Source organism: Centropristis striata, chromosome 3 (assembly GCF_030273125.1).
Source record: "Centropristis striata isolate RG_2023a ecotype Rhode Island chromosome 3, C.striata_1.0, whole genome shotgun sequence".
Taxonomy (NCBI): domain Eukaryota; kingdom Metazoa; phylum Chordata; class Actinopteri; order Perciformes; family Serranidae; genus Centropristis; species Centropristis striata.
This window is the reverse complement of record NC_081519.1, coordinates 42,866,300-42,974,203: the sequence shown is the minus strand read 5'-3', so window position 1 is coordinate 42,974,203 and position 107,904 is coordinate 42,866,300. Positions and strand designations below refer to the sequence as shown.

At 37.5% G+C, this 107,904-nt stretch overlaps 7 protein-coding genes across 10 annotated transcripts; 3 read left to right on the top strand and 4 right to left on the bottom strand.

The window, feature by feature from the left end:
- Nucleotides 1–7,560: 7,560 nt before the first annotated feature.
- si:ch73-361p23.3 (tumor necrosis factor receptor superfamily member 4) lies at nt 7,561–12,932 on the bottom strand. Its single transcript, XM_059328876.1, has 7 exons — nt 12,783–12,932; nt 12,536–12,640; nt 12,129–12,311; nt 11,149–11,227; nt 10,770–11,041; nt 9,132–9,224; nt 7,561–8,185 (listed from the first exon to the last, which is right to left on the bottom strand). Exons 1-7 carry the CDS (start codon nt 12,862–12,864, stop codon nt 8,094–8,096), a joined length of 906 nt encoding a protein of 301 aa, XP_059184859.1. The 5' UTR covers nt 12,865–12,932; the 3' UTR covers nt 7,561–8,093.
- Nucleotides 12,933–22,339: 9,407 nt separating this feature from the next.
- ddi2 (DNA-damage inducible protein 2) lies at nt 22,340–37,450 on the top strand. 4 transcript variants are annotated; one of them, XM_059329570.1, is made up of 10 exons: nt 22,476–22,796; nt 25,168–25,297; nt 26,685–26,990; nt 27,798–27,924; nt 29,165–29,292; nt 29,461–29,589; nt 30,657–30,760; nt 31,415–31,607; nt 34,510–34,558; nt 34,877–34,962. In XM_059329570.1, the coding sequence occupies exons 1-9, from the start codon at nt 22,659–22,661 to the stop codon at nt 34,518–34,520; spliced, it is 1,266 nt and encodes a 421-aa protein (XP_059185553.1). In that variant the 5' UTR covers nt 22,476–22,658; the 3' UTR covers nt 34,521–34,558; nt 34,877–34,962. The 4 variants fall into 4 exon arrangements, with proteins under 4 accessions (XP_059185552.1, XP_059185553.1, XP_059185551.1 ...); XM_059329569.1 differs by lacking the exons at nt 34,510–34,558; nt 34,877–34,962 and adding an exon at nt 22,340–22,465 and having other exon boundaries at nt 22,625–22,796; nt 31,415–32,214; XM_059329568.1 differs by lacking the exons at nt 22,476–22,796; nt 25,168–25,297; nt 26,685–26,990; ... (2 more) ...; nt 29,461–29,589; nt 30,657–30,760 and having other exon boundaries at nt 31,519–31,607; nt 34,877–37,450.
- A 2,475-nt stretch (nt 37,451–39,925) lies between these two features.
- Nucleotides 39,926–46,367, top strand: LOC131968133 (rho guanine nucleotide exchange factor 19-like). Its single transcript, XM_059328875.1, has 8 exons — nt 39,926–40,189; nt 40,280–40,408; nt 41,638–41,702; nt 42,260–42,564; nt 43,722–43,882; nt 44,682–44,834; nt 44,919–45,048; nt 46,245–46,367. Exons 1-8 carry the CDS (start codon nt 39,960–39,962, stop codon nt 46,365–46,367), a joined length of 1,296 nt encoding a protein of 431 aa, XP_059184858.1. The 5' UTR covers nt 39,926–39,959.
- An 83-nt stretch (nt 46,368–46,450) lies between these two features.
- Nucleotides 46,451–48,299, top strand: LOC131968913 (rho guanine nucleotide exchange factor 15-like). Its single transcript, XM_059329967.1, has 4 exons — nt 46,451–46,539; nt 46,649–46,794; nt 47,657–47,827; nt 47,898–48,299. The coding sequence occupies exons 1-4, from the start codon at nt 46,480–46,482 to the stop codon at nt 47,941–47,943; spliced, it is 423 nt and encodes a 140-aa protein (XP_059185950.1). The 5' UTR covers nt 46,451–46,479; the 3' UTR covers nt 47,944–48,299.
- Nucleotides 48,300–50,323: 2,024 nt separating this feature from the next.
- Nucleotides 50,324–56,047, bottom strand: cplane2 (ciliogenesis and planar polarity effector 2). Its single transcript, XM_059329829.1, has 5 exons — nt 55,880–56,047; nt 52,647–52,799; nt 52,418–52,542; nt 51,399–51,538; nt 50,324–50,530 (listed from the first exon to the last, which is right to left on the bottom strand). The coding sequence occupies exons 1-5, from the start codon at nt 55,992–55,994 to the stop codon at nt 50,329–50,331; spliced, it is 735 nt and encodes a 244-aa protein (XP_059185812.1). The 5' UTR covers nt 55,995–56,047; the 3' UTR covers nt 50,324–50,328.
- A 1,724-nt stretch (nt 56,048–57,771) lies between these two features.
- Nucleotides 57,772–58,499, bottom strand: LOC131968132 (heat shock protein beta-7-like). The gene is made up of 3 exons (XM_059328874.1): nt 58,424–58,499; nt 58,146–58,279; nt 57,772–57,912 (listed from the first exon to the last, which is right to left on the bottom strand). The coding sequence occupies exons 1-3, from the start codon at nt 58,497–58,499 to the stop codon at nt 57,772–57,774; spliced, it is 351 nt and encodes a 116-aa protein (XP_059184857.1).
- A 3,939-nt stretch (nt 58,500–62,438) lies between these two features.
- epha2a (eph receptor A2 a) lies at nt 62,439–87,488 on the bottom strand. Its single transcript, XM_059329541.1, has 17 exons — nt 87,345–87,488; nt 86,421–86,488; nt 84,281–84,917; nt 75,759–75,914; nt 74,719–75,051; nt 73,434–73,561; nt 72,243–72,420; nt 71,190–71,292; nt 70,864–70,916; nt 69,850–69,975; nt 69,577–69,762; nt 69,428–69,489; nt 68,542–68,751; nt 67,027–67,176; nt 65,697–65,890; nt 64,081–64,236; nt 62,439–62,964 (listed from the first exon to the last, which is right to left on the bottom strand). The coding sequence occupies exons 1-17, from the start codon at nt 87,418–87,420 to the stop codon at nt 62,856–62,858; spliced, it is 2,925 nt and encodes a 974-aa protein (XP_059185524.1). The 5' UTR covers nt 87,421–87,488; the 3' UTR covers nt 62,439–62,855.
- Nucleotides 87,489–107,904: the final 20,416 nt, after the last annotated feature.

Here is a 107,904-nt window from a genome sequence, read left to right as displayed (position 1 = left end):
ATACACACACACACACACACACAGACACACATTCTTAGCACTATATTTATTAAAATCAGTACTCCCATGTGGACACAGTTATTATATGTAGTATGATTAATTTTATATAGTATAATGAGTATGAGTATGAACTCACACACAGAAGAACCGCAAGCCGGATACAAAACCGATACCCCCTGCTGAGAGGGGAACGTGTTAACCACTGCACCACCGTGTTGCTGGTTAATCAAACAATACTAAAATAATCTCCAGACTAATCTAAAATGATAAGAAAAACAGTCATTAGTGGCAGCCCTGTCATTGTTGAGCGTCATCAAGGTGTTGTGAGCTCCAGTAAAACACGTCTGGTTATGTGTGCACTGACTCATTCTGAAGACTTGAGTAAACACCAGTGGTCGTGTAATCTCTGAAGTGAGAGTCTGAAGTTTGCTGTGGTCTTAATTTCAAAGGAATCATTCTGGCTTCATTCTGTAGAAGTCTGACTGTGAGCACTTTACGTTATAACACAATGTATCATGATACTAAATTATTTTGTGATGTTTTATTGACATCCTCCAGCTGTTTTTACACTTCAAAACCTCATCACATGCAAGCTGCACCACCAATATCACACTCACTCACAACCACATGGTGGCAACCTTTGTTTGCAACCTTTAGGGTGTGAGACGAAACGTAGGTGTTGTTAGAAAAAAAAGCTTGAGGAAACCTTGAAAATGTAATAATCTGACCTCTCACCTATTTTCTCTGCGCAGTCGTTGATGGGGAATGATGAGCAGGAGACGTCCAAGTTCTCAGTTTAGCATAGTTTTATTACAATACGTCAAGAAATGTGTAATATTACAGAGATCTCCGGGTCCAAAAACTCTTCATGTCCCTGATACACACAGACGGGTTTCAGTTCATGAAGCCTGAACCTCGTCTCTCTCCCTTCCAACACATTAAATACTAACAATTGTTTACTAAACATGATGGAACCTGGTCTCACAGGAATCCGTGAAATATCCACGGATTTTGCTTAACTCAAAATCCGTGGAATAGCCACGGAATCGCTCAAATTTCCGTGAAACTGACACGGATTTCGCTACAATGCAAGTTAATGACAGTCATATCCCGTGGCCATCCCATTGATATTTGTTCCTATTGGTTTGTTCCAAGTCACGTGACTTTCAAGGTCCCGGTGGTCAGAACAAAAAACATGGCGGACAGTTCTCTCATTTTTAGTGAAAAAAATCAATATTTTGACTTAGTTTCTGCATAAAAATGGATTTTTATCACATTTCTAGCGAGAAATATATGTTTTATTTTCTAAATATTCACTCAGTGAATGTACATAATCACTTTGTATGTTGGAATAGCCACGGGATATGACTGTCATTAACTTGCATTGTAGCGAAATCCGTGTCAGTTTCACAGAAATTTGAGTGATTCCATGTCTATTCCACGGATTTTGAGTTAAGCGAAATCCGTGGCTATTTCATGGATTTCTGTGAGACCAGGTTGACATGATGGTAGATTTCTTCCAGGAAGTTCCGCCTTCTTGATTCGCTGATTCGGCAGTCTTAATCAATACAGGGACACGTCATGCCACCTGGGCAACAATCTTGCTGCCCGGCACATCAAGTCCTGACCTGGTTTCTTCTCCAGAACATTCAACAAAACCTCCTGCCTTGTTATGTCTTACAGATATAACAGGAGCCAAAGGGTTTTCACTGTCTTACATGGATTCTAAAGTCTAAAAAATATAAAACAGACAATAATATTCTTTGTGATTATAGAATCTTAATCAGTTGCAGTAGTTGCAGTTGCAGTAAAAAGCAAATGGAATATATGTAATTAAAGTAATCACAGTTTCTAAATCAACATTAACACACAAACATAATCATTGTATCATAATCATATTGCCTGATTAATATAAAGCAGGGGTGTCAAACTCAAATACACAATGGGCCAAAATTTAAAACTTGAATAAAATCGCGGGCCAACATTGAACAAATAAACCTTTTAATATATACCAAACATGTTTTGCTTTAACATTAAATATGGAACCAGCAACGCTTATAAACATACAATATATAACTAAATAGTGCAGACATTCAAAATCAAATTTAAAATAAAAAACACATCAATGTCATTAATTTATTAAATAAAAAATAAATAAAAATCGTATGCCTCTTTTCTATTTGCATCCTTCTGATTTAAATATCAAAATAAACTTTTTCAACAGGTTAATAAATTCTGCCTTTCTTTTCTCCATTTTTGGGAAGGGGTAGCTGGGAGACAGCTCTAGCTTGAGGTTGCTATGACGACTGTCACAGAGGAGCGTTTATGCGTCCTGTCCTGATTGACGCGCCAAAACAACAGCAGGGCATTGTGGGTGTTACAACCCAGTTGTTGTCTAGGGGAAAAAGGGAAGCAACACAACGCCGGTGTACTCAGGCAAATACAGATTTTATTGTATAATAGCAGAATAAAACAAAAGTAACGAAAAGAGAACCTTCTTCAGGCTAGATACAAGGTGTTGTAATGGGAGGCAATGAACAAAGGGCGAAGGGTGGCGCCAACTCATAAAACAAACAAACTAAAACAATCTTCCTAACTCGATTTCCCCCCCCCCCAAAACTATCTTACTTAGAACACAACAAACAAAGGAACTCTGGCTGACTACGCTTACTTTTAATCTATACAAACAAAAATACAACAATGCAACCACCCATAAACTAGTGAATCTAACAAAGGGAATACTCGAAGTGTTATGTGCATAAATGTGAAAAAGAAAACCTAAATCTAATGCCCAAAAAACAGCCCAAGGACGTAACAGTGGGATTTGTAGTATTAGCGGTAAATGCGCCGTATAATACCGGCGGGTCAGCTTTTATAGTACAATAATAATATAATAATTTGGTATTGCCTCGCGGGCCAAATAAAATTACACTGCGGCCCAAATATGGCCCGCGGGCCAGAGTTTGACACCCCTGATATAAATGCATAGAAATATTATCAAGGCTGACCTTTGATAGTGACCTGCGTCACACACAGAGACAGAGAGCAGAGACAGACAAAATAGAAGCAGAATAATCAAATAATCTAAACAAATAATCAAATTATTCGAATGTGAATCATCGTTGTGACGTCACAACGGGCCGATAGAGAAGCTGCAGACAGCTGGATTTCCCTTTGATAGCATTGAGGAAGCACCACCCACACACTGTGGGCGTTGTGGTGAGGATGCGTGTGATGTCACTAGCTTTAGCTCAGCCTTCAGCGTGATAACATATAAAGTCACTAAAGGTTACAGTGTGGTGTTGAAGATGGAAACACAGAAGGTGTCGCACGGCAGAGAAGAACCTCTATCTACTCTGGCGGCCACAGAACTAACAGCTGAATATGGGAAATACTGTAAAATACACTCCTCTTGAAAGTTTCCTGTTTTATTGTCTTAAAGGGGAACTCCACTGATTCTATACAGGTTTACAGGCCTTCTGAGGCTCCAGGGGAGCCGTGCCAACTGTGATAAATTACCTCAAGTGATGTTAATTCAATCAATCAATTACAAACATACATACAAAGACAAAGGAACATGAACACTTTAAAAATAATAATAACATCCCTTATTATTTACATCCAGTTTCCAGTTGTAAATGGGTGTGATGTTTTCACCAGTGGCGGTTCTAGACCAGTTTTACTGTGGGGGCCAAGGAGGGGCCAGTGTTTTTATCAGAGGTGCACATTTAAAAATTGCAAAGATGACATTTAAGCATTCAAAACTTTTATTTTACCATGTTTAAAAATCTAATTTAAGTATATTTGGAAGATACAAATACATTGAAGCAATGAGACTTACCAACAAGAACAGTTATTTTTGTACGGCAATGATATTTCTCATCTTTGTGCACAATTACTTTTTTTTTTTTAAAGTGCAGTACAGTCAGAGCCTTATTTTTAATATATACAAACTTTTATTGCTATTATTTAACTACACACTGTACTGCTACAGAGCTAACTGTAGCTAACTGCCGCTAACGAGGTCGGCCGGCTCATTAACAAGAGGCTCGGAGGGAATTTTTCTCCAGCTTCATGTCCTGAACATTGTGTTTTCTATTTTTCTATCTAGTGTTTAGTGACTGCACAGCAGTGTTTTTCATTTTGATTCACTCGGGGCACGATTTGACAACATTCAGTTCAGTTTTGAGCACAGATTGAACTGTTTTGAGGTGAAAGTTTGGTTTTGCAAGAAGAGTTTCAGGTTTTGTCAAAGTCGCTAGAAAACTGGGTTTTGTGTTCACAGTTTAGAGAAAAGGTGAGCAGCTTTAAAGAAATGTGTCTTAGCAATCGAGAAAAACTGTGATGTGATCTGAGATATTGGCTGTTAGGAGGATAAACACAACAAAACATTTCATCCAGCTGTAGTCTTTGATCACCTCTACACTGTAAAAAATAATCTGTTTAATTTACGGTAAAATAGCGGCAGCTTTGGTTGCCAGAACTTCACCGTCAAAAATACAGTGAGTGGATTTTCTATTCTAAATTTAAATGTAAATATCAGCAAAAACTGTAATTTAGACCGAGTATTCCCTTTATTTTTTGGGTGATTGTGTCATTCATTCACACATCATGGTATTTCTGCATACATTTTGCATGAAAATGTTATATTTTTACAGCAAAACTGTGTGTTTCCTACAGTTTATGACGGAAAAAAGTAAAAGGTTTTGTGCTATTCTTTGATTTACGGTAATTAACCCTTTGATGCACAACATGGGTCTAAAGTGACCCGATTAAGTTTTTATATTTTATATCTATGCAATAAATTAATTTCATCATTCAGTATTCCAGGTTTTTTTCTCAATTAACTTGTTTTTGATCATCGTACGTCCTCATTTTTTGTTTTCATGTCTTACTTTTTGAATAAAAACCCTTTTTTTTTATCTCTACACTTCTAATGCACAAGGTCATTTTTGACCCATGTGTGTAAACTTGATGTAATAATACAAAAACTATTTTTCTTCATAAAGTAATGATCTGCTGTAATAAAAAAGAAGATATTCAAACAAAGGTGTTCATATGTTGTGCATCAAAGGGTTAAAAGTGTCTAATATGGTGATGTAAAATTTTTAATTTTACACCCTATTTCTGATGTATTTGACAGAGTTTTACTGTTATTTCTACAAACATTTTTTACAGTGTACAGAATAAAAGCACTCTCAGAAGGGAAACTTCACCTGTTAGAGATACAGAGGTAGTTTTATAAAATGTGAAAGGGTTTGGGTTTAAAATGCACAGGGGGTTTGTGTTATCTGTCACCAGTTGTGGCATGAATTCTTGTTATTCAGTCGTCAGCTAACAAAGAGTTCTGGTAACGTGTTGTATGTTTCTCTGAAACCACAGACCGACTTCCTGGATCACTGACATTTACTGAAAGCATGAGCAGGGACTATTTCCATCATTTAGTGTGTGCAAACACATGCTCAGACTCAATCAGAGAGTTTAGTGATACAAAAAGGCACATTTTTATTCACATATTCTCAGGACTTCACAGAGAACAATTACCAGTCAAAAGATTTAACAACAAACAAGATCCATAACAGGAGTCAGACAGCAACTAGTTGATTTGTTGTCTAGCGTAAAAAAAAGTAACTAATCAAGCACTATACATACAATTTTGAGGTACTTATACTGAGTAAAATCTTTATTTATATAGCACTTTTATATAGTTGCAAAGTGCTTCACATTAAAACCAATAAAACCACAAAAACAACAAAAAAGTACTAAAAGAGCAACAAGTACATTTAAAATCTCAGATTTCATTTAAATAAATGATATTTTAAAAGTCCAAAATTAATAACAGATTTACTTTAAACCTTGTTTAACCCCTACATAAACACTAGTACATTAAAAAAAAAATTAAAAGAAGCTTCACTTCAAGCAGAAAAATACTGCTCGCACATTTATGCAGCAATATAAGCAATAATACATATGATGTATTATAATATATTATTTATTCTGATGATACTTCACGATTAAAGCGGATTTTTAGCTCTTTTGCTTGTAACAGAGTAATTTTACATTGTTGATTTTATACTTAAGTAAGGATATGGACAGTGGCGCTTCTTCACAGGGGCCTCCAGGGGCCACTGCCCCTGTGAAGAAGCCCTTGGCCCCTGCTGTGGCCCCTGTGTCAAATTAATAATAAAATGATCAATTTAAAACAATGAAAAATGGAACAATTTTAAGCTTTTTTTTTGTTCAAACAATATCAATATAGGGCTATTTTGTACATTTTTAAATTCTTTTCATGTCTTTACGTGTCTTTGTAAGTCATTTTGTGTCTTTTTTGTGTCATTTTGTGTCTTTTTTGTGTCTTTTTTTGGTCATTTTGTGTCTTTTTTGGTCATTTTTATGTCTTCTGTGGGGTTTTTTTTGGTTATTCTGTTTTCTCATTTTGTGTCTTCAAGACATTCAAAGATTTTGAATGCTTAAATATCATCTTTGCCATTTTTTCATGTGCTAATGTGCCCCTCTGATTAAACACTGGCCCTTCCTTGGCCCCCCACAGTAAAACTGGTCTAGAACCGCCACTGGATCTGGATACTTTACCATTACTGATTTAATTGTTAGTTATTTTTCCAACAGAGGGCGCCATCACAGAAATCAGTGGAAATAAACTGCAGCTTTTTTTTCCACGTGGGTCCTACACAGAGAACCACAGAGAACCAGCCAGGTACACTACCTGAGTGTATCTGATTTCTTAGTGAAACATACGTGAATAAAAATAACTAGGGCACGCTTTCATAACTCCTCTGTCTGTACTGATCTGGGGAAAGTCTCCAGTGAGGCATAAACAACTTGAAAGCCTTCACATTAACAACATCAAATGATTCCAATGGCTGAAACGAGAACATGAGAGGTAGGATCTCTCAGTTGGAAAAAGAAGCACATTTAGCTCCACAGAGGGAACTCCCCTCACCCACGCAGCAGGTTTTTGCCGTTGTTATCTGCTACCAGTGGAACAGAACAGAATAAACAAAACATGATAAAAATAGAGACAGAAAAATGTATTTCTCAGGCTCTCCACTTCATATTTATCAATGGTATTGATTGTTTCTGCCTTTGCTGTTCAGATTGTGTTTCATATTGTATTTCTCAGAAACATGTCACAAACCATGGCAAATATATATATATATATATATATATATATATATATATATATATATAAACATATATATATATGTTTATATATATAAATATATATATATATATATAAATATATATATATATATAAACATATATATATGTTTATATATATAAATATATATATATATGTTTATATATATAAACATATATATACATATATATATACACATATATAAACATATATATACATATGTATATATACACACATATATAAACATATATATACATATGTATATATACACACATATATAAACATATATATAAACATATAATATATACATATATATGTTTATATATATATAAACATATATATGTTTGTATATATATGTTTATATATATATATATATATATATATATAAAGATATATATATATATATATATATAAACATCTTTAAAAAAGCATCAGAATATAAGTAATATGTGCATTTTATCAATATTAACAAGGATTATTAATATAAAATACTGTATGGTATTTAGTAGTATGTTTTCAGAGGTTATGATTTTAAAAAATCTGTGTATCCGAATTTGTAATAAATATTATAGTTACACAGATTTTTTTTAAGTAAATGGTCTTGCACAAAAAGTACTGCATCTGAAGTAGTAAGATCAATTAAAGTTTAAAAAAATTAAAACTTGCATTAAATTGCAGTTAAAAGACAAAAAGTGAGAAATGATTCATAATAATCTCTCACATGATTTCACAGAACAAACAAACATCAAATATTGATGACACTACATATTGTGAATATACCTGCTGCTAAACAGATATGCTAGGCTAAATAGTTTTTCTGATGTATTTTCTAAAGTAAAGCCAACAATATGAGGAAAATATGAGTCTGAAATTATTCATATGGCAATGATCTTATGTATAGAAAAAAGTCAAAACAGTTTCCCTTCATGTCGCTTCAGTCTTCAGACTCCCCTGAATTCAGTTTGAGCGACGACTGGCTGTCGCTGCCGCTTTCCTCCACCGGCCTCCGACACAACGAGTCATTATCTGAAAAAACAAACAACAACAAAAACATTAAAGCATAATTAGTTTTTAAAAAATATTCCTATCATCCACATTCCTCGTCTTTTAAAAGATATTGGACCAAATCTTGCACTATTCCGTAAGGTGCTTTAACCCTTTATCAGGCAACGAACTATATTTGGTAACTTCAGGTAATATTTTGAGAAAAAAGTTGCAAATTTACTAGATTAAAGTGGCAAATCTACAAGAAAAAAAGTTGCAGATTTAAGAGATTTAAAGTGGCAAATCTGTGTGGAAAAAGTTGCAGATTTATGACAAAAAAGTGGCAAATTTACTAGATTAAAGTGGCAAATCTACAAGAAAAAAAGTTGGAGATTTAAGAGATTTAAAGTGGCAAATCTGTGTGAAAAAAGTCGCAGATTTATGACAAAAAAGTGGCAAATTTCCTAGATTAAAGTGGCAAATCTACAAGAAAAAAAGTCGCAGATTTAAGAGAGTTAAAGTGGCAAATCTGCGCGAAAAAAGTCGCAGATTTATGAGAAAAAAGTGTGAAAAAAACAACTTTTTTCTCCCAGATTCACCACTTTAAATCTCATAAATCTGCGCATTTTTTTCTCGTAGATTTGCCACTTTAATCTCGTCAACTTTTTTTTCAAAATATTATTTTCTTATGGTTTTTTTTACACATTCTGGCTGTATGTAATATACTCCAATATTCTCTAGGGTTGAAATTTGGAATTTGCAAGTATTTCAATGAGTGTCCTATTAAGGGTTAAAGTGGTGAATCTGGGAGAAAAAAGTTGCTTTTTTCCCACTTTTTTCTCGTAAATCTGCAACTTTTTTTCTTGTAGATTTGCCACTTTAATCTAGTAAATTTGCAACTTTTTTCTCGAAATGTTACCTGAAGTTACCAAATATAGTTCTTTGCCTGATAAAGGGTTAATCCTTTAGTGTTAGCCCTGCTACATACTTGGTAATGCTAGTTGAGTTGTTGGCCTGATGTGCAGCTTGCAGGTCACAGCAGCCAGAACAAGCAGTCCAATGATTCCAAACAGAGTCATACCTAAACAGGAGAAAATAGAGGTTACTTAATATTACTGTTGAGGTCGTAGTCTAGACGGAATTGTCCAAAAAGTGAAAGCGAGGAGCATTTATGGGTACTAGTCAGGAACCGGCCTACTTTACTTATTTCAAGGGTGCTGAATCCCAAAAAAAATGGTTCCCAAGCAAAATTTTGAGTTTTTGACCTTCTAATTTGCATATCAATATGGCGGCCAAATTACCCATCTTGCTCAGTCGTTGGACCATTTCCCCTTAGTTTTTTGTAAGTAGGCAATCAAAGATGAGGAAATTAAGTTTCTGGATCTATAGTCTAGGGTCAGAGCAAGGATATAGTGGAGGCTCAGTGTCTTTTTTATGTATATATAAAAAAATATATATATATATATATTTTATGTATATATATATATATATGTATATTTACACACACACACACATATGTATATATATATATATATATATTTACATATATATACACATATATATATATGAAATTAAGCATTATTTGTGTCATTTTTTAAGGCCAACATAAATATTCAATCATTATCACTTTTAAATGTTTCAGTTGGTATTTTGCATATATATATATATATATATATATAATATGCATAAAAAAGACACTGAGCCTCCACTATATTCTTGCTCTGACCCTAGACTATAGATCTAGAAACTTAATTTCCTCATCTTCATTGCCTATTTACAAAAAAACTAAGGGGAAATGGTCCAGTGACTGTGGAAGATGGGCAATTTGGTGGCCATTTGATACAAATGAGAAGGTCAAAAATTCAAAAATTTCGCTTGGGAACCATTTTTTTTGGACTCAGCACCCTTGAGATATGTAAGGTAGGCCGGTTCCTGACTTGTACCCAGAAATGCTCCTCACTTCTTATAGAAGGCCTTTTTTCTGAAGTCCGTCTAGACCAGTATCCATGTTGTCCGCGACCCCCGCTCACTGAACAGAATCTCACACGCACAGTTCAGATCACCCAGAAAAGAAACAAAATGACCAAAAAAAGGAAACAAAATGACAAAAAAAAAGACACCAAATGACCAAAAAAGACACATAATGACCCCAAAAAGAAACAAAATTACCAAAAAAGACACAAAATGACAAAAAAGGAAACAAATTTACCAAAAAAGACACAAATTGACCACAAAATGACCAAAAAAAGACACAAATTGACCACAAAATGACCAAAAAAAGACACAAAATGACCAAAAAAGACACAAAACGACTAAAAAAAACCCCCACAAAATGACCAAAAAAGACACAAAATGACCAAAAAAAGACACAAAATGACCAAAAAAGACACAAAATGACTAAAAAACCCCCCACAAAATTACCAAAAAAAGACATTAAGTAACCAAAAAAGACTAAAACACATTAACACATGAACACTTTAACACAGTGGAGACAGAGCTGACTTCCAAAATGATTTGGCGACCCCCAGAAATCATCTCGCGACCCCAATTGGGGTCCCGACCCCAAGGTTGAGAATAGCTGGTCTAGACTATCGTGTGGTAAAAAGACAGCAGCTCATCGTCTCACCTGTACCGATGTAGGTTCCTGTGTCTGAAGACGGAGGGTTCCTTGCAGCCTTTGTGGCGGCTGTGTGAAGTGGAGCAGCTGTGGTGGTGGATGTGGTGGTCTGCAGCGTCTGAGAGTGGGCCGCCTCGTGTGGACGGGCGGATGTGATGCGTACGAGCAGAGAAACCACTCCGTTTGATGTGGAGGGTGTAGTGATGTCAGGGTTGCTCCTCAGCTCGTTACAGACGACATCTGAGGTTGTGCTTCCAGATTTACTCACTCCTGCTGCACATCTAGAATGAGGTATAAAACCATCGCTGTTAACAAACGCAAACTACTTCAGGTAGTGTTAAGTGTGTGTTTGCATTCATTTTAATAGACTTTAATTCAGTGGACGTACGTTTTCCATTTTCGACAGGGCGAGTTGATAGTTGTGCTGAAATATCCTTTGGGACATTCTGAACATTTTTGATTTTTTCCTGAAATAAAACAACATTACATTACATTACATGTCATTTAGCAGACTTACAATAAGTGCATTCAACCTGATGGTACTAGACAGGAATCAAGTAAGTACAGAACTTTAAGAGCCAACTGTCATCGCTACAGGAGTGCTATATGTTAAAGAAGAGAAGAAGAGAATAAAACAAAAACAAAAGAAGAGCATTTTTCTTTTAAATATATATATACATTACCGGTCAAAAGTTTTAGAACACCCCAATTTTTCCAGTTTTTTATTGAAATTCAAGCAGTTCAAGTCAAATGAACAGCTTGAAAGGGTACAAAGGTAAGTGGTGAACTGCCAGAGGTAAATAAAAAAAGGTAAGCTTAACCAAAACTGGAAAATAATGTACATTTCAGAATTATACAAGTAGGCCTTTTTCAGGGAACAAGAAATGGGTTAACAACTTAACTCTATGGAGTCTTGGGCTATTTTGTCCATTTTTTAATTCTTTTCATGTCTTTGTAAGTCATTTTGTGTCTTTTTGCGTCTTTTTTTAGTCATTTTGTGTCTTTTTTTAGTCATTTTGTGTCTTTTTGCGTCTTTTTTTAGTCATTTTGTCTTTTTTTAGTCATTTTGTGTCTTTTTGTGTCTTTTTTTGGTCATTTTGTGTCTTTTTTTGTCCTTTAGTCCAACATAAAATGTGATTTTGAATCTTTTTTTTACTTTCAAAACACTATCATGCTCAATAAAGAATTTTAAATGTTGCAAATGTGCATTAATTTCAGAGTACACTGAGACATTAAACTGCATGATTTTCAATTAAATTCTGGAAAAGTTGGTGTGTTCTAAAACTTTTGACCAGTAGTGTATATATATATATGTTAGGTGACCATGATAACAACAACAACAGCAATTATTATTATTAAAAATAGGACTTTCTTTGACATATATGCTATGCAGTGGTGTGTGATCCCTCTCTGTACCTTCGACGGTTAGTCCGGATCCTTTGTCACACCTGCAGGTTGTCGGGTCGCGCGCCGAGCGGACGAATCCTTCATGGCACTTACATACTGTGTCCGTCTCTTTTGTGCACTTCTGGACAACATAACTTCCCCTTTCTGCAAAAAAAAAAGGATATGATAGTAGATCACATGAAGCTTTTCCTCTTCAGCACAAAGTGAAGCACCATTTTTTGTATTTTTTTGTTTTTTATGAATAAACAATTTGGCTCTATGAACAGATTTGTTAGTAATTCTAAGCCAGAGTGTGTGAAATAAGATGAAGGTTTATCAGCTACAGCTCACATAGTTCAAATAAATCATAGAAATGCGTCAACACTTACGCGTATTACACTTTGAACATGCTTTGCAGTGCTGTGAATCACTCTCTTCAGGCTGGTAAAATCCATCAGGGCAGCTCGAACACGTGCTACCAGAGACTCTGTGACCTTGATTTATTTCAAGTACACATGAACAATAGGAGGAAGTTGTAAAGGCAAAAAAATGCTAGTTAGTTAGTTCGTTTATTACACAGCGTTAAACAGAATGAGGAGTAAAGTTTACGTTTAAGTACAAGAAAATCATATTTACCTTTTGGGCAAATTAGTGCAGCCAAAGCAACAATGGGTTCATAAAAAGTTAAAGTGAATAAAAGCAGTTTGAGCAGATCCATGTTCAGTACTCGAGTGCTGAGAACAGTTTCACTGAGTGTTTCCTGTTTGAAACACCACAGAGTGACAGACAGAAGCACCCAAACTGGGAAGCTGCACCTTATAAAGACCTGAAACCCCCACCCTCCATCAGAATATATGAATCACATTAAACAGTCATTCAACATTTTTTTTTTGTCAGCTGGCAACATTGTTATTCACATCATAAGTTTTGATGTGAATGAAACAACTAACAAGCCCAAGCTTATAATAATGTGTTATAATGTATTTTAACACTTTGTGGTGAGAATTCCAAACCAGAACATGATTATATGGAAAATAATAAGGTTAATTGAAAAGTTACAGGCTGAAATGTATGTGCATTAATCTGCAACACTGTCTGTCATGTGTTTCAGGGTTTTAAAATCAGCAGAAAATAACAAATTATTTTTTACAAACTCTTTAATCTTGCAATCACAGCTCACCATTAATCAATAAATTAATCAATGGAAAGAATGAAAAACTGGAAACTACGGTTTCCAAGGTAAAAAAAAAAAAAAAAAAAAAGGTGCTTTAACATTTTAATCGCCCTTATTTTTCTTGTTGTGACTCTTTTACAATTTAAATAATATATGCTAATGTATGTATTTGATATACTGCAAATGTGTTCATTTATTTGGAATTATCTTATTTGACTAAAGGTTTTATATGAATGACTAGTACAAGATAATCCCTCACATTGTTTCATAAAGAAATCCTTTCCATGATGAGTGGCTTGTGGTTTTTCTATTTTATTAATAGTTCTGCGTATCTGCAGAGATGAAGGATAAATTCTGCAGCTGTTAAATTCTCCACTAATTAATATTGACTAATTCAGTTGTTCAAACGGTGGTTACGTTCTGACTCAACTTTAAAATATGTTTTTTTTGAAGATGTTCCATTATAAAGGTTTTTAGGAAACAGAATGATATCATCAATAATTTAAAAAACAAAAAATAGAGCTATTTTGGCAAGTATATTTAAGTTTATTTCTCAGGACTAATAGGAAAAAATATGCAAGCACTCTGTGGTTTAACTATCGGAAAGTTTTGCCGCTTTTTTGTTTTTTTGCCAGTAAGAAGATGACGGCGTACCTTTTGCATTTGGACCAGAAGAGCAGCTGGAAATAACCACATATTCTTGATCAGCTTGCAAGATACAACCACACAAATGCTTGCTCGCTTCTCGAAGATGGATGCTGAAAATACACTGCTGATGGTGCTCGAACTGGCTGCAAACGCATCACAAATGTCTAACATGTCGATGTTCAGGTGACTGGTTATAATCTGGATACAATATACTGTAACAATAAACAGTTTAACAAGCTTTTTTTTATTTTAAAAAGGTGTAAAGTAAACTTACATGTGATGTGATGAGTCAGGCCGAGCTGAAATGAAATAGTTTTGATGGCCAAAGCTCAAAGTGAATAACTAGCTGATTTTCTCTTTCTGTAGAGAAGTCTGATTTTTGTCGCTTTCTGGCACCACAGACTTCTAACCACTACTTCTCTGATTTCTAGCTGCAGGACAGTTTGTGTCATTGGACACTAGTGCAGGACTCTTTCTATGCTCCTGAGCACCAGTGGTGTCAGGGAGGGGCAGAGGGAGCAACCGCCCACTTGGTTCACCCAAAAAAAGAAAAAGAAAGCAGCAAAGTACCCTCTTGGATGCACCTATGGTAAATAAAATGTGATACAGTATCCTGTGGGAAGCCCTTCCAGTGAAGAAAAGGCCATATATGTTATTTTAGGGACCCTAAAATAACATATATGGCCTTTTCTTCAGTGGCGGTTCTAGACCAGTTTTACTGTGGGCCGGTGTTTAATCAGAGGGGCACATTAAAAAACGGCAAAGATGATATTTAAGCATTCACAACCTTTATTTTAGCTTATTGAAAAATCTCATTTAAGTATATTTGGAAGATACAAACACATTGATTGAAACAATGAGACAGACTCACCAACAATAACAGTTATTTTTGTACGACAATGACATTTCTCATTTTTGTGCTTTTATTTTGAAAGTGCAGGACAGTGAGAATTATCTTTTATATATGTATATATATATATACACACACACACAAGCTTTTATTGCACAATAAAACTATTATACAATGTGCACATTCTGGGTTCATTTTGTGTACAATGAGATATTGTTTAAACAAAAAATAGGTAAGAATTGTTCCGACGTTCATCGTTATAAATTGATAATTTTATTATTAATTTGACACAGGGGCCACAGCAGGGGCCAAGGGCTTTTTCACGGGGGCAGTGGCCCCTGGAGGCCCCTGTGTAGAACCGCCACTGTTTAGGGTCACTTTCAATTGAAGAAATCAATTGCCCTCCAAGGAATCCATAACAGGTTATGCAGTGTTATCAGCTGTTCTTCATGCTAGAAACCTTTCTGCACCACATGTGGCCCCTGACTGGCCGCTGCTCTCTAGTATGTTTTTAACACTACAAAGTGTCACAAAATACAAAGTTTCTTTCCTTTGTTGGTCCTGAATTTCCAAAAACCCACCGAAAAGCACAGAACTAAATTAAGACCACAACAGGACTGTTCGCATTGTAAAAGATTCTAAAATATTTGTTTTGCACACACACACAAACAGCAAGTAGTGAGTTAGTCCTCTGTTTAACCCATCCTTCTACACACCAGTGAACACACCATGCTTAGGAGCAGTGGGCAGCACATTTCTGTGTCCGGGGAGCAGTGGGGGGTTAGACTTGAGATTCAAACCAGCGATCCTCTGGTTACAAGCCTGATTTCTCTAGGCCAGTAGTTCTCAACCTTTTTGAGTCTCGACCCCCAATCTAACATCATGTTGTCTCACTGAACACAATCTCCTCGCACAGTTCAGATCAGACAAACTCAGTTGATACGACAAATTTTGGACAAATAATGAAGCAGAGAACAACTAAAACATCTCTCTGTCTGTGCATTTATATATATTTTTTAATATTTTATTGTTACCTTTAATCTAAGTCCTTTGCTATCAGTTTAAAGGTCCATTCTGACCTCCTGAGTGTGTAACAGTCAGCTTGAAGCCAGAGACTCCTTGGAAAGTAACAACTTGATACTTTGGGATTTGTCAGAAAAGACACAAAATTACCCAAAAAAGAATCAAATTGACCAAAAAAAGGAAATAAAATGACCAAAAAGACACAAATTGACCACAAAATGATAAAAAAAAAAGACACAAAATGACCAGAAAAGACACAAAATGACAAAAAAAAGACACAAAATTACCAAAAAAAACACACTAAATGACCAAAAAAGACACAAAATGACTAAAAAACAAACACAAAATGGGCAAAAAAAAAGACATTAAGTGACCAAAAAGACTAAAACACATTAACACATGAACACTTTAACACAGTGGAGACAGAGCTGACTTCCAAAATGATTTGGCGACCCCCAGAAATCATCTCGCGACCCCAATCGGGGTCCCGACCCCAAGGTTGAGAATAGCTGCTCTAGGCCACAGTCTGATGATACTCGTTGCCTCCGTTGATTCAGTTATTTAGGTTTATTTTAAAATTACTCCACTACAAGTTAAAATTCTGCATTCAAAACCTACTAAACTAAAAGTACCAAAAGTAAAAGTACTCATTATGCACCATTCAGATTGTTATATATATATATATATATATATATTCCAAATATATTATATTATTTTATTGATGCATTTAGGTAAGCAGGATTTTAATTCCGTAAAGATAGGGCTAATTTTAACTACTCAATATACTGTTATGAGGTTTTTTTGTTTTTTTTTAAAGTCTAATCCCTTAAAATTGATCATGTTTTCATGTTAAATCTCGACCTGAAAAGTAACTAAAGCTGTCAGCTAAATGGAGTGGAGTAAAAATGCAGAAGTGGGGTAGAAATATAAAGTTACAAAAAATGGAAATACTCAAGTAAAGTACATGTACCTCCAAGTACAGAACATGAGTAAATGTACTCAGTTTTTCCTAGATTCAACCAAGAAGTTCCATTTCACAACATTAACCAAAGTGTGTTTAAACAGCAACAGTGTAAATGTTTGACATCAAATAGAATTTTCAGAGTTTATCATATGACCCATTGACATATGTGAATATTTAATACTTGAAAAAAAAATTAGTTATCTGTTCATTTACTCTCTTTTCCCCTGCACATGCTGCAGTCATGCTATCATACCGAGGTTAAAATTGATGACATGAGACTGAGGCAGTGTTCTCTTCCTCATTATCTGTGCCGAGAAAACTATTAATGGGGCTGCACCTAGGATGGAGTAATACAGAAATGAAAACAGCATATCAAATGAGCATTTCTGTTTCAGTATGGTGAGTAATATATAGACATGAAGCTGAAAACAACAGATAGACAGTGATTGGTATCCATTTAAAAGAGTTATTATTCAGGTTTCGTGTTGTAACTTGGCTTCAGTATGAACAGATGAATGGATGAATGGCTGCACTTTGAATTAAAAAAAAACAGTTTGCATTCAGTTCTGGTCTGCAAAAATAATTTATACACTGAGTGAACCAAGACCCTCAAAGGATTTAAAAGTAATTTAAATATCAGTTTGGTTAATTATTATTTAATTATGTTGCCTCGAATAATTATTGTAGTTTTAAACTACAACCATGTGCAGATTTGTTGAGTCAGCATAGTGCTTTACAATAAATCTGACAAACCTGCTTTCATCACCAAACCTCAAAAATTCTTGAGGGGAGGGAGAACAAGTCCAATAGTTTGTTGAGTGACTTGTACTTTACTTGAGTATTTCCATTTTAAGTAACTTTTTACTTCTACTCCACTACATTTTTAGGCAAATATTGTACTTTTTACTCCAGGATAAAGCTGCCAGCTTTAGTTACTTTTCAGGTTGAGATTTAACATAATATATATGATCAATGTAAAGTGATTCGACGTTTTTTTAATTAAATCTTTTAACAGTATATTAAGTAATTAAATGAGCCCTATCTTTAAAATTAAAACACCGCATACATTAAATCATCAATACAAATAATGTAATAATTAATTTAGAATATATAAAACAATTATAGTGGGTCCGTTCTGCATAACCCGAATACTTTTACTTTTCATACTTTAAGTAGATTTTAATGCTGATACTTTTCTACTTTTACTTCAGTAAGATTTGGATGCAGAACTTTTACTTGTAGTGGAGTAATTTCACAGTGTGGTATTAGTACTTTTACTCAAGTAAAGGATCTGAATACTTTTTCCACCACTGTGAGTGACCTTGATGTAACTAGTGAACAAATAAAAGCAACATAATTTATTTGTTTTTGGGATCAAAGTGTGTTGCTCTTTGACTGGTTTCGTGCTGGAAGGCAGGTGTAGAGCACAGGTTTCATGTCGACTAAACAGAAAGTATCAGTGGTTGAGGGATTTTTATTAGGCCTTTTCTATTTTTCTGAAATATGTATTTAGGTTACAGTTACCACACGTGTCTTGTTGTCATGTAAGATCAATCATAAGACACAACACTGACACACACTTTTTCCATTCCTTTGTCACAGGCTGACAGTATTTAATAATGATCCCAACAACACCCAGCTCATCAAATCTTTTACGTTTCTTTTTTCTTTTCTGTCCACAAGACACTTCTAGTCGATTAAAAGCCTTTGAACGCAGGATGTGATCTAATTCATGTATCTTGCAGATGCAGATTTGCTTGGAATAAATAAAGGAACTGTGTGGTTAGCACAATGCTTTGATGGAAGTGAGGAGGACTCGATAAGATCAACTCAAACTGAACAAAATCAGTCAAGAAGATGACCTAGTAAAGGCAGCAGTATTTGATTAAAGCAGGTACAATGCAAATACACCACTTAACTAATAATTCAACAGCTTTCATTACTAAGGCTACTGTAACGTGTCAAATGTAACCTTTTTTATAATTCATTTCACAACATCAACAATCATCATTCATATTAAACTAAGACTTTTGTTGTTCAAAAAAGCAACATCATGGTTTTCCCATCATGCCTCCCCTTATCATTGGAGGTGAAGAAGAAAGGCTGTGACTAAGCTCAGCTCGACTTACTTTCTGTCTTTGAAAACCAAAGAAGAAGTCAGAAAACACGAGCCCTGGACAGTTTAAAAGTCACAGAAAGCAGAGTTTGAACTAAACACGGAGAAGCAGTAGCTTATTTAGTTACATGTTACCACTGGAGGAACAAAACCTCTGGAAGACAAAAGGCATTGCACTGATTTTGACCTTTAATTCTAGGTAAAACACACTTTGACACAACCTATTAGAGTTATAGTTTGGGCGTAGGACGCACAGATGAGCCACCAACACGCACCAACAGCCTCATTGGCTCCCATATTAAAAACGCAGGAAGATTTCTGAAAAAGGGAGATGTAACTGTTCTTTTAGATCGCTCTTACAAAGCTATTTTTTCATTTTTCTTAATAAAAACATATGTAGATGTTCAGGAAGAACTCAAGACGCTCAAAGTGAAGTCGGATCAATGATAGGTATTATGGTTTTGCCAAAAATGCTTTCTGTTCGAGGCCAGAAATTCCAGTCTGTCTACCTCTGGCTGCTGTCAATGTTCTGAACCATTGGCATTTGGTGGCAGTTAATTCTGTTGATTGCTTTGATCTGATTGCCTTTGATCTTTGCTCTGATTTTGTCTGACCCTTTGATGTGATTACCGTTACAGATACACGCACACACACACACACACACACACACGTAACTTCATGCGATTTTCATTACACACACACACACACAAATGTGCACGAAAGCACGCACACTCCCCCAGATACACACACACACATTTTGAGGTTAAAGGTCATAGGTTGCTGTATAAATAAATACTTGAAAAGGAATGCTTGTTGTAGGTAGCTCCTTGTATATTATATAGTATCATAACATTACTAGTATTAATTGTTTGAAATCTCTGAAGAATCTCATCATAGTGTACACACACCGGCAGTAGACCCTGTGGCCCTTTCACAATTTCCCCAGAGGAAATTTTCTAGTTTTTATAAATTATATTTCCTTTTTCATTTGTGTTTTAATGCTTAACGTTGCATATTCTGTATTTCTTGCTGAATGCATTATGTAAAGCATTTTTAACGTGTCACGCAAATGAATTTTGCTTTGAGTCAAAATGCAAACTCCAAGTAACAGCACCCACTGTTTCCTCCTCAACCACCACTGCTGCTGCAGCTTTTATGCTCTGCACTATGTAGTTTCATAGAGTACTCAAACACAGAGCCAGCCCAAGGCATAAGCGAACTAAGCGACTGCTTAGGGCCCCGTGGCCACTAGGGGGCCCCCAAGAGCAAATACCAATAATAATACCAATAATATTTTTTTTATTTTTTGCATGTATGAGTGATTTAGTGATTTGAGTTTCTGTATCATCAAAGATATGTCAACAGAGTGCTGCTGCTGATGTAGGCCTATATGTATATAATATAATGTATATAATATATATTATTTTTGTTTTTACAACCCCAGGTCGCTCTTGTGTTTGAATGTGCTACGTTTTGAGACTAAAAACCATATGTGACACCCTGGACATCATTCATTTATTGGTATTATTTGCATTATTATTGCATTGGTATTATTTTTGTTATTAACTTGTTATTAACAATCAATATTATTGGCATGAATAGTGGGCCCGAAATCGAATCCTGCTTAGGGCCCCATGGAGGCTTGTGCCGGTGTCGTGCCAAAAAGTGATAGCCTGCCAGAATCTGATTTCTGGCCGCGGGAGCGCACACGGCAGCCCGTTGAGCGGTAGCGTAAACACGTCTGCTTTTCTCTGGATTAAACGGTCTTAATATGCAGATACACACAACTGTATTATAATGTAATTATAGCAAAGGCATGTGGCTTCGAAAGTTTAACGTTTGTTGTTGCATAATTATTACAACTGTGGCCAAAAGAAGTGTAGTTTGTAGTGAAATCAGACATGGCAACTACGTGATAGACACGTCTATTTCAGTTTTCACCTCGCAAAAACTGATTGAAGGCATAGTATAGTTACTGAGAGGTTATTTCTGCCTAAATATGACTTGATCTCATTCATGAGCTTCATAATGTAAACACTAGAGCTCACAGGACAGTTTGGAATCCCTTTAAAGCACCATTACAACACAAAATAGGCATTTTCACCTGCCAAAAATTGATTGAAGGCCAGATACAGTTACTCAAAGGTTATTTCTGCCTAAATATGACTTGATCTCATTCATGAACTTCATAATGTAAAGATCTGACCGCTCAACGGGCTGCCGTGCGCGCTCCCGCGGCCAGAAATCAGATTCTGGCAGGCAATCACTTTTTGGCACGACACCGGCTCTGCTCAAACATAAAGGAGCGATTTCATTCACACTGAAGTCTGAGCAATTTCCTAAGAGTCCAGCAGATGGTGGTAATAAGACTTGCATCGTTTTTAAGATTAGAAGAAGAAACGACTCACGACTGCTCCCACAGGCAACTGTAGAAACTGTAATCAACCTGAAACAGTAGAGCATGTTATGATGGAGTGTAAGGAGTATGAGAGGGAGAGGAGAGATTTAACCCTCCTGTTGTCCTCGGGTCAAGGAAGGAAGAAGAGGGAAGGACGCAAAGGGAAGTAAAAAAGGATGGAGGAAAGAAGGAAGGAAAGAAAGAAGGATGGAGGAAGGAAAGAAGAGAGGAGGAAAAGGAAGAGGAATGGAAAGGAGAGAGAAAGGAAGGAGGATGGAGGAAAGAAAGGGGAGGAGGAGAAGAAAGGAAGGAAAAAATAAAGAAGGAAGGAGCAAGAAAAGGAGGGAGGCAGGAAGGAAAGAGGGCAGAAAGGAAGGAGGAAGGAAAGAAAGAAAGAAAGAAAGAAAGAAAGAAAGAAAGAAAGAAGGGAAGGAAAGGGGGGGAGGGAAGAAGAAAGGAGGATAGAGGAAGGAATGGAAGCGGGAAGGATGAAAGAAGGAAGGAAGGAGGAAAGGAGAGGAAATCAGGAGGAAGGAAAGAAGAGAGAAAGTAAAGGAGATAGCGGAAGGAGGAAAGAAAAGAAGGGAAGGAGGGAGGAAAGGAAGGAAAGAAAGAAAGGAGGATAGAGGAGGAAGGGAAGAACGAAGGAAGGAGGAAAGAAGAGAGGAAGGCAGGAGGAGGGAGGAAAGAAGGAATAGTCAAAACAGATTGGGTCAATTTGACCCGGGAGGACGACAGGAGGGTTAAAAGCATTCATGCAAAGGGAGAAAGTCAGTTTTACACTAGGAAATTTATTGCAAAGATCAGACAATGTCAGTAAACAAGTACGGAAATACCTGAGGGAAACAGGGCTAATGGAGAGGATTTAGGTTTTTTTTGTTTTGTTTTGTTTTGTTTTGTTTGTTGTTTTCTTTTATTTCCTGCTAATCTAATGATCCACACTCCAATCTGGTAGGTGGCGGCAATGCACCTATAAATTGGATGCCAGCCGCCAATTAAAAGAAGAAGAAGAAGAAACTACTCACGACTGTACTTGCTGTAATACGGCATGTCGTAAAACAAGCTGGATGAAATGCGGCACTACTGAGCAATACTTGATGTTGTTTAGTTGTTAAAAGAGAAAGTGTGACATCAGGCTTTTACCCAGTAAGTCAAAAACAGTCTCTGCCTCATGGTGTAATACTAGTTTCCCCATTTGACGCCGTCTGCACTGAAACAAGTCTTAAAAACTGGGAAAATCCAAATAATAGTTGGGGGGGTGTTCTCTGTGAAACAAGGAACTCCACTAACCGCATTCTGTTGCAGCGGGTCTGTCCAGTGATCCTGCCCCGAAAAAGCGATGCTGGTCACCGTTTTCTGCGCGCCGAGGGATCGCCCAGAAACCACCTTCGCCCTCGATGTGTCTCCAGACCTGGAGCTGAGAGACTTTATAGCACTTTGTGAACTGGAATCAGGAATCCCAGCTGGGGAAATCCAGGTGAGTCCCAAATGCTAGCTGCTAGCTGTAGCCGGGGAGCTAACGAGGCTAGCAGCTAGCTAGCTAGCAGACTTGCTAGCATGAATCGGACTTTTGCTGTTTTAGTGCACGATGTGTTGCGAAACTTGGTTTCCTAGCAACGGAATTAGGCTCCAAACCGTTATTAACGTCTGCAAACGGTCGGATTTAGCCGTTGGTGGAAATAAGCTAATAGAAAGTAAAACCACTGAAGCTAACTGGTGTCAGGCTGTTTAAATCAGTAGTTCTCAACCTTTTTGAGTCGTGACCCCCAATTTAACATGCATGTTGTCTGCGACCCCCACTCACTGACCCACAATCTCACACACACAGTTCAGATCACCCAAAAAAGGAAACAAAATGACCAAAAAAAAGACACAAAATGACCAAAAAAGACACAAAATGACCCAAAAAATATTGGTAACACTTTATTTTGAAGGTGTCTACATAAGAGTGACATGAGCTGCCATAAACATGACATGGGATGTGTCATGAACATTAATGACACTTTGAAGTAACATTAATGCTCATGATACTTGTCATGTCATGTTTCTGACAGGCTTGTGTGACTCTTATGTAGACACCTTCAAAATAAAGTGTCACCATATCTTGCTTAAGTCACAAAGGCATGTTAAAAATATTGCCTAAGTCATTTATTTCTCTTAAGTTACATCATTTACACACAGTGTTATTACTATGCCAATAGCTATCCTTTGTTACATCCTTTTTGAGAAAAATGATCAATAAATGTCATATGTTACACTTTTGGTGAAGTTTTTCCTGCAAAACTTGAAAAAATGACATTATCTAAAAAATATATATTTTAACAGGGTGACAATTTCTGGTCCAAACGGCAGTTAACGTTGTGTTACATAATAATATAACTAGTTAAAGGGACAGTTCACCCCCCAAAAATACAGTCATACATTCTTTTTCATATGCATTTTTATCTATACAAATATTTTTTGTTTTATTGTGAGGTGCCAAGAGTTGGAGATATCAGCCATGAAGATTTTTGGCTTTCGGCACTTTGCTTTAGAGATCAAAGTGCCGAAAGAGAGTTTTAAAACCCAATAGCAATGACTCTCTCCAGAAATCTTGATCTCTTTTTTTTTTTTTAAGATTACACAAAGTTAGCTAAACAAATTTATTATGGGTTTTATCAAGTCAAAATTGTGTATGCCCCTAGTCCAAGTAGCGTGTACTGTCCCTTTAAACATATTCAATGAGGCCATGTAATAAAATCTGCCCCAGCACTGGTTGTATTAGTGCTATGTCACACCAGTTAATATTCAACTTTCTTTTTGCTTTTAGAGTAGAAGTTAATGTTGGACTGGAGCAAAATAATAGTAAATTGCTGAAAAGATTAGTCAGTCGATTGATTTATTCATTGGTCTGGTCAGTGCCTGAAAATTAATGGTAAACAAGCTTCTAAAGTACCTCACCTCCCTTTCATAATGAATACTACTTTGTTTTGAGTTTGGAGGAAACAGAAAGTGAAGGTGATTAATTTACCTGAAACAGATACTCTGACCACATGACAGTAAAATAACCCTGTAAATCCTGGTTGTAAGGTAGATGTTGCAGCCAGGTAGACCACTAAATTGGCTAGACATTAAAACAACCTGGTCTCACAGAAATCTGTGAAATAGCCACGGATTTCGCTTAACTCAAAATCCGTGGAATAGCCACGGAATCACTCAAATTTCCGTGAAACTAACACGGATTTCGCTACAATGCAAGTTAATGACAGTCATATCCCGTGGCTATTCCAACATACAAAGTGATTATGTACATTCACTGAGTGAAGATTTAGAAAATAAAACATATATTTCTCGCTAGAAATGTGATCAAAATCCATTTTTATGCAGAAACTAAGTCAAAATATTGATTTTTCACTAAAAATGAGAAAACTGTCCGCCATGTTTTTTGTTCTGACCGATTGGACCTTGAAAGTCACGTGACTTGGAACAAACCAATAGGAACAAATATCCATGGAATAGCCACGGGATATGATTGTCATTAACTTGCATTGTAGCGAAATCCGTGTCAGTTTCACGGAAATTTGAGCGATTCCGTGGCTATTCCACGGATTTTGAGTCAAGCGAAATCCGTGGCTATTTCATGGATTTCTGTGAGACCATGTTGCATTAAAACTATATAACATTTACAGCCTGGGTCTCTTAATTTAAAGTAGAGTTTGCAAAAGCAAGTGCCACCTAAGAACTGCCACATTTGAGCTAGTGAAATGCCTTATCTGTGTTTAGCATGCTTGGCTTATTCAGTCATAGCAAGAATCTGTAATTCTTCTGTATGATGATATAACATTTAATTTTTATTTTTCCTTAAACAGGTCACATATGTAGAACAGCCCCTAAAAGACCCCACTCGTGCCTTGGGGACCTACGGCGTTAAGGATGGAGATGTGGTGGTTCTCAGGCAAGCTGACAGAAGGCCTCCACCAACTCAGCCAGCCTTTCCAGGTAGCACACATGTTTATTGAAATAATATAAAAGCTATTGATGTCTGTCTGTTGCCAAGTTCCATTTAAAATGCCAATTACTGCACATTAACGGCCCATAAAACTGCACTGAAGCTTCTTCCGTGGCTTTAACTTTTTTTTCAGAAGACGTATGGTGGGTTGGGACTTGACTTTAGACAGACTCGAATTGAGAGTTCAGAAGAAGGCAGGACAAAGACAACAATGTTGATATTTGCAATGATTGTTTCACATTCAAAAAACAGTCATTCAACCTGCTTTACTTCCTGTAGTTCTAGTTAGAAACCAGTAGAGCGGCATCAAAAGTGTGAGGAAAGTAAGTGTAGGTTACAAAAAGAGAAAAGATTGATTTAAAAAAAAGCAGAGTTATACATGAAGGGACACAAGGCAACACTATTGAAAAGACATAAAAGAAAATTGCATCATCTCTTTAGGCAAGGCAAGTTTATTTGTATAGCACAATTCAACACAAGGTAATTCAAAGTGCTTTACATACACATTAAAACAGCAAGACACAATTGAAAACAGTAAAAACAGTCAATTAAAACAGGGAAATAGAAATAAAAATATAAATAGGATAAAATAAGATACAGCAGGATTAAAAAAAAGAGATAAAATAATAAAAAGCACAAGTCAAACATTGTGTAGTTAAAAGTAAGGGCAGTAGAGTAGAGCAGATAAGTGTTAAAGTTAAGAGTACGCTTCAGTAAACTAGAGTGTTTTTAGTCCTGATTTAAAGGAGCTGACTGTTGGGGCAGACCTCACATCTGCAGGTAGTTTGTTCCACAGGTGAGGAGCATAATAACTGAAAGCTGCCTCACCTGCTTAGTTCTTGTTCTTGGGACACGCAACAAGCCAGTTCCAGATGACCTGAGGGGTCTGGATGCTTCATAGAGAGGGAACAGATCAAGCATGTAATTTGGTCCGAGACCATTCAGAGCTTTGTAGACCAGCAGTAAGATTTTAAAATTTTTAGTGAGTTTTTAAACATGCAGATAGGGGAGGGGGGTTGCAGACGGACGAGCCTCTGGCACCAACACCCCGGACACTCTGGGCCTCCAGACTGAGCACACCTTCCTCAGCCCGCTGTCTATGGCAGTGGACTCACCTGAGGAGGTCTCCAGCACCTCCTCCCCCTCTCCTCCTCCTCCTGCTCAGGCTCCCCACCTCACATCTCCAGCCCCTCTTCTCCCTTCTCCGCATCCCTTTATAGAACAATTTCCAGCTGAGCACATCCAGAGAATCCAGGCAGCAGGGACACAAGGCAACACTATTGAAAAGACATAAAAGCAAATTGCATCATCTCTTTAGTGAGTTTTTCTACATGCAGATATGATCTCCTCTCACCGTTTGTGCTCTGTGCTCCTCAGGTCTGCCCCATATTGACTTTCGTTCTATCACAATCCCCGGCACTTCTTCTTCAACTAGTCAACAAGGTGCCATAAGGCCTCCGCAACCGGCTCCACAGCCGCGGCCACAACAACCACCACAGCAGCAGCCGCCGCCGCAGCGCGCCGCACAACCTTCCTCGCCAATGGCCTTCCGCGGCTCCTCTCCTCAGGGGCTGGACGACCCCGCCTTACTCCAGCAGATGCTATTATCCAATCCACACGAGCTCTCACTGCTCAAGGAGCGGAACCCGCCGCTCGCTGAGGCCCTGCTGAGCGGAGACTTGGGTAAACAAAAAGGCAGCTGACGTCACATGCCATGACTTCTTTTTTTTTTTTGTGTATTTATTTTTATTGATTTCATAACAGAAAAATATATACAAATTATGTATACAAATTAGAGATAAATGGTGGAGCTACACAGAACAATATGTTTTGGTTTTTTTGACAGAGTTTTTGACATTAGACAAACAAAACAGGGGTATAATATAAATGGCACAGCAATAGAATAACACTAATTCAGTTTTTAGACATTAAATCAAGAAAAGGTTGCCATATTTTAAAAAAGATATCCTTTTTATTAGATATTATGTACCTGATTTTCTCCAAGTGTAAAACATTTCCCAGCTCTCTCAACCACATTTCAAACGTAGGAGCCCTTTCAGATTTCCAAAACTGTAGAATTAACGTTCTGGCTAACAATGTTGAAAGGGAGATAGCCTTAGCTTCATAACTACTTTTTACACTATCTGGATTAGCCGCTCCAAACAACACAGTGAACGGGTTACATGGATGATTAAGGGCCTTAGTGAAGAACTCAAACAAGGATGACCAGAATGGTTCTAGCTTATGACACGACAAAAATAAGTGGGATAGTGTTCCCTCTTCACTTTGACACCTAATACATTGGGGGGACACATCCCGAAATATTTTCTGTAATCTGGATGGAGAATAATGTAGTCTATGTACTACCTTGAATTGTATCAGATGATGTCTTGCATTTATTGAGCTCATGCCACCACTTCTGTTGATGATGGCCTCTTACTTGTACTCAGACTTGAATGGGTTCGTGTTTGTGTGACTCTTTCCCCTCAGAGCGTTTCACCAAAGTGCTGCTGGAGCAACAACAGGACCGAGCCAAGAGGGAGCAGGAGAGGATTAGACTTCTGACGGCTGATCCTTTTGATTTGGACGCCCAAGCCAAGATTGAGGAGGACATTAGGTATGCTGCAGAGGCCGTGCATTTAGTTGACCACTTGAAAATATTAATAACACAATATATAATACTAGTGCTGTAACAGCTGCTGAGTCCGTGTTGAACCACCAAACTTCAGAGGTCACAGTTCGGTCTCATACCAAACTTGTAACTTACCATGACTCCTAAAGTCGGGTACCAATCAAACCCTAACTTCCATGCAGTGGTGGAAGAAGTATTCAGATCCCGTACTTAAGTAAAAGTACTAATACAACACTATGAAATTACTCCACTACAAGTAAAAGTCCTGCATTCAAAACTTACTTAAGTAAAAGTACAAAAGTATCAGCATCAAAATGTACTTAAAGTATCAAAAGTAAAAGTACTGGTTATGCCAAATGGACCCATTCAGATTGTTTCATATATTCTAAATATCTTATTACATTATTTGTATTGATGATTTTATGTAAGCAGGGTTTTAATTTTGGAAAGATATGGCTCATTTAAGTACTTTGGGCAGTCCGTGGCCTAGAGGTTAGGAATTGGGCTTGTAACTGTAGAGTCGCTGGTTCGATTCCCCATCTCCCCAGGTCTAGGACTGAAGTGCCCTTGAGCAAGGCACCTAACCCCCCCGCACAGCTCCCCGGGCACAGTAATGTGCTGCCCACTGCTCCTTGCATGGTGTGTTCACTTGTGTGTAAAAAAGGATAAAGGGTTAAATGCAGAGGTTGAATTTCCCCATTGTGGGATTAATAAAGTAATCTTCCTCTTCTTAATATACTGTTGTAAGATTTGATAAAATAAAAAAAATCTAATCACCTTAAATTGATCATATGTTTTATGTTGAATCTCGACCTGAAAAGTAACTAAAGCTGTCAGCTAAATGTAGTGGAATGAAAATTACAATATTTGCCTCAAAATGTAGTGGAGTAGAAGTATACATTTACAGAAAATAGAAACACTCAAGTAAAGTACAAGTACCTCAAAATTGTACTTAAGTACAGTACTTGAGTAAATGTACTTAGTTACTTTCCACCACTGCTTCCATGTACCGTTACACTAAACATAACCCACATCTACGTCTTATTACAGCCTCAGTTTTACTTCCATAACCAGTTATCATGCTGTAATGTTTTGTAATATAATAAAAATTAATTAATTAAACTTTTTAGAACTGACATTAAGGAAGGCAGCTTGTTCACGCAAGTTTAGCAGCATGTTTTCATTCTTTTTTCTTTTTTTTTTTTTTTAAATGTGCTTATTCCAGGCAGCACAATGTGGAGGAAAACATGACTATTGCAATGGAGGAGGCCCCAGAAAGCTTTGGACAGGTTGTTATGCTCTACATTAACTGCAAAGTCAACGGGCACCCTGTGAAAGCTTTTGTCGACTCAGGTAATAAGCACTAAATCCTGATCCAATGTGTTGTTACAATATCAGCAAACATCCTATGGTTTAGTTTTTGTTTTGCTCAATTTAAGCTGCTTGTGTTAATTGCACAGCACTTTTTGATTTTGTTTAGGAGGAAACACTTTGTAGAGTTCTGACATTATTTGTTTCTAGGAGCCCAGATGACCATCATGAGCCAGGCCTGCGCTGAACGCTGTAACATCATGAGGCTGGTGGACCGCCGCTGGGCCGGTATCGCCAAGGGAGTGGGCACCCAGAAGATCATTGGCAGAGTTCATCTGGGTGAGGGGCTTTTTTTATACTTCAAACAACACAGTTTATAATGTAGTTCAAAGAAAAAAAGTAAAGGTCCCATATTGTAAAAAAAAAATGACTTTTGCATTTCTTTCTTGATTTAAAAACGCTCAATCCTCAAATAAATGCACACAGCATGTATTCCTACGAAACAGTGCATTTAAAGGAGATGTTGGGACAGCCCTAAGTTGTGACTAGAGGTCGACCGATACGGGTTTTTTTAATGCCGATGCAAATTATTTTGACATCAGTCTTAACCGATCCCCGATATATTCTGACGATTTTTTTTTTTGGGCCGATTCTTGAAGCCGATATTGCCTTTTCTTCCTCCATTTACATGATAAAAATGACACAATGATAACAAATGTGTCTCAGTTTAAACAAAAAAAGAAACATTTATTAACAAAACAAACAAAACATATTAACAGTTGGATATTAAACAATGTGTATGTTGTTCTAGGCCTGGAGGTGGTGGCACCTCAGATGATCCACATATTTGATGTGTTTTTCTTTTTTCTGGTATCAGCAGCAGCTCACCAGAGAATGGAGATGTTGCACAGAGCCTTGCTGCTGATGGCTCAGTGAAACGGGATAATTGATCGTTGAATGCATGCACGTATCGGTCGATGCCGATACAAGTAAAAAACGCAAATATTGGCCGAAATATATCGGCCGGCCGATATATCGGTCTATCTCTAGTTGTGACGTCACAACAATATTATATAATGGTAAAAAGTGCTACTACAGTGCTGTTAGTCATTCCCTGGCTGCAATGAAGGTGCAGAGACGCAGAGAAGACACAAACACAAACCGATCAGAGCAGAACAGAATGTGGAGAAAAATGTTTTTGGAATATTTAAGCAAGTATAAATCAGAAAATTAGCATAATATGGCAATGCTGGTTTTAGAAATACAAAGAATATATAGATATATATATATATGCTATGCTATCTAATCATATCATTCAACGTACATTTTAAAACGGTAGGCAGTGATTGGTGTCAGAGTTTGTCTGACTCTGGGTAGAATAACTTTCCCTTGGTCTACTCCTGCAGCTCAGGTCCAGATAGAGGGAGACTTCCTCCCTTGTTCCTTCTCCATCCTGGAGGACCAGCCGATGGACATGCTGCTTGGCCTGGATATGCTGAAGAGACATCAGGTGTGAGCTCCTTCCCATCTGATCACAATCTGCAGTACAGTGTTGGATTTGAGTTCATTGTATAATATGTTAGTTTTCCTTTTTTTTTTTTTTTTAAACTTAAATTTTATTTCAATTTTTGCAGCATATACAAACATATACATACAAATTCACATTTAGTCTGTTGTTTTTCATTTTGATCTGCTTAATACAGCATTAAAGCATATACATCAAGTCAAATATGTATAAATTACATAGTTAAACCAAAGTAACACAAACAAACAATAAGTAATTAAATAATAAACTGTGTTAATAGAAATCAATCAAATTAAATTAAGTGAAATAAAGTAAAATAAACATGAGATTATTGCATTAGTATGGTCATGGCAGGTCTCCATCTGTTAACAAATATATCTTTTTGAAGCCTCAAGGAGTAAGTTATTTGTTCCATGTGATAAATTTCCCAGACCTTCTCAATCCACATATTGTATGTTGGAGGGTCTGGTTTTAACCATTTAACAGTGATTCATTTAAGAGCTGAAATCAGTAATATTTGTAAAAGATATTTTTTCCCCCTTCCAGTTATGTAATTTGGTAAGTTTTCCTTTTTGCTCTCTGTTTTACTGAATGTACAGCAGTGCTGAATAAGCGTTCTTTGCCCTGCTTGTCTTGTAGTGTTCGATCGACCTGAAGAAGAATGTGCTTCTAATAGGCACTACAGGCACCGAGACCCGCTTCCTGTCTGAAGCGGAGCTGCCGGAGTGTGCCCGGCTGGCCTACGGGGCAGAGGGGCGGTCAGACGCCCGTCCAGACGAGATCGCTGATAGAGAACTAGCAGAGGCACTTCAGAGGTCCATACAGGAAAGCGGTGAGATCCCCCATCTCTGCACTTCAGCCTGTTCTCCATTGGGCTTGTTTCAGCTGAGTTAGAACCACATTTGCATGTGCCACTTGAAGCTTCTTACTCTCAACCCCATTTATGCCGTCATCTGAATCTGTCACATGATCACTTCATGTCATCACCTCAGCAAATTACATGCTATGTAGGACGGGGTCAGGAAATAAAAGATGTCGGTCAGGAAAACACAAGTGTATTAAAGAAAAGAAGACAAATTGGTTGTTAAAGGCTAAGATCAAGCTTTTTAGGCTTAAAGGGAAACACTGAGGATTAGCTTTGTTTTTGCTTGTTTCTCTATTTAGTGTCTTTGGGTTCTGTGAAAGGCACTTAGAATCAGAATCACTTTATTAGTCCCTTGAAGGGAGATTTGTTTTGCAGCAGGACACACAAGACAAGGTACACAACGATAACATAATAAGACCCAATAAATATCTAATAAAACACAGTCAAAGAAACGCCATACGCATATATAAAATCACTGACACAAGTTTGTTGCAGAGCTGATACCCCTAAATGGAGAGTTACTACCTAGTCAACATGATCTCACAGAAATCCGTGAAATAGCCACGGATTCGCTTAACTCAAAATCCGTGGAATAGCCACGGAATCGCTCAAGTTTCCGTGAAACTGACACGGATTTCGCTACAATGCAAGTTAATGACAGTCATATTTTTCTGGCGAGATCTTCACCACAAAGTGATTATGAACATTCACTGAGTGAATATTTATAAAATAAAACATATATTTCTCGCTAGAAATGTGAAATCCATCCAAAATCCATTTTTATGCAGAAACAAAGTCAAAATATAATTTTTTTCACTAAAAATGAGAGAACTGTCCGCCATGTTTTTTGTTCTGACCGCCGGAACCTTGAAAGTCACGTGACTTGGAACAAACCAATAGCCACGGGATATGACTGTCATTAACTTGCATTGTAGCGAAATCCGTGTCAGTTTCACGGAAATTTGAGCGATTCCGTGGCTATTCCACGGATTTTGAGTTAAGCGAAATCTGTGGCTATTTCACGGATTCCTGTGAGACCAGACAGTAGCTAGTATAGGTAAAAAGTGCAATGTGCAGATATGCAAGAAGCAGACTTATGAAGATGAGCTATTTGAGGGCTACTTTCTATTAGTTAAATAAAACCAAATGTATTATTCTCATTTTAAACGTTTCCATTGAGCTATTGAGCTAACGCTTCGTTCACAACCTTTGTCTTTTTTTTAAATTGAACATGGCAACAGTCTTCTGTATGCCTCCTAGTTTTTAGCTTCTCTTTGTGACTATGATGCTTTTACCGTGTCTAAAATATTTTTTTATGAAGATGAAACTCTTAAGCACAGTGTCAGTGCTTATCAACAGTCCAGAGTGTCTTATTGCAGTGAGTTCAGCGTGGACTGTTACATTTTGTCCCGTTCTGTGGGAGCCAACAGTGCAGATGGAGTGTGAGAACAGCACTTGAAGCCTACAAAGACAAACTGAAAGGAACAACTAGTGCCAATAGAAACGTAGGTGGTTATTAGTGTGAGCATGACTGTCTCACACAGTAAATTAGCACCGTGGTGTATGAGGACATTTTTGCAGATGTTGCAACTGCAATGATCAGGACTACTTTATGGCAATATTTAGATTTTTCTTTTCGATGATTGTAGTACCTGTCTGTCAGGTATTTAATTTACTTGATGAATACATAACAGTAGGGCTGGGCGATATGGCCCTAAAATAATATCACGATATTTCAGGCTATTTTTGCAATAACGATATTCTTGACGATATTACAAAATACTTAAAAAGATATAGAAAATATGATTTTTTTTTAGTCTGAATAAATGAATAAAAATCTAAAATGTAGTGTGAAGTGCAAATCTCAACAGTTGCCAAATAAAAATAATTTACTCTTGACTCTTGAGTATGAGCAAATAATAAAAAATAACCATTTAAGGGTTCCGGGGGCATATTTTAATGACATTTTGTAAAGGAGAATAAAGGTTCTTGTATGTTTTATTTAAGGCATCTTATTTTGACAGTCTTCTACACACTGTGCTCTTATTTTGAAAGCTGCATGTGTTTAGGGACAGAGACTAAGTAGGTTTTTGTGATTAAAACAACTTTAACCACTACATCAAGAAGTAGGAATGTTGCCAATATCATGATATGCATTTTTTTTAACCATAAATAAAAAAAATACCGATATTATGGTGAACGATACGATATGGCACACCCCTACATAACAGCCTTTCTTGTCCAGTTACTTTATCCATAAAAAAATGATATTTTCAGAAAATGCACTATGCCACAATATATAAATATTGCAATAAAGTAACACAGTCTGTGATATATCCTAATTTGATTTAAATGTAACTGTCAGAGTTTGACTGTAAGCAGTACGATCCAAACATTATTATGTGAGTGTTTCTCTTTAATGCTTTTCAAAGCTTACATTTACATTAGTGCTACTGCCATTAATACACTTAGTCTCTGTTATTTTTCCAGCCAGTCTTGTCCGCTAATGGCTGCACATTGCAAATGGTAGTAAAACAAAAAGCAGCAGCAGAGCAGCTGGTGACTGGTGGAGCAGCCATGTTGTGGAAAAAGGCAACAAATCAGTTTTGGTCCTTTTGTTCTCATGGTTCAGGGATTTTTTGATTAAATGTCAATGTGACCTCTATTGAGTTTTCTGAGGTTCAGTGACGGGTTATGTGATGCCACTGTGACCTCTCTGTTAGGACAAAGGCTCAAGTTGTTTTTGGATGACACTTTTCACATGTGTGTGTGAAAAGGCTGATAGGTTGGTGCATGCTCTGTGTGTGACTGCTAACTTTCTCCGTCCCTTTGCATGATGTGTGTGGTGTGTGCCCTAACCCCTGAGCAGGACAGCACTGATGCATTTGGAGACAGCTGGAGAGGGCCCTACCAACCAGGTACTGCAAATTCACAAGTCCATTGCCAGTGCTAAGTCCATTGCTATTTCTGTCTTTTATTTTGCTGTTATTTTGCTGCTGGATTGGTTAATTGATGTTGTACTTTTTGTTCCTATGTATTTATTCTGAATACATGTAACTGTTAAAAAAATAGTCACAAACTATACGTGCAGCTGGTTTTTCCAAGTATTATACAAGAGTTTGGGTAAGGAAATGTGTTTGTTTGTTTTTGGGTTGTTTCCTTAAATGCATATTATCCACTAATGCTCCAGACAGGCCACACTGTTTCATTCCCAGTTGTATTTTCTCTTATAATAGACACTGCAGATGGACAAACTACCTCACCGCAGCCCCCACCATTTACATTACCCAGAACCTTAGACCAAATGTCCTCATCCACCTCCCCGTCCCAAAGCCCTTCTTCTGGTCAGCCCCAGACCCTGGACCGCTCCCAGTCTGCCCCGGCCTCCATGGAGCTGGCCTCAGCACCAGGGCCCTGCCAGGACCCACCTGGCCTCCAGGAGGAGCTTCTGCCTACATCCTCAGAAGAAGATGCTGGTTCTACACCTCATCACATCCACCCGCCCCCTCTGCCCGTCCCGAGCGACTCCAAAGTGCCCCCTGCACCACCCAGTCCCTCCACAGACCTCCTCCGCTCATGTTCCCCTCCTGCGGACATGACTACAGAGCCCCAGTATCCTGAGGAGGACCAGGTCCAGGCGGACCCTGCAGAGGAGGAAGCTGAACCAGATGAGGTGATGAACAGCCCCCCCACGCTCCCCCATCCAGAGGAACTGTCCCCCATTCAACCCATGGAGCAGGAGGCAGCTGAGTCCGACCCCGATGCAGCCTGTCCCAGCGCTCCTGGCCAGTCGGACTCGGTTGAGATGGAGTCCCCCACGGCCTCCCAGGGCCTGGTCTCCTCTGAGAGGGACCAGCCCGAGGGGGAGCACTGCTCCAGCTCCGACAGCATCCCGTCGCTGGCGGCCGCTCTGATGGAGCTCCACGAGCTGCTGGTCTCCAACAACCGGGCCCAGTCCCAGAACCGCAGCACCTCCTGCTCCCCCTCTCACCCCTTCAGACAGGAAACAGAAGAAGCGGGTCCCGAGCCCCAAGACTCCCCCTCTACTGCCATCACAGCCGGTGCAGAACCAAGCGATGCCAAAGCCAACCATGCTGCTGCTGTGTCTGATGAGGGACCATCTACGTGTCTTGTGCCTGATGAGCATCTGGGCGGGGATGCAGCAGAGACCGAGGGGGGACACGGACCCCCACAGTGTCCAGGTGGCTCCGCGGAGCAAAGGGGGGCAGAGAGGTGTGGGCAAGACCAAGCTAATGACATCAGCAGTTGTCAGCCTGAGCCAGAGGTTCCTCCTGATCCTGCTGGGGATCTGGAGGTCAGGGAGCCTCCGGAGGGGCAGCAGGGGAGGGGGGTCGCAGACGGACGGGCCTCTGGCACCAACACCCCGGACACTCTGGGCCTCCAGACTGAGCACACCTTCCTCAGCCCGCTGTCTATGGCGGTGGGCTCACCTGAGGAGGTCTCCAGCACCTCCTCCCCCTCTCCTCCTCCTCCTCCTGCTCAGGCTCCCCACCTCACATCTCCGGCCCCTCTCCTCCCTTCTCCGCATCCCTTTATAGAACAATTTCCAGCTGAGCACATCCAGAGAATCCAGGCAGCAGGGTTTTCTGCCCGGGAGGCTGCCGAGGCTCTGGAACAAGCCCACGGGGTGGTGGAGCTAGCTCTGCTAGCGCTACTAGCACGCAGCATCACTGTGCCCACCTAGACTGATAATAACGAGTCACACGAGTCCCCAGCCTCCCGACTCGGCATCTGTGGTATTTCTAACTCGTTACTGCTCCAGATGTCTCAAGTCCCTTCTTAGCAGGGAGCACGTATGAAAACAGGGAAATGCTGTCTCTTGGTTTGTCGTCCAGAGTCTCCAAGAACAAACCGGACAACTGGTAAAACTTTTCTGGATGTTGCAGATATGTGAGGTGTGTTTGCATGCAGATGTTTTGGGTGGCCACCCGTTCATTGGTTTTTAGAAATTTGGTATCGGTTGATTTTCTTCTTCTTTCGTTGTCCAATGTTGACACATATTAAATGCCCAATGTATGATTGATTCTTTAACCATTAAACGTTACTTTAATTTCCCTTTTGATATGTCATAAAACTATTAAGTTGTTAAGCATCAATAAAAATGGAGAGAAAAAAATCTCAACCTGGAGTAGCTTTACTCCTCCTTCTCCCGTGTCTGGTGAGTTTTAGATCATTCAGCACAAATATGGATATTTAAAGTAATTTGCTGATAAATAAAAAACACCATATTTTTTGTTTATAGCTAATTCAATTTACAGATCAGAACCCAGTGATGGAGAAGCTAAATTGTGAGAACTGCTGCAGTTTAGGAGGGTTGATCGTTGATCAAGTTTACAACTAAGTTCTCCAGATGCGTGGACGCCCACGACCATTATCACCGTGACATATCAAGTGAGCCACAAGTGCGTTTGTTGACGTATGATCATAGATGGCATTTATCAATTCAGTATGTGTATTACAGAAGGTATCTTGTACTGTATGTATTATTTTCCACAGTTTGAAAGCTTTGCCATGTGTAGATTACAAAAATGTTTGTAGCTTCTGTTCATAAACCCATTTTATTTTGTGTCAAATCATCATAGTGTGTGTTCATACCTTTAAAAACACCCATTTTCATTTGTTATCTGTTAGAAGAATATTGCCATGTCAGTACATCATATATCAAGGATTTTAATGGCTTTACTTGAGTCACATACCAACAATGTTCAGGCAGATTGAATTATCTACTTTTATCTTGTATGAAATTTTAAATTGCAAATAAAATGGAACAAGTATTTGTACACTGTGAATTTTTTCTTTTCTTCCTGTGAGTAAATGCAGTGTAATATGAGCTACATTCTGGAGGAGTCGCTGGCTTTATTGAGAGCCTTTCATGTTTATTGTGACCTAAAGGCCACCAGAGATCGTCTGTAATTTAGGGTTTGGTTGCAGAAGGAATCAGAAGTCTGCTGAAATACACGAGAAAACTTTAATCAGAGGAAAAGTTGTAATCTGTTTTGAACATGTCATGTTGTGCAGTGGGCTGCCAAAACTAAAAAAGTACTAATAAAAGTCTTAATTTTTAATCATATGCACTATTTTATACACGTACATATACATTTTTTATACTTGCCTATCCCAAAGTGACAAGTTGATATAATATCAAGATGACATTTAAACAGTAAAAAGAAAAAAAATCCATGAGAAAGTAGTCTTTTTTGCCAGTTTTCTAAGGGTTTTAGTGTTCTTATTTGTGGCCCATTTTGCAATCGGCATATGCGCTCGTTGTCAATGTTGGTATAAAAAGAATTGGTCTATTGAGTCTATTGGTTACAACTTGCTACGTCACCACTAAATCCTACACACTGCTCCTTTAACCTGCTGTTTGTTTTTGGAGCATTAATTTGGTCTTTAAACTGTCTTACAGTGGTGAAAAATTGGACAAATTACATCTTATGTTCAACCAAAACCCCCAAATAGTTTATTAATACCACAGAAGACCAGCAAGCAACCATTCATTCAATTTGAATTATTCTGGTTTACACCAAACGATGTCCCCAGTCCCAGACTAAAAGCTGAAAGTCTTTAGTAAATCTAGGAGTCTTACTGGAGTCACAGCGCTCCGTCATCTCCATGGTTAGTGTAAGGTAGTAATCTGCTCTGTTTCATATCAGTCTTTAACTCGTCTTGGTTTGGATCATATCAAACATGTTTTTCTCAGTGACGTAACACCATCACCAACCAATAGATGAGCGGTTCCAGACTGGCCAGTAAAACATCTTCAACAGGAAAAAGTTACATCACAATAATATTAGTAAGCTCAGTCCTCAATAAAAATATAGTGATGTCATATATTTACGGCCACAAGCGGGATTTTGGGGGCTGTTTCTTAGTAAAGAGAACAGTAAGGAGACCCAGTTAAAATGTATCAATAAATGTAGACATAAATAAGTCATAAATAATCTATAATTAATGTATGATTAACTAAATGAGAGTTGATAGAGCTGATAAGTAAAATTATTCAATTAAACAAATTATAATTAAATAGGACATAAATGTATATCATGAATTCTTTTCTACAGTTTCCTTTCCTTTATTCTTCCTTATTTCTATTTTGTTTACTGTAAAATAGTCAACTTTTCATGTCAGAACAGAAACAGAAACCCCTTTTTCAGCGTGTGAGGGGCATTTTGTGGCGTCTATTCTTCTTTTTATTGTTTTTGTTTTTTTCAACACAAACCACTGAGTCACACACTAGAGCAGCTGGAGCCAAAAGCTGCTTCTCCTCCATTTAGTCAGTTTTTACTTCGAGCATGATGAGGAAAAAATTTGCATGGTAGGTAAAAAATGCTAAAAGAATCTAGTTGTAGTCTTGTAAATAGTGACCCTGAAAGATTGACAGTCTTTGTAGAATCTCAGTGTGAGACTAGGCTGGGACTAAAAACTCTAAACTCTTGTCTTTAGATGTGAGCAGCTGTGAGCTGATAGTCTTCCAGGACTCTTTCCAAATCTTTTCAAAGTCTTCTGGTGTATCGGTAGCAACCTGGTCTCACAGGAATCCGTGAAATAGCCACGGATTTCGCTTAACTCAAAATCCGTGGAATAGCCACGGAATCGCTCAAATTTCCGTGAAACTGACACGGATTTCGCTACAATGCAAGTTAATAACAGTCATATCCCGTGGCTATTCCAACATACAAAGTGATTATATACATTCACTGAGTGAATATTTAGAAAATAAAACATATATTTCTCGCTAGAAATGTGATCAAAATCCATTTTTATGCAGAAACTAAGTCAAAATATTGATTTTTCACTAAAAATGAGAGAACTGCCTGCCATGTTTTTTGTTCCGACCGCCGGGACCTTGAAAGTCACGTGACTTGGAACAAACCAATAGGAACAAATATCCATGGAATAGCCACGGGATATGACTGTCATTAACTTGCATTGTAGCGAAATCCGTGTCAGTTTCACGGAAATTTGAGCGATTCCGTGGCTATTCCACGGATTTTGAGTTAAGCGAAATCCGTGGCTATTTCACGGATTTCTGTGAGACCAGGTTCATCGGTAGCATAAGTCTCTACTAAACTGGGACACAGCTAAAGTCCACCAGAGGCTTGAAAAAAGACTCACACCTGGTTCCAGTTGTTGTGATTGCTGCTGAAAAAAGCTAAAAAAACTGCATCCAACTGAGATCATTTAATCTGAGTGGATCAGGGCCAAGTGGCCAAAACATATTCACAGCTGCCCTTTGGTCAGGGCTGGTTCATTTAAAATAAAGAGTTTTGGTGGCGGCCTTGTGTTAAAAGGAACATTATGGCTCAGTCTGACTGCACAGATGAAAACAGCCACTGTTGGAGCAGCAGCAGCATTTTGGCTAATCTTCACTCCTACTTTGGAGAAAATCATCCAGTGAATAATTTGATTTCAAAAATACAAACCATGAAGACGAGTGATCTGTTTCCTCTGGAGCCCAGCAGTGAGCAGCAGGAGGCTGGAGGCCTGGTGGAGGTGGAGGAGTCCATGGAGGAGCCTGAGGAGAGCAGGTAACCACCACATGGTGCAGCTAGAGAACCTGTATGTTGGACGATTACAATGAAATATCTGTGCTTTTTTATTTATTTGTTTATTTGTAGTTCTTCCATAGACATATCTTCAGCTCTCAAGTCGGCAGCTTTAACTTTCTTAAGCTTCTCTGTACCGAGTCTTGAGGAGGACGGTCCACCTTTGTCTCCGTCAGATGATCAGAATAAAAGTACACCGGGGTAAGAGAGGCTCTGAATCAGTGGTTCACAAACGTTTTTAGCCGTTCACCTCCTTCTATGTCCCAACCGTCCCCAACACCTTAAAAAAAAAAAAAAATGCAATAAGCTTTTTTATAGCCATATTAAAGGCGGCATGTTTAATCATGCTTAAATGATAACAAACATATAATAAAATAATCACGATCACAACAATGCGGTTGAATTAACCTGAACACAGTTTCAATATAATGCAACAAAGTTATGAACAAGCTTCCACTTTTAAGAGCAAAGAGGATGATGACAGGCTCAGGATCAGAGGCAGAAAGCACATAAGTTGGGAAAATGTTATAATATTTTGAGCCGCGTTGAACAAAAAGTTTAAATGAGTGTGGAGCTAAACAACCCGTCATCAAAACACAGGCTGGAAACATGGAAGAAGATAACTTCTTCTACGCTTCATTTTAAGATGAAGTGCATTTTGAATAGTCTGCATTTATTTATTAGGCAAGGCAAGTTTATTTGTATAGCACAATTCAACACTTCAAAGTGCTTTACATACACATTAAAACAGCAAGACACAATTGGAAACAGTCAATTAAAACATGGAAATAGAAATAAAAATACAAATAAGATACAGCAGGATAAGAAAAGAGATAAAATAATAAAAAGCACAAGTCAAACATTGCATTGTTAAAAAGTAAGGGCAGTAGAGTAGAGCAGATAAGTGTTAAAGTTAAGAGTACGCTGCAGTAAACAATAGTGTTTTTAGTCCTGATTTAAAGGAGCTGACCTCACATCTACAGGTAGTTTGTTCCACAGGTGAGGAGCAGAATAACTGAAAGCTGCCTCACCACGCTTAGTTCTTGTTTTTGGGACACGCAACAAGCCAGTTCCAGATGACCTAAGGGGTCTGGATGCTTCGTAGAGAGGGAGCAGATCAAGCATGTAATTTGGTCCGAGACCATTCAGAGCTTTGTAGACCAGCAGTAAGATTTTAAAATCTATCCTCTGACTCACAGGAAGCCAGTGTATATTAATTAATATTAGTTTTTGATTTTACAAAGGAAATGTTTATTTACACTTCTTTGTGTGGGGGAAAAAATGTAATTGTGCAATTATCAGACCGCCATTAAATTTTTCATCTCGCGCACCCCCAGGGGTCCACGCACCACACTTTGGGAACCCCTGCTCTAAATCTTCATGTGCTTTGTAATGTTTTAAACTAAATGTGGACTGCTTAATGAACCCAGGGCAGAAGATCCAGCGGAGGAGGAACAGCAGAGTGTATCATTCCAGTCAAAGTTCATTAACTTCTGTAAGTTTTCCTTTCTCTTAGTGCCAAGGTTATAATAGTTTTGGATTTTTCATTAGTTTTAGTTTTAATTTCGTTGTGAATTTTCGTCTTCAAATTCAGTTAGTTTTAGTTAGTTTTTAGAGTGAGTTTGCTAGTTTTAGTTTAGTTTTTAGTTTTTGAAAATGCTTAGTTTTAGTTTAGTTTTTATTAGTTTTAGTTTTTTTGTAATGGGCTATGTGTTGGGTGCCAGATTCAAAGAGGTCATAATAAATTTTGCCTTTATTTCCTTTGGTTTATCATCTCAGCCCCAATAAGGTTATAAACTCTTACAGTTCTGGGTGTTTTGTATTTTGGTTCTAGTGTAAACATCCCAGTCTCAGTAAACATATTCACCATGTGTTGCATGTTCAAATAGAAACACTGAATTATGAATGAAAAAAGTTGACAAAAACGAAAACTAAGGACATTTTCACTATAATTTCAGTTACTTTTAGTTAGTTTTGTAACCACACAATACAGTTTCAGTTAGTTATCGTTTTTTAAAGTCCCCTGTGTGCATCTCTGCCTCTGCTCCTCAGTCCCCCTGTACCAGGACTACTCTCTGCAGGCGGTGACGGAGGACATCCACAGACTGAGCAGCAGTTTTGTATCTGAACTAATAAACCCCCAGTATCTGCAGGGTCTGCAGACCCGTCTTATCGGTCAGTGTGGCTTCGGAGCTGCATCCAATCAGCTGAACTCTCCTGAAGCGGCTCCGCCCCCTCCTCCCCCCCGGCCCCGCTCCACCAGGGTGACTCCATGCACCCTCTGGCAGGACCAGGAGGAGGTGAAGGCGTCTGGTCTGCTCAGCAGCCTGACAACCAGAGATATTCTCCTTCAGGAGGTGTGGAAAGCAGTTTATTTATTGAGTTACACTTCATTATGATCAGTATGTTCACTTTCTAGAGCAGTCTTCTCTAACTGTTGGAACCTGGTCTCACAGGAATCCGTGAAATAGCCACGGATTTCGCTTAACTCAAAATCCGTGGAATAGCCACGGAATCACTCAAATTTCCGTGAAACTGACACGGACTCGCTACAATGCAAGTTAATGACAGTCATATCCCGTGGCTATTCCATGGATATTTGTTCCTATTGGTTTGTTCCAAGTCACGTGACTTTCAAGGTCCCGGCGGTCAGAACAAAAAACATGGCCGACAGTTCTCTCATTTTTAGTGAAAAAATCAATATTTTGACTTTGTTTCTGCATAAAAATGGATTTTGATCACATTTCTAGCGAGAAATATATGTTTTTTTTTATTAATATATGTTCTATTTTCTTCACTCAGTGAATGTACATAATCACTTTGTATGTTGGAATAGCCACGGGATATGACTGTCATTAACTTGCATTGTAGCGAAATCCGTGTCAGTTTCACAGAAATTTGAGTGATTCCGTGGCTATTCCACGGATTTTGAGTTAAGCAAATCCGTGGCTATTTCACGGATTTCTGTGAGACCATGTTGAACTGGAACCAAGTGCCGTTATCACAGATAATTTAAAAATGAACAAGACAGAAGTTCACAAAAATTATCGGCCTTGTGAAACTGTAATGCTCATTACACAGTTTGAGGATTTACCATGAGTATGGCAAGAGGATAAACTTTTACCTTACTATACTTTTTATTATACTGCTTTATGTGGTCATTATCTGGCTTAACCCTTTATTGGGCAAAGAACTATATTTGGTAACTTCAGTGGAGATCAAAACTCCCCATGTCTCTCTGTGAGGTCGTAGAACCACGTGGATTTCTTCCAGCTATTATATAATATTTCGAGAAAAAAAGTTGCAGATTTACAAGAAAAAAAGTGGGGAAAAAAGCAACCATGGAAGAATATATATTATGCGTTAAATCGTTTTTGTTAAACAATGGAGCAGCCAATAGTTAGGAGCCAAAGTTTGGGTTTTCATGGGATTTGCTGATAAGAGGCTCCCTCACACCCTAAAAACAAAGCTGATTATTTTTTCTTAATTTTTGTCTTGTTTTTTTCCTCTAAAGACGACATTTGAGCTGATCGGCTCTGAAGCGTCCTACTTAAGGAGCCTTGGAGTCGCTGTCAATCACTTCTACGCTTCCAAGGAACTGAAACAGACTCTGAATCAGACGGAGCATCACATCTTGTTCTCCAACATCCGACGTGTGATGGCAGCCAGCGAGAAGTGAGAGCTCCACATATCAGTGTGTGTGTGTGTGTGTGTGTGTGTGTGTATATATGTGTGTGTGTATATACACTACCGGTCAAAAGTTTTAGAACACCCCAATTTTTCCAGTTTTTTATTGAAATTCAAGCAGTTCAAGTCAAATGAACAGCTTGAAAGGGTCCAAAGGTAAGTGGTGAACTGCCAGAGGTAAATAAAAAAAGGTAAGCTTAACCAAAACTAAAAAATAATGTACATTTCAGAATTATACAAGTAGGCCTTTTTCAGGGAACAAGAAATGGGTTAACAACTTAACTCTATGGAGTCTTGGGCTATTTTGTCCAATTTTTTTAATTCTTTTCATGTCTTTGTAAGTCATTTTGTGTCTTTTTTTTGGTCATTTTGTCTTTTTTTTTTTTTTTGGTCATTTTGTGTCTTTTTTTTTTTTTGGTCATTTTGTGTCTTTTTTTAGTACTTTAGTCCAACATAAAATGTGATTTTGAATCTTTTTTTTACTTTCAAAACACTATCATGCTCAATAAAGAATTTTAAATGTTCCAAATGTGCATTAATTTCAGAGTACACTGAGACATTAAACTGCATAATTTTCAATTAAATTCTGGAAAAGTTGGTGTGTTCTAAAACTTTTGACCAGTAGTGTGTGTGTGTGTGTGTGTGTGTGTATATGTATGTATGTATGTATGTATGTATATATATATATATATATATATATATATATATACATGATACGATACACACACATTTTATTTTTTATTCTGACTTGGTTGTGTTGACCCTGAGCTGGTCTCCTCTCCTCCAGGTTTCTGATGGATCTGCAGGTCCGGTGGGGGGAGAGTGTGTTCCTCTCTCAGGTTGGAGACGTGGTGCTGCAGCATTGTCCTGAGTTCCACCGTCTCTACGTGCCGTATGTCACCAACATGATGTACCAGGAGACGCTGGTCAACCAGCTGCTGTACGTCTCTGCTCTGTCCTCTGGTTTATGATAAACACCGTCCCTTCATACCACCTACTGAATCACATCTCCTCCTTTATGAAGGCAGCAGAACAGAGAGTTTCAATGTTCAGTCAAGAAGCTTGAGAACGATCCAGTGTGTCAGAGACAGAGCCTCAAGTCTTTCCTCGTCCTTCCCTTCCAGAGGATCACTCGTATCAAACTCATCCTGGAGGTAGGCTTCCTCTAATGTTTGAATTATATTCATCCAAATGTATTTTTATCACTTTAGTTACTATAGGGTTGCAGAAGGAATCAGAAGTCTGCTTAAATACACGAGAAAACTTTAATCAGAAGAAAAGTTGTAATCTGTTTTGAACATGTCATGTTAACTAAAAAAGTACTAATAAAAGTCTTAATGTTTAATCGTATACACTATTTTTTACACGTACATATACATTTTTTAACTTGCCTATCCCAAAGTGACAAGTTGATATAATATCAAGATGACATTTAAACAGTAAAAAGAAAAAAAATCCATGAGAAAGTAGTCTTTTTTTTGCCAGTTTTCTAAGAGTTTTAGTGTTCTTATTTGTGGCCCATTTTGCAATCGGCATATGCGCTCGTTGTCAATTTTCGTATAAAAAGAATTGGTCTATTTTGATGCCACTAAATCCTACACACTGCTCCTTTAATCTGCTGTTTGTTTTTGGAGCATTAATTTGGTCTTTAAACTGTCTTACAGTGGTGAAAAATTGGACTTTCCCAAATGGTCCACAGTGATGTAGACAAATTACATCTTATGTTCAACCAAAAAAAAACCAAATAGTTTATTAATACCACAGAAGACCAGCAAGCAACCATTCATTCAATTTTAATTAGTCTCTACTAAAGTGGGACGCAGCTAAAGTCCACCAGAGGCTTTAAAACAGACTCACACCTGGTTCCAGTTGTTGTGATTGCTGCTGAAAAAAAGCTAAAAACTGCATCCAACTGAGATCATTTAATCCAGAGAATTACTCGAATTAAACTCATCCTTGAGGTGGGCTTCGTCTAATGTATTTTTAACCAGTATCACTTTTTCCAAAGTCTAATTCAAGCACTTTTTCAAGCTTTGTAAGCAACTAAACAACTGTGGATTACATATTTATAATCAGCACACTGATTGTTAATCTTAATCACATAAAATTTGATGTTGTTGTGCTTTAAAAACAACTAAATGTGTTGTGACGGCATACAAAATAGTAACAAATTAAAGAGAAAAAACACTTGTTTCAAAATGTGAATCGTATTACCTACATTTCTAGCAGTTTCAGGGTATTTATTTTCAAAAACCCAAGCATTTTTAAAACCTTGGTGTATTTTCAAGGGTTTCTTGCACCAATATGAGCCCTGTAACTAAAGCTTCTGTTGGTTTTTCTTTCATTTCAGAGCATTCTGAAGCTGACTGACCCGGGCTCTGGCTCAGTTGCAATTCTCAAAAAAGCGATAGAAGCCACGCATGAGGTAATACTGTTCACCATGCAAGAGTTCAGATCTGTGCATTCATGCTGAGACACAACTGACAGCTTGTTATTGGAAGTTAATGAATATTAATTACCAATTTAAATGTTATTTTTTCTGCTCTGACCAGATAGTGAGCGACTGTGACGAGGGAGTCCGGAAAATGAAGCAAATCGAGGAGCTGGTCTGCCTGGAAATGCTGCTGGATTTTGGCAAAGTGAAGGTTGTTTTGGGGTTTTTTTCTATCACCAAGCTTTCTAACAGGATTTATTGCCATCTGCAGGTTATGTAACAGTATCAAGTCTGGTAATAAATTGTGCCTGTTCCTCCAGTTGGTCCCTCTGGTGGTTAGCGGGCGTTTCCTGGTGCAGCAGGGCGCCGTCAGACAGCTGACGGTGTCCGCCTACAACTCCAGAGTTTCCTTCATCAACGTCTACCTCCACCTCTTCAGTGACCTTCTGATCATCTCCTCAAAAAAGTATTTCATCATTGCCTTTTTTATTTTTATTTTAGAACCAAACATCCTAATTTTTAATGGGCTTTTAACCCTTTATCAAGCAAAGAACTATATTTGGTAACTTCAGGTAATATTTCGAGAAAAAAAGTTGCAAATTTACTAGATTAAAGTGGCAAATCTACAAGAAAAAAGTCGCAGATTTAAGAGATTTAAAGTGGCAAATCTGCGTGGAAAAAGTCGCAGATTTCCGAGAAAAAAGTGGGGGAAAAAAAGCGATTTTTTTTTTTTTTTTCTCCCAGATTTACCACTTTAAATCTCATAAATCTACGCATTTTTTTCTCGTAGATTTGCCACTTTAATCGTAAACTTTTTTTCTCAAAATATTATTTTCATGTTTTGTTTTTTTTACACATTCTGGCTGTATGTAATATCCTCCAATATTCTCTAGGGTTGAAATTTGGAATTTGCAAGTATTCCAATGAGTGTCCTATTAAGGGTTAAAGTGGTGAATCTGGGAGAAAAAAGTTGCTTTTTTTCTCGTAAATCTGTGACTTTTTTTGCACAGATTTGCCACTTTGAATCTCTTAAATCTGTGCTGTGGCACCACACAGCAGAACAAAAAAACGCCCTCTTTTCATTTCGGTGCTCATGTGATTACATTTTTTCTCTGGTCAAATCAAAGATGACAGGATGGTTTAATTTCAAATATTAAGATTTTTGGTTTACATGACTGATTTTGCCAGATTACATTGACAAATAAAGCACTTTTCAAGGCGTATATTTGAATTCAAGCAGTAAAAAATGAGCAGTTTCCAAATGTTGAAGACTCTGTACTGTATAAACCTGGTTGGTAACACAGACTGTTTCCTCTCCGTCCCATCAGGGGCCAGAGGTTTACAGTTATGGATTATGCCAAATTCCCCAAACACGTGCACATAGAGCAGCTGAATGTAATGACTAAACTCCTGGGCCTCCCGCCAGACTGCTTCCTGCTGCATCTCTCTCAGAGTCACACCGATAAACCCACCGCCATGATACTTGTTGCAAACACAAGGTACGACTGGACATCTTCACCACGTTTCTAAACCTCCATCTGTGATTCCTGTTTCTTTCTTGTCTTGCAGGTCAGATAAAGAGAAGTGGATGAAGGCTCTGTCCTCTAACCAGTGATGGAAACATCATTCTGTGATTTCTGGTTTTATACATCGAACTATAGGGCCTTGGTTTTAACTTAATATTACTTATATTTAAACTTTGATGATTGAAAGAATACGATAACTTCATTCCTTAACCGCACTTAATACTGTTGAAGCACTCTAGAGCACAATGTACACTACTGGTCAAAAGTTTTAGAACACACCAACTTTTCCAGAATTTAATTGAAAATGATGCAGTTTAATGTCTCAGTGTACTCTGAAATTAATGCACATTTGCAACATTTAAAATTCTTTATTGAGCATGATAGTGTTTTTGAAAGTAAAAAAAAAGATTCAAAATCACATTTTATGTTGGACTAAAGGACTAAAAAAAGACACAAAATGACTAAAAAAAGACACAAAATGACCAAAAAAAGACACAAAATGACAAAAAAGACACAAAATGACAAAAAAGACACAAAATGACTAAAAAGACACAAAATGACTAAAAAGACACAAAATGACTAAAAAAAGACACAAAATGACTAAAAAAAGACACAAAATGACTAAAAAAAGACACAAAATGACTTACAAAGACATGAAAAGAATTAAAAAAATGGACAAAATAGCCCAAGACTCCATAGAGTTAAGTTGTTAACCCATTTCTTGTTCCCTGAAAAAGGCCTACTTGTATAATTCTGAAATGTACATTATTTTCCAGTTTTGGTTAAGCTTACCTTTTTTTATTTACCTCTGGCAGTTCACCACTTACCTTTGTACCCTTTCAACCTGTTCATTTGACTTGAACTGCTTGAATTTCAATAAAAAACTGGAAAAATTGGGGTGTTCTAAAACTTTTGACCGGTAGTGTATGTCACAACGTAAGAGATTTAAACATGCACTGAATTTATCACAGTTGGCACACACGTAAGGGGATTTTTTTATTTTTATTTAATTGATTTTCAGTATAAAAATGTAGGCCTCTTCTAAGCAATGTGCCCTTATTCTGCAATAAAGATTTTTATACCTTATCAAATCAGCCTAATGCAACTGAACAAGAGAGAACTTGACAAAACGGCCCTGAAACGTTTCACTATGAAACACTGACGACACAAAGTCTCTCTATCAGTTCTTAACTTTGTGTCCCAAACAGTGAAAATGCAAAAAAAAAAGGGGAGCGGAGCTGCCTGATACATTAAAGAGTTAACGCTTTATAATAAGGTCCTTAATAACCATTAATTAACAAGTAATAAGGCATTGTTCTCGCTTTAGATCCGGTAGTTGCAAAAAGCATAGTTAACTTATAGTGAACTTATAATAGATGAGCAATAAAGTATATTTTAATATCAATAAGCAAACAAAATAAGATTAATAATATTAAATAAAGGCATGGCAAAGACATAATGGGTGGGTCATGGGTGTTTGTAATGCCATTATTAACACTTATATAAGCTTATAAACACACAATAATGTTAATAAGCATCTTGTAAGGACTTACAAGGGCCTTATTACTTGTTAATGGTTATTACAAGGACCTTAATATAAAGAGTTACCAACGAGAGCAATCTGATCCTGTTCAAGCCCATGATATGCAATAGTGTCTTTACAATGCTAATATAGGGATTAAAGAGTTAAATACTTTAAAAAAAAATGTTTAACCCTTTATCAGGCAAAGAACTATACTTGGTAACTTCAGGTAATATTTCGAGAAAAAAGTATATAAAATTTAGTAGATTAAAGTGGCAAATCTACAAGAAAAAAAGTCACAGATTTAAGAGATTTAAAGTGGCAAATCTGCGTGAAAAAAGTCGGCGATTTACGAGAAAAAAGTGGGAATAAATCAACTTTTTTTTCTCCCAGATTCACCACTTTAACCCTTAATAGGACACTCATTGAAATTCCACAAATTTGCCACTTCAAATCTCTTAAATCTGCGACTTTTTTTGTTGTAGATTTGCCACTTTAATCTACTAAATTTGCAACTTTTTTCTCGAAATATCACCTGAAGTTACCAAATATAGTTCTTTAGTTCTCCAATAGGACTTACAAGGGCCTTATTACTTGTTTATTAATGGTTATTACAAGGACCTTAATATAAAGCGTTACCCATGAAAGTTGGAAAACTTAATTATGTGCTCAAACGGAGGCACTCAATGGCATGAAGAACATGAAAAATACAAACTTATGCATGTTAATACAACAACAGTCCAGATAATCTGATCTCATATAATAGGACCCTGCTCACATAAGATGGAAGACATTTCAGAATTAAAATTCTGACAACATGTTAATGATCAGTTTCTCAACAGCAGTCTCATCTGACCCTGAGAGATCAGCTGCTAGGTGCAGACACCTACAGGAGCCCTCACCTGGCCCTCCAGTTCACCGTGACTGAATCATGTCCATTATTAAAGCAGCGTCAGGGCTCCTGCTGTGGCTGGTGTCTGGCTGTAACACAGTCCTGATGCCACAGACTCTCTGCCAGGCGGTTGAGGAGGGGGGCCACGTCCCCCAGCCCGTCACTGACCTCTCCGCCCACCCTCAGCACCGGGACGCTCCACCTCTCCTGGAAGTCCTTCACGTCTCTCGCTGCCACATCACAGTGCATGAAGAGGTCAAATCTGATGGAAACATTAAAGACCAATGCCCGTCTCATACTGGTACCAGTACCTCTCCTTAGTGTCTTTGTTCAGACAAGGGACAGTAGATGTTTTTTTTTTTTACCTGACATGTTTGACTGACAACTTCAGTCTTCTTCAGAGGCGTCAGCTGATGTCTTCAAAAACTGCTCAGTGTTGACCAATTATTCCTAAACATTTAATTCAAATGGCTATAATTTAATTCAATTCAATTCAACTTTATTTATAGAGCGCATTTCATGCACAAGGCAGACTCAATGTGCTTCACAATGTATATACATAATTACAGTTAAAAAAACAACAAAACAGAACAAACAAACAAAAATCAATTACAAATTAATTGAAGAGTGCAGGTAGACAAGCTATTCCATATTCACCACATATACATTACTTACTCACACGTGCACCCACATGTGCATTTAATGGTTTGATTCTGCAAACTGTCTTTTTAATTTAGAATTTCCTGTTGCGGTTGAGTTTGGCTGTGTTTAGGTAGGAACTGGTTCACCTCAGCCTTACTGTCCACAAAGACGGAGGGAATACAACAATAAACCAGGATGAAGGAACATACACCTGCTCTCACACACCTGGGACGCTCTACTGACCACGCCCCATGAGGAACTCCACTAAAGACACGTCACAGCGATCAGCTGACGCCTCTGAAGACTGAAGTTGTCAGTAGAAACATGTCAGGTAAAAAAAACATCTACTTCCCCTTGTCTGAACAAAAGAATATTCAGAAGTAGACAAAATGAATTTGCTGAAAGATACGAGTACTTAAACACTCCGAAACACCTCGGAACTTCTATAAAATTGACATTTAAGTTTCAAAAACAAGACAAAAGGATACTTGGTGCCAACCACCAGTTTGACAACACGACCCACAGATGTCCCGCTCCATTTAGTGATTTGATTCGACAGGTCATCAAAAGACGTTCTGTCAGTGAAGGAGAAGAGGAAAAGGACAGCGTCCACCTGCTCTTTACAGGCCTGAGAGACAGACAGAACAGTGATGTGACAATAATGTGACCATAGTCCCTTTTCTGTTTCACACTAGTTCAGGGGGGGGCAACCTTTACTAACTAAAGAGCCACTGTTGGCCAAAAAAAAAGAGAAAATCCCGGAATATTGAGCCTAAAATGAAAATTAGAGACTTTCGTAAGCTACGAAGCACATTTTAGTTGACTTAAATGTCAAAACTTTTTTAATATGCTGTAAAAAGGCTATACAAGTTTACAATTGAGTAATACAAACAGCTTTTGGTCTACACCAGGCGTCTGCAACCTTTACTAACAAAAGAGCCATTGTTGGCCAAAAAAAGAGAAAAAATGTCGGAATGGAGCCGCAAACCTTATTTTGAGCCTAACATTAAAGATAAAACAGCCTTACTAAGTCTAAATGAGCCTATCAACATGACTAATATGCCATAATGAGCATTTATTAATATGAAGAATGCAGTGAAGGCCAAAGTGTAAATAAGAGGCTGGACACTGAAAAATATCTCAGGAAATTTGGAATCGAAAGCTCGTCTAGCTAGAAAAACTCAAAACTAGACTCGAAGTTGACAAAATTTAGAGGGTATGGCACCGAAAGTTTCGTAAACTATGATGCAGATTTTAGTTGACTTTTTAATGCCATGCCACATATTAGCTGCACATTTTTTAACAATTGAAGAATACAAATTCCAATGGGCCAATGATAAATAAAAATAAAAATATAAAGAAATCAGTATTGATTTCGTATAATTATTTTATCACAGCCACAGGGAGCCACTGCAGACGGCCTGAGGAGCCTCATGAGGCTCTGGAGCCACGGGTTGGCCACCCCTGCACTAGTTCATAACTCAATACAATGTGTTTATTTACATACTGGTAGCAAGTGGTCAAATCTGCGTAGGGCGTTCTCTCCACAGTCCCACAGCTGCAGACGGAAGAACAGAACTCTGCCGTTTTCTCTCAGCTTCACCGGCCAATAAACCACCGTCGTCTCAATACCTTCAGCACCAACACAACATCTGGATGAATATCTGTGTGACCCGTATAACTACTGATTGTGTCAATGACTCTAAAAGCAACTTTCACACAGATCCTGGACCTACCTGTGGTTTCATAGTGCATGTTGGGAATATTCAGGCCTGCCAGACGAGCAGCAAGAGCAGTTTTCCCGACTCCGCTCTTGCCGGAGATGAAGATCTTATAGTGAACTGTGTCCACCGCTACATGTGGAGGCATCACTGGAGACTCCAACAAGCCTGGAACACAAGGTTTGAAAAGTAAATATTGTCTAAATATTTAGTTCACTGCTTGGTATTCATACTTTCCACAATCATAATCTTTCACAGTCTCTCTTCATGGGCCTACACTTACAGGTGTGTTGTTGTATTGGAGAGTAGTGTCCTATTCTTTTACTTTCAGCTTTAAAATGTTGTGCTGGTCAAAGATCAATGTCACTTAAAGGTCTTAAACTTCTGAATTAGATGTTTATATTCTACATGTCAGCATGGGTGCAGTTTGCAAACAATTTTATACAAACCTTGAATTATTGAGTACACTGTAAATAAAACAAACAATAGCTACTCAATAAAATTGAGGCAAAAGTTTGCATGCAATATTATTTATTAAATCTAACTACGTTACAAGTTGAGTTAATAACTTAACAGGAAGTGTAAAGTGTCATTAAAAACGGACTAATTCTATTGTGTTGGAGTCATTCAAAATTCTCTTGATTTAGAATTACATACACAAAGATTATATTTAATGTGATCAAAATAAGCAGATTCTATCTCAAACATTTTTATATTAAAGTTACTTAAACAACTGCCTCAAAATCAAGGATGCATTTATATTTAATACATTTTATCAAATATATTAAGTAAAATGAAATGACTACAGAATAATTTATTACAGTGCAGTGTGTATTTAATTTATTAAATATATGTCATGTCTACTGTATGTCCCTCTTAAAAATTAGAGATGAAAACCGCAGTCATTAGACAAAACCACATATATAAACACCACAATCCTATTCTGTTTGTTACATACAATTTTCTTTATAATGTTCCATACAATTTTGTTCATATTTTTCCATTTTCCCTCTATAAACGACAACTATCTCATAAGTTATGAACACCATATATGTAACGTTTTAGCCTCAAATGACATTTTATGTAAGTGTTTACAAAAGCTACCAACTTTCCTTAAAACTAGAAGTAATAATGACAACAGCATATATTTAAAACATTGAAACTAGCACCTCTACTCCTCAAACACTGACCTGGGAGGACACTTTTTTAGTTTTAATTATAGGATTAATGAAAGGAAAATGATCTGACAGCCACCTCATGAGACAGTTTCCCACAAATAACTCAAATTATGATCAAACTAGAATAAACGTCTCTGGTAATGTCTGTAAGTGGCAGCATGTGACGCTTTTTATTTCTTAGTCACGAAGATGTTCTGTAGAACAAATGTACTTGTATACTTTTGGTCAGGGGTGGAAAAAGTATTCAGATTCCTTACTTAAGTAAAAGTACTAATACCACACTGTGAAATTACTCCACTACAAGTAAAAGTCCTGCATTCAAAACTTACTGAAGTAAAAGTACAGAAGTATCAGCATCAAAATGTACTTAAAGTATCAAAAGTAAAAGTACTTTTTAAGCAGAATGGACCCACTTGGATTGTTTCATATATTCTAAAAATATATTTTGGGGTTATTATTTTTGATGCATTTATGTACGGACCGCTTTAATTTTCCCAAGGTAGGGCTCATTTTTACTACTTAATATACTCTTATGATGTTCAATTTAAAACATGTTAACATGTTGGCAAACATTTCATATTAATTATGTTTTTATGTTAAATCTTGAACTGAAAAGTAACTTAAGCTGTCAGCTAAATATAGTGGAGTAAAAAGTACAATATTTGCCTCAAAATGTAGTGAAGTAGAAGTATAAAGTAACATAAAATGGAAATACTCAAGTAAAGTACAAATATCTCAAAATTGTACTTAAGTACACTGCCCTACAAAGTCTAACTGCAGTAACTACATTTTTGGTCAAAATTGAGTTATAACTAAAAATGAACTCCTTGATGTCTGTTTTATCTTGTGAAAAAGTTTTAGATTTAAATTTTGCTTCATTTCAGAGAAATAATTATATAAAAACCACAAAATCTAACTCAAAACCAAGCAGTAATTGTAACTTACCATGGTCTGATTTGGATATATATACTAATTTAAACATAAAATAATAAGTTTGTTTGAAAGGCAATTATTATCTAGATAGTGATGAAGTAAAAAAGTGAGATAAAATTATATTAAGACTAAAATATAACATTTCTTTGTAATATTAAGTCTAAAATACCTTTTATAGCAATGCAGTAACTAAATTTTTGGGGTCAAAGGTCAAATAAATCACCATGATTTTTGAGCATAAAAATGACATCATTAATACATGTAGAAATAAGTGTCATATCACTTATCTACCTATGACCCATTTGGCTGGCCAGTTAACCCTATAAAGCCAAGTGTATCATATTTGATACATAAGTTTTTGAGACCTCTAAATCATCAGTGTGATATTTTTTTCCCTGAAAAACCTGATGATATAAATAAATCATCTAAAATCCCCACTTTGTATAGAGAGAGAGCAAAAACTGCTCAGTGTTGACCAATTATTCCTAAACATTTAATCCAAATGGCTATAATTTGGTGGTTTGATTCTGCAAACTGTCTTTTCAATTTAGAATTTCCTTAGAGCAACAAATTTCACAAAAATACCAGAAATTATTTGCTGAAAAAAAATCTGTCATTGCTGTGTGAAAACTTCATATCAGCAGATGTATGATGTTGTTTTATATGGAAAAAAATATTTTGTATGTTTGAGGAAAATGTTAAAAAGAAAGTCAAAGTTTTATTTGGTTGAAAATATTAGGTTTTATATGATTATGTTAGTTCAAGAAAAGCAAATTGTGAGCAACGAATTGCACAAAAAGACCTGATATATCAAATATGATCCAAATTAAATTCATATATGAAAATTTATATTGAATTTAAAAAAATGTTAGCCGGTTCAACAAACACTCCAGTTTTGAAAATTTAGAATTTTCTGGCAGTTATTTCACGGTTCAGGCTTTATAGGGTTAAAACAAGTTAAAAAACTTTAAAGCAGTTTTTCTCAGTTTTACCTTTTGCGTAGTTACTGCAGTTAGACTTTGTACTTAAGTACAGTACTTGAGTAAATGTACTTAGTTACATTCCACCACTGCTTTTGGTAGTTGAGCCGTGTTAAAACCACCGTGATTCAGATAGATGATGGTTGATTTTCCATACCGAAGACTTTGCGTCTCTTCTTGTGCAGAATTTTGCTGAAATATTCTCTGCTGTCTTTACATCGATGCCAGTCCGCCACTAGGATCGATCCGGAGGAAGGAGCAGCTTGTGCCATGTTGTCTAAGCTAGCGGCTAACAGTTAGCATCACACTGCTAAGGCCAGTTTCTCATTTAAACAATGCGCCTGTAGCGGCAGAAGACATCATCTGGTGAGAGCGATGTTAGTGTCGAAATACTGTAAACTGTCTTTTCTCTCTAGAAAGAACGTTAATATTTCAACATGAAGTCAGTAAAAAGCATTTAACAGCCTCAAACTGCAGCTATTTGATAAAAAACTTCCGTCAACTAAAACATCCCTTGACAACCGCTCCCTGACGTCACGTCTCCATGGGCAGGAATGCATGACGTAATTTCCGTCTGTGCCTATATTTGTAATGTAACCTTCAGGAGCTTCAAAAAGTGGTTAATTATGACTTTTTCTGGCTCTAACCTGCTCTAATGTCTACATTCAAAACTAAATTATGACTTCTCAAAGTGTTTGGCTATTTGTTTTCAGTGACACACATACATTATAATATGGATATTAAGAAACATTTCTAAGAACCAGTTGAACAACAGGCTGTCTCATTCTTCAAGAGGTTCTACCAGACTAACTGAATTTCCCCTCGGGGATGAATACAGTAATTTAGATTGATTTGATTTTAATAATGAGCGATGAATACAGTCATCCGCTGTAAAAGGATTTTGTGTAGGCTCACGTTTTATAGTCAAATATAGAACACACAATTATACTGTAATAACACATTTTATTTTTCTCCCAAAGTACTCTATACATCCAAATTGTTATATAGAATAAACAATAGAAAAAATGAACTGTATACAGTAAAAGCAAAAAAAAAGTACGGCATCTCATGACCTCAGCATCAACATGACACTGTGCTGTGATGTGAATTAACTCTCAGAGAGTTAAAGGAGAAGTGTTGATAACATTTCAGTTAATCTATTAATAAAAGTTGTGTAATTTCAATAGTAATTTACAGATATCAGTGCCATCTGGTGCTGCCCGGCCTCAATTGTCACATGTAGATGTGTTTTAGTCACTAAAAGGAGCTTGTTTTCCATATTTCCGGCTGAATGTGAACGTTGTATTGCTTCTCCTCTCCCACCACCAGAGGTCGCTGAGCCCCAGCAATGAAACCACAGCAGACTGTTGAAGCATTAACCCTTAATAGGGCACTTATTGAAATACTTGCAAATTCCAAATTTCAACCCTAGAGAATATTGGAGGATATTACATACAGCCAGAATGTGTAAAAAAAAAAAAAAAAAAACATACGGACCCTGGGGACGGGGTTAATATTTTGAGAAAAAAGTTTATCAGATTAAAGCGGCAAATGTACGAGAAAAATGTGCAGATATATGAGATTTAAAGTGGTCAATCTGCCAGAAAAAATTGGGGTTTTTTTCACTTTATTCTTGTAAATCTGTGACTTTTTTTTTGCGCAGATTTGCCACTTTAATTTAGTAAATTTGCAACCATATTAAAGCAATAAACTATTCTTATTCATACTTAATATGCCCTAATATGCCGTTATAGTCAAGTTCTCCTGGTACAAGTCACTGAAGAATAACTCTGTTTGTACGACTGTTTCTTGCAGATTTTTTTTCTAAATGTTTCATTTTTACATTGGAGGTCAAGGTCAATAAAGTTAATATTATTATATTATTATCATACTGATTGGTCAGATGTCATGGGGTCACTGTCTGTGATCTTTGCTGATTAGCTGGAAGAAAAATCCATGAGGTTCTACGACCAAACAGAGAGAGAGGAGGGGACATCTTTTTGGACATTCGCTGAAGTTACCAAATAAAGTTCTTCGCCCTATAAAGGGTTAAAACAAAGATAACCTGTGAGCTCTGACGGTCAGGACCCCGCCGCTCTCCATCTTCATGCTCAAAGAGAGGGGGTCCACACTTGTTGGTAGTTTGCACTGGTGGCAGAAAGTGTTTGTTACTGATCCATCTTCTGCCATCTGCAGAATGAAGCAGAACACAAGGAAGGAAAACATTACAGGTGGGCGAGTTAAACTCAAAGAATGACCTCAATCTCACACAGGTAGAGGCTGAATTACAGTCATGTAAAATGCACAGATTAATCTACAGCTAAAATTAAAAATACATATTAATATATGATTCATCTGGAGTCTAATTCATCATTAAAACATCAGGCCTCTTCTCTGTTTTTGTGGTCACTTGCGTGGCTCACCTTCTCGGCGTGAACCTTTATCAGGTTGTTAGAAGACGTAATGATGACGTCTTCTGGAGAAAACTCACTCACATCGACTGTGAACTGGAAAATGTCTCCCATCACCTGGATCTTCCCCGTCGGAAACGAGTGTCCTGAAAGAGAAACAACTAAAAACCTGTAAATCTGGATTATCATCAGCTTTCTAACAATTACTGCTTTACAAAAAAAAATCTGGTCAAACTTGTTAAATAGAATTAAAAAATCAATTGTATCTCTTTGATTTTTGTTTATCTGACCTGCAAATTTGTCTCTACAGGTCTGTGGAGGTCCTGATCCTGGTTCCTCAGAGAGGAACCCTTGACCTTTCTCCATGCAGGCAGAGGAAGTGGCTCGTCTTATCTACTGTGTGGATCTAAGATAGCTCATTCTAATCTCCCTTGTGTCTGATCAAAGCGTCACAATATACAGTATATGAGTCTTTTATAGCCCCCTAAGTGCCACTAGGTGTGTGTTTGTGTGTGTGTGGCTGGGTGCCTGTATGATTCAGCTGCACTGGAACATGACACGGACTCCAGATATTCAATGTGTCACAACGGTTGTTGAGCTGTTGTCAAGGGGTCCAGAATCTCTAGCCGCACCCCAGACTGACTGGGAGCATACGAGCCTTTGTGTTTGTGTGAGAAAGGGTGTGGAGCTGTTCCACTGTGAGGAAATAAGTTATAATTATCAGGTGTGGAGCTAAATCAACTGTCATTCACAACTTGAAGCCATAAAAAGACAATAAGGTCACTTTAAATCAAATGCATAATGTAACTAGAAAATTTCCTCTGGGGAAATTCTGAAAGGGCCAAGGGGGCTACTGCCGGTATGTGTACACTATGATGAGATTCTTCAGAGATTTCAAACTATGTGTGTGTATCTGTAACTGTAATCACATCAAAGATCAAAGCAACAGAATTAACTGCCACCTGTTCTGGCTCAGTGACAGCAGAGGTAGACAGACTGGAATTTCTGGCCTCAAACAGAAAGCATTTTTGGCAAAACCATAATACCTATCATTGATCCGACTTCACTTTGAGCGTCCTGAGTTCTTCCTGAACGTCTACATATGTTTTTTTTTTTTAAGAAAAATGAAAAAATAGCTTTGTTAGAGCGATCTAAAAAAACTGTTACATCTCCCTTTTTCAGAAATCTTCCTGCGTTTTTAATATTGGAGCCAATGAGGCTGTTGGTGGTGTTGGTGGATCATCTGTGCGTCCTACGCCCAAACTATAACTCTGACAGCTTTACCAGAGGATTGTGAGGGAGAAGACTAATTTTCCTACGTTTCTATGTATAAATTATTTCTGTAGAGTGGAATTTGCGGCCTGGAGCGCAGTTTTCAAATTTATTTTTTGACAGTTTTGTCTCTCCCTCTACACTCTGAGTGATGACATCACACACTGTGACACGAACATTCCGTGCAATACACACCCATTATAATCTCAGAATTTCTCCCAAAATGATCATGGTCATTGAACAGGGATTGATAAAAAACTATATGACCTATCGAAACGTGGATTAATACACCGATACACAAGACTTGTGTCTACTGTTTAAAGTTTAAATGGAGTCTCTAGGTGAAATTATGCCGGAGAAGTAGACGTTTAAAAATCTCCAATGATTGTTATTTTTCGCTCATTTTTTGTCGGCCGTCCCATTCATTTCAATGCAAAATTTTGGGCAGTTTCTCGCGACTTATGTCGCGAAAAATTCATATTCTGTAGAGAAAAGTAATAGCACACCAATCCCGATCAAACCGCATGTTTTGATATATGATTTGTCCTGCAACTCTTCAAGTTGTAGGACTAGTAGCGGGACGAAATTGCGTCCGGAAGAGGAAGAAGAAGAAATCCACAGTATAACAGTAGTGCAGCACTGGTCCCTACAGCTTGGAGAAAATAATCACAAACCACCTGACTGTGTTACCAAAGAAACCTCAGACACTGATGTTCATCAACGCCCACCTTGAAAACTACGCCCGAGGCCCTAATGAGGCTTTTTTAAAGGCTATATCTGTTGGATTTGTCACTAAAATAACATTGTAATCCATTTCCAGTGAATTGCTGACAGAAAGGGAAGTCAACATGGGAGGGAGTGTGATATGACGGAGCGTGGTAGTGTGGAGGTGAGACATTCTGCTCCAACATGGTAAAGTCACTGAGGCTGACCAGCTCCGTCTGGATGACAGGCGTCACCAAAACAAACTCTGAGAGGCTGCAGAGCTACATTTAAAAGAAAAACAAGCTGTTATGATGAAAGTCGGGGTCTTGAAATTTGCTTTTGATTTCCACCAGTCCTGGTGAAGTGAATGTCCAAACTGGCCCAGAGGGTGGTGTCAGAGGAAAGGCCTTTTTAGCAACCTCTATCAGAAGGTTTATCATGTTTTGAAGAGATATTTATGGTAGTAATGCATAAGGCTGCAGTGGACTCAAGAACAAAGTCTTGGGATCATCTTGTTCTCTGCTAGAGAACGAGTTGTTCCTGACTGCTGATTTGGGATCAGTTGTACAGAGCATTGCCCGATTGATTGACTGATTTTGATTTTTAACCCTTTATCAGGCAAAGAACTATATTTGGTAACTTCAGGTAATATTTCGAGGAAAAAGTTGCAAATTCACTAGATTAAAGTTGCAAATCTACAAGAAAAAAAGTCGCAGATTTAAGAGATTTAAAGTGGCAAATTTGTGGAATTTCAATGAGTGCCCTATTAAGGGTTAAAGTGGTTGGTTAAATGGTTTAATTCAGCATGTTCTGAACTTTAAAGGCTTTGATGAACCCTAAAATCAGTAAAGTTAAAGTATTTAACCAATGTATTGGAGAAAAAACATTTTTGACCTAAAGATGGTGCTAAATTAAACATTTGGGGATCACCAAAGTTAACCAAGACTTCAAATATCTGGACTACTTTTCACCCTTTATCAGGCGAAGAACTATATTTGGTAACTTCAGTGGATATCAAAATGGAGAAAAAAGTTGCAAATTTACTCGATTAAAGTGGCAAATCTACAAGGAAAAAAGTTGCAGATTTAAGAGATTTAAAGTGGTGAATCTGCAAGAAAAGTTGCTTTTTTCCCCCACTTCTTTCTCATAAATCTGACTTCTTTCCACGCAGATTTGCTACTTTAAATCTCTTAAATCTGCGACTTTTTTTTCTTGTAGATCTGCCACTTTAATCGAGTAAATTTGCAACTTTTTTCTCAAAAATACACTACTGGTCAAAACTTTTAGAACACACCAACTTTTCCAGAATTTAATTGAAAATGATGCAGTTTAATGTCTCAGTCTACTCTGAAATTAATACACATTTGCAACATTTAAAATTCTTTATTGAGCATGATAGTGTTTTAAAAGTAAAAAAAAAGATTCAAAATCACATTTTATGTTGGACTAAAGGACTAAAAAAAAGACACAAAATGACTTACAAAGACATGAAAAGAATTAAAAAATGGTCAAAATAGCCCAAGACTCCATAGAGTTAAGTTGTTAACCCATTTCTTGTTCCCTGAAAAAGGCCTACTTGTATGATTCTGAAATGTACATTATTTTTCAGTTTTGGTTAAGCTTACCTTTTTTTATTTACCTCTGGCAGTTCACCACTTACCTTTGTACCCTTTCAAGCTGTTCATTTGACTTGAACTGTTTGAATTTCAATAAAAAACTGGAAAAATTGGGGTGTTCTAAAACTTTTGACCGGTAGTGTACATTTATTTTTTATTTTTGGATATCCGCTGAAGTAACCAAATACGGTTCTTCGCCTGATAAAGGGTTAATAGCAATCCATCAAAGTTGACAAGACCTACTACTAAACAAAAATGTCAATCTTCTGGTGGCGCTACAGGAAAAGTCAGTGGGGTTCATCCTCCGAGGAGCATGAATCTCTGTTGTAAAGTTCCTTTCAGTCCCTCCTACAGTTGTTGACACGTTTCAGTCTGGACCAATAAAAAACAAACACATGTCGAGTACAAGAAAGTGATCCAGTCACAAGGAAACACTGATTTTATTTAAACACAAAATTCACAACCTGGCAAATATGCACCAGTTCTGAGTTATTTCTCGTGTAACAAATGACATAAATACAAAATAAAATAAATATTAAATAAAAATGGACAGCTGTATTAAGACATGATGTAAACAAACAAAAGACTTGAGGAAAAAAACGCATCATATGGTCCAGAGACTAACTACAAAACATAAGAATGTGTGATTCTTTGCCCTGAGTGGAATAATTATCCCAAATTTAAAAGTCTCATTGATCACAAAACAAATGTAGTAAAACAAACAGATGTAAGGATCCAGTTAACTGGCAGGATAAAGTGAGTGCTTGGAAGAAAACGCTTCAATCATAAAGAGCGTTACAGTTCAGTCAGTGAATATAAACCAAGCACTCTTACATTGTCTCACATTTTCTGACTTTTATAATCGTTTTATTTACTACATCACATAACTTGTTTATAGTCATCGTATAAAACTTTTTTTTTTACATAAAGATAAATTATTTGTCTTCTGTTTTCATAAAGTACATAAGTGTTTTTTTGCTCTCAGTCCTCTCTGAGGATCCTCTTCAGTCACGCCACATTAAGAAAACCCTGCAGTGGATCAGTTTCACCCCGTCACTTCAGTCCTGCTCGTCCGTGAGTGAAATGGCGTCGGTCGGTCAGTGCACTTTGATTTGGAGGAATGCTTAGATCACACAGCAAACACGCTGAGAGAGCTGGTCTCGTCTTTCAGACCCAGGATGCTGTACGCTATCCTCTTCATGTGACCCGGCAACCGCACGCCGATATTCCTGATGTCCCTGAAAGGAGAAGATGGAAGAGTTAGAGTGGGCTAAAAACAATACGGGGCTGGTTTTACTGCAGAGCTTGTAGAGCAACAATCAGTGTTGGGAAAAGTATTCAGATCCCTTAGTTAAGCAAAAGTATTAATACCACACTGTGGAATTACTCCACTTTAAGTTTAAGTCCTGCATTCAAAACTTAGTAAAAGTACAAAAGTATCAGCATCAAAATGTACTTAACCCTTTATCAGGCAAAGAACTATATTTGGTAACTTCAGGTTATATTTAGAGAAAAAAGGTGCAAATTTACAAGGAAAAAGTGGGAAAAAAGCAACTTTTTTTCTCCCAGATTCACCACTTTAAATCTCATAAATCTGCACATTTTTTTCTCGTAGATCTGCCACTTTAATCTCGTAAACTTTTTTTTTTTTTTACACATTCTGACTGTATGTAATATCCTCCAATATTCTCTAGGATTGAAATTTGGAATTTGCAAGTATTTCAATGAGTGTCCTATTAAGGGTTAAAGTGGTGAATCTGGGAGAAAAAAGTTGCTTTTTTCCCATTTTTTTCTTGTAAATCTGCGACTTTTTTCGCGCATATTTGCCACTTTAAATCTCTTAAATCTGCGACTTTTTTTCCTGTAGATTTGCCACTTTAGTAAATTTGCAACTTTTTTCTCGAAATATTACCTGAAGTTACCAAATATAGTTCTTTGCCTGATAAAGGGTTAAAATAGCATTCATTATTATTATTATTATTATTATTACTAGAATTTGGAAGTTTGAATCCCATAGTGTTTGCTTAGGAAATTCCTCGCCCTGGACCATGAAGCCACATTAAGCCTGGCTTAAAGTTATGAAATAACTATTTAAACAGAGAGCTCAAACTAATGGAGGAGCTGCTGAAAGAGCTTGTTCAGAGCTTGTGGATACATGCGATTTAAAAGGCCACTGCTGCTAGATAAGTTATGTCAGCAGAGAAGGAATGAGAGGAATGATGTGGGCCGAGGAGTATTTCTGCAGCCGCAAACTGGACAACAAATGTTCCAGCTGAGAGCTCAATACTTTCTCTGTCTGACTACATAACGTGGCGCGGTGCCAGACCAGCCACCTGTGCCATGCGTGCACTTACTCGTGCCTCAAGGCGAGCACCTGCTCCATGGTGGTGATCCCGGCGCGGGCGAAGCTCTCGTTGTACTGGTTCATCTTGATGGACTCCAGCCACTCAGGCACCGAGCGGAACATGGTGCCGTCACAGCCGCTGGTGCTGGGCAGACGGATGGAGACGCTGCGGGGACACAAACGGTTAGACCAGGACCAAGGAGCTAATCCTACAGGACTACTAAAATATCACAAGCAGGACTGAACAGGCCCTCAACGCAGATTTACAAGAAAAAAGTGGGAAAAAAGCAACTTTTTTCTCCCAGATTCACCACTTTAACCCGTAATAGGACACTCATTGAAATACTTGCAAATTCCAAATTTTAACCCTAGAGAATATTGGAGGATATTACATACAGCCAGAATGTGTAAAAAAAATATTTTGAGAAAAAAGTTTACGACATTAAAGTGGGAAATCTACGAGAAAAAAAAATGCACAGATTTATGGGATTTAAAGTGGTGAATCTGTTTTTCCTCATAAATCTGCGACTTTTTTCGCGCAGATTTGCCACTTTAATCTAGTAAATTTGCAACTTTTTTCTCGAAATATTACCTGACTAACTACCAAATATAGTTCTTTGCCTGATAAAGGGTTAATGACTCCTCTCATCCCATGTACAGCCAATCTGAGCAGGTCTTAGACCTACATTTGTAAACTTGATTTGTTTGTAGGCTATTCTATATTTTTCTATCCTTGAAATGTTTTTTTCTTTATTGTTTTACTATTTATTCTGTTTGTTTTGAGACATGTCCATGGTGAATTTCCATGAGAAGTTTCGTTTTGAAACAAAGTTTTGAAAGAGCTGACTCTTCAGAATGAAACAGAAACAGAAACAGTGATCCGTTTCATTCTGAAGAGTCAGCTTTTTCAAAACCAACATGGCTCAGTTCAACATTTAGTTTCAAGTTTTCCTATTAGTATTACTCATCATTTACTGCTGCTTTATTTACACTGAGAGCATGTGAGGATGTTTGAACAAGAAGGAACCAGTTTTACTGTCAACACACTGCAGCTACAGCTCCAAGAGATGTTTCAATAGTCTGTCAGCTATCTAAGGGCAAATACAGAGACTGAAACTGCTCTAGGTAAAGAGAAACTGGGAGAGATATGTTAGAATTAGAAGTGAAGAAGAGTATCAGTCTCACCTAATTATTGAAGGAATATTTCACCTGTAAATAACCAATTATTCACCCCGTGTTACCTTGATACCTTGAAGAAAATTGTGTATGGCATGACACCATATTGAATGATTTACGTAAATGGAGAAAAAAGTTGCTTTTTTCCCCACTTTTTTCTCGTAAATCTGCGACTTTTTTCGCACAGATTTGCCACTTTAAATCTCTTAAATCTGCGACTTTTTTTCTTGTAGATTTGCCACTTTAATCTAGTAAATTTGCAACTTTTTTCTCGAAATATTACCTTAAGTTACCAAATATAGTTCTTTGCCTGATAAAGGGTTAACTTCTATAATTCTCCATAGTATTCATCATACACCTGAAATAATCTTTTTTTATAGAAGTTCTTTTAACTTTGTCCCTCTTGCTTTGCTACCAGATGATGAACTTCAGTAACAGTAATGTTCCTACCGTGGATCAAAGTCAGCGATGGGCTTCAGAGACTCGGGGCTCCGGAGCAGTTTGTCCAAGATGTTGACGGTGTCGGAGAAGCGAGGTCGTTTGGACCGGTCGTGCTGCCAACACTGGAGCATCAGCTGGTAGATGGCGGACGGGCAGTCCATCGGAGCGGGGAGCCTGAAGGCCTCGTTGATGGCCTTCATCACCTGAGGAAGAGCCGAGGAAGCCATTAGATATAAACTATGTTTATGAGACAGTCTGCAACAATCCTGTGTTGACATTAACCCATTTAAGGCGGGAAAGCATTATCGCATTTCTACCATTAAAACCTGTTGGGGCGCTGTTGTGTTATTCTACCATTAAAGACGGGAAAGAGGATACGTCGTTTTGTAGTTTTTTCCACCTATTTTTGGTCTCTTGGCCAATGAAATGCATCAGAATACATGTGGGAGTGTCGCAATGCAACATGGGACTTTTCCAGAACTTTGAAATCATCACCAAAAAAAGACACAAAATGACCAAAAAAAGACACATAATGACCAAAAAGACACAAAATGACCAAAAAAAGACACAAAATGACTAAAAAGAGTCACAAAAAGACACAAAATGACTAAAAAAGACACAAAAGACACAAAATTACTAAAAAAAAGACACAAAATTACCAAAAAAACCCCACAAAATGACTAAAAAAGACACAAAAAGACACAAAATGACTAAAAAAAGGACACAAAATTACCAAAAAAAGACACAAAATGACTAAAAAAGACGCAGAATGACATAAAATGAGAATGCATGCGGGAACTTTGAAATCATGGCGGAAGACGACTATAGCGGAGGCATATCTATCCATCTATCTATCTATATATATATATATATACATATATATATATACATATAGGATTTTTATTCAGTCAAATGTAACATTTGCTGAGTTTGTTGATTTAAAAAAAAAAAAAAACTTTATTGAAGGTTTGGACAAATAAACTCAACTTCTCATGAAAGCCACGGCTATAAGCTCTCAAATACTTTTTTAATTTAATTTCTATCTGCTACAGAGGCTGAAAAATCTTCTGTTGAATTCCCAGAAAAACTTCAGGTTTTAGGGGGTTCTTTCAGAATCGCCCAGAGGTTTTACAGGCATTTTTTCCAGCCGTTTTAGGCCTAAATGGGTTAATTTGAAGAGGACGGTGAGAAACTACTCTGGATGTCTGGCGGTTTTTATCACCACCTACCCAGCACCGACTCTCAGTGGTCATACACATAAATGTTTAACCTCCACAGGCCAGAACAGTGCTTCATCTCACCAGTCTGAGGGAAAGATGATGTGACAGATGAAACATACCTCATGGTTGCTCATGTCCCAGTAGGGCCGTTCTCCAAATGCCATGACTTCCCACATGACGATGCCGAAGCTCCACACGTCGCTGGCCGAGGTGAATTTCCTGTAAGCGATGGCCTCGGGGGCCGTCCAGCGGATGGGGATTTTACCTCCCTGAAAGAAGAGCAACATTCACAAATCATATTTAATGGGTGGAGAGAGTGGAAACACAAGGCGCTGACAGACCAACACTTTAAGATTGGACACATGAGAGAGAACATACTAGAAACAGTCTGGCGTTTGTTACTAGAAAAAACAACCAAGGGTTGATCTCTCTATGCTTTCAGGCTGTGAATGTAGCCCTGAGACCAGGGGGGGGCAATTAATGTCCCCAAGGGGCCAAATGACCAATACCACGAAGGTTACGGGGTCCGGACCAAAACTCTGAACTAAATTCTGCTTAATATTAATGTAATCACTTTATAAAATACAGTAAATTATCTGGTTTTGAGCTGCTACTGATAGGAACACATGTTATGATAAAACTGTTAATGTGGAGTAAATCAAATAAACCAGTAAAAAGTAGTAAATACTCCAATCACTATATCACTTTAACATTTATTTTAAACACAACTGTAAATGACAATTAGCACGGTTCCTATTGGTGTTTTTGTGTTATATAGCTTGTTTTTCTTTCTTTTTTTTTACATTTTCTAGGTGTTTTACAATGTTGTGATGCTTTTATTTTGAAAAGGCGCCGTCCAGTGTGCAACGGGTGCTTTAATTTTGAAAAGGTAGTGACAGGAAATAACAGGTGGAACGGTTAAATGAAAAACGAACGCTAAATAATAACGAGTGCGTTATAATTCATATAAAGTTGATATAAAGTATGAAAAGGCTTCTATAGTGGCTGACTGACAGGACACAAGGTTTGGTAAAGTTTATTTTCTTCTGTCGTATATATTAGTGGCTATATATATATACATTTGTTGTCTTAACTATAGTAAAAGTGCTTGCTAGCTCATGTGCTAATGCTAATGTCCGTTAGCTCTTACGGTGGATTCACAAGGTGACCAAGGAATGTCTTATTTTTATGTTCATGGAGATATGATTTTAAATAAACCTTGTGAACTATCAGTTAAAGAGTCGACCACCATTCAAACAGGAATGCTACTAAACATAGATTCAAACCACAAAAACAATATAGAGCATGTTTGTTATGCAGTAAACCAGTAATTTATTAACTTTATGCAAAACGCAATGTGTTTTTGACAAGGTTACCTAGGTAACGTGGGTAACTCAGATATACGTAAATCGCCTTCAAAATAAAAGCACTGCGGTTGTATTGATTTCTAATATAGATAGATAGATAGATAGATATACTTTATTTATCCCAAGCTGGGAAATTACAGTGTAGCAGCAGCATTACACACAGAGACAATAACACCACAATTAAATAAAAAAGAACAACCTAGGCATACTTCAAGCAATAAAATATAAAAATATAATTTCCAATGCCCAGGTGTGCCTTAGACTCACTCTTGTTGTGTATGTGCCCTCGGCGTCGTCCTCCAGCACCCGCGACAACCCAAAATCAGAGACTTTACACTCCAGGCTGCTGTTCACCAGGACGTTTCTGGCTGCCAGGTCCCGGTGGACGTAGCTCATGTCGGCCAGGTATTTCATGCCAGCAGCGATTCCACGCAGCATCCCAACCAGCTGGTACGAGGGAATCTCTCCGTCCCGGTCCTGGAGGAGAAACGAGGCATCAGAGGTTCATTTCACATTTCCAAAAATCAGATTCAAGCATTTTTCACACATTTCAAGATGAACTTTCCAAGGCTTTTCAGCACCAGGAGAAAAGCCCTGTACATTTATTATTTTTTAATTTATTTTTTGTTAAAAAGTTGAATTGTAGAAGAATAATTCTGCTGAACTGGAAACAAAAAAATCCTCCTATCAGTCTATCAAACTTTAATGAATGATATAATGAAACATTTGCAGTTAGAAAAAATAAAATTCACCCTGAGAGGTAAGATAGATACCTTTAACACAATATGGCAGCCATTTATGGATTATTATACTAAATATAACCCCATGAAAAATTAACAAATGTAAATTTTGGAAAACTTGACATCCTCATTTTTGTTTTGATATTTGATTTGACTCCACCTAGGTTTTTTTTGTTTCGTTTTTGTTTTTTTGTGAGTGTTTTTATTGCTTTTATTTTTCTACTATTAATACTATTTTAAGCATAAATGAACATGTACATTCTTTATTTTTGTATGTGAACGAAAGAAAAAAACCCCAAGAAAGAGAAGTTTGAAAAAAAAAAAGTTGGAATTGTGTTGTAAATTTAACTCAAACACAACTTCCCTTTGTTTTAAAAGGAATAGTTCAACTTTTTTTTTTTTTTAAAACCTACCTTCAGATATGTGTCGAGAGCTCCGTTCTCCATATATTCTGTCACGATCATGGCGTGCTTGACTGAAAAATTAAAACAAAAGTCATATTTAGTGAAATAAAATCACATGAGAGTGAGTGTTTGGCTTCTGTCTGAGGTTGTGGACTCACATTTGGTGACGACTCCCTCCAGGCGGATGATGTTGGGGTGTGAGAACTGGCCCATGATGCTGGCCTCGCTCAAGAAGTCCTGCCTCTGTTTCTCGGAGTACCCCGGCTTCAGGGTTTTGATGGCGACGGCCACCTCGCCGCGGCCGGGACTCTTCATCACGCCCCAGAACACTTCCCCGAACTCTCCTGATCCACAGACGGAGCAAACGTTAGGAACGGAACATTGCATGAAATGGCAGACTTTTTTTTTGTTTGTTTTTTTAAAGCACTCACCAACACCGATGACTTTTTGTTTGCTGATGGCACTCGGGTCAATTTCTGTGACAAACTTCTGGATGGCGATGTTCGGGTCCTCATACATGTGAGGATCAACGTACGTCTTCAGAGGTTTAAGTTGATCTACAGAGTGGAGAACAATTTAGAGAACAAGCAATAACAACCCTGAACTCTCATGTGCACTGACTTTCCATATGGACTTCATTACCGTGCAATATTTCTTCTGCAATGTGCAATAATTTGTGCAATAAATTGTCCTTCAATGTGCAATATATTTATGAACACTAAATAGCATCATGGCAAATTGAATTGAAGACTTATGTTTTACATTATATCTACATTTACTTGTCTAAGTAGGTGTATGTTTATGTTTATATTGTATATCTTTTATGTATTTTATTTATTGTCACACTGCTTTCTGGAGTCAGATCTTAAATCTCATTGTACATGTCAGCATGATCTCACAGGAATCCGTGAAATAGCCACGGATGCGCTTAACTCAAAATTGAAAACTGACACGGATTTCGCTACAATGCAAGTTAATGACAGTCATATCCCGTGGCTATTCCAACATACAAAGTGATTATGTACATTCACTGAGTGAATATTTAGAAAATAAAACATATATTTCTCGCTAGAAATGTGATCAAAATCCATTTTTATGCAGAAACTAAGTCAAAATATTGACTTTTTCACTAAAAATGAGAGAACTGTCCGCCATGTTTTTTGTTCTGACAAACCAATAGGAAAAAATATCCACGGGATATGACTGTCTTTAACTTGCATTGTAGCGAAATCCGTGTCAGTTTCACAGAAATTTGAGTGATTCCGTGGCTATTCCACGGATTTTGAGTTAAGCGAATCCGTGGCTATTTCACGGATTCCTGTGAGACCAGGTTCGTACATGTGTATAGTGACAATAAAGGCATTCTATTCTATTCTATTCTATTCATTAGACCGAATAACAACTTAATGAGCTGCTTTTATTGTATGTAGAGAATGTTTTCTGACCTGTAGAGAAGTAGGGATCTTCAGGTCCTCCCCTGCCACGAGCACTCAGTCTCCTGAGAGGAAAACATGAATAATCACGTCAAGACTAAACAGAAAACAGACTGGCTTTCCAGTAATTGCAGGTCAGTCTGTGCTGAGAAAGAGCAAAGCTGCATTCAATAGCAGCACCAGCTATTACTGATAAACCCTCGCTGAGCTGTCGCACCAGAATATCTTTAATTTACTCCAGCTTGTGGCACATAATCACACAGTTTGCAGCTTCGTAGATAACATTTATCTGGATGACACAGGCGTTGGATGTGGACGTGAAACATGTTGTTACCAACCGTTTACGCAGCAGCAGGACGGCCACCACCACCAGGAGGATAACCGCCACGCCCACCAGCGCTCCCATCACCATGGTGGAGTTGTTCTGGATCTGAGACTCGGCTGGGAACATCAGAGAGAGACAGAGAGACATTTAATGACTCTAGTTTGTAAATAAAAGTTGATAGAGAAACTTTCCACAAGCCTTTTACCACCCAGAACTTTCATCTTCTGGGTCCAGCAACAATTTGATTGGATTTATTCCACTATCTGATTGAATCAAATCTTGTAAATTGGTTGTTTAAAACAGCTATTCTCAACCTTGGGGTTGGGACCCCAATTGGGGGCCCCGAGATGATTTCTGGGGGTCGCTAAATCATTTTGGAAGTCAGCTCTGTCTCCACTGTGTTAAAGTGTTAATGTGTTAATGTGTTTTAGTCTTTTTGGTCACTTTATGTCTTTTTTTGGTAATTTTGTGGTCAATTTGTGTCTTTTTTTTGGTCATTTTGTGTCTTCTCTGGTCATTTTGTGTATTTTTTTTGTCATTTTGTTTCCTTTTTTAGTCATTCTGTGTCTTTTTTTTGTCATTTTGTGTCTTTTTTTGGTCATTTTATATATAAGTTAACTATGCTTTTTGCAACTACCGGATCTAAAGCGAGAACAATGCCTTATTACTTGTTAATTAATGGTTATTAAGGACCTTATTATAAAGCGTTACCAATTAAATTAAATTAAAGTAAATCATATATTTTTTTTAAAATCAGGAGTATCCTGATTACGAGAAGCCGGATTCAGGATGAATTTCAGAAACAAAATGTCATTAAACTTTTCAAGTAGTCAAATATATATACATTTATATAGTTATACAGTTTTGAACTTGATTTATTTCACCGCTACAATGATAAAGTAAATAAAGACGACATTTGGCTATCCTGTAAGGCCTTTCAGTCCCATTTAGAGCACTGGTTATTTAGATTTGGTAGACACAAAAGTAAAAAAAAAATGGCATTTTCAAATCTGGATCATTGTGATCGAGATTACATTTTTTTCTCAGATTTTCTGGTTTCTGGTACCTAACGGTGAAGTGAGGAACTCGTGCTCCACGCTGTAGCTGCCGGGGTTTCCTTCAGGACTCAGCGCCTGGACCCTGAACATGTAGGTGGTGTCTGGGGTCAGGTCATTAATCTGGACGGAACTTTTCTCCAAGATCAGGACGGTGTAGGTGGTCACGTCACGTTCACCCTCATCATCCTGCAGAGAGGGAACAAAGGGGGTGTTTTAGAATCATTTTGGGATAATTTAGAGGCTTAACTTTTAATACTTTATTACTTTTATATAAGGCTTCTTACTTTCACAAACATAATCAGTCATTTCGTTTTCTTTACAATATTGTACCTTGCCTTTTTTCCCCCTTTTTTTCCCAAGGTATATATTCACAAAGTAAATAACAAAACACAGGGTAAACAGACAAACATATATACAAGAAAAGGAATAAACAACAAACTAAGGACAAAAAAAAAAAATACTAAGATATACTAAAATAGACTAATGAGAAAATAAGGGGTGGTGCATGTAAATATTACATTTTTCCACTGTTTTTACCAGCCTTTCTTTACAGTATAACTTATTCCAAATATGTATTTGTTCCCTATTTCTAAAAGTTAGTCTTTCCATCTCTAAACATTCTTAATTTTGGTGTATATGATTGTTTCCATGCTTTAGAGGCTTAACTTTTAATACTTTATTGCAAGGCTTTTTACTTTCACAAACATAATCAGTCATTTCGTTTTCTTTACAATATTGTACCTTGTATTTTTTCCCCTTTTTTTCCCAAGGTATATATTCACAAAGTAAATAACAAAACATAGGGTAAACAGACAAACATGTATACAAGGCAAACTGGTATTCCCCAAATGAGAATCTCCAAGAAAAGGAATAAACAACAAACTAACGACACAAAAAAAAAATAATAATAATAATAATAAAAATACTAAGATATACTAAAATAGACTAATGGGAAAATAAGGTGTGGTGCATGTAAAGATTAAATATTTCCACTGTTTTTTACCAGCCTTTCTTTACAGTATAACTTATTCCAAATATGTATTTGTCCCCATTTCTAAAAGTGAGTCTTTCCATCTCTAAACTTTGTTCTGCTGTTAAATACACCAACATGAAGAGCGTGGGTCCTGATTGTTTCCATGCTTTAGAGGCTTTACTTTGAGGGAAGGGGAGACAAAAGAGCACAAAGCACTGGGTCTTACTTTTCTGCGGTACATGAGCTCGTAGCGGTGATTGATGTGGGCCGGAGGCCTGCGAGACAGAGACCAGGACAGAGACAGACTGGTGGAGCTGCGATCATCCAGATGGATCAACGTCACCTTTGGGGGATCTAACAGTCGGCCAGAGACAGAAAGCAAAATAATGGTTAGTGACTAATCACAGTCTTTGGAAAGGACATGTGGAAATGAGAGCCTTGGGGACTCAGTGGGTCATTCTGTGTGTATTCTCTTTGCACAGTGGGTTTTTTTTACTGACCAACACAATATTACAGGAAATAATGTTTAAATGTCTGAAAAGAACATTCTGGGAGAAAAAACATACTAAAATAGTTTTATTCCCTTGAAAAATCCTTTTACTATTTCTTTTACGAGAATTGCTCATATGGAAATGTCTAGAAGTTCACCACAGAAAACTGTAAAATACTTATGAATTAAATATTTCTGTATTTGGAGTAATAATTGTATGGTCACTCAGTTTGTGGCAAAGATAATTATTGCCACTTCACAGTTTTTGTTTTTAAAATTAATTTAGCAATTTTCTTGAGTAAAAGAAAGTAAAGCATGCAGAAGTCCATTTTCTGTTAGTGCAAATGTGTTTTTAAAGTAAAAGTTCAACATGTTGTGAGCCTTTAACGTGCTTCAGAAGCCTTTTCCTAATGTTTTGGTCCTGATTTTAAAAGGGTTTGTAAAACTTGTTTTGACAAAAGGTAAATACACAGCAGTTGGGTCTGAAGTAAGTGAGGCTAATCCAATAAGAACACAAAGTTAAATCAAAAGAAAAAGGTAAAGCTTTTCACGTGATGTAACTCAGCTGTTCTCAACCTTGGGGTCGGGACCCCAATTGGGGTCGTGAGATGATTTCTGGGGGTCGCCAAATCATTTTGGAAGTCAGCTCTGTCTCCACTGTGTTAAAGTGTTCATGTGTTAATGTGTTTTTGGTCACTTAATGTCTTTTTTTGATCATTTTGTGTCTTTTTTGGTCATTCTGTTTCCTTTTTTGGTCATTTTGTGTCTTTTCTAGTCATTTTGTGTCTTTTTTTGGTCATTTTCTGTCTTTTTTTTGGTCATTTTCTGTCTTTTTTTGGTCATTTTCTGTCTTTTTTTGGTAATTTTCTGTCTTTTTTTGGTAATTTTGTGTCTTTTTTGGGTCATTTTGTGTCTTTTTTGGGTCATTTTGTGTCTTTTTTGGGTGATCTGAACTGTGCGTGTGAGATTCTGTTCGCGGGGCTGTGACTCAAAAAGTTTGAGAACTACTGATGTAACTAACCTGTGTAGTCCAGAGCGGTGGTGATGGTGGCGACGGGCCTCTCGGTGCCGAACTGGGACACGCCGCTGTGAGCCTCCACGGTGAAGGTGTAGTTGAGGTGAGAGTCCAGGTCACAGGCGATGACCGTGGCGTCCTGCAGGTCTGTAGGACCCGGCTCGAATCGGATCTTCTCGCCACAGGGGACACACGAGGCCTCGTCGCAAAGCTCGCACACCACGCTGTAGGTGAGGTCCTCGCGGCCCCCGGTGACCAGCGGCGGGCTCCAGGACAGCTGCAGCCGGCCCTCTGCTGACAGGGTGGTGGAGGTCAGGTCCAGAGGGGCGCTGGGTGGAGCTGGACCAGGAAGAACAGGACACAGAACGGTTAGCCTGACCTGCTGACCCGCCTGGAGGCAGCTAAAAGTAACGCTTTATATTAAGGTCCTTGTAATAACCATTAATTAACAAGTAATAAGGCCCTTGTAAGTCCTTACAAGATGCTTATTAACATTATTGTGTGTTTATAAGCTTATACTATACTTATACTTATACAAGTAGGCCTTTTTCAGGGAACAAGAAAGGGGTTAACAACTTAACTCTATGGAGTCTTGGGCTATTTTGTCCATTTTTGAATTCTTTTCATGTCTTTTTTAGTCATTTTGTGTCTTTTTTTAGTCATTTTGTGTCTTTAGGTGTCTTTTTTAGTCATTTTGTGTCTTTTTTTAGTCATTTTGTGTCTTAAGGAGTCTTTTTTGTCATTTTGTGTCTTTTTTTGGTCATTTTGTGTCTTTTTTTAGTCCTTTAGTCCAACATAAAATGTGATTTTGAATCTTTTTTAACTTTCAAAACACTATCATGCTCAATAAAGAATTTTAAATGTTGCAAATGTGCATTAATTTCAGAGTACACTGAGACATTAAACTGCATCATTTTCAATTAAATTCTGGAAAAGTTGGTGTGTTCTAAAACTTTTGACCAGTAGTGTAAGTTAATTAATGGATATTAAGGACCTTATTATAAAGCATCACGGGTGATTTTTTTAAAACAGTGTGTGGTTTTTACCGGAGCAGGGTGATGTCAGCGGGTCTGAAGGCGAGCGGAAGAAGCCGTCCTCACAGTGACACTCGGTGGCGCCGGCTGCAGACGGCCTGGTGTTTTTAGGACAAACCTGACATAACTCACTGGTTACAGACGGCTTGAAGTAGCCTGGTTTGCACGCTGTGTGAGAGAAACAAGGTGTGTGTTAGTCTAAGCTTGATATTAGCAGTAACTGTGAACAGACAAACACAGGAAGGAGTGACGGATCAAAATGCAAACAATGAAGCTGTCTCTGTAATACCAGCCTGTTCCACCCAACAGGATGCTTTTGTTGCGAGCAACCTATAATCACTGAGGCTTTGTATCCAGAGGAATGAAAAGGGATTTCCCTGACGATCTGCCTTCACTCGCCTTTTTCGCCTGAAGGCCTAATCTCAGTTCACACTGCCGGTGTGGACCGGATGACAGCAGAGCATTAAATCTATGAGGTGATCTGATCTGCCTTCCCTCTGTGAACTCTCAGATCATATTCTCTGGCAGATAATATTTCTGTTTTTGCCAGAGGAAATGGCACCTTGGACACTGGTGCACGGTTGTAATGGACATTTTTCGGCACAAACAGCCTCACAGGGCACGGCAGGTTAATGAACGTGCAGAGTGGACAGAAACCAGGACACAAGAGCTGCAATTCAGAGCGAGACTGATGTTTCCTTTCTTTCCTCCTTCCTTCCTTCTGCTAACCCCTGACACCAGCCGCAAATTACAACATCCAGGGTTGAATAGTTAGAGAACGACAGAATCAGGAAATAGGAAAAGCTGCTGGAGATGCGTTTGATTTTCAGTGTTTTTATGGAAACAGACTCTCTTTAGTGATAAAGGCCTCCACCACAGTACAAAAAAAAAAGAGTAAAAGAATGAATCTAACTTTGTTTCACTTCATTTGGCAATGCAGAAAGATTAAAATATTCTGGGAAGAGGTAAGAGCTATAGTCGAGAAGATTATTTCAAAACATATTTTACTGGACCCTAAACTTTTTTTGTTTGGCTTATACCCAGAGAAACATAACTATAGCAGGAATGAGCGGACATTTATAGACCTCAGCTTGCTTTATGCTAAGAAATGTGTTGCATTATTGTGGATAAAGATTTATAGACCAAGTACTACTCAATGGATCAGACAGATGTTAGCAAGCCTTCCTTTAGAGAGAATAACTGACATATTAAAGGCTAAACAGCATGTATTTGAGGACATATGGAGCCTTTCATTAACTACATTAAAGATTTAACAGAAGAAGAAGTGGATAACTAATAAAAGTCTTTGTGGACGATGCAGATTCCCATCTTGTCAGATTCATATTGCTTTTCTATATATGTGTTTTAATTCACACCAATTACAAACGATACTCAATTGTATATAGATTACCATTTTCTTTAACAGGAGGAGCGAACCTGTTCCAAGTGTTATGTTTTGTTTGGTTTTATTTTTCTGTCTATGTAAATGCAGCTATCTTAACCCATTGACGCCTAAAACTTCCTGTAAAACCTCTGGGCGATTTTAAAATCAGCCCCTAAAACCTGAAGTTTTTCTGGAAATTCAACAGAAGTGTCAACGCTTCTACTAAATAATAGATTTTTCAGCCTCTGTAGCAGATAGAAATGATATTCAAAAAGTATTTGAGAGCTTATACAAATACTACAAAACAACGTATCCGCTTTCCAGGCTTCAATGGGTTAAAATATGGAAGTTGAATGACGATACATGAATGTAAAAGCTGTATGTTAAAGTGAGATACAAAGATACAAAATGACCAAAAAAGACACAAAATGACCAAAAAAAAGACACAAAATGACTTAAAAAACACACAAAATGACCCCAAAAAAACACACAAAATGACCCCAAATATACAAGCACTAATCACTATTTTTTGCATATATCTTTTGTAAAAAAAGACTTTCTCACTGTTTTCTCACTCTAACAAAAATATACTGTAATATTCAATGGTAAAATCTTTAATTCATGCAGCAATAAATAAAATATTGTGGGGAAAAAGTAAAAGAATGAATCTTCCTAAAGATCTTCTCTCTCTCTTTCACCCTGCTGCCTCCCTCGGGGGGCCCTTTCATGTGGCCCCTGAGCCGGCGGCCGTGAGAAGAGGTCGAGTGACCCCTGGACTGAAGACGTGGTCGCGTTACTTCCCCATTCAGGCAGAAAGACCTTTGCTCTCCCAAGTAGTGCCGCGGTGGAGGAGAAGGAGCAGGTTGGGTTTGAGTAGGAGGGATAGAGATGAATGGATGGATGGATGGATGGATGGATGGATGGGGGGTGGGGGTAAAGGTCTGCAGCACCAACAGAAGTTCTCCCTGGGGAGTCACTTGGCAGCAGTGGGGGAGTAGCGGAGGTCCTTTCGCATAAGAAAAGGAGGCCAGCCCATTTCATCCTGAGCCGCAGCAGCAGGACCTCTGTCACGTACCAAAGGAACTCAGCCCCATTCATCTATTGTCTCTCAGATCGGACTGAGTGGTGCCATAAATATGTTGCATCGCTCATTATACAGCGCGCAAACGGCAGCATGTGTGCAATGTATGAATACAAACAGGGTTAATGAAAACTTTAACAACCAGGGACACCGTTAGTTTGAACTAGTGTCAGCTCTCAACTTTAGTTTGGATTAAAACTACAAAGTCTTGAAAGTTTGTTAAAAGGTAAACAGGAGGAGTTTGCTTGGATTTGGGAATCATTTATGTCATTCTTGACCAATGGAACGGATAACAGTGACTGAACAACAGGTTATGAAATGATCCTGCCTTTTATTTTATTTTATATTTATTTATTTATTTATTTTTTATATAAGGAAAAGGATGAGCTGGAGACGTCCGAGTTCTCAGTTTAACATAGTTTTATTACAATACGTCAAGAAATGTGAATTACAGAGCTCTGGGATTCACATTTCTTGACGTATTGTAATAAAACTTTTGTTTTTCAATGCAATTTTTCTAACAAGTGTCAACGCTTCTACTAAATAATAGATTTTTCAGCCTCTGTAGCAGATAGAAATTAAATTCGAAGAGTATTTGAGAGCTTATACAAATGCAATTTTTTTTTATTTATTTATTTTTTTTATTTTGCTCCACTTTAGTCTTATTTATTTCATTTTTGTACTTATTTTGCATTAGATTGATGTTTGTTGTCACTGTCCATTTTATTTACTCATTTTCTTTGTCTGTGTGAATGAATGTATGTTCGAGGGGATATAAATGAAAATGTTTGTATATTCGACATAAAGTTTGATATGCACTTGAAACTTCAATAAAAAATATTGTTGAAAAAAAAAAAAACAAAGTCTTGAAAGTTTTGTATTTATGTTTTGAAGTTAGGAATATGCGTGAATTTGAATAAACGCCTCAAATAATGCTTAATTTTTAACTTAATCCGGGGTTTCAACGACACAATCACTCATGTAAACCAAACTTTAACTTAATATTTGAAATGATAGAATCTGGTCGTCATATTTGTTTGTTGTCTTCTGGCGTCTCACATCAGACACAGAGCAGACTTTAATCCTAAATGAGAAAGTAAAAGAACCTAATGAGTTGCCATGAACTCTAAACTTTTAAAAATCTGATCATTTTGTTTTTTGTCATTTAAACAGATATAGATATTCTTGTACTGGTTGTTTTATGCAAACATGTAAACTTTTTAAAAATGATTTAAAAAGGTTCACTGTTCTTTGATGTGATGATAAAAGCTTTCAGAGTTTGTACATTTTTGGTTTAGGGAACCTTGAAAGTGCTCCAACTTCACTCTTAAAAAGTTGACTAAAGTTTTTAGCATGATTTTAGCCTCCAAAAAGGCTCCAACTATCATTTTAACGTGATCCAATAGATCCATTCAACTAGCTTCTATTTTCCGTCCTTGATGGAAATTCTTCTAATTGTCCGGCGCTCCTCTTTGACTATGCCACACATGTGAAAAGGACTTATGTTCCGCACCGGTGCATCTGTTAATTGAATCTGTTTTATGCTCTTTGTGCCGGCCCATTGTTCTAATGAGTGGGAACATGGATTAGGGAGCTCGTTGCGTGTGTTAACAACCGGATGAAAGAGCAAAGGGAGGCAAAGCAGGGCATGTCATTGGCTAACAGCTGTCCTGTTGCTCTGCTAATCCTCTTGACTAAATTACACTCCACACCTAACTAAGCAGCCACGAAGCTAACCACCCTCATGCACCAACTGTCGACTGACTCCCCGCCCTCCGTCTCCGACAACCTTCTTATTTGTGTCAGTCGGCATTCCTCCTCATCTTTACTTCCTTTTCCCACAACAGCTCTCTCCTCGGTGGAATGCACAGGCAGCCATTAGCCTCTGAGGACGTCACTTTCTCTTGTTTAAATGGAAAATAGTATAGGAGTTGGAATAAACTACTGCTTTAACTTATTGAGGCCTGAAACGCCTGTAAAAACCTCTGGGCGATTTTAAAATCAGCCCCTAAAACCTGAAGTTTTTCTGGAAATTCAACAGAAGTGTGCTAGAAAAATTGCATGAGTAAACCTTGAAAATTGAATTATCTGACACCAACAGGAAAATACCTCACCAATTATTTCTGCGCAGTCTTTGATGGGATAGTTTTATTACAATACCTCAAGAAATGTGAATTGCAGAGCTCTGGGATTCACATTTCTTGACGTATTGTAATAAAACGATGTTAAACTGAGAACAAGGACGTCTCCAGCTCATCCTTTCCCCATCAAAGACTGCGCAGAAATAATTGGTGAGGTATTTTCCTGTTGGTGTCAGATAATTCAATTTTCAAGGTTTACTCATGCAATTTTTCTAACACACTTCTGTTGAATTTCCAGAAAAACTTCAGGTTTTAGGGGCTTATTTTCAAATCGCCCATGTTTTACAGGCGTTTCAGGCCTCAATGGGTTAAAGCTGTAGTTTATTCCAACTCCTATACTATTTTCCATTTTAACAAGAGAAAGTGACGTCCTCAGAGGCTAATGGCTGCCTGTGCATTCCACCGAGGAGAGAGCTGTTGTGGGAAAAGGAAGTAAAGATTATTTTTCTGTCTATGTAAATGCAGCTATCTTAACCCATTGACACCTAAAACTTCCTGTAAAACCTGGGTTAGTGTGTCAAGTGTCAACGCTTCTACTAAATAATAGATTTTTCAGCCTCTGTAGCAGATAGAAATTAAATCCGAAGAGTATTTGAGAGCTTATACAAATACTACCAAACTACATATCTGCTTTCCAGGCTTCAATGGGTTAAAAAAAAAAAGAATATAATTATGTAATAAAACATGTTTCCTGCATCCTAACACTCGGGTCATCCTGCAGACTTTGGAATCACAGGTTTTTTCCCCCGTCATATCTTCTTCTGCCAACTTCCGTTTCAGGTGCTGGGCTCAGAGTCCTCCTGTGGTCAGAAACCTCAAAGACTAAAACATTCCTCTGCCATGACTTCCTCCACGCCTTCCTCCCTTTATTCTGTCTTCATCTTTACAACCTCAGGACAAGACTCACTCTTTGAAGCGCTGTACTTATCTTTCAATGGTATGCAGAGCTGCAACTTGCAATAACTCCCATAAACTATTAATCTTGCAACTAATACGTCTATATAATGTCACAAAATAGAGAAAAATGCTTGTCACGATGGAAAGTGATCCAACTTTCCATCGTGGATCCAACGATCCAACTTTTTCAGTCCCAATACTGAGAGCTATACCTGGGCCGATACGGAGTGCTGATCTGATTCTAGTATTAAATCAATAGGCTCACTGTGACTGGGATACTTATTTTATGAGTAAGGCTTCTCTTAACCCTTTATCGGGCGAAGAACTATATTGGGTAACTTCAGCGGATATCTAAAGTGAGTAATAAATGAGTAATAAATAAAATATTTCAAGAAAAAAGTTGCAAATTTACTAGATTAAAGTGGCAAATCTACTAGAAAAAAAGTTGCAGATTTAAGATATTTAAAGTGGCAAATCTGTGCAAAAAAAATTTGCAGATTTACAAGAAAAAAGTGGAAAAACAGCAACTTTTTTCTCGCATATTCACCAATTTAAATCTCATAAACTTTTTTCTGAAAATATTACCCCCCTCCCCCGGGTCTGTATGTTTGTTTTTTTTACACATTCTGGCTGTATGTAATATCCTCCAATATTCTCTAGGGTTGAAATTTGTCCAGTCCAGTCATTTCAATCAGTATCTGCCAGATATCTGATATCATCGTCGGTATCAGTGAATCATTGCTTGTCACAGTTTCCTAAAGCTCAGGTGACGTCATCAAACAGTCAATATTAAGTTTGTAGTGATATAAAACACAGAATCTTAACAACTGAAGAGCTAGAATAAACTAATCTTTTGCATTTTGGGTAGAAAATAAGACCCAAACAATGACTCAGTTATGAAAACCGTTGATCCATTTCTTTGATTCGTTCCTCTGGTATGAAGGATCTGCTGTCTTTCAGGAAGTGACTCCAAGTAGAGACCAAACTCTGCCCGTCAAGGTGACTCGGACCATCAGGAGTCATAAACCACAGCCTGACTCAGTCTAACCCCTGATGGGCGTGCCGGGCCCCATCCCTGTAATCTGTGGTTCCTGTCGCCCTGGCAACCAGCGCAAAACAAATAGTTGTGAGGAGAAGACGCGGCACTCAGGTAGTTATTCTGACACATTCACACGGCCCCTTCCTTCAGTCAATCACTGCTGCAGGTGACGCCAGGGTGAAAGAATTCCTTTCAGAAATCCCTGCAGCACACTGTGCCCTTCCTCCTCTCCGTGCCCTCTCTCTCCTCCCACGTTTCCTCCAGACGGCTCGACACAACCACACCCCAGGAAGCCAAAAGACAAATTCCACACAAACAGTACGTAGAGTACAGTATGAACACCACAGCTATGTCTTTTACTGTACACATCCATTTGTTTTTTTGCATCTGTAATCACTGGTCTTTCTTCAGGGCAGGACATACTGCAAAGTCTCTGCATACTTAACCTTTCTCTCTCTGTGTCACTCATTTGAATAGACAAAGCTTTCAAAATATGTTCCCAAACTACTATTAGTTTAAAATTATACATGTCCGCCTGCCTTTTCTTCTCTAAATGTTTAACAAGTTTACCTTCATGAACTTTTTCCCTTTTTCATACGTCAACATGAGGCAACATACTGGGCTGAAAAATGAAGCCAACAAAGAAGTGCCAAAATCTGAAGTTCCTCAAATGGCCACTTTGAGCAAAAGTGAGTCAACCCCCATAGACCCCTATGTTGAAATTCCCAACATTACAGCAGAAACAAATATGTTTACAGCCTGGTACGAAAACAGTTTTAGTCACTGTCGCCAATTTCCCAATTCATAACAACTTTACAAGGGTGAATTTATAAACAACTCACCCATTTAAATTATATTAATGTTTCAAGTTATGCATAATTAACCCTTTATCAGGCGAAGAACCATATTTGGTAACGTCAGTGGATATCCAAAATGGTAATATTTCGAGAAAAAGGCTGCAAATTTACTAGATTAAAGTGGCAAATCTGCACGAGAAAAGTTGCAGATTTACAAGAGAAAAAAAGGGGAAAAAAGCAACTTTTTTCTCGCAGATTCACCACTTTAAATCTCATAAATCTGCACATTTTTTTCTCGTAGACTTGCCACTTTAGTCTTGTAAACTTTTTCTCAAAATATTACCCTCCTCCCCTGGGTCCGTATGTTTGGGTTTTTTTTACACATTCTGGCAGTATGTAATATCCTCAAATATTCTCTAGGGTTGAAATTTGGAATTTGCAAGTATTTCAATGAGTGCCCTATTAAGGGTTAAATAAATTAATTTACTTTGCTAATTTGGAAAGCCGCTGTGAACTTGAAATCTCCTCCAAAGAGAAAGAAAATGGGTTTCAGAAGATTTAACATTCAATTATTTTAGTTTCAACCCTTTTCCAGCTTGTAATTCAAAATTTAAAAAAAACAACAATTGAATTTAGGACAAAAACTGCAACTAGCACCACGAGTATAAGTTGTCAAATTCCCGGCGTAAATGCACAACAAACTCAAAGTCCACTTAGAATCAGTACGTAGTAGGAAACTTGGACACAGCTTCTTTGACTGTACATTATCTTTCTATCCATAAAAGCCCAGCCCAGCCCCATTCCTGAGTCCTGAGAAAAGAGGCTGTGGAAAGAATGTGCTATTGGCCAACAGGTAGAGAGACAAGGGCACAGACGGGGAAATTTCCTCAGTGGCTTTTATCAGATCACATTAAGAAATCTGTGGCTGACTCTGAATCAAAACAAAACAAACAGGTTTAGACGTCTTTCCACCGCCCACTCCTGCTGCACCTGACCCACTGCAGCACAGACATGACTACATGATACCAGTGTTTTTGTGATAGATCTCCAAACAAAAACACAAGACACAATTAACATTCCTCTGCGCTCATTCTTCACAACTCGAGGTTGGAGGAGTTTGATTTACTACAGCTCGCAGGGCAACAAAAACACGTCTCAGTGGAGTGCGTGGCATTTCTTTGGCAGCAGTGCTTACCTTGGCAGGCGTCCCCGGTGGTTTCGTAGCCGGCGAGACACTGGCACTGGCCCACAGGAACCACCCACTCCCCGTCAGCTGTGCAGTAGATGCGTGGGGTGGCCTGACTGACGGCGTTCTCCACACAGGCTCCCTCCACCTCCCTCAGAGCACCCGCCACAGTCTCCGGGAACGACGCCAAGCTCTGCACCGTGGACGGGCATGTCTTGTAGTAAACCCTGACAGACAGCAGCGCCACACAAGCGCCCATGTCCTGGAACGCCAGGTAGAAGCCCTTTCTGGACAGGGGCCCCACCATCTTGGTCTCCGTGTTGACCTTCAGCACGCGGCCCCTGGTGACCTCATCGGGGGCGATGGTGGCCACTTTGCGGAACTGGCCCTTGCGGAAGTTGGTGCCCACGTCGGCGTCGGCCTCCGAGATGAAAAGGTTGAAGGTTTCCTTGCAGGCGACAGAAGCACCGTCAAAAGTGTTGCAATCCCTCACGATGAAACGGAGCTCGACGGAGACCTTTGAGGTCCCCGGGCGCCGCTGGATGAACGTCGTGCGTAACCAGTTGTCTTGCTCAGTAGAATCTATGCTACAAACACTATAAGTGTAGAAAAGTGAGCCGTTCACCACCGTCTGGACTATCTCCCACTAGAAAAGATAAAGAGAGGAGAGGGATTAGTTTAAGGGGCAAAAGTCACAGTCACCGAGCTAGAATAATGAGAGGAGAAACAGAGTTTCTTGAGGGAATAAGTACAGGGTGCAGAGGCTTTGTTCTCTCTGAGAACCAGTTTTATTGATGAGACACCTCTTCTTTCATGCTGACTGAGGAGCTCATAAAGCACCGAAGTGAGCTGGAGCTTTTTTTTCCGAACATTAAGATTATTGGCCTGGACATGTGCCGTGCTCACGACGTGTGTGGTTTTCCCCTAAACTCACCATGTGTGTGAGTGACACACACACACACACACAGCCAGCAAACACTACTGTAGACTACCAACTAACATTTATGACAGTTAAATGAGCTTTATAAGCACAGTGGCAGCAAAATTGGCAGCAATTAAGACTTTTTAAGAGAGGGAAGCAATGACGAGCAGAAAGATTAAAAGCCTCCATTTGACATTAAGTTTTAACACCTCATATGGTAGCAGCACTGGTGGGATTCAGGGAATGAATAAATAAATGCTTAACATTACCTGTTGATAGAAAACAGAGAGGACAAAAATATACATTTCTTAAAAGAAATTAAAAGAAAGTTAAACTGGTACTATTTAATCAGAGCAACACCTTATAAAAAATCTGTGATTTTCTTTGTTAAACATATGAGTTCCTCTTTATTTGGGCCAAATTAAATACTGAACTTCAAGCAATTACTTGTAATTACTATGCAACTCTGACACTCAACATTTATAAAATTAACTGACCATACTTTGCAAACAGGCCTCCCTGGCACATGTTTAAATTAGTGTGAGAAAGTTCAATTAGAACAAACTAAAGTTTGACGGACAAGGGGAAATCCCGTTTGATAAAGCGAGAACCCTTAGATCTTTGAGAACGTAAGAAGAAATGCGGCCCACACAGTGGAAGTGGTCATGTCCTGCTGCTTTTTTTAGATGGAAAGCCACTGAACTATAGATAGAGGGATGGTTCTCCACACATGGATCACTCTTTCTTTCTCTTCTACTTATGTCTTCCCACAAATGTACAGATCATCTTGCTGCTGTCATCTCTAAATTCAGAGGAATCACAAGGAGATCTTGATATTTTTGCTTTATGGTTTGGTGCTGGAGTGAAAACAATCTCCTGTCGTTGTGTAAAATGTACGTCTGTACTGTAAATTTAAGATGTAGGTTGAACATTTGACATTTTAATAGCATTCATAAGTTCTTTATGAAAGGGTAGCGTTAACACAAGACTAGCTGAGCTCTGCCAAACCTCGTCAAGCTGCCACTCATTCCATCTCTTCCAAAGAGCTTTTTTAGTGGACTGAATGAGCAGATTGAGGCCTCCATTATTGTTGCTAAATAGTATTCAAATTCACACTTCGCTTAATCTTCAGCTGCCTTTTCTCTTTTCATTTGTTGTCGGACAAAAAGGGGTTTCAAGTCTTGAACCTGAGGCCTTAAAAATGCCTGTTGGGGTATAAATACTCACTCCGTTCTCATATGGCAACGTCAACCAGCCCAACTCTGATCCCGAAGCTCTCATATCCAGCAATACTTCTACAGAGACAAACAGGAAAATATAGTTACAACAAGCACAGAATGAAAAAAAACATGTAGGCATGTTGTAGGCCATTAATTCTTCTTTTTTAAGCCATTAAAGAAAGTTAAATGTGTCACAGACCTAATACACCTCTGGCGCAGGCAGTAAACATATTTTTTATTAGTTTATAAAGCTGTTAAATAATTCTAAATTGACTATGATTTGACTGTAAGAACTGTAATTAAATTCTCTGCCTTGATCCCTGGGGGCCAACAGCTTTATGGGGGGGCACATGCCATGCTTTGACAGTCTAATCAAGCATGTCCGTCCGATTCAGGACTTCATTGACCGTGTCCTCCAGGTCCAGGATACAGGACTAATAATGTCTGAGAAAGGCGTGGGCAGTTAAATTGCCATGACGGGAGAAATACATGAATCTGCACCACAAGTTAAAGAAAAAGTCGGACATGGTAGGGCTTCACACAGGTGCCCTTTAACCCTAAAACTGAGAAAAGGCCAGTAAAAACAAATAAGTAATTCACTTAAAAATAAATATATATGTGGTATGTATTGAAAAGTGATTATTCTATTATTTTTCATAATTTAAATTAGCATTCTTAATAGTTTAGATAAGGTTCAAACAGCCGAGAATGAGATATTTTTTAAAAGAGGCATTCATCACACTATAATATATGTTTTATGTCCGGACTGAAGGGGAAAAACAGCACAAAAAAGTCCCATATGAGTAGTTTTGACTCATATTTCAGCAGAACTAAAACTAAAACTCAAATTCCTACCTCCTGACTCACGATGTGCGCTCGAGTTAGGCTACACTTTTATTTCTTTTTACGCAAAGCGTGAAAAAGTACTTACGTTCTTTCGACTGGAGGCTGATAAATACTTGACTGACGAATAAAAACCAGGACAAGTTGACGCGACGGAGCTCCATGGTTCCTCCGCACAACTTTTAAAAATAAAAGTCGTGTTTTTTAAATCCCAGTGTCTCTGCTCTCCTCCGTCTGTCCCACCGACTCTCCCACTGCTTCACTCTACCGGCCCAGTGAGCACGAGCCCAGCAGCCCATTGAGAAACAGGTGGCGTCATCGCCCCGCCCCGCGCGCTTTGGAATGTTGAAGCTCTCCAAATATGGTAATGAAGGGGCGGGGCCAGGACGGTCTGACCGCACCTGTTTCATTGAGAAAGATGAAGGCCTTCATAAACTCATTTTTGCTGGATTTAAAACCCATAAGAACCCAAGGGGACACCCGTGCAGTGGCGGTTCTAGACCAGTTTTACTGTGGGGGCCCAGGAGGGGCCAGTGTTTAATCAGAGGGGCACATTAGCACATTAAAAAATGGCAAAGATGATACTGAAGCATTTAAAGTCTTTATTTTAACTCGTTTAAACATCTCATTTAAGTATATTTGGAAGATACAAATACATTGATTTAAATAATGAGGCTGACCAACAAAAACAGTTTTTTTTTTGTATGACAATGACATTTCTCATTTTTGTGCACAATCACTTTTTTATTTTGAAAGTGCACTACAGTCAGAATGATATATATATATATATATATATATATATATATATATATATATATATATATATATATATATATATATACGTATAAACCCAAGTCTATCATGTATTTTCTACATATATACATATACAAGTATATATATATATATATCTACAAGTAGCCTACTGTACTTAAGTTAAATATTGAGGTACTTTAGTTGAGTATTTTAGTTATTTTATTACTTTTTTTTACCCTAATATATTTTGAATGCAAATATAGAAGCCTTCACTTCACTGCATTTATCTGGCATCTTTAGCTCAGCCTCCTACTTCACAGACTCAGATACTTAACCCTTTATCAGGCAAAGAACTATATTTTGTAACTTCAGGTAATGCTTCGAGAAAAAAGTTGCAAATTTACTAGATTAAAGTGGCAAAACTACAAGAAAAAAAGTCGCAGATTTAAGAGAAAAAAGTGGAAAAAACAACTTTTTTCTCCCAGATTCACCACTTTAACCCTTAATAGGACACTCATTGAAATACATGCAAATTCCAAATTTCAACCTTAGAGAATATTGGAGGATATCACATACTGCCAGAATGTGTAAAAAAAACATACGAAAATAATATTTTGAGAAAAAAGTTTACGAGATTAAAGTGGCAAATCTATGAGAAAAAAAATTGTAGATTTATGAGATTTAAAGTGGTGAATCCTGGAGAAACAAGTTGCTTTTCCCCCACTTTTTTCTCGTAAACCTGCAACTGCGACTTTTTTTCTTGTAGATTTGCCACTTTAATCTAGCAAATTTCCAACTTTTTTCTCTAAATATTACCTGAAGTTACCAAAGATAGTTCTTTGCCTGATAAAGGGTTAATAGATAAAATTGCGTGCAATCTGTTGCCTCAATTTAATTGAGTAGCTATTGTTTATCTTTTTTTTTTACAGTGTAGTATTATTAATGCTGAATTGCTTTGAACAAAGCCTTATTTGAATCTTTCTCTAAATGTCTTTGCATCTGCATGAACTGAAGAACTGCGTATGCTTACACTTGGTGTTTAAATATACACTTTTGAAACCTTTTTGGATGTTTTGTCTGTGCTGGAATCTGAAGTTCAGCTTGCAAATGTTTTAAACAATAAGTGTCACTAATACTGGACAAATATGTTTGGGCTTTACTCACCTTTCTAAGTGACAGAGTGTTTAAGCTGGACAATCTTTTTTGACCGTCTTCCAAGTAATTGCCTGAATCCTCCACATCTCGTCCAGGACTTGTCTTTCCCACGACTGGTAAAGGAGGGGTCAAGTGGGAGGGGGTGGTCTGGTATGAATATATGACTACTAATGAGACGCTCCTCATAAAGAACCTTACAATTTGGGTATGAATATGCGACCACAAAGAAGATCTGACAATACCATCACCTAGCAACTCTTATCTGGAGGAATTTCAGAGTCAAGTCTTCTCTGTGAATCGCCGTGTACTTGGAGAGAAGAGACCCTCAATTTGAGAGCCAAACACAGCCGGCCACCCTGACAAAGACCCCCCCCCCCAAAAACTGTGTGAAGAGGCGGACATTGTCTTGTTTTACGTTACCATACACGGACATTAATCATACAACAGACAGAATGAAAGATGTTGGTGAAATAATAGCTTAACAAGTTAAGTGTGGGCTGAATTATGGCTCTCTGACCTTCAAATGGCAATTACAACACAAATTGTGTAATTCAGCATGTGTAATTCCAAAAGGACATTTTCACCCTTTAGAAAAGAAAAAGGACAACTGATAAATTAAGTTATATCTTGCAATGCAATTAAAGCTATAGGCCTCTATTCTTACAAATGCATTTAGTTTGTGTTTTTTAAATACTAACTGATGTGTTTTTAACCCTTTATTAGGCAAAGAACTATATTTGGTAACTTCAGGTAATATTTCAAGAAAAAAGTTGCAAATTTACTAGATTTAAAGTGGCAAATCTACAAGAAAAAAAGTCGCAGATTTATGAGAAAAAAGTGGGAAAAAAGCAACTTTTTTCTCCCAGATTCACCACTTTAAATCTCATAAATCTGCACATTTTCTTCTCGTAGATTTGCCACTTTAATCCCGTAAACTTTTTTCTCAAAATATGATTTTCATATGGTTTTTTTTACACATTCTGGCTGTATGTAATATCCTCCACTATTCTCTAGGGTTGAAATCTGCAACTTTTTTCGCGCAGATTTGCCACTTAAATCTCTTAAATCTGCGACTTTTTTTCTTGTAGATTTGCCACTTTAATCTAGTAAATTTGCAACGTTTTTCTCGAAATATTACCTGAAGTTACCAAATATAGTTCTTTGCCTGATGATTTGAAGCTCCCCCCAAATATTCATTGTTTATTGTTCAAGCATCAGCTCTTTTAAGTAGGCTAACATAATTTAAATTTTACGTCCCTCCTGAGAAGAAAAAAGTGATTTTCAATCCCTAAAAGACCTGACACAACACTTTAACCCTTTATCAGGCAAAGAACTATATTTGGTTACTTCAGGTAATATTTTGAGAAAAAAGTTGCAAATTTACTAGATTAAAGTGGCAAATCTACAAGAAAAAAATGCATAGATTTATGAGATTTAAAGTGGTGAATCTGGGAGAAAAAAGCTGCTTTTTTCCCACTTTTTTCTCATAAATCTGCAACTTTTTTCTTGTAGATTTACCACTTTAATCTAGTAAATTTGCAACTTTTTTTCTCGAAATATTACCTGAAGTTACCACATATAGTTCTTTGCCAGATAAAGGGTTAATAAGCCTAATCAGTGCGAATTAATTCCTAAAAACATGGGAAATCCATATAAAAACTAGGTATTTTTTAGGTAATCCCTAAAAGACCTGACACAACACTTTAAGATCCAGATATCCGTCACTTTCAAATGCTCCGACACACTTTGTTTTGAGTGTGAACTGAACTGCCACTTGAAGGAAACTTCCATCCGAGGCCCTCCCAGCAGCCCTTTCTCTCCTCTCTGTATTGGTTTTGATACACACTGAGGTGCGCTGAGGTGTTATTTTCGAGTGTGTTAATGCTCAGCCCTGTGAGAAGTGGTTTCTGTTGTCATCCAGTTCTCCAAGGTGTCAAAGGTTAACATCCTCCTCTAACACACAAGTATGCAAATGCTTTCATTACAATACAGGCTCCTTTTATTCACCTTCAACAGTGCATGCGTGCTGCTGGAGAGCAGACTGCGGCCCCCCCTCTCAGGCCCGCTCCCAGGTCCCGGGCTTCTGAGGGTGACGGCAACACAAAAGTACTTCACACTGGGGGCTGGGGGCTGCATTTATGGGTCAGTGAATAGCAGGCCGAAGGCAGGCAACGCCGTGTCATTCAGCCCCTGCTCGCCTCACACCCCCTGCTTTCCTTACACTTCTCGTGGTATCAGCAAACAGAGAGCTGCACCACTATTGAGAAAACCACTGGGGAGTTCTTGTGTGCTGCCAACAGAAAATCCACCTACTGTTTTCCACCATTGCACCATCTCAGCAAGGCGGCCCCCCCAAAACCCTCGTTAAGAAATGATGGATTCACGCCTTTGTTTACACGTTTTGACGACTAAAGCTCAACCATCAGTGGTGGAAGAAGTACTCTGATTATTTGCTTATGTAAAATAGCGCTGGCACACAATAACCAATAGCAAACAGGGGAAAAAAAATCATACATTTGTTTTGTTTTTCTCACAACAAAATGTACTTTAAATATCAAAATTAAAAGTACTCTTTATATTAACCCTTTATCAGGCAAAGAACTATATTTGGTAACTTCAGGTAATATTTCGAGAAAAAAGTTGCAAATTTACTAGATTAAAGTGGCAAATCTACAAGAAAAAAAGTCGCAGATTTATGAAAAAAAAGTGGGAAAAAAGCAACTTTTTTCTCCCAGATTCTCGTAGATTTGCCACTTAAATCTGGTAAACTTTTTTTTAAAATATTTTTTTCGTATGTTTTTTTACACATTCTGGCAGTATGTAATATCCTCCAATACTCTCTAGGTTGAAATTTGGAATTTGCAAGTATTACAATGAGTGTCCTATTAAGGGTTAAAACTTTCCACAGTCTTACAACTTAACGTAACATTTGGTTCAGTTGCTGCTCTAAATTTTTTATTATTTTATGTCGCATGATCATTATTAAGTTGACTTATAACTGCACAGTATCTCAGTTATCTCAGTTAAGATTTAAGGTGATTAAATATGGCAACCATATTTTCAGTTTGCGAACCAAAAGCTGATGCCTGGTTACAACCTGTTGTCTTGTTGAAGTGGATCTAAGTTTAAACCCTTCATCAACTGTTAAGTACAGTTCAATTCATAACAATGTATCTTACACTGCAAAAAAAGCCAACTTGTATTTTTGGCCTAAAACAGTGATTTAAGTTGGTAAAACTTGGAAATATAAATTATTGACATTTAGGGCAATAATGTAAGTTAGCACAACAAAGGAAGCCAGTTGTCTGCTCAAAAACAAGTTGGTGAGTTGTTGTTACTTATGTCTTTAAGTTGGGGTTCACAACAAGGGACAATAGTTCTGATAACTCTTATTTCTGTGTTGGGAATGCGGGAAAGCGGTGAAATTCGGTCATTAGCGAAAGCTAGCAGCTAACTGATGCTAGCGGCTAACTGATGCTAGCGGCGCTGCTTGTTACAGCTACAAGAGTAGCCATTAGCGTATCAATGCTAACTCAAAATTGTGGTCGCAACATTAGCTGACATTTCATAGCGCCCTTACAGTTACAAGTTCAAAAATCTGAATTCAGAGTTGAGTAAACTCAAAAACAAAACTTAAAATATTTAGTTTAATTGTCCAACTTAAAATTTATCGAAGTTTGTTGCCTTGAAATTTCGAGTTCACCCAACTTTTCTTTTTTTGCAGTGTATTTTGTAAAACGATCATGGTTTTTAATTGGAAAAGTAAAAAGAAAGGGTAACAGTTTAATAAATAAGAAGAGAAACATTTACAAATACCTCACAACAGTAAATGTACACAGATATGTTCTGTTTTGTTTCTACATATTTGCTTTTATTGTTAAAATTATGTATTAAAAACACAATTTGTCTCATGATTTGAAATAAATTTCCTTAGAGTTGGAAAAGGCAGTTTAATCTGACATTTTCTATTATTACACAAATACATTTCTAATAGTCTACTTGCAATATAATAATAGAGAGCCTTGTGTTTTTCAGTGCTGGTGCCTCTCGGCTGATAATCAGGCTGGAATGAATCAGTGAAACAATCGGTTATGTTGGTCCTGATTCAGAGGTCTGGAACGAGACTAAAGGAGACATTGCATTTTGAGATAATCCTGTGAGGTTTAAAAGATTTTTTATGAGCCTGTGAGGTATGACTTCAACCCACAAAGGAGTGTGTAATCCTTCTGATAACATAAAAATCACACAAGGCAGACACAATCAGATGTGACGACAAAAACAGGAGATATCTCAGCCCATAACAACCACGGCTTTGTTCTGCTCACTACTGTACTCATATACAGACACAATATAAAAAACCATGTACTGATTAGCTCCACACAAATAAAGTAAAGCAGAAAGTAGCCACACATGTCTGCAGGTAAAGCTGAATTAAGACCACTAAAATGTAAAGAATCTGCCAACAAAAGTGTGCTCTAATAATTACACTAATCCCAAACCACCGTCCTTTTATGTTCCTCACAAACAGGATGGATGTTGTGGAAGCTTCTTTATTCTGCCCTCTGTTGTCTGGACTGAAAAGCCATTGTTTTTTTTTCCTTCGTGTCCTCAGTCGTTTTTAAAAGCTCCACATGCCACCTATGAAACACACTACCTCTCTCCTCTGGAATTTGGGGTGGGTGTCTGTTGTCTATGTGGGCTATTTTGTGTGCGCCGTAGCGTTCAGAAACAAAAGAAAAAGAACATGCTCGGACACGTTTATGTCTTATGAAGAGATGAAATGTGAGAATGTGGTTAAAAACACGGAGCATTACTCATGCGTACATGGGAAAAAGTCTATTTGGGGCTTCACCCGGATCAGTCATCACTGCCTGTATTGGCTCTGACCTCATCAAAGAGCAGTGAATGCTGCAGGTATAGACAGATATTTTAGTAAAACGCCAAATAAAGACGGTCTCACCTTTGAAATATAAAACCATCACTAATTGCCATTGCCTTTATAGTCACATATCACATAACCAGCCATTAACTACTACAGAGAAGTCAGCCTTTGTTCATTTCTCAGTATTATGTTCTGGGGAACAGGTTGTGTATTCAAATTTATCCCAGACTGAGGTCACTATAATCCTCCTCGTCTGGCAGGAGTGGGGGGCCGAGGGCACGGCAGAAAGTGAAATCTCCTTCAGTAAAGAGCCGTGTTAAATGTAATGGCTGTTGGCAAAGGGGCCTAATAAAGATGACAGCACACATTCATATGCATTCGTTTGTGTGCTCAGCTTGACGAAGTCTGCCTCGCAAGCTTAACAAAGGGGAGGAAGGAAGCCAGGGGCTGGGGGGAATGCCTGGGGGGGTGTGGGCCGACAACACACACACACACACACACACACACACACACACACACACTTAAACACACACAGTGGCCCTCCAGCTTGCGTCCTGTGGTCTCTCAAGTCTGAAGTTATAGCAGTGACAGCTGGGCTAGCACGCTCTGCATGGGCCCATTCTGTCTTTAGCAGCCAGCCCCTCCCCTCCACACACACACACACACACTTATACAGTCTGTGACACACACACACACACACATTGCAACAAGCACACAAACACAGGATGCTCCATCCTGTTTACTGTTTACATTTCACAGTGGCCGGCCAACTTGGGAGGGCTCTACAGACTGATCACAGGCATTACAGCTGTTTGTAAGGTAATGGTGTGGAAGGTGTGTGTGTGTGTGTGTGTGTGTGTGTGTGTGTGTGTGTGTGTGTGTGTGTGTGTGTAGCCCATGTTAGAATTTGACTACGTTGTCATATTGTTGAAAAGTGTATTTCTAACCTTAGAATCAATTTAACTGTCCGGTCCATTTAGTAGCTACTTAGTAGTTTCTTTTTCACTTTTTTACCCTTTTATTTGTCTTTTTATCTCTAACACTGTTTTGGATTGAGTTTTTATCACTATTTTATTCTATTTTATTTTATTGTTTTTACTGTTTTTATTATTTTATTGTTTTTATTTATACCTATTTGTATGTGATTTATTCTATTTTAATAACTGTACAGCACTTTGGTCAACTGAGGTTGTTTTTAAATGTGCTCTATAAATAAACTTTGACTTGACTTGACTTGACTTGACTAGTTTTTAATAATTTCACATCATCTTCCTCTTTAGCTCTTTAAGTACCACTGACATAAAAAAAAAACCAGGGGTCACCTTTTCAACCTTGTGCAAGAATAATATGATTTTTATTATTTTAATAATAGTGATTGTACTGTTCAAGATTACAAACATAAACCTTGAAATGTCCTCAACAATGCATAGCCAACGTTCTAAATTAAGACCTTTAAATCAGGACTAAAACACTATAGTTTACTGCAGCGTACTCTTAACTTTAACTCTTATCTGCTCTACTCTACCCTTACTTTTTAACTACGCAATGTTTGACTTGTGCTTTTCATTATTTTATCTATTTTCTTATCCTGCTGTATCTTATTTTATCTTATTTATATTTTCATTTATATTTCCCTGTTTTAATTGACTGTTTTTACTGTTTTCAATTGTGTTTTGCTGTTTTTAATGTGTATGTAAAGCACTTTGAATGATCTTGTGTTGAATTGTGCTGTACAAATAAACTTGCCTTGCCTTGCCAAGACCCTGAAATGAGATATTATGTTCAAGAGCCTTTAGCAATGCAGCGGCCCCCGGAGAGTCTGGAGTCCGGAGATTACTCACTTAGTAGAGTCCACAGAGACCAACAGCCCTGCAGAGAGGAAGCACAGGTGGCAAAGCCCTGCAGAGGCAGTAGTGGTGACTACATGATAGACGATGCAGCCGACTAGCTCCCTGGATAAACTAAGTTGTTGATGTTTTTAGGCAAAGCTTTCTGTTACCACCAGCGCTACTGGTGTGGTGGGGTTAGCTGCTTGCAGGACTGCTAGCTTAGCATGGATCCCTGGATGCACCTGCTCTCTGCTCGGCTGTAAGAGAGAGTTATCTAGGTCTTCATTTTCATTTTAGGTGTAAAACTGCTGTTTGCTGTATCTACTTTATCCCCTGAAGAGCAGAATGGACACTACAGTGGCTCATTACTGCCTCTTGAGGCACAAGTGGTATTACAGAGAAGTATTATTTTTTTAAACTTAAAATGTACAGTACAGGCCAAAAGTTTGGACACACCTTCTCATTCAATGCGTTTCCTTTATTTTCATGACTATTTACATTGTAGATTCATCAAAACTATTAATGAACACATGTGGAATTATGTACTTAACAAAAAAGTGTGAAATAACTGAAAACATGTCTTATATTCTAGTAAGCAAAGGGTGGTTACTTTGAGGAATCTAAAATACAAGACATGTTTTCAGTTATTTCACACTTTTTTTGTTAAATACATAATTCCATATGTGTTCATTCATAGTTTTGATGCCTTCAGTGAGAATCTACAATGTAAATAGTCATGAAAATAAAGAAAAACGCATTGAATGAGAAGGTGTGTCCAAACTTTTGGCCTGTACTGTATTTCAATTTTTGCAGCTTATACAAACATACATAGACAAATTCACATTTAGTCTGCTGTTTTTCATCTGTGATCTGCTTAATGCAGCATTAAAGCATATACATCAGGTCAAATATGTATAAATGATATGGTTAAATAAAAGTAACACAAACAAACAATGAGTCATTAAATAATGAACTGTGTAAATGGAAATAAATCAAATTAAATGAAGTGAAATAAAGTAAAATAAAATAAAAATAAAGGTAACATGAGATTATTGCATTAATATGGTCATGGCAGGTCTCCATCTGTTAACAAATATATCTTTTTGAAACAGAGAACTATATATATACAGTACAGGCCAAAAGTTTGGACACACCTTCTCATTCAATGCGTTTCCTTTATTTTCATGACTATTGACATTGTAGATTCATCAAAACTATTAATGAACACATGTGGAATTATGTACTTAACAAAAAAAGTGTGAAATAACTGAAAACATGTCTTATATTCTAGTAAGCAAAGGGTGGTTACTTTGAGGAATCTAAAATACAAGACATGTTTTCAGTTAAGTACATAATTCCATATGTGTTCATTCATAGTTTTGATGCCTTCAGTGAGAATCTACAATGTAAATAGTCATGAAAATAAAGAAAACGCATTGAATGAGAAGGTGTGTGTCCAAACTTTTGGCCTGTACTGTATATTATAAACGTTCCTAAAAGAACAAGTCATCTAATTCCAGCTGCCAGCTGCTTACAGTGAGGGTGTTAGGTGTGACTGTGGAGCTGCTGAGTCAAGGTCTGACGACCACAACTGTTCAGAGGAACAGGGAGGAACAGAAAGGACGCCTGGCAGTGTGGTCAACAACAATTGTGTCATTATTTGACCAAAAGGGCACCTGCTTTGTTTGAGGTAGGTCTGGACTGAGAGGGTGATGACACAAGACAGCTGGACAATGCAGAGCAAACAGGAGCTCATGTTTATCCACTCAAAGTCAGCACTTTGTGTGACTGAGAATTTATTTTATTTATTTAATTTAATAGAGTTTGTATGATCTGAACTGAACTTTGTGTCTTTTTTTGATAATTTTGTGTCTTTTTTGGTCATATTGTGTCTTTTTTTGGTCATTTTGTTTCTTTTTGGGGCCATTTTTTGTCATTTTGTGGTCAATTTGAGTCCTTTTTTGCATAATTTTATGTACTTTTGTGGTCAATTTGTGTCTTTTCTTGATCATTTTGTGGTCAATTTGTGTCTTTTTTTGGTCATTTTGTTTCCTTTTTGGTCAATTTGTGTCTTTTTTAAGTCATTTTGTGTCTTTTTTTTTGGTCATTTTGTTTCCTTTTGGGGCCATTTTGTGTCTTTTTTGGTCAATTTCTGTCTTTTTGTGGTCATTTTTTGTCATTTTGTTGTCAATTTGAGTCCTTTATGCATAATTCTATGTCATTTTTTGGTAATTTTGTGTCTTTTCTGACAAATCCCAAAGTAGCACAGACAGAGAGATGTTTGAGTTGTTGTCTGTTTTTAAAAAAAATGTCCACAATCAGTATGCAGAGGTGGCTTGTTGATGGACTCCATGGAGGCCAGCTGTTATTTCTTCAGTTTGAGACGGAGCATGTAGAGCTGATGGTGTTTGATTGATGAGCTTCAGACCGTTAGAAGTCAACGACTCAAGTAGAAAGCAGTTATACCACACACACACCAACAGAGGTCCCAACACACTGCAGTCCTCAGCTGCCCCCAAGTGACAGACAGCAGCCAGGGACACTGGCTGCACTAACAGACTGCTGTAAGAAAACAGCACACAATCTCACGCGCACAGTTCAGATCATACAAACTCAATTGATACGACGAATTTTGGACAAATTAACAGACAAATCCCTGTCTGTGCTACTTTGGGATTTGTCAGAAAAGACACAAAATTACCAGAAAATTACATAAAATTATGCAAAAAAGGACTCAAATTGACCACAAAATGACAAAAAATGACCACAAAAAGACACAAATTGACCAAAAAAGACACAAAATGGCCCAAAAAAGAAACAAAATAACCAAAAAAGACACAAAATGACTAAAAAAAGACACAAATTGACCACAAAATGATAAAAAAAGACACAAAATGACCAAAAAAAGACACAAAATGACCACTAACAAACACAAAATTATCAAAAAAAGACATTAAATGACCAAAAAGACGAAAACACATGAACACTTTAACACAAATGACCATTGTGTAAAAGTCTTTTTTTGTCATTTTGTGTCTTATTTTGGTAATTTTGTTTCTTTTTTGGGCCATTTTGTGTCTTTTTTGGTCAATTTGAGTCATTTTGTCGTCATTTTTTGTCATAATGTGTTAAATTTGAGTCCCTTTTTGCTTAATTTTATGTAATTTTTTACATGTCTTTTTTTTGATAATTTTGTGTCATTTTGTGGTCAATTTGATTCTTTTTTGGGTAATTTTGTGTCTTTTCTGACAAATCCCAAAGTATCAAGTTGTTACTTTCCAAAGAGTCTCTGGCTTGAAGCTGACTGTTACACACTCAGGAGGTCAGAATGGACCTTTAAACTGATAGCAAAGGACTTAGATTAAAAGTAACAATAAAATATAAAAAAATATATAAATGCACAGACAGAGAGATGTTTTAATTGTTGTCTGCTTCATTATTTGTCCAAAATTTGTCGTATCAACTGAGTTTGTCTGATCTGAACTGTGCGAGGAGATTGTGTTCAGTGAGACAACATTTTTGGCCATTTTGTGTCTTTTTTTGATCATTTTGTGGTCAATTTGTGTCTTTTTTTGGTCATTTTGTTTCCATTTTGGTCAATTTGTGTCTTTTTTTAGTCATTTTGTGTCTTTTTTGGTCATTTTGTTTCTTTTTGGGGCCATTTTGTGTCTTTTTTGGTCAATTTGTGTCTTTTTGTGGTCTTTTTTGGTCATTTTGTGTCTTTTTTTGATCATTTTGTGTCTTTTTTTTTGGCCATTTGTGTCTTTTTTGGTCATTTTGTCTCTTCTTTTTATAATTTTGTGGTCAATTTTTGTCTTTTTTTGGTCATATTGTTTCCTTTTTGGTCAATTTGTGTCTTTTTTTGTCATTTTATGTAATGTTTTGATCATTTTGTGTCTTTTTTTGCCATTTTGTGTCTTTTTTTGGCCATTTTGTGTCTTTTTTGGTCATTTTGTGTCTTTTTTTGATCATTTTGTGGCCAATTTGTGACTTTTTTTGGTCATTTTGTTTCCTTTTTGGTCAATTTGTGTCTTTTTTTAGTCATTTTGTGTCTTTTTTTGGTCATTTTGTTTCTTTTTGGGGCCATTTTGTGTCTTTTTTGGTCAAGTTGTGTCTTTTTGTGGTCATTTTTTGTCATTTTGTGGTCATTTTTTGTCATTTTGTGGTCAATTTGAGTCCTTTTTTGCATAATTTTATGTAATTTTTTGGTAATTTTGTGCCTGTTCTGACAAATCCCAAAGTAGCACAGACAGGGAGATGTTTTAGTTGTTTTCTGCTTCATTATTTGTCCAAAATTCGTCGAATCAACTGAGTTTGTATGATCTGAACTGTGCGAGGAGATTGTGTTCAGTGAGACAACATTTTTGGTCATTTTGTATCTTTTTTTGATCATTTTGTGTCTTTTTTGGTCATTTTGTGTCTTTTTTGATCATTTTGTGGTCAATTTGTGTCTTTTTTTGATCATTTTGTGGTCAATTTGTGTCTTTTTTTGGTCATTTTGTTTCCTTTTTGGTCAATTTGTGTCTTTTTTAGTCATTTTGTGTCTTTTTTTGGTAATTTTGTTTCTTTTGGGGGCAATTTTGTGTCTTTTTTTGGTCATTTTGTGTCTTTTTTGATCATTTTGTGTCTTTTTTGGCCATTTTGTGTCTTTTTTGGTCATTTTGTGTCTTTTTTTGATCATTTTGTGGCCAATTTGTGACTTTTTTTGGTCATTTTGTTTCCTTTTTGGTCAATTTGTGTCTTTTTTTAGTCATTTTGTGTCTTTTTTTGGTCACTTTTTTGCATAATTTTATGTAATTTTTTGGTAATTTTGTGTCTTTTCTGACAAATCCCAAAGTAGCACAGACAGGGTTCTCTGCTTCATTATTTGTCCAAAATTCCTCGTATCATCTGAGTTTGTCTGATCTGAACTGTGTGTAGAGATTGTGTTCAGTGAGGGGGGGTCGTGGACAACATGCATGTTAAATTGGGGGTTGAGAACTACTGCTCTAAAGTACACTATTGTGGGTTAACTCTAACCTTTTTTGTTAGAAAACACAGATGTGCAGTAAACCTCCAGCAGCAGCAGCAGCAGCTTGCAGCATCAGCAGGACCGCGTCACGTGACCAGGAAGCGCTGATGACGTGTAGCGGGTCGGTGCTGCCCATGCCACCCACCACGGGGAGGTTAGTATACACTCACTCTGTACGCTGTGTTCGGCTGCCTTTACCTCTATTTGTTTGTCTATTAGTCTTACGAGCAGTTTTGGAGACATTGCAGTTATAGAAATGCGTGTTTTTGAGCAGTTTGTGTCGGTTTGGCTAGCGGAAGTGGAGTTTGACAGCTAGCAGGTGGAACCGTTGGCTGAATGTTTCCTCCTCGGTTCATCTGTCGCTGTTTAAAGTGACGGTAAACAACCACGGAGCGATGGGCTAAAAAAATAATAATAAACGGACTTTGCTAAAGTAGATTATTTTATACCAACGGTGTGTCCGTGTTACAGTATAAAGCGTTACCTGCGCTAACACGTGTTAAACAGCCAGGAGCCGTTGGTTGGTGACGTCAACGTTAGTTAACCCTCCTGTTGTCCTCGGGTCAAGGAAGGAATTAGAGGGAAGGACGCAAAGGGAAGTAAAAAGGATGGAGGAAAGAAGGAAGGAAAGAAAGAAGGATGGAGGAAGGAAAGAAGAGAGGAGGAAAAGGAGAAAGAATGGAAAGGAGAGAGAAAGGAAGGAGGATGGAGGAAAGAAAGGGGAGGAGGAGAAGAAAGGAAGGAAAAAATAAAGAAGGAAGGAGGGAGAAAAGGAGGGAGGCAGGAAGGAAAGAGGGCAGAAAGGAAGGAGGAAGGAAAGAAAGAAAGAAAGAAAGAAAGGAGGGAAGGAAAGGGGGGGCGAGGGAAGAAGGAAGGAGGATAGAGGAACGGATGGAGGCGGGAGGGATGAAAGAAGGAAGGAAGGAGGAAAGGAGAGGAAATCAGGAGGAAGGAAAGAAGAGAGAAAGGAAAGGAGATGGCGGAAGGAGGAAAGAAAAGAAGGGAAGGAGCGAGGAAAGGAAAGGAAGGAAAGAAAGAAAGGAGGGGCGAGGGAAGGAAAGAAGGACGGAGGATAGAGGAGGGAGGAAAGAAGGAAGTAAGGAGGAAAGAAGAGAGGAAGGCAGGAGGAGGGAGGAAAGAAGGAATAGTCAAAACAGATTGGGTCAATTTGACCCGGAAGGACGACAGGAGGGTTAAGTCTGGTCAACGGTCATTCCTTTTCTGACGTCGTATTTATTTTAACCATTTTAAACAGTGGCGGTTCTACACAGGGGCCTCCAGGGGCCACTGCCCCTGTGTAGAAGCCTTTGGCCCCTGCTGTGGCCCCTGTGTCAAATTAATAATAAAATGATCAATTTATAACAATGAACAATGGAACAATTCTTACCTTTTTTTTGTTCAAACAATATCTCATTGTACACAAAAGGAACCCAGAATGTTACATTGTATAATAGTTTAACTCTATGAAGTCTTATTGGGCTATTTTGTCCATTTTTGAATCCTTTTCATGTCTTTACATGTCTTTTTTGGTCATTTGTGTCTTTTTTGTGTCTTTTTAGGTAATTTTGTGTCTGTTGTTATGTCTTTTTTAGTTATTTTGTGTCTTTTTTTGTCATTGGTGTCATTTATGTGTCTTTTTTGTGTCTGTTTTAGTTATTTTGTGTCTTTTTTGCTCATTTCGTGTCTTTTTTTGTCATTTATATGTTTTCTGTGTTTTTTTTTGGTTATTCTGTCTTCTAATTTTGTGTCTTTTTTGCTCATTTTGTGTCTTTTTTTGCTCATTTTGTGTCTTTTTTGGTCATTTTGTGTCTTTTTCAAGACATTCAAAGATTTTGAATGCTTAAATATCATCTTTGCCATCTTTTCATGTGCTAATATGCCCCTCTGATTAAACACTGGCCCCTCCTTGGCCCCCACAGTAAAATTGGTCTAGAACCGCCACTGATTTTAAATGAAATAAATCCCCCGAGTTTATTTTTGTGAAGGTTCGCTACCTGGTTAGCAAGACTACAGTGACAGGAAAACACACATTTTGAAGGGGAGCAGGCAGTTTTACTGTGGGGGCCAGTGTTTAATCAGAGGGGCACATTAAAAAAACGGTAAAGATGATATTTAAGCATCCACAACCTTTATTTTAGCTTATTGAAAAATCTCATTTAAGTGTATTTGGAAGATACAAATACATTGACACATTAAACAATGAGACAGACTCACCAACAATAACAGTTATTTTTGTACGACAATGACATTTCTCATTTTTGTGCTTTTATTTTGAAAGTGCAGGACAGTGAGAATTATCTTTTATATATGGGTCAGTGACGAATAAGGGTTGGCTAGATGTCAAATGGTGTAACCACAAAAGAATGATTAATATTGAATATTTTATCCACCTACAGTGTATTAAAGTGACTATTTAAACTTCATTTTAGAAAACAGCAAATTAAAAAAACTTTTTAGTATTTCTACATTTCCACATTTCCTCAATATTGAGCAGAACATATTCTAAAAACAACTTTTTTCTCAAAAGTTTTGACAAATCATGTAAAATTTGTTATAGACCATAATGTTGCAATGCAGACATGGATTTTATTTTTTCTCTCATTTAAGATCACATTTATTTTCCTGTATATAATAAGATTTTTATGGGAAAAAAATTACCAGTTACACCAACTGACACTGGGTTAGATCACGTCATTGACCCATATGTATATATACATACACAAGCTTTTATTGCACAATTAAATTATTATACAATGTGCACATTCTGGGTTCCTTTTGTGTACAATGAGATATTGTTTAAACAAAAAAAGGTAAGAATTGTTCCGACGTTCATCGTTATAAATTGATAATTTTATTATTAATTTGACACAGGGGCCACAGCAGGGGCCAAGGACTTTTTCACGGGGGAAGTTGCCCCTGTAGGCCCCTGTGTAGAACCGCCACTGCTTTTGTGACATATATTCAATTAACCAAAGACATACAGGTGCATCTCAATACATTAGAATATGATGGAAAAGTCCATTTCCAGTAGTTCAAGTCAAATAGCCCCATCCAAGTATTGAGTGCAAAGAGATGGACATACTTTTCAGAGGCCATACTTTTGAGACACTGAATTTTAGGTCTTCATTAAATGTAAACCATAATCATTATAATTTGAAGAAATGTAATAAATTAAGACATGACATGTTTCATCCTGTGTGTAATGGATCTATATAATGTGTTATTTCCACTTTTTTAAATTTATTACTGACATAAATGAACTTTTCTATGATATTCTAATTCATTGAGATGCACCTGTATGTTAAGTCCAACCAGATAAAACTGTGTTTTCTGTAAATATACACTATTTTGATTAAGCTGGATAAAAACTCAGTTCATCACAACCACAAATGAATGGTAACGGACCGTCACTTTGATTAAAATGAAAGATTTCTCTTTAATTCTCTAGGTTTAAATTTGTTGGTAACATTTTGGATAATGTAACTACACAACTCAACATAAATATAACACATGTCTACTTGTTTTTAGAAAATTGAATGCGTAAAAAAGTTAGTTTTTCAAGACAAATGGTTATTGGGAATTGGACAAAACATTTTATGGAGCATATAAACTCAACGTAAGTAAAAGAAAAAATCAAACAAATGTAATCCGTAACTTAAACTAGAAGAGCTAGGCAAAACAAAATGTTATGTTTCAAATATATACGTGTTGCAAAAATATCAGGAAAATATATTTTCAAGATTGTACACCAATTTCAAGAAGTACGATTTATATTTTTAATTTTATATAAAAATAAATCTGTGGTTTATGTTTGCAACTCCGATATTAAAAAACAAGCAGATTGCTTGTGTTGTAATTATATTAAATAGGCTTATTATTCCAGGGTCACAATCATAAGTGAGCATGCGGTTGGAACTGAACGCTACTGACGAGGTTATGAGATAAACATAGAGCGTATAAACGGTTGCCAAAGCAGCACAGTTGCTGACTGATTTAAGGATGCAACCATATTCTTGTGATGAACAAAACTTCTCAGTTCTTAGACAAGTTCTCATTGTACATCGGCAATGTATGCTGGGAAATGTGGTCTTGCTTAAAATACATTGATGCTAAAAAAAAAAAGTCCTTGAAGGTCATATGTGATTTACATCCTGTTTGCTCGCTCTGCACCGCAAATTCGATGGACTGATGAATCCATTTTGAGCAAATATTTGGTGACTGATGGAGAATAAAAGCAGCTTGTGACGAAGGGAATCATGTGTTGGAATCGGCTGGATAAAATCTGTGGAACAGCTGCGCAGGAATGAAGTCAAAAGCTGAATGAAGACACTGTCTTTTCAAATGATAAGCCACTTTACTGATTACGACACGGAAATAAACAGAAAAAGTAGAAGTCAATAGTGGAAAAAGATAAGGAAACAAGTGATATGTACGGTACAGGCCAAAAGTTTGGACACACCTTCTCATTCAATGCATTTCCTTTATTTTCATGACTATTTACATTGTAGATTCATCAAAACTATTAATGAACACATGTGGAATTATGTACTTAACAAAAAAGTGTGAAATAACTGAAAACATGTCTTATATTCTAGTAAGCAAAGGGTGGTTACTTTGAGGAATCTAAAATACAAGACATGTTTTCAGTTATTTCACACTTTTTTGTTAAGTACATAATTCCATATGTGTTTATTCATAGTGTTGATGCCTTCAGTGAGAATCTACAATGTAAATAGTCATGAAAATAAAGAAAAACACATTGAATGAGAAGGTGTGTGTCCAAACTTTTGGCCTGTACTGTAGGCTAGTTTTTAAAAAGCAGTGATAATAAACAGTCTGTTTATATCGTTTTCTAGCTGGCTGGTGTGTCTTTTAGGATGTTGCTAAACTTTATAAAAGATGTGAAGCTCAAGAAACACTTTTCCTCCAGAGCAAATTAATATTACACACTGATAAATGAGAAATGTGTGCTGGAGTCTCGATAAGGCCAACAGCCGAATAAAAAATAAAACAGAGCGGTTTTCATGACTAGCAGTCTTTGACTCTGAGAGCTCGGGATATTTGTTACAAAAAAACATTTTGACTGTAGTGATATTTAACAAAGTAGATCAGGGGCTTAAATTCAGATGTTGATCAAGCTCATGATGGCCTTTGCTCTTTGCATTGCCACTGTGTAAACATGATTGTGGAAGGCAGGGACTCCACATGTTGCACTCACTAATAAGCGTCATACTTTGGGTGTTCTGGTAGACGTGTACAAATTTCAGTCTCCCTACAGACTGAGAGAGAGGGAAAAATAAAATGTTCTGTAATTAATCATGTCTATAACCCCTAGGCCAGGGGTCAGCAACCTTTACTAACGAAAGATCCATTGTTGGCCAGAAAAAGTGAAAAAATGTTGGAATGGAGCCACAAACCTTATTTTGGACCTTACAATGAAGATAAAACAGCCTTCTAAGTCTACATTAGCCTACCAATAATACTAATAGGGCCTAATGAGCATTTATTAATATGATTTTGTCGGAATGCAGCGAGGACCCGAGTGCAAATCAGAGGCTAGACACCAAATAAATGTCTCAGGAGTTTTAGAACGAAAGGGAAACACAAAACAAGACATGAAGTTTGCAAAATGTAGAGTTTCAGGCACCAGGCCGTAGTGTTTCAGAAGCTATGATGCACATTTTAGTTGTTGAAACATTTATTTAATGCTGCAGGTTGCCTACCCCTGCCCTAGGCCTTGGCTTTTAACTTAAGCTCTATAATACTACAGCTGCATGTTCACCAACACAAACTTGGATTCCTCATATTGAGAGACTGTCTCGGTTATTGCTAGGTATTGTTAAAATAAATTATGATACCAGTATCCTTAAAGTGATACTGACGCCAGCTTGGTTTGATTAGGGTTGGGGTTTTTTTTTTTTTTTTTCGTTTTTTTGGGCCATCCTTCGATACCCATCATGTGAATGAAAGCATTCAGTTGCATAAAATAGCACCTCTGAATTTATTTGTATCAGACGGCTTGTGGTAACCTACTTTTTAATGTTTTGGTGGCATCTTAGGACGCTGTACTGCCAACTCCAGTCACATGTAGCATTACAATAAATAACACTTGCAGTGATTGGCTGATAGCTAAACCATACAAAAACATATTTTTTTCTAGATCTGGGTACCATAAGGACAGAATGCAAGTACTGTTTGACTGGAGAAGTGAAAAAAAAAATTAAGGTTGTTTTATTTATTTATTTTATTATTAAACTCTTCCTTCAAAGTCTGTTTATGCCTTAAAGCGCGGTGCCTTTTCAGTTAAAAGCAAAAATACATTTTAAGCACATTTTAAGCACAAGTACATTCAGTGTTTTGTGTGACAAGACAGGATGTTCAGACAGTTTAAGCTGAAAATATTTGAAACTGTTGAAACCCTGTCAATGCTTTTAAACATGCCAATTTCCTTTTTGACATGTAATTTGACACGGCAGCAGTATTACATGTTCAGAGCAAGAGCTCCGGATATCATGCATCAAATAAGTATACAGTATAAAGAGGCAAAAAGTCCACGTAGGGAGACTTTAGCCCAGAAGAGCGTTGTTGATGTCCCATGTGAAACCAAAAGTCAGTGTCGAGTAAGCATATGCAACAGACATCATTATTTCAACTCAAACCATGATATTTTTCCTAAACGTAACTAAATAGTTTAGTTTAAATTCATAACGTCAACCACATGGTTAAAATTGTGACCATGCATCCTTATGTGACAAGTTGGGAATAAGAACAAATGTTAAAGGAGGTAAAAAGCTTAAAAATTGTGTAGACATGATACTGGAAATGTCCTGAAAAGAGGTGTGCTACTTAAAATGCCCTTCCATGAGAACACATTGGATACCTCAAATAAATGACAGTAGATTAAACAAAGTGAGTGACTTTGCTTTTACTTTCCTGTCAAACATTAACTAAATATCACTGTACAGGCATCTTTGTGCTGCTTGCTTGCCAAATGAAATGCAGAATATACTTTTTTTTT

Excerpts from the sequence above, each read along its gene's own strand:
- si:ch73-361p23.3 (XM_059328876.1), bottom strand. The coding sequence starts at position 12,864 with ATGGATCTGCTCAAACTGCTTTTATTCACTTTAACTTTTTATGAACCC. Across the intron at positions 11,042-11,148 it reads CCCTGTCGAAAATGGAAAAC|ATGTGCAGCAGGAGTGAGTA; the intron begins GTACGTCCACTG and ends ACCTCATTCTAG. Across the intron at positions 9,225-10,769 it reads AGGAACCTACATCGGTACAG|GTATGACTCTGTTTGGAATC; the intron begins GTGAGACGATGA and ends TCTCCTGTTTAG.
- ddi2 (XM_059329566.1), top strand. The coding sequence starts at position 34,474 with ATGATGTGTGTGGTGTGTGCCCTAACCCCTGAGCAGGACAGCACTGAT. Across the intron at positions 34,559-34,876 it reads GAGAGGGCCCTACCAACCAG|ACACTGCAGATGGACAAACT; the intron begins GTACTGCAAATT and ends CTCTTATAATAG.
- LOC131968133 (XM_059328875.1), top strand. The coding sequence starts at position 39,960 with ATGGCTCAGTCTGACTGCACAGATGAAAACAGCCACTGTTGGAGCAGC. Across the intron at positions 40,190-40,279 it reads GAGGAGCCTGAGGAGAGCAG|TTCTTCCATAGACATATCTT; the intron begins GTAACCACCACA and ends GTTTATTTGTAG. Across the intron at positions 45,049-46,244 it reads GTATCAAACTCATCCTGGAG|AGCATTCTGAAGCTGACTGA; the intron begins GTAGGCTTCCTC and ends CTTTCATTTCAG.
- LOC131968913 (XM_059329967.1), top strand. The coding sequence starts at position 46,480 with ATGAAGCAAATCGAGGAGCTGGTCTGCCTGGAAATGCTGCTGGATTTT. Across the intron at positions 46,795-47,656 it reads CTGATCATCTCCTCAAAAAA|GGGCCAGAGGTTTACAGTTA; the intron begins GTATTTCATCAT and ends CCGTCCCATCAG. Across the intron at positions 47,828-47,897 it reads ATACTTGTTGCAAACACAAG|GTCAGATAAAGAGAAGTGGA; the intron begins GTACGACTGGAC and ends CTTGTCTTGCAG.
- cplane2 (XM_059329829.1), bottom strand. The coding sequence starts at position 55,994 with ATGGCACAAGCTGCTCCTTCCTCCGGATCGATCCTAGTGGCGGACTGG. Across the intron at positions 51,539-52,417 it reads GATTTGACCACTTGCTACCA|GCCTGTAAAGAGCAGGTGGA; the intron begins GTATGTAAATAA and ends TCTGTCTCTCAG. Across the intron at positions 50,531-51,398 it reads AAACTGGTGGTTGGCACCAA|ATTTGACCTCTTCATGCACT; the intron begins GTATCCTTTTGT and ends TGTTTCCATCAG.
- LOC131968132 (XM_059328874.1), bottom strand. The coding sequence starts at position 58,499 with ATGGAGAAAGGTCAAGGGTTCCTCTCTGAGGAACCAGGATCAGGACCT. Across the intron at positions 58,280-58,423 it reads CTGTAGAGACAAATTTGCAG|GACACTCGTTTCCGACGGGG; the intron begins GTCAGATAAACA and ends TTTCTCTTTCAG. Across the intron at positions 57,913-58,145 it reads TAAAGGTTCACGCCGAGAAG|ATGGCAGAAGATGGATCAGT; the intron begins GTGAGCCACGCA and ends TTCATTCTGCAG.
- epha2a (XM_059329541.1), bottom strand. The coding sequence starts at position 87,420 with ATGGAGCTCCGTCGCGTCAACTTGTCCTGGTTTTTATTCGTCAGTCAA. Across the intron at positions 75,915-84,280 it reads CACCGGGGACGCCTGCCAAG|CGTGCAAACCAGGCTACTTC; the intron begins GTAAGCACTGCT and ends TCTCTCACACAG. Across the intron at positions 72,421-73,433 it reads AGCTCATGTACCGCAGAAAA|GATGATGAGGGTGAACGTGA; the intron begins GTAAGACCCAGT and ends CCCTCTCTGCAG.